Here is a 143,303-nt window from a genome sequence, read left to right as displayed (position 1 = left end):
GGAGATTTCTAAGATTCTCTATGCTCTCTGGTATCTCTCTTATTGAAGTATTAGAGATATCAAGAGTTCTAAGGTGCACAAGATCTCCCAAGGAAGTTGGTAGATTGTTAATGGCTGTTTCACGTAAGTTGAGGACCCTTAAACTCCTTAGCTTTCTGAAAAGATATATTGGAAGATCCCGAATAAGTGGGGTATGGAAGAGTGACAGGGTCCTCAAGGATGTCTGCTCCATTATAAAGTCTGGTATGGTTTCTAATTTTTTATCTACAATTGATAAACGACGTAATTTTATCAATGATGATGAGGAGGAGGACGTGATCTTATTTTCAAATGCTCGTGCATCTCCAACGAAGCACTCATCCCCTGCTATATGGTGAGCTAGAGATCGCAGGAGGTCATGCATCCTACAAACGAATTGTTCATAATATATAGGATCTGGCTGTAGGAGGTTCCTTTGCATCAACTCCTCCCAATATCCTTCCGCCACATCTTCCAAGGGTGTATTGTCTTCGGATGTTACAAAGCCCTCTGCAATACAACTTCTGACAAACCGATTTTTAACAATTAGGATGTCCTCGGGAAATAATGAAAGGCAAGTGAAGCACTGCTTGAGAGGAGGTTGTAAATGCTGATAGCTTAAGCACAAAGCACCCATCTCCCCATATGGAAGCTTAGTAAAAGACCATGCTGAGCTAGAAAGGACCTTTTCCCATTCCAATGGCCTTTTTACCTTGGTTCGAAGAAGCCCCCCGGTAGTCCTAAGAGCAAGGGGAAGGCCGTCACATTTCTCTACAATTTTCATTCCTATATCACTTAACTCGTGCATATCTCCTTCCTCGCCTTCCTCAAACACCATGCATCTTGCAAATTAATGACCAACCATCCTCTCGAGACAACTTATCCACCATATGAGTGTATATGGCACCCATCTGTTGAGCAATGTTTATATTTCTAGTTGTTATCAAAATTCTACTGTCTGCCAAACCACTCTGCAAGGGATTTCTCAATAGCTTATCCCATACTTGTGCATCCCAAACATCATCCATGACTACAAAGAATTTTTTGTTCCTAAGTAATTCGCTAAGCATGGGTTCAAGCACTTCCTTCTCCTTGGCCTGTCCAGGATCACCTCCAACTTGATGTATGATGGATCTCAGTAAATCGGACTCCGAGAATTCTTGGGACACGCACAGCCAAATTCGTGGCATTTGGTTGAAGTTGTCCCGAAGCTTCTCGTCATTGTAAATTTTCTGAGCAAGGGTAGTTTTGCCTATCCCACCCATGCCGACAATAGCAAAGACTGGAATTTTTTTCTTATATTCTTTGGTCAACAGGTCCACCAACCTCCTTGTATCATCCTCAATTTTCTCTCCCACAAGATCAGGTTCAACAAGTACAGGAGATGTCTTGCGGCTTATTCTACTCTTACAACGGTCATCATGGGGAGCAGGTGTAAGATGGAGGTCAGCTTTGTCCATGGCAAGTTCATCAAGCCTAAGGTTGAGATCTCTAATTCTATTGCCAATCTCGTGACGGAATCCAACTTTGTGCAAGCAAGCAATGGGAGGGTAGCAACAACGTACCGACTCAGCATAATGAGATGAGGATGAGTTTGAGTTGAGAAGCTTCTCCCCCTCGATTCGGCATTCATCAATGATGTCGTCTGCATCATACATGAGATCTCGCAGCTCGTTCAGCCAAAGGTTAATGGCCTCATCGTCGAAGCGTCTATTCTCTGCATCAGCGAGAACGGCATGCATCCTCTTCAGCCTCCTATGGAACTTCTTGATTTCCTCAGGCACACCCAAGATCTTGGCAGCCTCTTCCTTTCCATAGGTTAATAGCGTGTTACACAAGTTGGAGACGAAGGCATCTGCGATCATGGCCATCCTTTGTTTCTCCAAGTACAAGATGATGGGAGGATGGAGAGTCGGAAATGGTAGTGTACTTCATGCACTCTCCACAAAGACAGCTATTTAATGACTGTTAATACCATTCCATTCGTCCGAAACACGATATGCGATATGGAAGAGCTATTTTCATTACTTTACTCCAAAGATGCCCTAGCTTAGTTTTGGTTTGGTGTAATAGCAGTGATAGTGGGCTTAGCATGGTCCATCGCTTATTTAATTTCAAATGTATTTTTTTTATTTTCTTTCATTTTGGATTTTAGTGTAGGAAGTGGGTCGAGTTTGAAGCTGATGGACAACCGGTGCCAAAAATGCAGAGGACGAACAACCGAATACAAGCTTTCATGACCTCAATGCATGATCTAAGAGCCTAAACTGCAATAATCAGGCGGCAGTGATCAAGAGGCATCGGAACAGGATCAGGGCGATCAGAGATGAGGATGGGCAGCTAGTGGAGGACCCAGATATGATTCGGAGGGTGTTGGAGGGCTTTTTCAGGGTCAAATGGTCTGAGAAGACGGGCACCGAGACTTCAGAGGGTATTGTGCCACCACTGATATGGGTGGCGGAGGAGGATACATCAGCACTGATTAGGCCGGTATCGGAGAGGGAGATTCAGGAGGTGATGTGGTCCCTTGAGGGGGACAAGGCGCCGGGTCCGGACGGCTTTCCATCGTTATTCTTTCGGAGGTACTGGATGATTGTGGGACAGAGTGTGACGGCTGCCATACAGCAGTATTTCAGCACAGCCGTGATGTCTACAGATTGGCAGAGGACCCTAGTCACCCTGATACCGAAGCGACAGGATGCTTCTGAGCCTGGTCACTTTCGCCCGATTAGTCTGTGTACTACCCTGTACAAGGTGATAGCGGAGTTACTAGCTTTGAGATTGAGGGATATTCTATTGAGATTGATCAGCCCGGAGCAGGGGGCTTTTGTGGGAGGGCGGAGTATTACAGATAATGTCCTTATTGCCCAGGAGTTTATCTTTGATCTTGGTAGGGTCTCGAGTAGGAGGAGTTTGATGGGGATCAAGCTTGACATGGAGAGGGCCTATGATAGGATGAGATATGATTTTGTGCACCAGTCTTTGCAGGGGTTTGGCTTTCCTGAGGTATGGATCAGATGGGTTATGGGATGTATCAGAGCCCCCTCCTTCGCTATCCTGGTAAATGGAATGCCATTACGGTATTTTGTGTCTTCTAGTGGATTGCGTCAGGGCTGCCCCCTCTCTTCATTACTGTTTATTATATGCGCAGATGCACTTTCCCGGGCCCTTCGGCATGCAGTGATCTCCCAGGAGCTAGAGGTTTATAGGCCGGTGTCGGAGGCCACACCGATTTCTCATTTGCTCTTCGCCGATGATTGTCTCTTGTTAGCCCGAGCGACTAGGCAGGCTGCATGGATTATTTGGAGGATTCTTCGAGACTATTGTTCAATGTCAAGTCAACGGGTCAACTTATCTAAGTCAGCAATTATTTTCAGCCCGAAGACTAAACTGGCTGTGAAGACCTCCATATTGGAGATTCTGGGAGTGGGAGAGCAGGAGGACACGTTGAGGTATTTGGGAGTGCCGCTCTCCGGTCAGCGTCTACGCAGCAGCGATTGCTCTTCCCTCGAGATCAGTATCAGACACAGGCTGGAGGGCTGGCAGATACATTCACTCTCCATGATGGGCAGGATTACTCTGGTACGGTCAGTTCTTTCCTCGATCCTTGTCTATCTACTGTCTAACTCTCTTATCCCAGTAGCGACAGTGAGGAAAATTGAGCAGATCTACGGGATCTTTATTTGGGGGAGGAACGAAGGTAGGGGAGGCATCCCTCTTATGGCATGGGAGGTTGTATGTCAGCCAACGAGATATGGTAGTTTGGGGGTGTAGTCCTTGGTGGCGAGACGGGAGGTCCTAGCGGCACGGCATCCGCTAGAGTTGTGTTGGAGCCTAGTGGCATGTGGTCCTCACAGATGAGGGCCAAGTATGGCGTCCTAGTGTCTGGGGCCCGTGCTGGACGTCGTCATTCACCAGTCTGGAGGGAGATTTGTGCTAGAGCAGGGTTGGTGTTTCCCGCGATTAGATGGGCCATTGGTGATGGTCGGTCCATTGATGTGTTGGAGGATTGCTGGGTGACGGAGCAGCCTATCAGTAGATTACCGGTTATGGTGGATACGTCGAGGTTAGCTGGCCTCAGGGTCAGAGATTTGATGGAGCCCGGGGGCGATCTTGGAGGGTGGAGTTGATCAGAGAGACTTTTGGGGAGCAGTTGGCAGAAATGATCCTGGCCCTACATGTCCCTGCCCGGGAGGGGCCGGATAGACTAGTCTGGATGCCGTCAGGGCGATCGCAGGTGCGAGCCAGGGATATTCACACGTTCTTGAGCCGAGAGCCAGCCTGGCAGATAGAGGAAGGATGGATTTAGAGGATATAGATTCACCTGCGTGTGGCGCTCTTCATCTGGAAGGTGGCATGGGGCTGCCTACCGACCAGGAGCTTGCTAGTACAGCGAGGTATGAGGATCACTCAGTGTTGTGAGGAGTGTACGGAGACTGAGGAGACGATTGATCATGTTCTTCTGCAGTGTCCCAGAGCTAGGGAGATTTGGCGCCTATCACCATACTTATTACCCCATTCAGTCGAGTCGACACAGGATTTGATTCACTGGCTGAGGGTTTCCATGAGAAGGCCTAGTACTGTTGAGGCCGGCATTTGCTGGATATATTTGGCTTATTCTATTTGGTTGGACAGGAATGCTGGCCTCTTTGAGGGCAGGCGGTTACCCCCGCGGAGGGTGGTGGACAGAGCCATGCTTTATGCGAGGGAGGTTGCTACAGCTGCCATTAGTTTCTCTTCTGAGATGGCCAGGGACACCTGGGGTACTCTTTCCGCTGTCACAGCGTCCAGGTTCGCCCTAGTTTCTTGGGTACCCCCACCCTTTGGTCATCTCAAAGTGAATTTTGATGGTAGTATATCGGTGGACGGGGTGTCAGGAGGAGTTGGCTTTGTCATCAGAGACCATCTGGGTAGACTGATAGCAGCTGGTGGGCGCCGTACGCCGGGACTTACCGCAGTTGGGGCAGAGTTGCAGGCAACCTGGGAGTGTATATCCTATGCGAGGCGGGTACTCCGTGCTGAGCATATATGTCTTAAGGGAGATTCCTCTGTGGTGATCGATTGGATTCGGGGAGTGGACAGATATGGTGATGGTCATCCCCTCATTCGTGAGATTCAGCGATTGGCTCAGGAGCCGAGCGATTTCCAGGCTTCACATGTTTTTCGGGAGGCGAACAGTATAGCAGACTGGATTGCTTCATTTGTTGCCCGGCACTCCGGGAAGATCATATGGACATCTGTAGGATGTATTCCTCCCACCTTTTACTCTTTGCTTTCTTTTGATATGGCTGGATGTACTTAAGTTAGAGCTATATGAAATGCTGTTTTCATCAAAAAAAAAAAAAAAAATAAAAAAATAACATGCCTAAACTGCATAGGGCCATGAAAATGGTTCCATGCATGACCGTTGGACCCAACCCATGTCCTTTGATGTAAGAGCGCCATCAATGAGGTAGGCATGGCTGTTTATTTTCACTGCACCTGCCGGCTACTTTAGGTAAAGTCTTAGTTTGGTATAATATCATTATCAATAGGATAAGAATGATTGATTTTGTGGAGTTATCATTAATTGCCGTCCTTTTGTTTATTATTTTTCAGCTGGTGCAATAGCATCATCTATGGAATACACTTTGTTCCTTTCGGCACTGATTCGCGTGCAGCGGTCGAAACAAGAATACTGTATCCAAAAAATATATTAAAAAAATATGAAAATCCCACAATATGAAAATCCCACAACGTGCTCGTGGATACAGCAGTTGTGACTCGTTCTCCCGATAGGCTCAACATGAAAAAAAAAATAAGTTATAAATAGGTCGAATCGGATCAGATTCTGGATGATTCAGACCTGATTTAATTTTTTGTTTGGATCCTAATTTTGGATTCAGATCCGGCCTAGTTGAAGATCGGATCGAATTCGAATCGAATCTGGTCGAATCTGAGTTGAGTCGGATACAGATCCGGGTAAATTTTTTTTTTTTTTTGCTTTTGGAAAAAAATTTGGACAAATCTAATTTGGTCATATCATAATTATGAGGTGCTGGGTGATCCATGACAAGAAAGACTTGCAATTGACCTCCAGAACGGATGACCAATGACTTACTAACTAAGTCGGTCAATAAGCCGAATTTCATATCACACTATTTTTTATCTATATGACTGATTGGACGGAACTTGGTGTCTCCCGGCTCCCCTCTCACGAGGACAAAAAAATATTCCATTGCAGAAAATTGGCACATGACCCATATTCAGTTCAGCGTTCCCTCACTTTCTCCCTTCCGAAGTTAAAAGAAACAAAAACCAAAAAACAGAAAGAAAAAAAACAGCCAGCTACCGAGACACCAGAGGTATCAACAATGTAATAGATCGAGAGAGAATCCTGACGGGCCGAGGTTCTTTTGGATTCTGCGAACCTATGCTTGTTGCTGTCCTTCCACGCTTGAACCCTATTTTTCTTAGGGCTTTTCTTCCAATAGCACCATGGCCCATACACACACAAAAAAAAGAAAAGACTCCCCCTCTCTCTCTCTACGGGTTCATTCGGATCGGATCGGATCCGTTTGGTAAACCCAGATCCGATTCAGAAAATAATTCGGATCCAATTTTAGAATTCGATCCAGACCCGCGAGTCCTAAAATTCGGATCGGATCGGATCTATGTGGGTCGGGTCACGGATCGACCTGACCCATTTGCAGTCTTAGAAAAAATTATTAAAAATTTAACTTCTATAGCCTAACAATTTTGTTTGTGTTATCATGTGGGGTCGCACATTTAGCTCTTCGAACTTTGAAAGAAGATAGGCTATATATATATATATAGGCTATATATATATATATTATTAAAGGTTTTAGCAAAATAAAAAATAATTTTTTAAAAAAAGAGTTTAAATTTTATAAAAAATATATAAAATATAGAAAAGTTTAATTTCTATCCTCCAATAATTAGAACAATTTTTTTATAAAAATATTTTTAAATTATGAGATAGAATAAGATAAAATCTTTTTTATTAAAAATATAATAAATATTTATATAATTTTTAATAAAAAATAGATATCAAAAATTAAATATAAGTCACAGTAAAATATGCGAGAGAAGCGTCTGCTGGCTCCCACGAGCTCCCATCATGTCCGGAGGACAAAATATCATGTCACCAAGATGGGTCGGAAAAGAAGATGAAATATCACAGTGAGGCCAAGGGGACTTTCGTGGTGGTAGAAGACCACGTTATTCATGCTTTCTGCACACGACATGCGACATGAAAGATGCTCTCCTTCGTGTGGAAGCTGTAATTTATCATTTTTTTAATTAATTTCGGTTTGGTGGAGTAGCACTTGTAGTGGGATAATCATGGTTTCCCACTTATTTTCTATCAAATATATATTTTTTAATTTTCTTTCATTTTTGATTTTTGTGCAGGAAGTGGGTTGGTTTTGAAGCTAAGTGGACCTTGGAAGGCGTTGATGCAGCTTGGTCATGCATGCCAAATGTATAGTCATGATCTATGCACATAACATGTTAGCTTAATTTAGAGTTACGTAACAATCAGTATCAGCTATATTATTTTTTTTTTATCTTGTATCAATGAGTATTATTTTTTTTTATTAGAGTGATCTTGGATCGGCCAGTGATGGAGGGCAAAATGGATCGTCCTACCCAAGCATGGGACCACCCCATCCCAGCCAAGCAGACTTCAGTGTCAAGCAGGCCAGACCTCGGACCTCGCCGAAGGCCGAGCTGACCTTGGCCCCTTCCCACAAATCAAGTTACTGCCATGACCTGCAGTAACCTTCTCTAATGACATAATGACGTCTCGGGTCTGAGCTCGGGATGCCCTGCAGAGTCGACTAAGAGCCGAAGAGGCTCCGTCGACCGTTTGCAAGAGACGACATCCCGGGCTTAAGCCCGGGACGCCCTGCAGAATCGACTAAGAGCCGAGTATATGCTACGGCCTCCAAGCGAGCCCGACCTCGTCCACGGCCGCATCCACGCGCGCACCCATGTGCACCCCTACGCCCGCACACGTGGTCGTATATTACAACCTCACCGTGCCATGCTTTGCTTGCTGGCCACTCCACGACATGTCGACCAGGGGCCATGCTTGCTGTCAAGGGCCATACCCTACCACATCTACGAACGCTATGTCGTTCACAAGAACGGACTACACTATGCGCCTCAAGCAAGCTATGGCTGCATGTCACCTGGCCAAGACCATCTCCTCCCATGATGAGGATGGGTCAAACCTCTGCCACCTGGGCACTTCTCTAGAGGTTATAAATAGCCCGCATCAGATAACGCCTGGATACTTTTGGACCAAATAAGATCCACTCTAACTTAAGCATCGGAGGGCCCTCACAGAAATCACCGATGAGGCTTCGTGCAGGTACGCCAGCGTGCAGGAGGTGACACCCTTTCTCCGTCTCAATCGGCGGCTCCTTCGACTCCTCCGGTGTGGTTACCCTCAGGCCAGATTTCAACCACAACAGTCAGTATTATTTTTCTTTATTAGCGTGATCTTATATCAGCCTATATTATTTTTTTTATGAAGTATGTACATGAATACATATAACCCCCGAGATGATTCGAATATGATGGAATAAATAAATAAAATCATTTTTCTCTTTCTTTTTTCTCTTGTTTTTCTCTTCTTTTGCAAATATTTTAACACGGTATTAGAGCAACCGCTCATCTAATCTTCTGCCAGCATCTCTTTCATTTTTGTTGTGGCTGTCGTCGCCATATTTAGAAGCTTTGAAGATCTCTATTGCCGATTTATCGCTCTCTATTTTCGGGTGGTGAATAGATCATGGCGCAGACTAATTGTTATAAACCTAAGGTCGATTGACTCTCCGCATCTGGTGAGCAATCAAGCAAATAATTTAGAAAACGCAAGTGGAGTTAACAGGAGTCTTTTGGGTAACAGGTCACGTCCTGCATGAAAGCCACCTGGACTATATTTCACTACCTAATCGTTTGGATAAAAGTGGCATCTTTGGCATCAAAAGAAGGTGAATTCACCTACGGATCACCAAATGGTCGCTTTGAGATTCATACAGGTGGATAAATGATGGAGCTCAGAGTGCTTTGAGATCATCGCAATGGGTGATACAACCTCGATCGTAATCATCCAGCCGATCTAGCATGTTCCAATTCGGGGGTGCAAGAATGGGTGCCGGACAGTTTGGTGCATCTAAAATTTCCACTCGCAAAGTGGACAGACACAAGCAGAGGACTTGGCAAAGTGACCCACAAGTTAATCATTGGAAAAGGAAAAGGAGAAAGATAGCAGGGTCAAGCGGGCCACCACCTTAACGCATTGCTGATGGGATCAAGGCTAGATGGATGTTGGCGTGATTGACGTTAGACATAGTGTTGTCTCTTTCCCCATAGTTTATTATTTTAATAGCTCCAAACATTTCTTGGAATCTTGCTAACTATGAAGAAAGGGACCGTTCAAAAAAGAACAAGAGGACATGAGAGAATAAGGTGCAGAAAGCAGATGGAGCACTTCCCCATAGCTCGAGGAGGACAGTGATAAAAAAAAAAAAAGCTGCCACTAAGGTGGGAGCTCAGTGGAACTGGACCTCACTTCTAATCACGTGGTTTCGAGTTCAAAATGCGCGGGCGTCGATTAAATTGTGGAGACTAGATGCTCCCTGCTCGAACACGTGTTTAGAAGGGCTTATTGATCTACTGGTAGCTTCGGTGGTGCCAGGTGTGACGTACTCATACGGTGGGTTCGTGCCGGAGCCCATAGGGATAACCGAGCCGGGCTCACGGATGGAAAGGATATGAGTAAAACCGGCCGGGATGCCCAACACATGGTCATTTCTGCCCGCATCGAATATTCTTCTGGCGGGTTGGGGGCCAGTGGGGGCTGCTACGCAGGATGGACATGTCCATTCCTCCCTCCTTCCCCTTTTTTTTAAAAAAAAAGAAAAAAAAAGGAGGGGTTACATCGCCATCGTAATCTCCGCCAACTTTAGAGAGTACAGATGTGCGTCACTCAGACTCCCTTTGCCTACTTCCTTCCTCCAAAGTCTTCTCCCAACTCCCAAACAAGGCCCATCCTCTCTTTTGCTGGTCATCGTTGATTCCGAGTCCATGATCTATTCCCCACTAATTAATTGTTTTGACGTTGATTCCGAGTCCATGATCTCTGGTCATCGTTGATTCCGAGTGCTCCTGGAACCGATCCAGCGGGGGATTATTTTGGGTCACAAAATGTCAAATTGGGTATGGGCTGGATTAAGCATGGATTATAGTACTTAGAGTAAGCTCGAGACTACATTCAACTTAGCCTAATCCGCCGAATTTGGTACCGCTAGGCACAGAATCCATCATAAAAATAACATCATCATCAAATGAATTACAGCCCAATTATTGGGTCTAACGGTTTTCATATGGTCACATTGATAGATGCATCAAAAGAACTTTTTCAATAGATCATAGACATACAACATGCATGTTTTCTCTATCACATTTTTGTTACATAGACAAGCATGATCTCATGTTTTCGAGTACTAATTTGCTTTAGAAAAGTCTTTGCAATACTTGAAGGAATTGGGGGAATTTTGCTGTTACAATAATGAAAGTTGAGAACACCATTGTCTAAGCAGGTGAAAGAATGAAGTTGGAAACACCATCATCTTGCGGTCGTCGATCCTTTCTCTGCACAAGATTAAAATCTTGATTTTACTAAGTAGTGCCATCGAGAAATCTCAACTCATAATTGTCCATTAATGCAATGTTAGCAACCGGTGGTTTCCGGGATTAGCACCATAGATGGGTAGTTGCTTGTAACAAGACTGCTAGAAGGAAAGCTACTAATGCAATGTAAGGAATTTCTATGCATATCATCTGGGGCCTGACAGACTTTTTTTCTTTCTTGCTGGAGTCCCTGGGTCGAAGTCCTGCACAAAAAGCTAAAGATCATGCAATATGCACAAGGATTCCATGTATTCAATAAAAGAAGGTGGCCAAGAAAAAAAAAGAAAAGAAGAAAAAAACTGTTGTCAGATAGACATGCGAAGAGGATTAGGTATTAGAAAAAAATGAGCAATCAGGTCAGGATATGTAACTGAAAGGACGAGAATGATGCAGAATATCAAACAGTTGCCGAGTTGTATAACATCCATCCCTGGCTTGCTGTAGCAGCTGCAAAATATGAAGAATAAATGGATGGGCCTTTTTGCCAGTTATCTTCCATTCACAACTACAGAAAGAGGACTGAAAGGAAACACAGTGGTGAAAACCATTTTTGACCTTTTTCTTGTACAATTGATTGTCGTTGGCCCATACTTGCTAATTGCTTCAACGTGAGATTGGTGTTGTATCATCGGATCAGAGGCCAATCGGGCAGCTCTCGGCGACAGATTTTATTTTTGAGAGTCAACTTGTGGAGGGAAGGGAAGCGCGATTGTTCTTCACCAGCACTCGCCAACCACTCTGGGAGAGACTCTACTTCTCGATCATTGAGCTGTATGTGCTCCACGGCATCCACACCCTCCACAACCTTCAATTCCTTACAATCCTCAACGTCCAAGTGTTTGAGTACAGGAAAGTTGGACACTCTCTCCAAACTTGAGTTGTGGGCCAAGATCAACTCTATAAGAGAGGAGATATTTTGTATTTCTATTAGGCTGTGGGCACCATCAATATGTAACTTCTTCAAGGCACTGGCATGACAGAGGAGGCTCTTCGGAAGAGACCTCAACTTCGGACAGATATAAATCCTCAATAACTTGAGAGAAGGTAGCAACGATGTTGTCTGGTTGTCCTCCTCCTCCCACCGCCACCACCATTCTTCCCAATTAGGCATGTCTATAAATATAAGATCCTCTAGTTTGGCAAAGTAGGAGGAGAAGCAAGAGTAAGTTATTCTTCCAGAACTGCCATTTGCCAGCAACAAGAATTCAGGTCCGATGCTCGTGACTCCAGAAGCACTCACAATCCAGAGGGAATCTAGTTGTGGCAGCACTCCTAAGGATGGAAGTTGCTGGCATAGAGCACAATTCATCAGACTCAGCCTTCGCAGGTTGCGGAGCGATGACGAGGAGGGTGTCATCATCCAGCCGGGAAACTCACGGCCGAAGTAGCCATTGATTTCAAGCAGTTCAATGCATGGCGGTGGGCAGAGCTCCTCAAAGACCTCCCCTATTCTCTTGATATCTTCCTCCTCGTAATCATTTGCACGAGGCTGCTGCACATCAGAAGAGCTGCTCGGTACTGTGCATTGCAGATATAGAACTGTGAGATGGGACTTGTCTTCGAGTGTGGCGGCTCTTGCTTCAGCCCTGTTTGATACCCTCTCCAAGTGTTGTATTGTCAAACACCGGAGTTGGAAGAGAGATTTCAACTCCTCCAAGGTGCAGAACCTCTCGTGTTGATGTCTCATGTGCTCCTGCTCCCTGCCACCACTCCCCACAAATCCCGTTAGTATATTTAGTTGTTTCAGTCTCCCTATTCCCACAGGCAAACCATCAAGTGGTACATCCCGGACGTATAGACCCCTTAGATTGATTAAGCACACGACACCACTAGGGAGGCGATGCAAATATTTACAACCTTCGAGGACAAGGAATTGGAGATATCTAAGATTCCCTCTGCTCTCTGGTATCTCTCTTATTAGAGTTGCACTGAGATCAAGACGTCTAAGGTGCACAAGATCTCCCAAGGAAGTTGGGAGATTGGCAATGGCAGTTTCACTTAAGTTCAGGACCCTTAAACTCCTTAGCTTTTTGAAGAGATCTTCTGGAAGACCACGAATAAGTGGGGTATGGAAGAATGATAGGTTCCTCAAGGATGTCTGTTCCATTATAAAGTCCGGTATGGTTTCTAATTTTCCATCTACAATTGGCGTAATTTTATCGATGATGATGATGAGTAGGAGGAGGACGTGATCTTGTTTTCAAATGCTCGTGCATCTCCGACGAAGCACTCATCCCCTGCTATATACTGAGCTAGAGATCGCAGGAGATCATGCATCGTACAAACACTTTGTCTAGAAGAAAAAAGGATCTGGCTGTAGGAGGTTCCTTTGCACCAACTCCTTCCAATATCCTTCCGCCACATCTTCCAAGGGCATATCACTAATTTCACTCTTTCATATGTAATGTCGGAGTTGTAGGATATAGTGCACTAATGAATTCCATCTTCACCCACTCTGCTTACACATTTGAATTCTATAAAAGAGGCCAGATGGCACGCCATCTTGTCCATCCACAATCGGTACTATTTCTCCAACATGCAGAATTTGCAGAGTTATGATGCATGCTCGGCCATGGCAAATGCAAAAAGGCAAGTTCCGTGGTGCGGGGGATCTACAAATGACACCCAGGGGTCCAATGATTCTTTGAGTGTTGTAATCTTCAACAAATATTGATGAGATACAAATATGAAGACCTTTTTCTTTTGAGGGGCCAAGGCATACCAGTTGGATTTACATGATAAGAAGGAATTGAGGGGAGGTGGCCATGAGATTGGAGAAGAGGAAAAGAGAGCACTCCAAGCTCGGGATGCAAGTGGGTTAGGTCGGGTCGGGTCATGAGTGACCTCGACTTAACTCGGTTTCTTGTTCAGATCCTAATTTTTGACCTAGACCCAACCCAATAGAAAATCGGATTGGGGTAGGTCGCGTCCATCGCTATAATTTTTGACCTAATAGGTCATTCAGGTAGGGTCGGATTCATGTATAACTCGGACCCAACCCAAAAAATTCAGGTCCGGCTCGGGTTCGGATCGGATTCGATTCGAGTCAATCCATCCATGGCTATTGAACTTGTTTGCAACCTTACGGGCTGCGGCCGGCGAGCCCAAATAATTTTGTAGATGCAGGTTAGGTCGGGTCGGGTCGTAGGATTGAAAACCCCAAATTATCCAAATTTCAAATCGGCCGGGTCGGGTCGGGTCTGAATTTAGTAAACCCAGACCCGACCCAGAAAATGGAATGAGTCCAATTTTAGGTCCCAACCCGGCCCCATGGGTCCTCCAAAATGGGTTGGGTCGGATCACGGTCAACCCGATCCATTTGCAGCCTTACTCCAAGCACTTCACCAGCACCTACTAACCAGTCCGGGAGAGACCCTTCTCGATTATGGAGCAGTATGTGCTCCACGGCATCAACACCCTCCACAACCTTCAACTTCTCACAGTGATGAATCCTCAGAAATTTTAGTGCCGGAAGGTTCGACACTCTCTCCAAATTTGAGTTGCTAATCAAGATCAATTCTGTAAGAGAGGGGAGGTTCTGTATTTCTCTCAGGCTGTGGGCACCAGCAATATATAGTTCCTTCAGTGCGGTGGCATGACAGAGGAGGCTCTCCGGTAGAGACCTCAACTTCGGGCATCGATCAATTCCCAATGACTTGAGAGAAGGTAGCAACGATGTTGTCCGATTATCCTCCTCCGACTGCCACCACCATTCTTCCCAATTAGGCATGTTTTTAAATCCAAGTTGCTCTAGTTTGGGGAAGTAGGAGGAGAAGCAAGAGTCTGTTTTTTGGCCACCAGCTCTACCACCCGCCAGCACCAAGAATTCGGGCCCGATTCTCAGGACTGCAGAAGCACCATTGATCCAGACGTAATCTAGTTGTGGAAGCATTCCCAAGGGTGGAAGTTGCTGGTATAGAGCACAATTCTTCAGTTCTAGCCTTCGCAGGTTGCGGAACGACGAGGAGGAGGGTGTCATCAACCAGTTGGGAAACTCACGGCCAAAGTAGTCATTGATTCTAAGAATTTCAATGCATGGTGGTGGGCAGAGCTCCTCGAATACTACCTCCCTTATTCTCCTGATATCTTCCTCCTCATAATCATTTACACGAGGCTGCTGCACTTCAGAAGTGTTGTTCGCTAGTGCCCAATGCATATCTAGGTAGAGAAGATGGGGCTTGGCTTTAAGTGTTTCAGCTCTTGCTTCATCCCGGTTCGATACCCTCTCCAAGTTTTGTATAATCAAATACCGGAGCTGGGAGAGGGATTTCAACTCCTTCAAGGTGCAGAACCTCCTGTGTTGATGTCCCTTGTGCTCCTGCTCCCTGTCATCTTCTCCTACTCCAAATATGCAGCCCTCGCTACCATTCGCTACAAATCCCCAAAGTGAATGTAGTTGTTCCAGTCTCCCTATTCCTACAGGCAGACCATCAAGTGGTACATTCTCGACATCCAAAACCCTTAGATTGATTAACCCCACGACACCATTAGGGAGGTTGTGCAAATATTCACAATTCTCAAGGAGCAGGAATTGGAGATTTCTAAGTTTCTCTATGCTCTCTGGTATCTCTCTTATTGAAGTATTAGAGATATCAAGAGTTCTAAGGTGCACAAGATCTCCCAAGGAAGTTGGTAGATTGTTAATGGCTGTTTCACGTAAGTTGAGGACCCTTAAACTAGGGGTGGCAAAATAGGACCCGACCCGCCAACCCGACCCGTGTTCGACCCGCCATAAACAGGTTTGGGTTTGGCCTAAACAGGTTCGGGTCGTAAACAGGTTGACCCGTTTAACCTGTTTATTAATTGGGTCGGATACGAGTTTTAGATGTCTGACCCGTTTAATCCGTTTAACCCGTTTAACTATTGGGCTGATAGATGAGAGTTATAGCCCACAAGATAAAGTCCAGAGCCGGCCCAACTCTCCGCCTAGGCCCGATTTCACTCCATAGCCCAATTTCACTGTCTAGGCCCGATTCACTCAGCCCAATTCAGCCCGATTTTAGAATTAGGATTTAGGGTTTGTGAAACATTGAAATGGCGCCGCCGAGCTCTATTCCCTCAGCCCCTCCCCGAGTCTCCTCTCCTCCGAACCTCAAGTCCACCTCCCCATGGCTATTCTCTCCTCTTCCTTCTCCTCCATCCTTTCTCCTCCTCTTCCAAATCGACAGTTCTCGCCCTTCTCCTCCTCCTCCATCTCCTCCACCCTTCCTCCTCCTCCAAATCGATGGTTCTCGCCCTTCTCCTCCTCCTCCTCCTCCTCCCTCTCCTCCACCCTTTTTCCTCCTCCAAATCGACGGCTCCGAAGAAGCCTTATTCCAGATCCAACGGCGTCGAGGTCGTCGGAGACGCGGCAAGGCGGACGCCGCGGGCGGTGCGGGGTGGCGGCTCGGGCGCAGCGGCGACGCCGCGGGCGGTGCGGGGTGGCGGCTCGGGCGCAGCGGCGACGCCGCGGGCGGTGCGGGGTGGCGGCTCGGGCGCAGCGGCGATGCCGCGGGCGGTGCGGGGTGGCGGCTCGGGCGCAGCGGGGACGCCGCGGGCGGTGCGGGGTGGCGGCTCGGGCGCAGCGGCGACGCCGCGGGCGGTGCGGGGTGGCGGCTCGGGCGCAGCGGGGACGCCACGGGCGGTGCGGGGTGGCGGCTCGGGCGCAGCGGGGATGTCGCGGGCGGTGCGGGGTGGCAGCTCGGGCGCAGCGGGGACGCCGCGGGCGGTGCGGGGTGGCGGCTCGGGCGCAGCCGTGGCGAGGGAGGCCGATCGGGGAAGAAGATGAGCAGTTATTTTTTTTTTTTCCTTTACCCTACTGCCTCTCTCTCTCTCTCTCTCGGTTTCTCCTCTCTCTCTCTCTCTCTCTCTCTCTCTCTCTCTCTCGAGTCTCTTCCCCTCCCATCCCGCCGGCCCCCATCTTTTTTTTCTTTTTTTTTTCTTAAACGGGTCTTAAACGGGTCGATCAGGTGACCTGTTTATTAAACAGGTCGGATTCAGGTTGTAATTCCTGACCTGTTTAATAAACAGGTCGGGTTCAGGTTTATAATTTTTTGACCCGATTGGTATCTGACCCGACCTGTTTATGCCTGACCCGACCCGATTGCCGCCCCTACCTTAAACTCCTTAGCTTTCTGAAAAGATCTCTTGGAAGATCCCGAATAAGTGGGGTATGGAAGAGTGACAGGGTCCTCAAGGATGTCTGCTCCATTATAAAGTCTGGTATGGTTTCTAATTTTTTATCTACAATTGATAAACGACGTAATTTTATCAATGATGATGAGGAGGAGGACGTGATCTTATTTTCAAATGCTCGTGCATCTCCAACGAAGCACTCATCCCCTGCTATATGGTGAGCTAGAGATCGCAATATCCTTTCGCCACATCTTCCAAGGGTGTATTGTCTTCGGATGTTACAAAGCCCTCTGCAATACAACTTCTGACAAACCGATTTTTAACAATTAGGATGTCCTCGGGAAATAATGAAAGGCAAGTGAAGCTAGCACTGCTCGAGAGGAGGTTGTAAATGCTGATAGCTTAAGTACAAAGAACCCATCTCCCCATACGGAAGCCTAGTAAAAGACCATGCTGAGCTAGAAAGGACCTTTTCCCATTCCAATGGCCTTTTTACCTTGGTTCGAAGAAGCCCCCCAGTAGTCCTAAGAGCAAGGGGAAGGCCGTCACATTTCTCTACAATTTTCATTCCTATATCACTTAACTCATGCATATCTCCTTCCTCGCCTTCCTCAAACACCATCTTGCAAATTAATGGCCAACCACCCTCTCGAGACAACTTATCCACCATATGAGTGTATATGGCACCCATCTGTTGAGCAATGTTTATATTTCTAGTTGTTATCAAAATTCTACTGTCTGCCAAACCACTCTGCAAGGGATTTCTCAATAGCTTATCCCATACTTGTGCATCCCAAACATCATCCAAGACTACAAAGAATTTTTTGTTCCTAAGTAATTCGCTAAGCATGGGTTCAAGCACTTCCTTCTCCTTGGCCTGCAGGATCACCTCCAACTTGATGTATGATGGATCTCAGTAAATCAGACTCCGAGAAATCTTGGGACACGCACAACCAAATTCGTGGCAATTGGTTGAAGTTGTCCCGAAGCTTCTCGTCATTGTAAATTTTCTGAGCAAGGGTAGTTTTGCCTATCCCACCCATGCCGACAATAGCAAAGACTGGAATTTTTTTCTTATATTCTTTGGTCAACAGGTCCACCAACCTCCTTGTATCATCCTCAATTTTCTCTCCCACAAGATCAGGTTCAACAAGTACAGGAGATGTCTTGCGGCTTATTCTACTCTTACAACGGTCATCATGGGGAGCAGGTGTAAGATGGAGGTCAGCTTTGTCCTAGGCAAGTTCATCAAGCCTAAGGTTGAGATCTCTAATTCTATTGCCAATCTCATGACGGAATCCAACTTTGTGCAAGCAAGCAATGGGAGGGTAGCAACAACGTACCGACTCAGCATAATGAGATGAGGATGAGTTTGAGTTGAGAAGCTTCTCCCCCTCGATTCGGCATTCATCAATGATGTCGTCTGCATCATACATGAGATCTCGCAGCTCGTTCAGCCAAAGGTTGATGGCCTCATCGTCGAAGCGTCTATTCTCTGCATCAGCGAGAGCGGCATGCATCCTCTTCAGCCTCCTATGGAACTTCTTGATTTCCTCAGGCACACCCAAGATCTTGGCAGCCTCTTCCTTTCCATAGGTTAATAGCGTGTTACACAAGTTGGAGACGAAGGCATCTGCGATCATGGCCATCCTTTGTTTCTCCAAGTACAAGATGATGGGAGGATGGAGAGTCGGAAATGGTAGTGTACTTCATGCACTCTCCACAAAGACAGCTATTTAATGACTGTTAATACCATTCCATTCGTCCGAAACACGATATGCGATATGGAAGAGCTATTTTCATTACTTTACTCCAAAGATGCCCTAGCTTAGTTTTGGTTTGGTGTAATAGCAGTGATAGTGGGCTTACCATGGTCCATCGCTTATTTAATTTCAAATGTATTTTTTTATTTTCTTTCATTTTGGATTTTAGTGTAGGAAGTGGGTCGGGTTTGAAGCTGATGGACCATTGAAGACAGCTTGGTCATGCAAACCGGTGCCAAAAATGCAGAGGACGAACAACCGAATACAAGCTTTCATGACCTCAATGCATGATCTAAGAGCCTAAACTGCAATAATCAGGCGGCAGTGATCAAGAGGCATCGGAACAGGATCAGGGCGATCAGAGATGAGGATGGGCAGCTAGTGGAGGACCCAGATATGATTCAGAGGGTGTTGGAGGGCTTTTTCAGGGCCAGATGGTCTGAGAAGACGGGCACCGAGACTTCAGAGGGTATTGTGCCACCACTGATACGGGTGGCGGAGGAGGATACAGCAGCACTGATTAGGCCGGTATCGGAGAGGGAGGTTCAGGAGGTGATGTGGTCCCTTGAGGGGGACAAGGCGCCGGGTCCGGACGTTTTTCCATCGTTATTCTTTCGGAGGTACTGGATGATTGTGGGATAGAGTGTGACGGCTGCCATACAGCAGTATTTCAGCACAGCCGTGATGTCTACAGATTGGCAGAGGACCCTAGTCACCCTGATAACGAAGCGACAGGATGCTTCTAAGCTTGGTCACTTTCGCCCGATTAGTCTGTGCACTACCCTGTACAAGGTGACGGCGGAGTTACTAGCCTTGAGATTGAGGGATATTCTATTGAGACTGATCAGCCCGGAGCAGGGGGCTTTTGTGGGAGGGCGGAGTATTACAGATAATGTCCTTATTGCCCAGGAGTTTATCTTTGATCTTGGTAGGATCTCGAGTAGGAGGAGTTTGATGGGGATCAAGCTTGACATGGAGAGGGCCTATGATAGGATGAGATATGATTTTGTGCAGCAGTCTTTGCAGGGGTTTGGCTTTCCTGAGGTATGGATCAGATGGGTTATGGGATGTATCAGAGCCCCCTCCTTCGCTATCCTGGTAAATGGAATGCCATTACGGTATTTTGTGTCTTCTAGTGGATTGCGTCAGGGCTGCCCCCTCTCTTCATTACTGTTTATTATATGCGCAGATGCACTTTTCCGGGCCCTTCGGCATGCAGTGATCTCCCAGGAGCTAGAGGTCTATAGGCCGGTGTCGGAGGCCACACCGATTTCTCATTTGCTCTTCGCCGATGATTGTCTCTTGTTAGCCCGGGCGACTAGGCAGGCTGCATGGATTATTTGGAGGATTCTTCGAGACTATTGTTCAATGTCTGGTCAACGGGTCAACTTATCTAAGTCAGCAATTATTTTCAGCCCGAAGACTAAACTGGCTGTGAAGACCTCCATATTGGAGATTCTGGGAGTGGGAGAGCAGGAGGACACGTTGAGGTATTTCGGAGTGCTGCTCTCCGGTCAGCGTCTACGCAGCAGCGATTGCTCTTCCCTCGAGATCAGTATCAGACACAGGCTGGAGGGCTGGCAGATACATTCACTCTCCATGATGGGCAGGATTACTCTGGTATGGTCAGTTCTTTCTTCGATCCCTGTCTATCTACGGTCTAACTCTCTTATCCCAATAGCGACAATGAGGAAAATTGAGCAGATCTACAGGATCTTTATTTGGGGGAGGAACGAAGGTAGGGGAGGCATCCCTCTTATGGCATGGGAGGTTGTATGTCAGCCAACGAGATATGGTGGTTTGGGGGTGTAGTCCTTGGTGGCGAGACGGGAGGTCCTAGCGGCACGGCATCTGCTAGAGTTGTGTTGGAGCCTAGTGGCATGTGGTCCTCACTTATGAGGGCCAAGTATGGCGTCCTAGTGCCTAGGGCCCGTGCTGGACGTCGTCATTCACCAGTCTGGAGGGAGATTTGTGCTAGAGCAGGGTTGGTGTTTCCCGCGATTAGATGGGCCATTCGTGATGGTCGGTCCATTGATGTGTTGGAGGATTGCTGGGTGACGGAGCAGCCTATCAGTAGATTACTGGTTATGGCGGATACGTCGAGGTTAGCTGGCCTCAGGGTCAGAGATCTGATGGAGCCCGGGGGCGATCCTGGAGGGTGGAGTTGATCATAGAGACTTTTGGGGAGCAGTTAGCAGAGATGATCCTGGCCCTACATGTCCCTGCCCGGGAGGGGCCGGATAGACTAGTCTGGATGCCGTCAGGGCGATCGCAGGTGCGAGCCAGGGATATTCACACGTTCTTGAGCCGAGAGCCAGCCCGACAGATAGAGGAAGAATGGATTTAGAGGATGTAGATTCACCTGCGTGTGGCGCTCTTCATCTAGAAGGTGGCATGGGGCTGCCTACCGACCAGGAGCTTGCTAGTACAGCGAGGTATGAGGATCACTCAGTGTTGTGAGGAGTGTACGGAGACTGAGCAGACGATTGATCATGTTCTTCTGCAGTGTCCCAGAGCTAGGGAGATTTGGCGCCTATCACCATCCTTATTACCCCATTCAGTTGAGTCGACACAGGATTTGATTCACTGGCTGAGGGTTTCCATGAGAAGGTCTAGCACTGTTGAGGCCGGCATTTGCTGGGTATATTTGGCTTATTCTATTTGGTTGGACAGGAATGCTGGCCTCTTTGAGGGCAGGCTGTTACCCCCGCGGAGGGTGGTGGACAGAGCCATGCTTTATGCGAGGGAGGTTGCTACAGCTGCCATTAGTTTCTCTTCTGAGATGGCCAGGGACACCTAGGGTACTCTTTCCGTTGTCACAGCGCCCAGGTTCGCCCTAGTTTCTTGAGTACCCCCACCCCTTGGTCATCTCAAAGTGAATTTGATGGTAGTATATCGGTGGACGGGGTGTTAGGAGGAGTTGGCTTTGTCATCAGAGACCATCTAGGTAGGCTGATAGCAGCTGGTGGGCGCCGTATGCCGGGACTTACCGCAGTTGGGGCAGAGTTGTGGGCAGCCTGGGAGTGTATATCCTATGCGAGGCGGGTACTCCGTGCTGAGCATATATGTCTTGAGGGAGATTCCTCTGTGGTGATCGATTGGATTCGGGGAGTGGACAGATATGGTGATGGTCATCCCCTCATTCGTGAGATTCAGCGATTGGCTCAGGAGCCGAGCGATTTTCAGGCTTCACATGTTTTTCGGAAGGCGAACAGTGTAGCAGACTGGATTGCTTCATTTGTTGCTCGGCACTCCGGGGAGATCATATGGACATCTATAGGATGTATTCCTCCCACCTTTTACTCTTTGCTTTCTTTTGATATGGCTGGATGTACTCAAGTTAGAGCTATATGAAATGCCGTTTTCATCAAAAAAAAAAAAAAAAAAAAAACATACCTAAACTGCATAGGGCCATGAAAATGGTTCCATGCATGACCGTTGGACCCAACCCATGTCCTTTGATGTAAGAGCGCCATCAATGAGGTAGGCATGGCTGTTTATTTTCACTGCACCTGCCGGCTACTTTAGGTAAAGTCTTAGTTTGGTATAATATCATTATCAATAGGATAAGAATGATTGATTTTATGGAGTTATCATTAATTGCCGTCCTTTTGTTTATTATTTTTCAGCTGGTGCAATAGCATCATCTATGCAATACACTTTGTTCCTTTCGGGACAGATTCGCGTGCAGCGGTCGAAACAAGAATACTGTAACCAAAAAATATATTAAAAAAATATGAAAATCCCACAACGTGCTCGTGGATACAGCAGTTGTGACTCGTTCTCCTGATAGGCTCCACATGAAAAAAAATTAAAGTTATAAATAGATCGAATCGAATCAGATTCTGGATGATTCACATCTGATTTAATTTTTTGTTCGGATCCTAATTTTGGATTCAGTTCCGGCCTGGTTGAAGATCGGATCGAATTCGAGTCGAATCTAGGTCGAATCTGAGTTGAGTCGGATACATGTCCGAGTAAAATTATTTTTTTTTTGTTTTTGGAAAAAAATTTGGACAAACCTAATTTGGTCATATCATAATTATGAGGTGCTGGGTGATCCATGACAAGAAAGACTTGCAATTGACCTCCAGAACGGATGACCCATGACTTACTAACTAAGTCGGTCAATAAGCCGAATTTCATATCACACTATTTTTTATCTATATGACTGATTGGACGGAACTTGGTGTCTCCCGGCTCCCCTCTCACGAGGACAAAAAAATATCCCATTGCAGAAAATTGGCACATGACCCATATTCAGTTCAGCGTTCCCTCACTTTCTCCCTTCCGAAGTTAAAAGAAACAAAAACCAAAAAACAGAAAGAAAAAAAAAAAAAAAGCCAGCTACCGAGACACCAGAGGTATCAACAGTGTAATAGATCGAGAGAGAATCCTAACGGGCCGAGGTTCTTTTGGATTCTGCGAACCTATGCTTGTTGCTGTCCTTCCACGCTTGAACCCTATTTTTCTTAGGGCTTTTCTTCCAATAGCACCATGGCCCATCCACACAAAAAAAAGAAAAGACTCCCCCTCTCTCTCTCTACGGGTTCATTCGGATCGGATCGGATCCGTTTGGTAAATCCAGATCCGATTCAGAAAATAATTCGGATCCAATTTTAGAATTCGATCCAGACCCGCGAGTCCTAAAATTCGGATCGGATCGGATCTATTGGGTCGGGTCACGGATCGATCTGACCCATTTGCAGTCTTAAAAAAAATTATTAAAAATTTAACTTCTATAGCCTCACAATTTTGTTTGTGTTATCATGTGGGTCCGCATATTTAGCTCTTCGAACTTTGAAAGAAGATAGGCTAAATGATATATATATATATATATATATATATATATATATATATATATATATATATATATATATATATATATATTATTAAAGGTTTTAGCAAAATGAAAAATAATTTTTTAAAAATAGAGTTTAAATTTTATAAAAAAATATATATAAAATATAGAAAAGTTTAATTTCTATCCTCCAAAAATTAGAACAATTTTTTTATAAAAATATTTTTTAAAATTATGAGATAGAATAAGATAAAATCTTTTTTATTAAAAATATAATAAATATTTATATAATTTTTAATAAAAAATAGATATCAAAAATTAAATATAAGTCACAGTAAAATATGCGAGAGAAGCGTCTGCTGGCTCCCACGAGCTCCCATCATGTCCGGAGGACAAAATATCATGTCACCAAGATGGGTGGGAAAAGAAGATGAAATATCACAGTGAGGCCAAGGGGACTTTTGTGGTGGTAGAAGACCACCACCATATAACGAGTGCTCATGCTTTCTGCACACGACATGCGACATGCAAGATGCTCTCCTTCGTGTGGAAGCTGTAATTTATCATTTTTTTAATTAATTTCGGTTTGGTGGAGTAGCACTTGTAGTGGGATAATCATGGTTTCCCACTTATTTTCTATCAAATATATATTTTTTAATTTTCTTTCATTTTTGATTTTTGTGCAGGAAGTGGGTTGGTTTTGAAGCTAAGTGGACCTTGGAAGGCGTTGATGCAGCTTGGTCACGCATGCCAAATGTATAGTCATGATCTATGCACATAACATGTTAGCTTAATTTTAGAGCTACGTAACCATCAGTATCAGCTATATTATTTTTTTTTGATCTTGTATCAGTGAGTATTATTTTTTTTTATTAGAGTGATCGGCGGGCAAAATGGATCGTCCTACCCAAGTATGGGACCACCCCATCCCAGCCAAGCAAACTTCAGTGTCAAGCAGGCCAGACCTCGGACCTCGCCGAAGGCCGAGCTGACCTCGGCCCCTTCCCACAAATCAAGTTACTGCCACGACCTGCAGTAACCTTCTCTGATGACATAATGACGTCTCGGGCCTGAGCTCGGGATGCCCTGTAGAGTCGACTAAGAGCCGAAGAGGCTCCGTCGACCGTTCGCAAGAGACGACATCCCGGGCTTAAGCTCGGGACGCCCTGCAGAATCGACTAAGAGCCGAGTATATGCTACGGTCTCCAAGCGAGCCCGACCTCGTCCACGGCCGCATCCACGCGCGCACCCATGTGCGCCCCTACGCCCGCACACGTGGTCGTATATTACAACCTCACCGTGCCATGCTTTGCTTGCTGGCCACTCCACGACATGTCGACCAGGGGCCATGCTTGCTGTCAAGGGCCATACCCTACCACATCTGCCAACGCTATGCCGTTCACGAGAACGGACTACACTATGCGCCTCAAGCAAGCCATGGCTGCATGTCACCGGGCCAAGACCATCTCCTCCCATGATGAGGATGGGTCAAACCTCCGCCGCCTGGGCACTTCTCTAGAGGTTATAAATAGCCCGCATCAGGTAACGCCTGGATACTTTTGGACCAAATAAGTTCCACTCTAACTTAAGCATCGGAGGGCCCTCACAGAAATCACCGGTGAGGCTTCGTGCAGGTACGCCAGCATGCAGGAGGTGACGCCCTTTCTCCGTCTCAATCAGCGGCTCCTTCGACTCCTCCGGTGTGGTTACCCTCAGGCCAGATTTCAACCACAACAGTCAGTATTATTTTTCTTTATTAGCGTGATCTTATATCAGCCTATATTATTTTTTTATGAAGTCTGTACATGAATATATATAACCCCTGAGATGATTCGAATATGATGGAATAAATAAATAAAATCATTTTTCTCTTTCTTTTTTTTCTTGTTTTTCTCTTCTTCTGCAAATATTTTAACACGGTATTAGAGCAACCGCTCACCTAATCTTCTGCCAGCATCTCTTCCATTTTTGTTGTGGCTGTCGTCGCCATATTTAGAAGCTTTGAAGATCTCTATTGCCGATTTATCGCTCTCTATTTCCGGGTGGTGAATAGATCATGGCGCAGACTAATTGTTATAACTTATAAACCTAAGGTCGATTGACTCTCCGCATCTGGTGAGCAATCAAGCAAATAATTTAGAAAACGCAAGTGGAGTTAACAGGAGTCTTTTGGGTAACAGGTCACGTCCTGCATGAAAGCCACCTGGACTATATTTCACTACCTAATCGTTTGGATAAAAGTGGCATCTTTGGCATCAAAAGAAGTTGAATTCACCTACGGATCACCAAATGGTCGCTTTGAGATTCATACAGGTGGATAAATGATGGAGCTCAGAGTGCTTTGAGATCATCGCAATGGGTGATACAACCTCGATCATAATCATCCAGCCGATCTAGCATGTTCCAATTCGGGGGTGCAAGAATGGGTGCCGGACAGTTTGGTGCATCTAAAATTTCCACTCGCAAAGTGGACAGACACAAGCAGAGGACTTGGCAAAGTGACCCACAAGTTAATCTTTGGAAAAGGAAAAGGAGAAAGATAGCAGGGTTAAGCGGGCCACCACCTTAACGCATTGCTGATGGGATCAAGGCTAGATGGATGTTGGCGTGATTGACGTTAGACATAGTGTTGTCTCTTTCCCCATAGTTTATTATTTTAATAGCTCCAAACATTTCTTGGAATTTTGCTAACTATGAAGAAAGGGACCCTTCAAAAAACAAAAAAAAAAAAAAAAAAAAAAAAAAGGGTGGCTGCCACTAAGGTGGGAGTTCAGTGGAACTGAACCTCACTTCTAATCACGTGGTTTCGAGTTTAAAATGCGCGGGCGTCGATTAAATTGTGGAGACTAGATGCTCCCTGCTCGAACACGTGTTTGGAAGGGCTTATTGATCTACTGGTAGCTTCGGTGGTGCCAGGTGTGACGTACTCACACGGTGGGTTCGTGCCGGAGTCCATAGGGATAACCGAGCCGGACTCACGGATGGAAAGGGTATGAGTAAAACCGGCTGGGGTGCCCAACACATGGTCATTTCTGCCCGCATCGAATATTTTTCTGACGGGTTGGGGGCCAGTGGGGGCTGCTACGTAGGGTGGGCCTGTCCGTTCCTCCCTCCTTCCCTTTTTTTTTAAAAAAGAAGGGAGGGTCACATCGCCATCGTAATCTCCGCCAACTTTAGAGAGTACAGATGTGCGTCACTCAGACTCCCTTTGCCTACTTCCTTCCTCCAAAGTCTTCTCCCAACTCCCAAACAAGGCCCACCCTCTCTTTTGCTGGTTATGGTTGATTCCGAGTCCATGATCTATTCCCCACTAATTAATTGTTTGGACGTTGATTCCGAGTCCATGATCTCTGGTCATCGTTGATTCCGAGTCCTCCTGGAACCGATCCAGCGGGGGATTATTTTGGGCCACACAATGTCAAATTGGGTATGGGCTGGATTAAGCATGGATTATAGTACTTAGAGTAAGCTCGAGACTACATTCAACTTAGCCTAATCCACCGAATTTGGTACCGCTAGGCACAGAATCCATCATAAAAATAGCATCATCATCAAATGAATTACAGCCCAATTATTGGGTCTAACGGTTTTCATATGGTCACATTGATAGATGCATCAAAAGAACTTTTTCAATAGATCATAGACATACAACATGCATGTTTTCTCTATCAGATTTTTGTTACATAGACAAGCATGATCTCATGTTTTCGAGTATTAATTTGCTTTAGAAAAGTCTTTGCAATGCTTGAAGGAATTGGGGGAATTTTGCTATTACAATAATGAAAGTTGAGAACACCATTGTCTAAGCAGGTGAAAGAATGAAGTTGGAAACACCATCATCTTGCGGTCGTCGATCCTTTCTCTGCACAAGATTAAAATCTTGATTTTACTAAGTAGTGCCATCGAGAAATCTCAACTCATAATTGTCCATTAATGCAATGTTAGCAACCGGTGGTTTCCGGGATTAGCACCATAGATGGGTAGTTGCTTGTAACAAGACTGCTAGAAGGAAAGCTACTAATGCAATGTAAGGAATTTCTATGCATATCATCTGGGGCCTGACAGACTTTTTTTCTTTCTTGCTGGAGTCCCTGGGTCGAAGTCCTGCACAAAAAGCTAAAGATCATGCAATATGCACAAGGATTCCATGTATTCAATAAAAGAAGGTGGCCAAGAAAAAAAAAGAAAAGAAGAAAAAAACTGTTGTCAGATAGACATGCGAAGAGGATTAGGTATTAGAAAAAAATGAGCAATCAGGTCAGGATATGTAACTGAAAGGACGAGAATGATGCAGAATATCAAACAGTTGCCGAGTTGTATAACATCCATCCCTGGCTTGCTGTAGCAGCTGCAAAATATGAAGAATAAATGGATGGGCCTTTTTGCCAGTTATCTTCCATTCATAACTACAGAAAGAGGACTGAAAGGAAACACAGTGGTGAAAACCATTTCTGACCTTTTTCTTGTACAATTGATTGTCGTTGGCCCATACTTGCTAATTGCTTCAACGTGAGATTGGTGTTGTATCATCGGATCAGAGGCCAATCGGGCAGCTCTCGGCGACAGATTTTATTTTTAAGAGTCAACTTGTGAAGGGAAGGGAAGCGCGATTGTTCTTCACCAGCACCCGCCAACCACTCTGGGAGAGACTCTACTTCTCGATCATCGAGCTGTATGTGCTCCACGGCATCCACACCCTCCACAACCTTCAATTCCTTACAATCCTCAACGTCTAAGTGTTTGAGTACAGGAAAGTTGGACACTCTCTCCAAACTTGAGTTGTGGGCCAAGATCAACTCTGTAGGAGAGGAGATATTTTGTATTTCTATTAGGCTGTGGGCACCATCAATATGTAACTTCTTCAAGGCACTGGCATGACAGAGGAGGCTCTCCGGAAGAGACCTCAACTTCGGACAGATATAAATCCTCAATAACTTGAGAGAAGGTAGCAACGATGTTGTCTGGTTGTCCTCCTCCTCCCACCGCCACCACCATTCTTCCCAATTAGGCATGCCTATAAATATAAGATCCTCTAGTTTGGCAAAGTAGGAGGAGAAGCAAGAGTAAGTTATTCTTCCAGAACTGCCATTTGCCAGCAACAAGAATTCAGGTCCGATGCTCGTGACTCCAGAAGCACTCACAATCCAGAGGGAATCTAGTTGTGGCAGCACTCTTAAGGATGGAAGTTGCTGGCATAGAGCACAATTCATCAGACTCAGCCTTCGCAGGTTGCGGAGCGATGACGAGGAGGGTGTCATCATCCAGCCGGGAAACTCACGGCCGAAGTAGCCATTGATTTCAAGCAGTTCAATGCATGGCGGTGGGCAGAGCTCCTCAAAGACCTCCCCTATTCTCTTGATATCTTCCTCCTCGTAATCATTTGCACGAGGCTGCTGCACATCAGAAGAGCTGCTCGGTACTGTGCATTGCAAATATAGAACTGTGAGATGGGACTTGTCTCCGAGTGCGGCGGCTCTTGCTTCAGCCCTGTTTGATACCCTCTCCAAGTGTTGTATTGTCAAACACCGGAGTTGGGAGAGGGATTTCAACTCCTCCAAGGTGCAGAACCTCTCGTGTTGATGTCTCATGTGCTCCTGCTCCCTGCCACCACTCCCCACAAATCCCGTTAGTATATTTAGTTGTTTCAGTCTCCCTATTCCCACAGGCAAACCATCAAGTGGTACAGCCCGGACGTATAGACCCCTTAGATTGATTAAGCACACGACACCACTAGGGAGGCGATGCAAATATTTACAACCTTCGAGGACAAGGAATTGGCGATATCTAAGATTCCCTCTGCTCTCTGGTATCTCTCTTATTAGAGTCGCACTGAGATCAAGACGTCTAAGGTGCACAAGATCTCCCAAGGAAGTTGGGAGATTGGCAATGGCAGTTTCACTTAAGTTCAGGACCCTTAAACTCCTTAGCTTTTTGAAGAGATCTTCTGGAAGACCACGAATAAGTGGGGTATGGAAGAATGATAGGTTCCTCAAGGATGTCTGTTCCATTATAAAGTCCGGTATGGTTTCTATTTTTCCATCTACAATTGGCGTAATTTTATCGATGATGATGATGAGTAGGAGGAGGACGTGATCTTGTTTTCAAATGCTCGTGCATCTCCGACGAAGCACTCATCCCCTGCTACATGCTGAGCTAGAGATCGCAGGAGATCATGCATCCTACAAACACTTCGTCTATAAAATATAGGATCTGGCTGTAGGAGGTTCCTTTGCACCAACTCCTTCCAATATCCTTCCGCCACATCTTCCAAGGGCATATCACTAATTTCACTCTTTCATATGTAATGTCGGAGTTGTAGGATATAGTGCACTAATGAATTCCATCTTCACCCACTCTGCTTACACATTTGAATTCTATAAAAGAGGCCAGATGGCACGCCATCTTGTCCATCCACAATCGGTACTATTTCTCCAACATGCAGAATTTGCAGAGTTATGATGCATGCTCGGCCATGGCAAATGCAAAAAGGCAAGTTCCGTGGTGTGGGGGATCTACAAATGACACCCAGGGGTCCAATGATTCTTTGAGTGTTGTAATCTTCAACAAATATTGATGAGATACAAATATGAAGACCTTTTTCTTTTGAGGGGCCAAGGCACACCTGTTGGATTTACATGATAAGAAGGAATTGAGGGGAGGTGGCCATGATATTGGAGAAGAGGAAAAGAGAGCACTCCAAGCTCGGGATGCAAGTGGGTTAGGTCGGGTCGGGTCATGAGTGACCTTGACTTAACTCGATTTCTTGTTCAGATCCTAATTTTTGACCGAGACCCAACCCAATAGAAAATCGGATTGGGGTAGGTCGCGTCCATCGCTATAATTTTTGACCCAATAGGTCATTCAGGTAGGGTCGGATTCATGTATAACTCGGACCCGACCCAAAAAATTCAGGTCCGGCTCGGGTTTGGATCGGATTCGATTCGAGTCAATCCATCCATGGCTATTGAACTTGTTTGCAACCTTACGGGCTGCGGCCGGCGAGCCCAAATAATTTTGTAGATGCGGGTTAGGTCGGGTCGGGTCGTAGAATTGAAAACCCCAAATTATCCAAATTTCAAATCGGTCGGGTCGGGTCGGGTCTGAATTTAGTAAACCCAGACCCGACCCAGAAAATGGAATGAGTCCAATTTTAGGTCCCAACCCGGCCCCATGGGTCCTCCAAAATGGGTTGGGTCGGGTCACGGTCAACCCGATCCATTTGCAGCCTTACTCCAAGCACTTCCCAAGGTTAAGATATATATATATATATATATATATATATATTGATTCTTGTTTCCTCGCTAATCTTTTATATCTATTATCTATAAGAAAAGCTTGCAAAGTTATCTTGATTAGGCATCCAGTAGATATTGATTATTAGGTATCTTTGATCAGATACTAAAACAAGGAGTCTCAAAGTTAAACAAGATCGATGTCCTGAGCTCACTCTTCATTCATCATGCGGAGCTCGGGCCACAAAATGTCGAATTGGGTATGGGCTGGATTAAGCATGGATTATACTAACTTGGAGTAAGCTTGAGACTACATTTAACCTGGCCTAACCTGCGGAATTTGGTATCACTAGGCACAAAATCCATCATAAAAATAGCATCATCATCTAATGAATAACAGCCCAATTATCAGTCTAACGGTTTTCATATGGTCACATTGATAGATGCATCAAAAGAATTTTTCAATAGATCATAGACATACAACATGTTTTCTCTATCACATGTTTTCGAGTACTAATTTGCTTTAGAAAAATATTATGGAATGCTTGAAGGAATTGAGAGAATTCTGCTGTTACATGCTCTCAAATCAAAGTACAAAATATAGTTTATGTATTCATGAATCCATCTGCTCATGCATTCATGCAAATACATTCTAAAAAATGTTATTTCTCTCTAATCCTTGTCCATCCAAATGTGGTAATAATACGTCGAACATGATTTCCGCAGTCAAATCCCCAAAACAAATGTGCCCAGAATTCGTTAATGTACTTGCTCGTAGACTCCATACTTTCATTCACATCTTTCCAATGACTGATACTCCCAAGTATGATACAATGATCTCATGAGATTTTGTCCATGATGCAAACTTTTTATGGCCAAGCAGGTGAAGTAATGAAGTTTGGAACACCATCTCCATGGGGTCATCGATCCTTTCTCTGCACGAGAACAAGAAAGAGGTTTAGTCTTGATTCTGCTAATTAGTAATTGTTGAGTAATGCATGTGAGCAGCCAGTGGTTTTCGGAATTAGTACCAGAGATTCTGTAATTGGCTGTTGCTAGAATAACAGCTACCAATACAATTGGAGAGAAGCTTCTATAAACAAGGGATTTCAGCTGATCTGTTGGGCCTGCAAGAACAAACAAAAACTGAAGGAAGGGTGTAAAAACAAACAACTTGATAGATCTTTGCTTATCATACGGTATTCAAAGTGAAACTAAGATGAGCAGTCATACAGTAGCCAATTAATGTAAGGAATTGCTCTGCATATCATCCGGTCCCAGACTTTTCTTCTTTCTTACTGCAGTCCCTGGGTCCAAGTCCTGCACAAAAAGCTGTAGATCATACAATATGCGCACAGGGATTTCTTGTATTCAATAAAAGAAGGCAGCGAAGAAAAAAAGAAGAAGAAAAAAAAACTGGTATCAGATATCGTCTCTTGAAAGGAAATGCGAAGAGGATTAGGTATCAGAAGAAAACAAGCGATCAGGTTGGGATATGTACTTGAAAGGATGAGAATGATGTAGAATATCAAATAGTTGCCGAGTAGTATAACTTCCATCCCTCGCTTGCTGAAGCAGCTGCAAAATATGAGGAATAAATTGATGGACCTGTTTGCCAATTATCTTCCATTCATTGCTACAGAAAGAGGAAAGAAAGGAGACACAGGGGTGGAAACCATTTCTGACCTTTTTCTTGTACGGTTGACTGTCGTTGGCCTATACTTGCTGATTGCTTCAACATGAGATGGGTGTTGTTTCATCGGATTGAAGGCCAATCGGGCAGCCCTCGGCGACAGATTTTGTTGGAGAGAGTCAACTTGTGGAGGGAAGGGAAGCATGGTTGGTCTTCGCCAGCACCTATTAACCACTCTGGGAGAGAGATTGCTTCTCGATCATAAAGCTGTATGTGCTCCACGGCATTCACACCCTCCACAACCTTCAATTCCTCACAATCATAAACAACTAAGTGTTTGAGTCTGGGAAAGTTGGTCGCTCTCTGCAAACTTGAGTTGCTGCTCAAGATCAATTTTGTAAGAGAGGGGAGGTTTTGTATTTCTCTCAGGCTGTCGGCACTACTAATGTGTAACTCCTTCAGTGCAGTGGCATGACAGAGGAGGCTCTCTGGAAGAGACCTCAACTTCGGACATCTATCAATAATCAATGTCTTAAGAGAAGGTAGCAACGATGTTGTCTGGTTGTCCTCCTCCTTCCACCACCATTCTTCCCAATTAGTCATGTTTTTAAATCCAAGTTCCTCTAGTTTGGGGAAGCAAGAGTCTGTTTTTCTTCCACCAGCACTAGCACCCACCAGCACCAAGAATTCAGGCCCGATGCTCGTGACTTCAGAAGCACCTTCAATCCAGAGGTAATCTAGTTGGGGCAGCATTCCCAAGGATGGAAGTTGTTGGCATAGAGCAAAATCATGCAGATCCAGCCTTCGTAGGTTGCGGAGTGATGACGAGGAGGGTGTCATCATCCAGCTGGGAAACACACGGCCGAAGTAGCCATTGATTTCAAGCTGTTGAAGGCATGGCGGTGGGCAGAGTTCCTCGAAGACCTCCCCTATTCTCTTGATATCTTCCTCGTCGTAATCATTTGCACGAGGCTGCTGCACATCAGAAGATCTGCTCGGTAGCGTGCAATTCAATACTAGGTTGATAAGATGGGGCTTGGCTTGAAGTGCAGCGACTTTTGCTTCAGCCTTGTCTGATACCCTCTCCAAGTTTACTGTTGTCAAATTTCGGAGTTGGGAGAGGGATTTCAACTCCTCCAAGGTGCAGAATCTCCCATGTTGATGTCCCTTGTGCTCTTGCTCCTGCTCCCTGTCATCTTCTCCCACTCCAGATCTGCAGCTCTTGCTACCACTCACCACAAATCCCAATAATTCACTTAGTTGTTGCAGTCTCCCTATTCCCACAGGCAGACCATCAAGTGGCGCACCCCTGAAGTCTAGAATCCTTAGATTGATTAACCCCATGACACCATTAGGGAGGTTGTGCAAATATTTACAATCATGGAGGATCAGGAATTGGAGATTTCTAAGATTTCCTATGCTCTCTGGTATCTCTCTTATTGGAGTCGCACGGAGATCAAGACGTCTAAGGTGCACAAGATCTCCCAAGGAAGTTGGGAGATTGCAAATGGCAGTTTCCCTTAAGTTCAGGACCCTTAAACTCCTCAGCTTTTTGAAGAGATCTTCTGGAAGATCCCCAATAAGTGGGGAATAAAAGAATGACAAGGTTCTCAAGGATGTCTGTTTCATTATAAAGTCTGGTATGGTTACTAATTTTTCATCTACAATCGATAAACGGCGTAATTTTATTGATGCTGGTGAGGAGGAGGACATGATCTTGTTTTCAAATGCTCGTGCATCTCCGATGAAGCACTCATCCCCTGCGATATGCTGAGCTAGAGATCGCAGGAGATCATGCATCCTGCAAACCGATTGATAATAAAAACGAGGATCCGGCTGTAGGAGGTTCCTTTGTACCAACTCCTTCCAATATCCTTCTGCCACAACTTCCAGGGGCGTATTGTCTTCGGATGTTACAAAGCCCTCTGCAGTACAACTACTTAAAAAAAAATCTCGAGGAATTAGGTAGTCCTCGGGAAATAACGAAAAGCAAGTGAAGCACTGCTTGAGAGGAGGTGGTAAATGCAGATAGCTCAAGTACAAAGCACCCATCGCCCCATCCGGAAGCTTAGTAAAAGACCATGCTGAGCTAGAAAGGACCTCTTCCCATTCTGATTGCCTTTTCGCCTTGGTTCGAAGAACCCCTCCAATCGTCCTAAGACCAAGGGGAAGGCCATCACATTTTTCTGCAATTCTCATCCCGACATCCTTTAACACATCCCTTTCTCCTTCCTCGCCTTCCTCAAACACCATCTTGCAAATTAATGACCAACCATCCTCTCGAGACAATTTATCCACTATATGAGTTTGTATAGCACCCATCTGTTGAGCAATATTTATATTTCTAGTTGTTATCAAAATTCTACTATCTGCCAGACCACTCTGCAAAGGATTTCTCAATAGCTTATCCCATACTTGTGCATCCCAAACATCATCCAAGACTGCAAAGAATTTTTTGTTCCTAAGTGATTCGCTAAGCATGGGTTCAAGCACTTCCTTCTCTTTAGCATGTCCAGGATCACCACCAGCTTGTAGTACGATGGATCTCAGTAAATCGGACTCTGAGAACTCTTGGGACACGCACAACCAAATCCGTGGCATTTGGTTGAAGTTGTCCCGAAGCTTTTCATCATTATAAATTTTTTGAGCAAGAGTAGTTTTGCCTATCCCACCCATGCCGACAATGGCAAAGACTGGAATTTTTTTCTTATATTCTTTTGTCAACAAGTCCACCAAACTCTTTGTATCATCCTCAATTTTCTCTCCCACAAGATCAGGTTCAACAAGTACAGGAGATGTCTTGGGGCTAATTCTACTCTTATAGTGGTCATCACGAGGAGCAGGTGTAAGATGGAGGTCGATTTTGTCCTTGGCAATTTCATCAAGCCTAAGGATAAGATCCCTAATTCTGTTGCCAATCTTATGACGGAATCCAACTTTGTGCAAGCAAGCAATAGGAGGAAAGCAACAACGTACCGACTCAGCATAACGAGATGAGGATGAGTTTGAGCTGAGAAGCTTCTCACCCTCGATCCGGCATTCATCAATGATGTCATCTGCATCGTACATGAGATCTCGCAACTCGTTGAGCCAGCGGTTGATGCTTTGGTTGTGGAAACGTCTATTCTCTGCATCAACAAGAACATCCTGCATCCTCTCCAGCTTCCTATGGAGCTTCTTGATTTCATCGGGCACACCCAAAATCTTGGCAGCCTCTTCCTTTCCATAGGTTAATAGCATCTCACACAATTTGGAGACGAAGGCATCTGCGATCATGGCCATCTTTTGTTTCTCCAGGTGCAAGATGATGGGAGGATGGAGAGCTGGAAATGGTAGGATACTGCTTGCGCTCTCCAAAAAGACGACTATTTAATGGCCGCTAATACCCTTCTACGTACCGTCCGAAACACGACAGGCGATATGGAAGAGCTATTTCCATTATTTTACTCCGAAGATGCTATGAACTAACATGCGACGTGTTGAGGGGGTCTGCCCTTACTTTATGTGGGAACTGTCATTTATCTTTTTTTTTAATTTTTTTTTTAATTTTTGGTTTGGTGTAAATAGCATTCATAGTGGGATTAGCATGGTCCATCGCCTATTTATTTTCTTTCATTTTTGATTTTAGTGTAGGAAGTGGACCATTGAAGGCCTTAATGCAGCTCGGTCATGCATGCTGGTGCCAAAATACAGAGGACGGACGTCCGAACGCAAGCTTTCATGTATCTCAATGCATAATCTAAGGGCCTAAGCTGCATTGGGTCATGAAAATGGTTCCATGCATGACCGTTGGACTCAACCCTTGTCCTCTGATGTAAGAGCGTCATCAATGAGATAGGTATGGCTGTTCATTTGCAATGCACCTGCTAGTTTCTTTGGCCAAAGTTTTAGTTTGGTGTAATATCATTATCAATAGGATAAGAATGATTTATTTTATTCCGGAGTTGTCAATCTCTGCCTTCTCTTTGTTTATTATTTTTCAGTTGGTGCAATAGCATCATCTATGGAGTACACTTTGTTTTGAAAAATTCAAAGTTTTTGTCTATTTCTGTGGTTTTTTTTATATATTATTATTATTGTTGCTATTGTTAGAATAAGCTTGAGATGCAAGCTAAGGTTCCAATAACCTTGACTCCTCCATTCATTAAAATTATTACATTGTATTACAGTAGAAACACCGGCATTATTTCTGCACTTTAGTTTTATTTTGAAAATGAGAAGACAGCCGTTGCTAATACTAATAATATATATAAAAAATACTAGGTGCTAGTTGGTTGTCACAGGTCGTTGGTTATTAGTAGCTGAAAGTTTATCCTACTTTTAAAATATAATCATGATATTATTTAATAATATTTTAAATTAAATTATAGAGGTTTGAAATTTTTTAAAAATATTATTATGACAAAAAAAAATATAGAAACGAAGGCTTCCAAATTATTCCAAGTGCAGAAATTCTAAACTCTTCGATATGCTGCTAGAGGTGAAAGTGGATTGGATAATATTTGAGAATCCGACTAATATCAATATTTGTATCCATATCCGCTAAAGAGAAATCGATATGGATATGGACAAACAACTATCCGATCTGTATTCGAATATCCGATTCTATTTATAATCCTATTTAATTATATATAACACTTATTTATTTTTAATAAATAAATAAAATGTTATTAATTTTATTCATCATTATTTAGTAATACTTCGATGTTGTGGTCATAAAGTTTAATTATTTAATTTATATTTGTATCCATACCTATGGTATTCGATTCGTATTCGTATTTATTTAAAATAAATATTAATTTAAATTTTTGAATATAATTAATATTTATATTTATATTATATTTATTAAATAAAATAATTATAGATGCATTAGTATCCGGTTCGACTGGTTCGCGTGCGGCGGTGGAAACAAGAATACTGTATCCGAAAAATATATTAAAAAATGTGGAAAACCCACAACTTGCTCGTGGAGACAGGTGTTATGGCGGTGGAAATAAGAATACTGTACCTGAAAAATATATTAAATAATGTGGAAATTTCGCAACTTGCTCATGGATATTGCTGTTAGGCGGCGGAAGAATACTGTAACCAAAAAATTATATTAAAAAATGAGAAAATTTCACACTTGCTCATGGATACAGCTGTTATGACTTGACTAAAAATGGAAAATAAAAAGGACAAGTTGCGGCGATGGATCACTTTCTTCGGGTCCGAACAGTCTGCACACGGGCCTAGTCAAAAGATTCCTTCTCCTCGATACTCTCAACACGGGGAAAAATTATTAAAAATTTAACTTCTATAATCTCACAACTTTGTTGGTGTTATCACTTATCATGTGGGTCCCGTCACATTTAGCTCTTCGGAAAGAAGGAAAGGAAGTCCGCTAAATTAAAAAAATAAAAAATAATTTTAATATTTTGTTGAAGATTTTAGCAAAATAAAAAATAGCGTTTTAATAAAAACAAAATTTTAAATTTTATAAAAAAATTATATAAAAATAAAAAATTAATTTCTATCTGCTAGAATTTAAATATTTTTTTTAAAAAATATTCTTGAACTATGAGATAGAATATTTTTTTTAGTATAATAAATATTTTATATAATTTTTATAGAAAAATAGCAATCCAACTAAACATAAGCCCCATGTTGTTGTGGCAGGAGACCACCGCTCTATAGCTCATGGAAGATGCTCTCCTTCGTGTGGAAGCTGTCATTTATTTCCTTTTTAATTAATTTCAGGTTTGGTGGAATAGCACTTGTAGTGGGATAATCATGGTTTATCAGTTATTTTATGTCAAATGTATTTTTTTAATTTTAGTGTAGGAAATGGGTTGGTTTTGAAGCTAAGTGGACCATCAAAGGCGTTGATGCAGCTTGGTTATGCGTGCTGGTGCCAACTGTATGGTCATGATCTATGCATATAGCACATCCGAACGAAAGTTTTCATGTATCTCAATGCATGGTCCAAGAGCCTAAGCTGCATAGGGTCATCAAAATGGTCCCATGCATGATAGCTGAACCTAACCCTTATCCTTTGATGTAAGGGCGTAATCAATGAGATAAGCATGAATGAGACTCATGGAAATGAGTGGATGTGGGAAGGTGGCGTGCTTGCACTTTTATAATTTTTTCTCTGATCGAGTCTTTTTCTACTCTGTAAAGCAGATGCACGACCCAATCAAAGGGCAAAATATATCCTACACCGATAAGATAGCTACGTGCACCATGCTAATCACTGACTCCACCTCAATAATTGCAACATGGAAATTTTTTTATTAAAAATCTTACACCTTGCTTCCGTTATCATGTGGGTTTCCGTTATATTTTACTCTTCCTCGATGTAACTCTTTGTTGATATAACGCCTTTTTTATTAACTCAATGACGTCTGGATGGGCCCTCCCTCTCCTTTTTTTTTTTTTTTTTTCCCCAAAAGAAAAGAGTGAATTTACGAACGCGTTTGGACTCAAAAGCTGTTGGTTCCATCTCCCTTCCAAGTTCCCACATTAGTTTTAGCTTTCAAGTCAACTGAAATAATAATAATAATACATTCTAGTGGCATAAAAAAATGTTTGATTACCACTAGAACATAAAAAAATGAAACAATCTTTTTTTTTCTTTCTGTGGAATGAAACAATCTATTGGGCTCTCAAAAAATTAGAAGAACCAGGTCTCCCACCTGCTTTGGCAAAAACATTTCAAAATAGAAGAAATGAACTGATATGTTGAATCACGCCAACTATAGTACAAAAATTAATGCAAAAGAAGAGACATGAAACAAAGATGATAATAGATGCATGTAGGATGGGTGGCTTGAATGGGCTTGAGAGTCCTTATTTTTTGAACTGATGTAGAATGGATTAATTTTGTAATGGGAGGCCTTATTGGACTTATTTTTGTTCCTAGGTCGGACGCGTTTCACCATTTCATTATATCGGTAAAATGTGTAGTGGTATTTCCACCATTTTGCTGAAAAAAGATGAATGGAACTTGTAAATCAATTTTTCCGTGAATTTAAGAAAATTTTAATTCGATGCCTTAGCGGCTTAAAGAACCGAGTACATGTTTTTTGGACCAATTTTAACCAGTATACTCAGATGCGAAATCACTTCCTGAGAAGCAAGATGTTTGCTCGCCAAAACACTCAGGCTGCTGGTGTTATAAATTAAACAGTCCAAAGTGTTTTGTTGTAAGCAATTACATTTCTCTTGGCACATAAGGTTTTGATTAACAACTAATTACCTTTCAACTTGGAGCATCTCTATTTTCCATCAGCCGGTGAAGAGTGACATTATGGGGTGAGCCATAATTAAAGCAAGGTTCCACCTAAATTTGGCAAATACATCATGAAACTACAAAGCTGCAGATAAATACAACAGTCGCCTAATTAGCGGTGCTACTTTGTTGCCATGGATTACCATTTGCCAATAGTTTTTTATTTTAGTGAAATGACCCAAATGATATATTGCATTTATTATTCAAACAAAGTCAAGGAAGAAAGGATAATCTCTAGGATGATGGCCATCCAACCACATGCATGGCTTAAAATATCTAATAAGGTATGCCTTTGACATTGCATAACTCTGATGCTAAGATCTTCGGCAGGGTAAAGGCTAGAATTCTGCCCAAAGTAGCAATGGATACCAAGAAATTATACGGAAGGTGGCAGACAAAGCTCCTCGAAGACCTCCTGATTTTCTTAATCCCATCCTCTTTGTAATATATTCAAAGCTGCACGTTGCAGTCGGTTGGTAGTGTGAAATGCAAACTTTAGTATTCAATATGTATGTTGGTTAGAAGGGCCATAGCTTTTGCTCCAAACTTGTGTGTAGAAAAAAAAATATATGTAAAAAAAATATTGTGGAGAACTTTTTCTACCTACCTTATGAGGTAGTCATCATGCATGTTTATAGTTGAGAATGTACAAAAAATTACAACTAGGATGATACAAAGATAGAAAAAATAATAAATGGATCCTTAGGATCAATTCTAAATTTATGCTATTCGAACTTTAAAATTCAGAATTCAAAATTTAAAATTTCAAATTCGTAGAATTATGAATCTTTGATATGTGGCTTGATATAGGGCTGAGATTAAGATACTGCCAATATTGTGAAATATCTTTCTATGATGGGACTTAATGAAGCCCAATAAGTCAAAGTCCATTTGGGATTTATAGGTTTTCGACTGATGACCTTGCATGCAGGCTCTTGTGCAACTTGGTTGGTTGTGCCATGCACGATTTGGACATGTGCATGGCTAACCTTTTTAGCTATACTCCTATACATTTCAAATTTTAAAATTCAAATGGAGATGCCACACTCCCATTTAATTCAAATTTTAGAATCAGAATTCAGGTGTTAGTCATCCTGATTTTACTATTTCATATGTATCGTCAGAGTTGTAGGATATAATTCACTAATGCATTCCTATAAAAAGGGCCAGATGGCAAGTCATCTTGTCTATCCACAATCGGCACTACTCCTCCAACATGCAGAATTTGCTGAGTTATGATGCTTGCTCGGCCATGGTTAATGTAAAAAAGCAAGTTCCGTGGTGTGAGGGTCTGCCAATGACACTCGAGGATCCCATGATCCTCGGAGTATTGTAATCTTCAACAAATATTGATGAGATACAAATATGAAAGCCTTTTTCTTTCGAGGGGCCAGGGACCCTTCTAGATTTACATAATAAGAAGGGAGGGGAGGTGGTTATGATATATAAGAAGAGGAGAAGAGAGCACCGGAAGCCCTTCAAGAGGGTAAGAATTTGTTTCCTCGCTAGTCTTTTATATCTATTGTCTATAAGAAAAGCTTGCAAAGTTATCTTGATTAGGCATCCAGTAGATATTGATGATTAGGTATCTTTGATCAATTACTAAAACTAGGAGTCTCAAAGTTACCCAGGATCGATGTCCTGAGCTCAATCTTCATTCATCATGCCGAGCTTGGGCCACAAAATGTCGAATTGGGTATCGGCCGGATTAAGCATGGATTATAGTAACTTGGAGCAAGCTCGAGACTACATTTAACATTGCCTATCCCGCTGAATTTGGTACCGCTAGGCACAGAATTCATCATAAAAGAATTTCATAAAACAGCCCAATTATCGGGTCTAACGGTTTTCATATGGTCACATTGAAAGAATTTTTTCAATAGATTATAGACATACAACATATTTTCTCTATCAAATTTTTGTTACATAGACAAGCACGATCTCATGTTTTCGACTACTAATTCGCTTTAGAAGAATCTTGTGAAATGCTTGAAGGAATTGAGAGAATTTTGCTGTTACATGCTCTCACACCAAAAAAAAAAGTACAAAAATTGGTTTATATATTCATGAATCAATCTGCTCATGCATTCATGCAAATACATTAAAAAAATTGTTATTCATTTCCAAGCAAGTGAATCTACGTCGAGCGTGATTTCCGCACTCAAATCCCCAAAACAAATACTCCCAAATACTTCCCACTCAGCTCATAAGATTTGGTCCACGATACTAACTTCTTTCGGCCAAGCAGGTGAAATAATGAAGTTGGGAACACCATCATCTTGCGGTCATCGATCCTTTCTCTGCACGAGAACAAGAAAGAGGTCTAGTCTTGATTCTCCTAATTAGGACCATCGAGAAATCTCAACTCATAATTGTCCATTAATGCAATGTTAGGATGTTGGGATTGGGAAGTAACAACAAATAAGACAATTAAAGCACAACGGAATCAAAATCTCTCCCACCTTGTGTAAATCTGTTAGGAAACAAACAACTAGAGTCAAGGCATTCACAAATACCTAGCTGATCAAATTATTATAAACACAAAAGCAACACCAAATTTTTACGTGGAAAACCTCCCCAATATGGAGAGTAAAAACCACAGGACCGTAGTCCACCGAAAAACTTCCACTATCAACCAATAATGGGTATTACAATCTGTTCTTTCTAGCCAAATTAGAGGAATATATCAGTACATAATCTCAAGAACAATATTCTTGGCAAGCATCAACAATAAGAGAGAAAGATTGAGAAGATCTCACATGAACAACAACCATATTTCTGCAAAATATGACTATACTAGAAGATTGAAAATGGCGATCACACCGTACAGATTGAAGAACCATGTGTTATGAGCCTGCATGCCAAATTTCAGCTCGATCGGACCATGGATCGCCTTTTGATCGTCGTTTGATCAAGATTGCGCGCCAAATATTAATTCCGCATCTTCTCCGCTGCCTCCCTCTATTTTTAACTCGTGCAGGACAGCTCATGTACCTTGCCTTCTCAACATAAAACATTGCCCTAATGCGCCTCACGTTTTGGGCCAAAAGTAGCCCATATTTATTGGGCTAAAAATAATTAACTTAGCCCACATTTGTTGGGCTAAGTCTCCTCCAACATAGGAGGGATAACCCAACATAGCAGCCAATGATTTTCGAGATTAGCACCATGGATGGGTAATTGCTTGCTCCAAGACTCTGCTAGAATGAAAGCTACGTACTGATGCAGTTGGAGAGAAGCCTCTAGAAACAAGGATTTCAGCTTATCCGCTGGACCTGGAAGATCATATAAAAGCAGAAGGGTGGGTGTAAAAACAAGCAACTTGATAGATTTTTTGCTTATCATACGGTATTCAAAGTGACACTAAGATGAGCAGTCATACAATTGCCAATTAATGTAAGGAATTGCTATGCATGTCATCCGGTCCCAGACTTTTCTTCTTTCTTACTGCAGTCCTTGGGTCGAAGTCCTGCACAAAAAGATGCAGATCATGCAATATACACATAAGGATTCCATGTATTCAATAAAAGAAGCAGCCAAGAAAAGAAAAAAAGAAAAAAAACTGGTATCAGATATCGTCTCTTGAAAGGACATACGAAGAGGATTAGGTATCAAAAAAAAAAAGAGTGATCAGGTCAGGATATGTACCTGAAAGGACGAGAATGATGCAGAATATCAAATAGTTGGCGAGTAGTATAACATCCATCCCTGGCTTGCTGAAGGAGCTGCAAAACATGAAGAATAAATTGACGAGCCTATTTGCCAATTATCTTCCATTCATAGCTACAGAAAGAGGAAAGACAGGAGACACAGAGGTGGAAACCATTTCTGACCTTTTTCTTATACAGTTGATTGTTGTTGGCCCATACTTGCTGATTGCTTCAACATGAGATGGGTGTTGAGTCATCGAATCAAAGGCCAATCGGGTAGCCCTCGGCGACAGATTTTGTTGGAGAGAGTCAACTTGTGGAGGGAAGGGAAGCATGGTTGCTCTTCACCCGTACCTACTAACCACTCTGGGAGAGACTCTGCTTCTCGATCAGGGAGCTGTATGTGCTCGACGGCATCCACACCCTCCACAACCTTCAACTCCTCACAATCATAAACGTCTAGGTGTTTGAGTCCAGAAAAGTTGGATGCTCTCTCCAAACTCGAGTTTTTAATCAAGATCAATTCTACAAGAGAGGGGAGGTTTTGTATTTCTTTTAGGCTGTGGGCACCACAAATATGTAACTCCTTCAGTGCGGTGGCATGACAGAGGAGGCTCTCCGGAAGAGACCTCAACCTCGGACATCCATCAATTTCTAATGACCTGAGAGAAGGTAGCAATGATGTTGTCCGGTTGTCCTCCTCCTCCGACCGCCACCACCATTCTTCCCAATTAGGCATGTCTCTAAATACAAGTCGCTCTAGTTTGGCGAAGTAGGAGGAGAAGCAAGAGTAGTTTATTCTTCCATGCCGCCCTCCTGCACTGGCACTGCCATCTGCCAGCAAGTAGAATTCAGGTCCGATGCTCGTGACTGCAGAAGCACCTGAAATCCGGAGGAAATCTAGTTGTGGTAGCATTCCAAAGAGTGGAAGTTGCTGGCATAGAGCACAATTCTCTAGCTCTAGCCTTCGCAGATTGCGGAGAGATGACGAGGGTGTTATCATCCCACGGCCGAAGTAGCCATCAATTAGAAGCATTTCAAGGCATGGCGGTGGGCGGAGCTCCTCGAAGACCTCCCCTATTCTCTTGATATCTTCCTCATCGTAAGCATTTGTATGAGACTGCTGCACATCAAAAGAGCTGCTCGGTAGTGTGCAATGCAAAGACAGAACTGTGAGATGGGACTTGTCTTCGAGTGCAGCAGCTATTGCTTCGGCCTTGTTCGATACACTCTCCAACTTGTGTATGCCCATTCGCCGGATTTGGGAAAGGGATTTCAACTCTTCCAAGGTGCAGAACCTCCCATGTTGATGTCCCTTGAGCTCCTGCTCCCTGTCATCTCCTCCTACTCCAGATCTGCGGCCCTCCCTGCCATTCACCACAAATCCCCCAAGTCCGTGTAGTTTTTGCAGTCTCCCTATTCCCAAAGGCAGACCAACAAGTGGTGCACCTTCGACGTGAAGAAGCCTTAGATTGGTTAACCCCACGACACCATTAGGGAGGTTGTACAAATATTTACAATCCTGGAGAATCAGGAATTGGAGATTTCTAAGATTTCCTATGCTCTCCGGTATCTCTCGTATTTTAGTATAAGAGAGTTCAAGACTTCTAAGGTGCACAAGATCTCCGAAGGAAGTTGGTAGATTGTTAATGTCTATTCCACTTAACCTGAGGACCCTTAAACTCCTCAGCTTTCTGAAGAGATCTTCTGGAAGATCACGAACAAGTGGGGTATGGAAGAATGATAGGTTCCTCAAGGATGTCTGTTCCATTATAAAATCTGGTATGGTTTTTAATTTTCCATCTACAATTGATAAACGGCGTAATTTTATCGATGATGATGATGAGGAGGAGGACGGGATCTTGTTTTCAAATGCTCGTGCATCTCCGACGAAGCACTCATCCCCTGCTATCTGCTGAGCTAGAGATCGCAGGAGATCATGTGTCCTGCAAGTCCCACAAACTAATTGATGATACTGCGTAGGATCTGGATGTAGGAGGTTCCTTTGCACCAACTCCTTCCAATATCCTTCCGCCACATCTTCCAAGGGCGTATTATCTTCGGATGTTACAAAGCCCTCTGCAATACAACTGTTGATGAAATGATATGGAGGAATTTGGTAGTCCTCGGGAAATAATGAAAGGCTAGTGAAGCACTGCTTGAGAGGAGGTGGTAAATGCAGATAGCTCAAGTACAAAGCACCCATCACCCCATCCGAAAGCTTAGTAAAAGACCATGCTGAGCTAGAAAGGACCTTCTCCCATTCCGATTGCCTTTTTGCCTTGGTTCGAAGCACCCCTCCAATCGTCCTAAGAGCAAGGGGAAGGCCATCACATTTCTCTACAATTTTCATCCCTATATCACTTAAGTCGTGCATATCTCCTTCCTCGTCTTCCTCAAACACCATCTTGCAAATTAATGACCAACCATCCTCTCGAGACAACTTCTCCACCATGTGACTATATATTGCACCCATCTGTTTAGCAATGTTTATGTTTCTAGTTGTTATCAAAATTCTACTATCTGTCGAACCACTCTGCAAGGGATTTCTCAATAGCTGATCCCATACCTGCGCATCCCAAACATCATCTAAGACTACAAAGAATTTTTTGTTCCTAAGTAATTCGCTAAGCATAGGTTCAAGCACTTCCTTCTCCTCAGCATCTCTAGGATTACCTCCAGCTTGCTTTATGATAGATCTCAGCAAACTGGACTCTGAGAACTCTTGGGACACGCACAACCAAATCCGTGGCATTTGGTTGAAGTTGTCCCGAAGCTTCTCGTCATTGTAAATTTTCTGAGCAAGTGTAGTTTTGCCTATCCCACCCATGCCGACGATAGCAAAGATTGGAATTTTTTTCTTATTTGCTTTTGTTAACAGGTCCACCAACCTCGTTGTATCATGCTTAATTTTCTCTCCAACAAGATCAGGTTCAACAAGTACAGAAGATGTCTTGGGGCTAATTCTACTCTTATAGCCGTCATCATGAGGAGCAGGTGTAAGATGGAGGTCGGCTTTATCCTTGGCAAGTTCATCAAGCCTAAGGTTGAGATCTCTAATTCTTTTGACAATCTTACGACGGAATCCAACTTTGGACAAACAAGCAATAGGAGGGTAACAACAACGTACCAACTCAACACAACGAAATGAGGATGAATTTGAGCTGAGAAGCTTCCCGCCTTCGATCCAGCATTCATCGATGATGTCGTCTGCATCGTACATAAGATCTCGCAGCTCGATCAACCAATGGTTGATGGGTTGGTTGTCGAATCGTTTATTCTCTGCATCACCAAGAACATCATGTATCCTCTCCAACCCCCTATGGAGCTTCCTGATTTCGTTGGGCAAACCCAATATCTTAACGGCCTCTCCATTTGCATAGGTTAACAGCATCCAACACAATTTCGAGACGAAGGCATCCGGGATCATGGCCATCTTTTGTTCTCCAAGTTACAGGGCTATGTGAAAACAGAGAGAGGGGAATGGGAGGTTACTCCTTGAACTCTCCACAAAGACGACTATTTAATAAGTGCTACTGTGCTAGTGCCCTTCTACTTAACCGCGCATGGTGGCTCTATTTTCTCCTTTGATGTAAGAGCGTCATAAATAATAAGATAGACATGACTGCTATTTCCAATGGACCTTCTGGCTTCCCTGGCTTTTGTTTCGTATACGCTACCCGCAATAATAGTGACATCTATTTGGCCGTTCCTTTGTAGACTGTGATATATGGAAAAATTTCCAGGGACTTCAATTTCTGATCCATACGTCATATTATGCTATAATTTTCGATGCCTAAGACATATTTTGATTTTTAAAATTCCAACAATATCCCGATATCAAGTTTTTGCTACAGTCCCGCTCCAACAGATCACCCATACGAATCCCGTGCTCTTCGGTCGTCCGCCGCCACGTCGGCCTCCCCTATCCCGCCTCTCTCTATTCTCTCCTTCGTAGACATGGCCACCAACCTCTCCGAGGTCCACCAATCCTCGTCCCGATATTATGCTATAATTTTCAATCGCTGAGCCATATTTTGATTTTTAAAATCTCTAAGACATGATACCCTATATTGGTTCCCGTCCTTGATTTAAAACCATTATTGGGGGCTATTAGTTCCCGTCCTCCGCCGCCGTAGTGCAGTCCCACTCCATCAAATCACCCATGCAGATGCAGTCCTCTACCTCCCTCCTTCCTCTCCTTCACGGACATACCTACTAACCTCTCCAAGCTTCACCAGTCCCCATGCCTACATGATCAAGATTGGCCTCATCCGCTCTCCGGCTGTCGCCGCCTGACTTCTCTCCCCGCCCCCACGTCCTTCGCCTGGAACTCTATGATCCGAGCCTACACCCGTGCATGGGACGTAGTGTTCGCCCTCCAGCTCTTCTATCGGATGCTCCCTCTACAAGGCTTGCGCAGCCCTTCCTTAACCTTCTTGAAGCCTTCCAGATCCACGCCCGAATCCTCAAGACCGCGTTCAGATCCAATATCTTCGTCCTTGACACACTACTCCACGCCTATGCTATCAACCGTGCAAGCCATTTCGTTGAAGTGATTTTGCACTTTCAACAGATGCAGTATGACGATGTCTGGCCGGACAAATGACACTCGTGAACGTGTTGTCAGCATGTGCTTGAGTTGGAGCTCTGGGACTGGGCGAGTGGATTCGAGATTATGTTGATAAGAATGGGATTGAGATCAAGGGATTTTTAGTGACAACGCTTGTCGACATGTATTCAAACTGTGGAAGCATAGAGGGTTTTGCAGGTGTTTAGTTATGCTTCGAAAAAGGATGTTTCCGAGAAGGGGGGAACTCAGTCGAGGACCGGCCGCTACTTCACGATATCCGTAGAGCGTTGGGGAAGACTGTCTCCTACCAAGCCTCGCACGTATATCGGGAGGCAAACGGTGCGGCTGACTGGGTTGCTTCTTTCGCGGCTCATCACTCGGGAGATTTTCTTTGGGTAGGCCACGAGGCTGTGCCTGCGTCTTTGCGCAGTATATTGTTTTCTGATTTTGTAGGCCAGCTTCACGCCCGTCATGTGTGAGCGGCCGATTTACCAAAAAAAAAAAAAAAAAAGGATGTTAATACATGGGATGCAATGGTAGATGGTTTATGTAGCCATGGCTTTGGGGAGTGTTGGGGAGTAGATGGAGGCCCGGGACTTTAGTCCTATATTGGTTGAGTAGCGAAAATGATTGTGCCTTATAAGGAGGGGCCAACCCCTTCCCTTTAGAGGCACCCTCCTAAGAGGACAATACCACATTCTCTTGAGCTAAGCTGTTCCAGTACTCTTTCAACGAGAGATGCCTTTTTAAAGGACAAAGCCGTGAGGGGAGCGTGGACCCATAAGAGCCCACTGGGCCCAGAAGGGAGTCTATCCCCAAAGCGGATAATACCTCTCGAGGGAATGCGATCCATTTTCCTGTTCCAACTGAGAGCATGCATTGAGGCTGTTTGAGGAGATGCCAAGAAATGGTTTGGTGCCCAACGGTCTGAGTTTTGTGAATGTGCCCTCTGCTTGTAGCCATGAGGGATTGTTGAATGAAGGCTGCTGGATTTTCGATGATATGGCTCAAGTATATGGAATTGAACTAAAGAGCATTATGGATATATGGTTGATTTGCTTGGTCGAGCTAGGCTTTTGGAGGAGGCTAAGGAGGTCTTAAGGAGAGCGCCACTCAAGGATGCACCGATGCTTTGGAGGTCACTTTTGAGAGATGGTAGGTAGGGGTGGCAATCGGATCGGGTCGGACATAAACGGATCGGGTCAAATGCAAGTCGGGTCAGAAAATCATAAATCTTAACTCGACCTATTTATTAAACAGGTCAGAAATTTCAACCTGAACCCGGCCTGTTTATTAAACAGGTAACCCGACCCGACTCGTTTAACCTGTTTAATAAACAGGTAACCCGTTTAACCCACCCGACCCATTTAACCCACCCGACCCGTTTAACCCGTTTCCGCCCAATGCCGTGCCCCTTTTTATTAGGTTTCCTCCCCTTCGCCTCCTCCGCCGCCTGCCGCTGTGCCCTCTCCGGACCCGACGTTGAACACCAGGGGCGACACCGCCGCCCCTCGTCGGATCCGTTCCCTGGTGGGGGCCGCCTTCATGAGCGCGGAGCTCGCCCGGATGGCGAGCTCGGCCAGATCCTCCGCATGGAGCCAGTGCTTCAGCATTGTCTTTGGGAGGAGAAAGTAGAGGTTCCCTGGCCGGAGCTCCTCGCCGGTGCCAATGGCGGAGACGAACACATCGATCTCCCTCATGTCAGCGTCATAGACGAAGCACGTGGGGTCCTTCTGGAGCACGTGCGAGACTCTCGTGGAGCGGTCGTAGTCCCGGAGCTCGCCGTCCGTGAAGACTGAAGATCACCTTAGCCGTTGCCACCGGCGTCACCATCGTCGCGACCGCCTCGCACGAGGTGCAGATCCCCATCGGCGCTCAGAGGAAATGATTATAATCGGCAATTTCCTCCCACCTCCTCGAATGGTTTCGGCTTGGCGCTCAGAGGGGAAGATTTATATTTTATATAGAAGGAGGCGATTTGTCGCCGAGCAAGCGAATGCCAGGGGGTGGTTCTATATACACCCCCCTATTGCTCAGGACACCCCCCAAAAATTAAAAAAAAATTAAATACTCTCTACACCCCCCCATTTGCTAAGGACACCCCTAAAAAATTAAAAATACCTAAATTACCCCCCACCCTCCCCACCCCCTCACCTAAATTGCTCTCTACACCCCCCAAACCCACCCCCCCCCACCCCGCTCTTCCCCTCCAAAACACCTCGCCAACGCCCAAAACCCCCCCGTTCCCCCTTCTCCCTCTCGTCGCCGGCATTCTCCCGATCTCCGACCACCTCGCCGGCTTCTCCCGGAACCACCTCGCCGGCTTCTCCCGAAATTTTTTTTTTTCACGGTTCGTGCTCCGTTCGGCACTGGATCGCCGAACAAAAGGCTTCTGTTCGGCTGAACAGTGCCGGACAGAAGCCTTCTGTTCGGCACTGTGCAGCCGAACAGATCTGTTCGGTTGAGGGTTGCCGAACAGAAGGCTTCTGTTCGGCACTGTTCAGCCGAACAGAAGCCTTTTGTTCGGCGATCCAGTGCCGAACGGAGCACGAACCGTGAAAAAAAAAAATTTCGGGAGAAGCCGGCGAGGTGGTTCCGGGAGAAGCCGGCGAGGTGGTCGGAGATCGGGAGAATGCCGGCGACGAGAGGGAGAAGGGGGAACGGGGGAGGAGGGGTTTAAGGGGGGTTTGAGGGGTGTTTTTTTTTTTCTTTTCAAAACGAAACGGAGGAGGAGGAAGGGGGGGTGTATGAGAAAATTTCAAGGGCAATATGGTAATTACACTAAAGGTTAGTTTGGGTATTTTTTTTTTGGTTTTTGGGGGGTGTCCTGAGCAATAGGGGGGGTGTATATAGAACTACCCAATGCCAGGCTGTAAGTTGTTGAGGCCTGGGTGGACATGGGGGAAAGGGCTTGGATTTGGAAGAAATTACAGGGTCTGGGACGCAGGACATGAACTAACTGTAACAAATCAGTGGAGCTTGCGCGGAAATTGGGCCAAGGCGGGAGTTGGGCCGAGGCAGTGAAATCGGGCCGGGATAGAGATTTGGGCTGGCCCTAGACCTTATCTTGTGGGTTGTGGCCCTTATTTATCAGCTCAACAGTTAAACAGGTTATACAGGTTAAACGGGTCAGACGTCTAAAATCTGTATCCGACCCAATTAATAAACAGGTTAAACGGGTCAACCTGTTTACGACCCGAACCTCTTTAGGTCAAACCCAAATCTGTTTATGGCGGGTCGAACATAGGTCGAGTTGGCAGGTCGGGTCATATTTTGCCACCCCTACTTGTAGGGAACATGGAGATGTTGAGTTGGCAAAGAGAGCAGCAAGGCAGCTCCTACAGTTGAGTCCTTTTGATTGCTGTTGCTGCTTTCAATTGTCGAATGTTAAAGCATTGATGGGCAGATGGGATGATGCAAGGAAGGTGAGGGAGACGATCAAGGTGCAGCAAGTTAAAAAGGAACAATTGAAATTGAAGTGGACGGAGCCATTCATGAGTTCTTTGTGGGTCATTGAACGTATCCTAATACCGAGCTTATCTCTAGTGATACATAACCTGGTTGTGTAAAGGATTTGAGGTATTCTTGGCTATTTGTCAAAACTAACCATTTCATTTAGGGATCCTAGCCTTCTCCAAGACATAAACATTTATGGGTGCACAAATTTCATGCGCCGGCTGGTCAAATTAAAGAGATTTTAGTGTATATACAACTAACTTTACATTAAAAAACCCGTGTGATTTTTTTTCGCCCTGCAAAGCTGCACATCAAGTCCATAATTAGCTCAACCTTTCTATCTACCAGCACAGGATGGTGTGGAAGATCAACCAGGCATATTAAATGAATATACAATAAAATGGTAATCTTCATATTCACATATAAGCTCCAGAATAAACTATCTCTGATATGCATCAGAATGTTAAATATGTGAAGACATTATACAATGCAATTATTTGAAAGTAATAGTCAGCAGAGTTGAGAATAACTACAGCTTAAAAAAAAAAAAAACATCATTGCAGCAAAGTGCAAACAAGTATAACGATATTCTTCAATACACACTTAATATACCACAATACATACTTAATTTACCACAGTACACAGTTAATATAACACGGTAGTTAATATCCCCCACTACGTAATTACTAAATATGTATATACACTTAATATACCACAGCACAAAAATAATAGACTATAATATATACTTAATGTAAAACAGTACATAGTTAATATAACACTGTACATAGTTCATATCTCCATGTACGCAATTACTAGATATATATACATACAATATACCACAGTATGCACTTAATATATTATAGTACATAATTAATATGCCCCCAATACACAGTTATTAGATACGTGTAGATATTTAATATATCACAATATATAGTTAATATACCACAATAAAGAGTTAATATAACATAGTACATAATTAATATCCCTAGTACATATATAGTTATTAGATGCATGTATATACTTAATATACTATTGTACAATATACCATTGTACACAGTTAATATCCCTGTGCATAATATTCTTATCAATGTTGGATCTCTTCCCTTCCCTCCATTTCTTAATTGCATTTCTTCCAATTGCTCTTTTACCAATCTCTACCTCCCTATCAGTGGAGACTAAAGCATTCCTTGAATTACGAAGGCAGATAAATGATCCCATATATGGGTTATCTTGAGAGCTAGAATGAATCCGAGTCTCCCTGCCAATTTTTTGGGGTCACTTGTGACGACTCTTGCCAAGTGATCGGAATTTCTTTTGCAAGCTTATCATTATCCGGCAAGATATCACTTATGATGGTGTCGGCATTGCGGTCATTGGAGAGGGTGACGATGGTGATGGGAGAGGTGGATTTTCTGCTTTCTTTTTGCAAGTCGGATTTTTACCTCGAGTCGGCCTTCCTGTTCGAGCAGATCATCTGAGAAGACTAATCAAGCAGACGAAATTGCCGTGCGCTAGTTCATCTGTCTCCATCAAGCCACATTTTGGCGGCAATAGTAAGCAAGCTATTATATGTTCACCTCCTCTCAATTTTACTTCAGCAAAGCATTTTTTCCTGTTGTGGGAATAAAGGGTCCGAACTTAGTCCTACATCGATTAGATAGCGGAGAGGTCTGTTCCTTAAATAGAGGGGGGCTACCCCTTTCTCTTGAGAGGCGTCTTTTGTGGGACAAAACCATGCGTGGAGAAGAGACTATATATGAAACCCCCCAAGCGGATAATACCTCTGAGGAGAAGCAGTTCTTTCGTTGTCTGAGCCCAGTGGGGACTGAGCTCTGGGGCTCGGAGGATACCCTCGGCCTCATCAATAGTACTTTCATTGAGAGCCTTGACCCCGGCACAGACTCCTCTGCTTGGGGGCTATGTTGTGGGAATAAAGGGTCCGAACTTAGTCCCACATCGACTAAATAGCTAAGAGGTATGTTCCTTAAATGGAGGGGGGTTACCGTTTTCTCTTCAGAGGCGCCTTTTGTGGGGTAAAACCGTGCGTGGGGAAGAGACTATGAAATTCCTCCAAAGCGGACAATACTCTTAAGGAGAAGCAGTCGCTTACCCTCGGCCTCATCACTTTCTATTTCAATTCCTTTTCTCTCACTAAGAAGAAATGTGACGAGAACCGCTGAACTCGGCCTTACCGGTGGTCCTAAGACCCTATGCCCTTTATAATCAAATATCTATCCATTATTCTATTGACACATCGATCGTCTACATGCACAGCTAAGTTCTCCTGATTTGAATTTGGAACCGTACAGCAATGGAACTGGCACAGATAGTCTCATGGTTAGAATTGAAAGTGATAGCCTGGACCCGTTAAGTTATCAGTCCATTGGTTTGTAAACAAAAAGGAACAGCAAAGGCAGAGAAAAAATTAAAAATAGGTCGGAAAAGGTGTCTTTGCGGGAGAAAACAGACGGATGATATACCCTTGTATAGGAACTTGGAGGGATGATGTATTTTTTTTTTATTTGCATTTTTTATTTTGCGGTAGGTATGACAGATGGCTTCGCATGGGGAGGTTGAAGAAGATATAGAAGAGAGAGAGGAAATTAAGTGGAAAGAGGTATATTTTGAAATTAGAGAAAATAGCTAGTAGGGACAGGAAGTTATAAAAATTATAAATATTGATCTAGGTGTTATAACTTTGGTCACTAGGGTTAAAAATTAGGATTTTTTATATGAATACCCTCCTATATATCGAATTTTGCATGAATATTCTTTTAAAATTGATATTTACATGTATACCCTCTTAAAACACTTGTTTTCCTATTCTACTCTTTTTTTATTCTTGTTTTTGCATATGTACTCATGTCATCTAATGTCGTTAAAAAATAACGGTTCCAAATTAACATAACTAATATACCCTTAATAGGTAGACGTGCAAACAGAAACATTTATAAAGGATCGCGATCGCGAGAAAAAAGACAAAGACAATAGCATAATTTTAAATTTTTATTTTATTTTTAATTAATATAAATACGATTTTTCTTAACACCGTTAAAACAACAGTTATATTAGGGGTATTTGTGCAATAACAGAGTTTTATGAGGGTATACATGTAAATAGAAATTTCCGTCACTATATCATGTTTCCGGTCACTAATACGGAATTTGTGACCGGAGCTTTCGTCACTGAATTGGTTACAAAAACACGCGTCACTAAATTTTCAGTGACGGCGGCGATTCCCGTCACTAAACTCCGTGACAGAATCACCGTCACTAAACCATTACAAATCCAAAAATTAAATATTTAAAAAATTATGTATTTTTGTCACTAACCAGTTATTGAGTTAGTGACGAAGGTAACTTGGTCACTAATTTTGTCACAGAATTCGGTCACAAATTTGGTCACTGATCTGTCCCAACATTCAATGACAAATTTAGTCGTCACAGACATGGTCACAAATTTTGTCACTAAATTTGTTATTAATTTCGTCACTAATCTAGTGACAAGGTTACCGTCACTAAGTTGTCACAACTCACTGAGCAAAATCAATTTTTAGTAACCAAAATTCTGTCACTAAGTTTATGGCTGCTCGTCACAATACTTGGTAAACAATTCAGTAACTAAATTTAGTCACTGATGACATTCCAATAACCTGGTACATTTGGTACATTGATTGGCTCATAATAATAATAATATCATTAATAGCAAAGGCATTCAACATTACGCAAAAGTTTTTTAATATGTCATTCAAAATAGGCATCAACATGTCCTAAATCCATCAAAATCAAAGTACAAAAAGTATGTCATAACAGAGATTTCATTCCTCCTAGGAATGCAAAGACCTATCATCTAAGGCAAAAACAATTATAATAAAGCATGATCAGCAGAACCAGAATCACCATTACCCCCCGATATGCATGCCATGGTCCAAAGCCAATCTCTTCTCTCATCTTTTGAAGAACCTCCTCTTGCCATTTTTTCTTTTAGTGTTCAAAAATACCTAGAAGGTCTTCACGCGTGTACAGCTCTGGAGCTTGACTTGTAGAGGTAGAAGAGGATGATGATTGCCCAATAATTCCATTGAGATCCTCCAGGGGACTAAAGCCATAGCTGAGGCGCCGGACATAAAATGGTGCCGTTCGTCAAAGGACCTGGCTCTCTTGAAGGCATCCTTGCTCAGGACAAAACCCTTGGCTAGCATCCTCTGCCTTCCTCACTGCAGACTCAGTTGACGAGAGCTTCCCTTCCTTCTGCAGCACCAGAAAAAAAAGAAGATGGGAAGACAAAAACAGTGAAACCTTTTGAATTAATATAAGTAGGTTGAAATTACAAAACTGGAACTGGAAAAACAAAACAAAACAAAAGAACCAACAATTACAAGCCTGATAATCTCACTAAATGGTTCCCAATCCCTAAGACAGTAATATATAAAAGGTCGTTATCTCTGACATGTTCCTTCTTGTTGAAACATAACATGCAAGCAAGACCTATAATCCCAAAAATGAAAGACACTGGAAAAATTTTGGTCCACCAGTTCGGAACTTTTGTTTTTGAAAATTATCACCACAACCTACTGGTACAATTATAAAGTAACAATCGAATGATGAAATGCTAATGAACGTGGCCCACGCGGCTTTGTTTTTTCATTCATTCTTTTTTCAAGGAGAAAACCACCACGTATACAAAATTAAAAGCAAAAAGTCACAATATGGCTTTCATGTCATGCAGAAACCTGAGAGCATAATCTGCACAAATATCAGGGAGTCAGATTTACCGGTATCTCTTTGTAAGCTTCAGGAGGAAGCTGGTAATCCTCAACTGGCGTAATGCCGACACAAAGATCAGCTATAGTTGCTCCCTGCATCCATAAAGAACTGAAATGGTGCACCCAAAATCTTCCAGATTGTACATTAGAAAAACATGAAGGACATGAAGGTTATTTGTAAAATTTCTTTTCATGAGATTGGAACATGTTAGCGAGTAATTTGCATTATTAAAATTTAACTCACTGAGAGAAGCATTGTTGTGTCTGCTCCCTGTGACTCCTTGAAAGTGACATAAGCAATCTGAGACCTTTCAGATTCGCTGCCGAAGTGAAAACAACATGATTTTGATAATGATTTCCCACAAGAGAAATGCATAAGACATAATTAGAAGGACAATGACCTCCGTAATTTAATATATTGAATGTCCCCTGAGAAGGAAAAGAATTCCTTAATGTCCCTTTCTGATGCAGCCAGGGAAATGTTGCTGACTTTCACTGTTCTTACCTGCAACAGGAGACAAGGACTATTTCATGAACGCTGCAGTTATCCACCACGCAATTGATTTATCTCACAACCAATTTGATTTATCTCACAACCAATTAACTTAGCACACATTGAAGTGCACATGCCATGAATGGTTGTGCCATAGGAATCCTATCAAAGGCAAATTATATGTGTCAGTGACACAAAAAGGTAAATTAAAAACTATTGAAAATGAGCTTTCTTGGAGAAAATTATTAAAACAGTGATGGGAAGTCATAGGGAACTAATAGATATAATGTTAGATCAAATACAAATTTCAGTAAAAAAGGACACAATATCCTTCTTACTAAAAGATCCTACTCGTTGGCGCCAATTTGAATAACCATGCTTTGTTGAGGAACAAGAGATGGATCTACATGGACTATCTAGCAGCAGTTAGCTGAGACATTATGCACTATTTTCACTAACATCAGTAAATTAGATTGTTAAAAAAAAAAAAATCTCTCACATCTGAAACATCGATAGTCTAATTTGATGTAACAGTCAACTGAGGATCCACTCTCATCCTCAAATAGCCCTGGTCCAAAGGGACCTGCAATAACATGCTCCATTAGGTGCTTCTCATGGAAAGAAGGGGGGAAATTTTCAAGGCATGTTCCAGCTCTACCTGATCTAGATGACTAATTGAGCTGATCGTCCATGCAAATTTTCAAGCTCATTTACGACAGAGAAATGAAATTTTGTAGTAGAAAGGATACTAAATACATAAAGGTTCAAAATGATTACAAGCACTTCCTCTATTGGATAAATAGTCAGATAAGGAAATGCACTATGAAATTTTCTTAGAGAAATGTTTCGCAGACGAAAATGAAGACGACCCGGAGCTCGATCCCTCAGCCTCCTGGGAACGGCGGAGGCCGTCTCAACCAAAAAAAAAAATGAACTATAGCACTAAACAAAAATCTCTGCTGTATATCCACAAATTGCAGCCTCCTGGAAGCGGCGGAGACCTTTTTCTTCAACCAAAAAATTACCCCATTACATCAAAAACCACAGAATCATCCAAATCTCTGCTGTATATCCACAAATCGCATCACAAGAAAAAAAAACCCAATAAATTAAGCTTACGTTCCACCATTTTATATGAACCAGACACCGAAATCACCCAAAAAAAATATAAAAATAGTAACAAAGGGACAAGCACGGGTACCTCAAGCAATATTACAAGCATTTCATCAAAAATCTGAGGCGAAGAGATCTTATCAGAAAGACCGCCCCGATCTCGAGCATTTCACGAGAGATACAGAACGAAATCCCGCGATGCTGGCCTCGGACGTGAGCTCTCGAAGCGGGAATTCATATTCGAGGAGACTCGAAGGAGATCAGGTAGCTCTCGTCGGCGTAGGGAGGAGGAGAAGGGGTTAGGAAATCCGGATGGTCATCCCTGCCGTGGACGGCCTTCCGGTTAGGGATTTGTTGGATTTGGGTTGGGGGGGGGAGGAGGAGGGGTTAGGGATCTCCCGGGGGGGGGGGGGGTGTGGGTGTGGTGTGGGGGGGGGTTGAGGGGTGGTTGTAGGGGCTAGGGTTTAGGGGGATTAGAATTTTGGTGTTGGCGCCGGGCGGGCGGGCGGGTTTGGGGGGGAATTAGAAATTAAGCGCGGCACACTTAGTTCATTTTAGATTTCCTTCTTTTATCTTTTTTTCTTTTTTATTTATAATTACTCAAAAATATTATTTTTAATATTTTTGGAATTAGAAATTAAATTTGGTGACGGAAATTTCTGTCAATAATCCGTCGCTATCAAAAATAATCTTTTAGAAATTTATAAACATTTGGGTTACGATTTTTGTGACGGGTGAATTTGTCACTGTCTCGTTGCAATTTCGGTTACCAGTTTTGTGACAGATATTCCGTCACTACGGTGGTCACTACGTTTTGGCGCCTACCCTATCCGCGTATTTTGTGACCGGTCGGCCACTAATCTGTCACTAAGTTCACGCCACGGTGACCAAATTTCTGTCTGTCACTAATCCGTCACAAATAGTGACTGATAATGGGCCGTCACTAATTTTCCGTCACTATACGTGTGTTTTCTGGTAGTGTTTGTTATATTTTACTCTTCCTTGAGGATGTTCACTCAGGCTGCTGGTATTATAAATTAAACAGTCTATAGTACTTTGTTGCAAGCAACTATAGTCCTATTTGCGCATAAGGTTTTGATTAAGATCTAATTACCTTTCAACTTGGGGCATCTATATATTTTCCAACAGAGCACCAAAGAACATAAGTTGAAACAAAGACAGCAACAGAGAAACATTTTGATCATACAATGAGATTAGAGGAAATAATTAGATTGATTTAAGAAGACAGTAGGTAGAAAACAGCACCTGAAAAAGGTGATGGCTGTAAGACATCAGAGTTTCAGCCATTTTTCCAGCAGGTTATATGAAACATTCCGACTTTGGAGCAACAGGTTGACAGTGTGCTGCACAGGCAGGCCACTTAATGTGGGACTCTCCTTGAAAAGAAGGGTGCTCTGTTGACATTATAAGACTTCTAATCATCCGCTAGTAGCGCAGGGACCATCTTAATTAACCTTGTTACAGCATCTGTCTCTGATAACACAGGGCTGGCCATAAAGCAATCGAACCTTGCTTGTTAAGAAAAATTCTAGTGTTCCTCTCTTTCCAGCATACATAGCCATATCATAGCAGCAAAGAGCATGAGGATTATCACCAACTTTTAATTTTGAGAATAAATTATCACCAACTTTTCCTTTCCCAAGCAACTAAAACAGCTGTTTTTTCCCCTTATATTTTCAATAATTGTGGGTGTTGTAGCGAATTTACCTTTCAAATTGGTTTTTGCATCTCACAGACGTTGCTTGTTCTTGTTGAGATATTGGTTTCGAAGTTGAAGGTCCCAATCCTGTACGGGGATATCGGTCTTTTTGACAAAGAAAAGAAGATTTCTTTTGGAGTGAGAAAGAAAAGAAGAAAATTAAAATCACATAGAAGGCAGCCAAGAAAAGAAAATGAACAAGAAACTGGTAACAGATAGCCTGTCTTGGAGGCAAGGTCATTAGTAATCTAATCAGAATACGTACCTGAAGAGTATCACGGAGTTGGCAAGTATCCACATCTCTTGCTTGCTTCAAGATGTGTCATCAGCTCAGAGGCCAATCAGGCAGCCCTCGGTGATAGATTTTGTTGGGGAGAGTCAACTTGTGGAGGGAAGGGAAGCATGGTCGCTCTTCGTCGGCACCTACTAACCACTCTGGGAGAGATTCTTCAGCTTCTCGATCATCGAGCTCTATGTGCTCCACAGCATCCACATCCTCCACGTACATCAACTCCTCACAAGCATAAACGTGTAGGAGTTTGAGTGTAGGAAAGCTGGACACTCTCTCCAAACTTAAGTTGTCCACCAAGATCAATTCTGTAAGAGAACGGATGTTTTGTCTCTCTCTGAGGCTATGGGCGCTTCTTATTTGTAATCTCTTCAGGGCAGTGGCATGATAGAGGAGGCTCTCTGGAAGAGACCTCAACTTCGGACATCTATTAATGATCAATACCTTAAGAGAAGGTAGCAACGACATTGGTTGGACATCTTTCATTCCGCCCTCCTGCGCCAGCACTTCCATCTGCCAGCAAGTAGAATTCAGGTCCGATGCTCGTGACTGCAGAAGCACCTAAAATCTGGAGGAAATCTAGTTGTGGCAGCATTCTCAAGGATGGAAGTTGCTCGCATACAGCACAATTCTCTGATCCCGCCTTCGCAGGTTGAGGAGAGATGATGAGGGTATCATCATCCAGCTAGGAAGCTTACGGCCACAGTAGCCATCAATTTGAAGCATTTCGAGGCATGGCGATGGGCGGAGCTCCTCGAAGACCTCCCCTATTCTCTTGACATCTTTCTCCTAATTATTTAAACGAGGCTGCTGCACATCAGAAGAGCTACTCGATCGGTAGAGTGCAATGCAGAAATAGAACTGTGAGATGGGGCTTGGCTTGAAGTGCAGCAGCTTTTGCTTCAACCCTGTTCGATACTCTCTCCAACTTGTATATGCTAAGATAGCAGAGGGGGCGAGGCATTTCAACTCTTTCAAGGTGAACCATCCTACTCCAGATCTGCAGCCCTCGCTAGCATTTACCACAAATCCCACTAGTGTATTTAGTTGCTGCAGTCTCCCTATTCCTATTGGCATAACATCAATTGGTGCATCATTGACATCCAGAACCGTTGGGCTGATTAACCCAAGGACACCGCTAGGGAGGCTCATGTGCAAATATTTACAATTCTTGAGTATCAAAAATTGGAGATTTCTAAGATTCCCTATACTCTCTGGAGTCTCACAGAGATCAAGACGTCTTAGGTGCACAAGATCTCCCAAGAAATTTGGTAGACTGTTAATGGCTATTTCACTTAAATTTAGGACCCTTAAACTCCTCAGCTTTTTGAGGAGATCTTCTGGAAGATCGTGTATAAGTGGGGTACGGAAGAATGACAGGTTCCTCAAGGATCTCTCTTCCACCAATGAGTCCGGCACTGTTTCCAATTTTCCATCCACAATTTTCCTATTATTGTAAATCTTCTGAGGAAGATCCCACCCATGCAGGAGATGTCTTGCGGCTTATTCCACTCTGATAGCGGTCATCACGAGGATGGACTCCTAAGCTGTTGGTTCCATCTCCCTTCCAAGTTCTCACATTAGTCTTAGCTTTCTAGTTTACTGAAATAAAAATAAGACATTCTAGTAGCATAAAAAAATGTTTGATTGTGGGAACGCTATGTTAGCTGGTCTAATTACCACTAGAACAGAAAAAATGAAACAATCCATTGGGCTCTTACACAAAGAACCAAGTATCGTACCTGCTGTGGCAAAAACATTTAAAATAGAAGAAATGAACCGATCGATATGTTGAATCACGCCTTCCATAGCACAAAATTAATGCAAAAGAAGAGACATGAAACAAAGATGATAATAGATGCATGTAGGATGGGTGGTTTGGATGGGCTTGAGAGCCCTTATTTTTTGAACTGATGTAGGATGGACGTTGTTATCTTGCAGTCACAAGGGTCCTCCTGGAACCGATCCAGCGGGGGATTATTTTGGGCCACAAAATGTCGAATTGGGTATGGGCTGGATTAAGCATGGATTATAGTACTTAGAGTAAACTCGAGACTATATTCAACTTGGCCTAATCCGCCGAATTTGGTATTGCTAGGCACAGAATCCATCATAAAAATAGCATCATCATCAAATGAATTACAGCCCAATTATTGGGTCTAACAGTTTTCATATGGTCACATTGATAGATGCATCAAAAGAACTTTTTCAATAGATCATAGACATACAATATGCATGTTTTCTCTATCACATTTTTGTTACGTAGACAAGCATGATCTCATGTTTTCGAGTACTAATTTGCTTTAGAAAAGTCTTTGCAATGCTTGAAGGAATTGGGAGAATTTTGCTGTTACAATAATGAAAGTTGAGAACACCATTGCCTAAGCAGGTGAAAGAATGAAGTTGGAAACACCATCATCTTGCGGTCATCGATCCTTTCTCTGCACAAGATTAAAATCTTGATTTTACTAAGTAGTGCCATCGAGAAATCTCAACTCATAATTGTCCATTAATGCAATGTTAGCAACCGGTGGTTTCCGGGATTAGCACCATAGATGGGTAGTTGCTTGTAACAAGACTGCTAGAAGGAAAGCTACTAATGCAATGTAAGGAATTTCTTTGCATATCATCTGGGGCCTGACAGACTTTTTTTCTTTCTTGCTGTAGTCCCTGGGTCGAAGTCCTGCACAAAAAGCTAAAGATCATGCAATATACACAAGGATTCCATGTATTCAATAAAAGAAGGTGGCCAAGAAAAAAAAAGAAAAGAAGAAAAAAACTGTTGTCAGATAGACATGCGAAGAGGATTAGGTATTAGAAAAAAATAAGCAATCAGGTCAGGATATGTAACTGAAAGGACGAGAATGATGCAGAATATCAAACAGTTGCCGAGTTGTATAACATCCATCCCTGGCTTGCTGTAGCAGCTGCAAAATATGAAGAATAAATTGATGGGCCTTTTTGCCAATTATCTTCCATTCATAACTACAGAAAGAGGATTGAAAGGAAACACAGTGGTGAGAACCATTTCTGACCTTTTGCTTGTACAATTGATTGTCGTTGGCCCATACTTGCTAATTGCTTCAACATGAGATTGGTGTTGTATCATCGGATCAAAGGCCAATCGGGCAGCTCTCGGCGACAGATTTTATTTTTAAGAGTCAACTTGTGAAGGGAAGGGAAGCGCGATTGTTCTTCACCAGCACCCGCCAACCACTCTGGGAGAGACTCTACTTCTCGATCATCGAGCTGTATGTGCTCCACGGCATCCACACCCTCCACAACCTTCAATTCCTTACAATCCTCAACGTCTAAGTGTTTGAGTACAGGAAAGTTGGACACTCTCTCCAAACTTGAGTTGTGGGCCAAGATCAACTCTGTAAGAGAGGAGATATTTTGTATTTCTATTAGGCTGTGGGCACCATCAATATGAAACTTCTTCAAGGCACTGGCATGACAGAGGATGCTCTCCGGAAGAGACCTCAACTTCGGACAGATATAAATCCTCAATAACTTGAGAGAAGGTAGCAACGATGTTGTTTGGTTGTCCTCCTCCTCCCACCGCCACCACCATTCTTCCCAATTAGGCATGTCTATAAATGTAAGCTCCTCCAGTTTGGCAAAGTAGGAGGAAAAGAAAGAGTATGTTATTCTTCCATTCCGCCCTCCTGCACCAGCACTGCCATTTGCCAGCAACAAGAATTCAGGCCCGATGCTCGTGACTCCAGAAGCACTCACAATCCAGAGGGAATCTAGTTGTGGCAGCACTCCTAAGGATGGAAGTTGATGGCATAGAGCACAATTCATCAGACTCAGCCTTCGCAGGTTGCGGAGCGATGACGAGGAGGGTGTCATCATCCAGCTGGGAAACTCACGGCCGAAGTAGCCATTGATTTCAAGCAGTTCAAGGCATGGCGGTGGGCAGAGCTCCTCAAAGACCTCCCCTATTCTTTTGATATATATCTTCCTCCTCGTAATCATTTGCACGAGGCTGCTGCACATCAGAAGAGCTGCTCGGTACTGTGCATTGCAGATATAGAACTGTGAGATGGGACTTGTCTCCGAGTGCGGCGGCTCTTGCTTCAGCCCTATTTGATACCCTCTCCAAGTGTTGTATTGTCAAACACCGGAGTTGGAAGAGAGATTTCAACTCCTCCAAGGTGCAGAACCTCTCGCGTTGATGTCTCATGTGCTCCTGCTCCCTGCCACCACTCCCCACAAATCCCGTTAGTATATTTAGTTGTTTCAGTCTCCCTATTCCCACAGGCAAACCATCAAGTGGTGCATCCCGGACGTATAGACCCCTTAGATTGATTAAGCACACGACACCACTAGGGAGGCGATGCAAATATTTGCAACCTTCGAGGACAAGGAATTGGAGATATCGAAGATTCCCTATGCTCTCTGGTATCTCTCTTATTGGAGTCGCACTGAGATCAAGACGTCTAAGATGCACAAGATCTCCCAAGGAAGTTGGGAGACTGGCAATGGCAGTTTCACTTAAGTTCAGGACCCTTAAACTCCGCAGCTTTTTGAAGAGATCTTCTGAAAGACCACGAATAAGTGGGGTATTCAAGAATGACAGGTTCCTCAAGGATGTCTGTTCCATTATAAAGTCCGGTATGGTTTCTAATTTTCCATCTACAATTGATAAACGGCGTAATCTTATCGATGATGATGATGAGTAGGAGGAGGACGTGATCTTGTTTTCAAATGCTCGTGCATCTCCGACGAAGCACTCATCCCCTGCTATATGCTGAGCTAGAGATCGCAGGAGATCATGCATCCTACAAACACTTTGATTATAAAATATAGGATCTGGCTGTAGGAGGTTCCTTTGCACCAACTCCTTCCAATATCCTTCCGCCACATCTTCCAAGGGCGTATCATCTTCAGATGTTACAAAGCCCTCTGCAATACATGTATTGCCAAAGCCAATTCTATGAATTTGGCAGTCCTCAGGAAATAATGAAAGGCAAGTGAAGCACTGCTTGAGAGGAGGTGGTAGATCCTGATAGCTTAGATATAACGCGCCCATCACCCCTTTTGGAAGCTCTGTAAAAGACCATGCCGGACTAGAAAGGACCTTTTTCCATTCCGATTGCCTTTTCTCCTTAGTTCGAAGAACCCCTCCAACGGTCCGAAGAGCAAGTGGAAGGCCATCACATTTCTCTACAATTCTCATCCCGACATCCCTCAACGCATCTCTATCTCCTTCCTCACCTTCATCAAACACCATCTTGCAAATTAATGACCAACCATCCTCTCGAGACAACTTATCCACCATGTGAATGTCTATTGCACCCATCTGTTTAGCAATGTTTATGCTTCTAGTTGTTATTAAAATTCTACTATCTGCCGAACCACTCTGTAAGGGCTTTCTCAATAGCTCATCCCACACCCGTGCATCCCAAACATCATCCAAGACTGCAAAGAATTTTTTGTTCCTAAGTAATTCGCTAAGCTTGGGTTCAAGCACTTCCTTCTCCTTAGCCTGTCCAGGATCACCTCCAACTTGCTGTATGATGGATCTTAGTAAATCGGACTCGGAGAAATCTTGGGACACGCATAACCAAATCTGTGACTTTTGGATGAAGTTGTCTCGAAGGTTCTTATTATTGTAAATTTTCTGAGCAAGAGTAGTTTTGCCTATCCCACCCATGCCAACAATAGCAAAGACTGGGATTTTTTTCTTATTTTCTTTTGTCAACATGTCCACCAACCTCCTTGTATCATCCTCAATTTTCTCTCCCACAAGATCAAGCTCAACAAGCACTGGAGATGTCTTGGGACTAATACTACTCTTATAGCGGTCCTCACGAGGAGCAGGTGTAAGATGGAGGTCGGCTTTGTCCTTGGCAAGTTCATCAAGCCTAAGGTTGAGATCTCTAATTCTTTTGCCAATCTTACAACGGAAACTAATTTTGTACAAGCAAGCAATAGGAGGGTAGCAACAATGTACCAACTCAGCACAACGAGATGCGGGTGGGTTTGAGCTGAGAAGCTTCTCACCCTCGATCCGACATTCATCAATGATGTCGTCTGCATCGTACATAAGATCTCGCAGCTCGTTGAGCCAACGGTTGATGGACTGGTTCCCAAAGCGTTTATCCTCTGCATCAGCAAGAACGTCATGTATCCTCTCCAGCCTCCTATGGAGCTTCCTGATTTCGTTGGGCACACCCAAGATCTTGGCAGCCTCTTCTTTTGCATAGATTAATAACATCTCACACAATTTGGAGACGAAGGCATCCGCGATCATGGCCATCTTTTGTTTCTCCAAGTGCAAGATAATGGGAGGATGGAGAGCCGGAAATGGTAGGGTACTCCTTTCACTCTCCACAAAGACAACTATTTAATGACCGCTAATATCCTTCCACTCGTCCAAAAAAAAGATACCATTCCTTGCCAAAAAAAAAAAAAAAAAAAAAAAAGATGCCATTCCCTATTAAAAAAAAAAAAAAAAAAGCAAATATGTCATTCCTTGCTTTAAAAAAAAAAGAAGCAAAGATGCTATTCGGCAAAAATAGATACCATTCCTTGCTTAAAAAAAAAAAGAAGCAAAGCTGCCATTCCTTGCTATAAAAAAAAAAGGAAAAAGCAAAGATGCCATTCCTTGCCGAAGAAATGCAAAGATGTCATTCTTTCCAGAGATAATGCCTATAGTGTGTCTTGTAAAGTAAGTTAGGATAAAGTATGCCTTTCAAAAGAAGAAGGAGATTCTCTCAAGCAATCTTAAGCTAGAGAGATGAAGAGATAGGCTCCGATGCCATCTCAAGGAACATCCGTAAGAAGAAGAAGGTAAAGATTCTCGATGAAATCGATATAAATAGGATCAAATAAATCGAAATCCACTTTATTTCTCTTTATCTATAGGAAAATTTGTTTATTGACGGTTTCTTTTATGTATTTTCTTGCCCATCAGACGAGTTGATTCGTAAAATTGGAAGCAGTGCAAGTTTGATGTATGGTAAGAGTAATAGTTTTCTTGTGGCATGATTCTAGGTTTATTAAGAGTTTTCTTCTTTGGTTTCTATTTTGGGGATGGGTGTTTGCTCGCATTTGTTTCGAAGATTAGATTTTCCTCTCTTATCTTGCTTAAAATAATGATCTTGTTTGTTTGGAGTTGGGAGTTCTGCTTATATTTATTTTCAAGAGTTGGGAGGTGGCACTTCACCTACTACTTCAGATAGGTAATAAAGTGATTCATTACCCAATTTCACTGTGCATAATTCCAGTACTCCACTCCCAACAGTATGATCAAATGCCAGTTACATGTAACAACTTGGAACAGCAAAGTCATGACTCAACATTCTGAAAACAAAAGGAAAAAACGACACCATGAAACCTCAAAACTCATACAACCTTATTTTCCACATCAAACTTTTTTCAGTAACACCACAAAACAATCCACTTCATCTACATGTTTCGTATCTGCATCATCCTCCTCATCTTTGTTTCTTGCTGTCTGAAATCTTGAACCCGCAAACCTCAAATATGAAAATAAGTTAATATCGAGCTGCCTTGTGGGCAAAAAAAAAAACCCACAAAGAAATGAAATTGAATACAAACCATCCTGTACATAGATAGTAATCCAAGATACAACTATATTCCAATCACTTAGCTCACTCCACTTCAGAAAAAGATTTCTTTTTGCCTCTCTAAAATTTGTAAACTCAAAAAATACTCAACATAATTGTTGCAATCTACCTACTATTGGTAGACCATCAAGTGGAGTACCTTTAAGATCGAGAGTCCTTAGATTCATCAACCCTAGAGCACCTTTAAGGAGCTTTTGCAAAGATTTATAATCCTTGGGGATCATGAATATGAGATTTTTAAGATCTCCTATATTCTGGTATCTCTCTTACGTGAGTACTGATATTAGCTTTTTTTTAATTATTTTTGTGAATTTTTCTGTGATTTCAAATCGATATTGGATAGTTTAATGCAAATAGATGTGTATTTAATGAACTCTAACAATTCGAGGCTTAGTTGGGCTTTATAAGTTCTGAGCTGCTGATCATGAAGTGCAGCTCGGTCGATCGTGCCGTGCATGATATGGATATGTGCATAGCTAACATTTTTGGCCATGCTCTAAAATTCAATTTGAGGTGCCACACTCCCATTTAATTCAAATTTTAAAATTGAATTCAGATCTTAGTCATCTTGATTTTACTCTTCCATATATAACATTGGCATTATGGGTCTCTAGCTATAAGATGGGAGCAAATGTAGGCAAGTTACGACCTTCATGAGGTTATTGTTGAGGCCTTTATAGACCTCTTTAGGATTACCTAAGCCTGTATAAAGGCTCCAAGTCTTCATGCAACAGTGGTACTATCAGCCTTTATGAGATGCTAGCACTTGTAGGCCTCTGTAGCCTCCATGAGATAGTTGTGGGTTACTGAGAATCAGTTTATATAAAGATTCTAGGTCTGAGTCTTAAATACAGATCATAAAACTAAAATCTCCCCAAGAAATAAACTTCCTAAATTCTCTTCATGCTTCCTAAATACAGATCTTCGGCATGGTAAAGGGTAGATTTTCGCCCGAAGTAGCAATAGATACCAAGAAATTATACACAAAGCTCCTGGAACACCTCCTGATTTTCTTAATCTCATCCTCTTTGTAATATGTTCAAGGCTGCGTGTTGCAGTCACTTGGTAGTGTGGAATGCAGACTTTAGTATTCAACATGTATGTTGGATGTTGGCTAGAAGTGTCACAGCTTTTGCTCCAAACTTATGCGTAGGAAAGAAAAATATGTAGAAAAGAAATTATTGTGGAGAACTTCTTCTACCTATCTCATGAGGTAGTCATTATGTATATTTATAATTGAGAATGTACAAGAAATTATAACTAAAATGAACAAAGATAGAAAAAAATAACAAATGGATCCCTAGGATCAAACCTAAAATTATGCTATTTGAAATTCAAAATTCAGAATTTAAAATTTTGAAATTCATAAGATCATGGATCTTTGATATGTGGCTTGATATGGGGTTGAGATGAAGATACTGCAAATATTGTAAAATCTCTTTCTATGATGGGACTTAATGAAGCCCAATAATTCAAAGTTTATTTAGGCTTTATAGGTTTTTGACCGATGGCCGTGCATGAAGGCTCTTGTGCAATTTGGTTGGTTGTGCCATGCACGATATGGACATGTGCATGGCTAACATTTTCGGCTATACTCCCATACAATTCAAATTTTAAAATTCAAATTGAGATGCCACACTCCATTTAATTCAAAATTTGAAATTAAAATTCAGGTGATCGTCATCCTGATTTCACTCTTTCATATGTAACGTCGGAGTTGTAGGATATAGTTCACTAATGCATTCCATCTTCACCCACTCTGCTTACACATTTGAATTCTATAAAAGAGGCTAGATGGCACGCCATCTTGTCCATTCACAATCGGTACTATTCCTCCAACATGCAGAATTTGCAGAGTTATGATGCATGCTCGGCCATGGCAAATGCAAAAAGGCAAGTTCCGTGTTGTGGGGGATCTACAAATGATACCAAGGGTCCTATGATTCTTTGAGTGTTGTAATCTTCAACAAATATTGATTAGATACAAATATGAAGGCCTTTTTCTTTTGAGGGGCCAAGGCACACCTGCTGGATTTACATGATACGAAGGAATTGAGGAGAGGTGGCCATGATATTGGAGAAGAGGAAAAGAGAGCACTCCAAGCTCGGGATGCAAGTGGGTTAGGTCGGGTCGGGTCATGAGTGACCTCGACCTAACTCCGTTTCTTATTCAGGTCCTAATTTTTGACCTAGACCCAACCCAATAGAAAATTGGGTTGGGTTGAGTCGCATCCACCGCTATAATTTTTGACCCAATAGGTCATTGAGGTAGGGTTAGATTCATGTATAACCCGGACCTAACCCAAAAAATTTAGGTCCGGCTCGGGTTCAAGTTGGGTTTGATTCGGGTCAACCCATCCATGGCTATAGAACTTGTTTGCAACCTCGCGGGCTGCGGCTTGCGAGCCCAAATAATTTTGCAGATACGGATCAGGTCGGGTCGGGTCGGGTCGTAGGATTGAAAATCCAAAATTATCCAAATTTCAAATCGGTCGGATCGGGTCGGGTCTGAATTTAGTAAACCCAGATCCGACTCAGAAAATGGAACGAGTCCAATTTTAGGTCCCGACCCGGCTCTATGGGTCCTCCAAAATGGGTCGGGTCGGGTCACGGGTCAACCCGATCCATTTGCAGCCTTACTCCAAGCACTTCCCAAGGTTAAGATATATATATATATATATATATATATATATATATATATATATATATATATATATATATATATATATATATATATATATATATTGATTCTTGTTTCCTCGCTAGTCTTTTATATCTATTATCTATAAGAAAAGCTTGCAAAGTTATCTTGATTAGGCATCCAGTAGATATTGATGATTAGGTATCTTTGATCAGTTACTAAAACAAGGAGTCTCAAAGGTAAACAGGATCGATGTCCTAAGCTCACTCTTCGTTCATCATGCCGAGCTCAGGCCACAAACTATCGAATTGGGTATGGGCTGGATTAAGCATGAATTATAGCAACTTGGAGTAAGCTTGAGACTACATTTAACCTGGCCTAACCCGCTGAATTTGGTATCGCTAGGCGCAGACTCCATCATAAAAATAGCATCATCATCAAATGAATAACAACCCAATTATCAGGTCTGACGGTTTTCATATGGTCACATTGATAGATGCATCAAAAGAATTTTTCAATAGATCATAGACATACAACATGTTTTCGAATACTAATTTGCTTTAGAAAAATATTGTGGAATGCTTGAAGGAATTGAGAGAATTCTGCTGTTACATGCTCTCAAATCAAAGTACAAAATATGGTTTATGTATTCATGAATCCATCTGCTCATGCATTCATGCAAATACACTCTAAAAGAATGTTATCTCTTTCCAATCCTTGTCCATTCAAATGTGGTAATAATACGTCGAACATGATTTCCGCAGCCAAATCCCCAAAACAAATGGTCCCAGAATTCGATAATGTATTTGCTCGCAGACTCCATACTTTCATTCACATATTTCCATTCTCTAATACTCCCAAGTATGATACACTGATCTCATAAGATTTGGTCCATGATGCTAACTTCTTCCGCCCAAGCGGGTGAAGTAATGAAATTGGGAACACCATCATCTTGCGGTCATCGATGCTTTCTCTGCACGAGAACAAGAAAGAGGTTTAGTCTTGATTCTACTGATTAGTCATTGTTGATTAATGCATGTTAGCAGCCAGTGGTTTTCGGAATTAGTACCATAGATTCTGTAATTGGCTGTTGCTAGAATAACAGCTACCAATACAATTGGAGAGAAGCTTCTATAAACAGGGGATTTCAGCGGACCTGTTGGGCCTGCAAGAACATACAAAAGCTGAAGGAAGGGTGTAAAAACAAATAACTTGATAGATCTTTGCTTATCATACGGTATTATTCAAAGTGAAACTAAGATGAACAGTGGTACGGTAGCAAATTAATGTAAGGAATTGCTATGCATACCATCCGGTCCCAGGCTTTTCTTCTTTCTTACTGCAGCCCCTAGGTCAAAGTCGTGCACAAAAAGCTGTCGATCATGCAATATCCACACAAGGATTCCATGTATTCAATAAAAGAAGGCAGCCAAGAAAAGAAAAGAAGAAAAAAACTGGTATCAGATATCATCTCTTAAAAGGACATGCGAAGAGGATTAGGTATCACAAAAAAAGGAGCTATCAGGTCAGGATATGTACCTAAAAGGACGAGAATGATGCAGAATATCAAACAGTTGCCGAGTAGTATAACATCCATCCCTGGCTTGTTGAGGCAGCTGCAAAATATGAAGAATAAATTGATGGGGATATTTGCCAATTATCTTCCATTCATAGCTACAGAAAGAGGAAAGAAAAGAGACACAGAGGTGGAAATCATTTCTGACCTTTTTCTTGTACAGTCGATTGTCATTGACCCGTACTTGCTGATTGCTTCAATATGAGATGGGTGTCGTGCCATCAGATCAGAGGCCAATCAGGCAGCCCTCGGCGACAGATTTTGTTTTTGAGAGTCAACTTTTGGAGCGAAGGGAAGCGTTGTTGTTCTTCACCAGCACCTACTAACCACACTGGGAGAGACTCTTCTGCTTCTCGATCATCGAGCTGTATGTGCTCCACGGCGTTCACACCCTCCACAACCTTCAACTCCTCACAATCATAAACGTTTAGGTGTTTGAGTCCAGGAAAGTTGGACACTCTCTCCAAACTCGAGTTGTGGGTCAAGCACAATTCTGAAAGAGAGGAGAGGTTTTGTATTTCTCTTAGGCTGTGGGCACCTTCAATGTGTAACATCTTCAAGGCGCTGGCATGATAGAGGAGGCTCTCCGGAAGAGACCTCAACTTCGGGCATTCAATAATTTTCAATATCTTAAGAGAAGGTAGCAACGATGTTGTCTGGTTGTCCTCCTCGTCCAACCGCCACCACCATTCTTCCCAATTAGTCATGTTTATAAATCTAAGTTTCTCTAGTTTGGGGAAGTAGGAGGAGAAGCAAGAGTCGGTTTTTCTTCCATTCTGCCCCCTTGCACCAGCACTACCACCCGCCAGCAACAAGAATTCAGGCCCGATTCTCGTGACTGCAGAAGCACCTTCAATTCGGAGGTAATCTAGTTGAGGTAGCATTCCCAAGAGTGGAAGTTGCTGGCATAGAGCAAAATCCAGTAGATCCAGCCTTCGCAGGTTGCAGAGCGATGACGAGGAAGGTGTCATCATCCAGCTGGGAAACTCACGGCCGAAGTAGCCATGGATTTTAAGCCGTTCCATGCATGGCGGTGGGCAGAGCTCCTCGAATACCTCCCTTATTCTCTTGATATTTTCCTCATCGTAATCACTTGCACGAGGCTGTTGCACATCAGAAGAGCTGCTATATTGCTTGCAAAACAAATCTAGGTAGATAAGATGGGGCTTGGCTTGAAGTGCAGCGGCTTTTGCTTCAGCCCCGTCAGATACCCTCTCCAAGTTTTCTATTGTCAAATACTGGAGCTGGGAGAGGGATTTCAACTCCTCCAAGGTGCAGAATCTCCCGTGTTGATGTCCCTTGTGCTCCTGCTCCATGTCATCTTCTCCCACTCCAAATCTGCAGCCCTCGCTACCATTCCCCACAAATCCCCCAAACGTGCGTAGTTGTTTCAGTCTCCGTATTCCCACAGGCAGACCATCAAGTGGTGCACCCCGGACATCTAGACCCCTCAGATTGATTAACCACACGACACCAGCAGGGAGGCTGTGCAAAAATTTGCAATTCATGAGGATCAGAAATTGGAGATTTCTAAGATTCCCTATGCTCTCTGGTATCTCTCTTATTGGAGTCGCACGGAGATCGAGACGTCTAAGGTGCACAAGATCTCCCAAGAAAGTTGGGAGATTGGTAATGGCAGCTTCACATAAGTTCAGGACCCTTAAATTCCTCAGCTTTTTGAAGAGATCTTTTGGAAGATCATGAATAAGTGGGGTGCGGAAGAATGACAGAGTCCTCAAGGATGTCTGTTCCATTATAAAGTCCGGTATGGCTTCTAATTTTTCATCTACAATTGATAAACGACGTAATTTTATCGATGATGAGGAGGAGGACATGATCTTGTGTTCAAATGCTCGTGCATCTCCGACGAAGCACTCATCCCCTGCTATATGCTGAGCTAGAGATCGCAGGAGATCATGCACCCTGCAACCTAATAGATCATTATAGGTAGGCTCTCGTTGTACGAGGTTTCTTTGCATCAACTCCTTCCAATATCCTTTTCCCACATCTTCCAAGGGCGTATCGTCTTCGGATGTTACAAAGCCCTCTGCAATACAATTATTGATGAAAACACCATGATCAATTAGGTAGTCCTCAGGAAATAATGAAAGGCAAGTGAAGCACTGCTTGAGAGGAGGTGGTAAATGTAGATAGCTCAAGTACAAAGCCCCCATCACCCCATCCGAAAGCTTAGTAAAAGACCATGCTGAGCTAGAAAGTACCTTTTCCCATTCCGATTGCCTTTTTGCCATGGTTCGAAGAACCCCTCCAATCGTCCTAAGAGCAAGGGGAAGGCCATCACATTTTTCTACAATTCTCATCCCAACATCCCTTAACACATCCTTTTCTCCTTCCTCGCCTTCCTCAAACGCCATCTTGCAAATTAATGACCAACCATCCTCTCGAGACAACTTATCCACCATATGAGTGTGTACTGCTCCCATTTGTTTACCAATATTTATATTTCTTGTTGTTATCAAAATTCTACTATCCGCCAAACCACTCTGCAAGGAATTTCTCAAAAGCTTATCCCATACCTGAGCATCCCAAACATCATCCAAGACTACAAAAACTTTTTTGTTCCTAAGTAATTCGCTAAGCATGGGTTCAAGCATTTCCTTCTCCTCAGCATCTCCAGGATTACCTCCGGCTTGTTTTATGATAGATCTCAACAAACCGGACTCTGAGAACTCTTGAGACACGCACAACCAAATTGGTGGCATTTGGTTGAAGTTATTCCGAAGCTTCTCATCATTGTAAATTTTTTGAGCAAGAGTAGTTTTGCCTATCCCACCCATGCCGACAATAGCAAAAATTGGGATTTTTTTCTTATATTCTTTTGTCAACAGGTCCACCAGCCTCCTTGTATCATCCTCAATTTTCTCTCCCATAAGATCAAGTTCAACAAGTACCGAAGATGTCTTATGGCTAATTCTACTCTTATAGGGGTCATCACGAGGAGCAGGTGAAAGATGGAGGTCGGCTTTGTCCTTGGCAAGTTCATCAAGCCTAAGGTTGAGATCCCTAATTCTATTGCCAATCTCATGACGGAATCCAACTTTGTACAAGCAAGTAATGGAAGGGTAGCAACAACGTACCAACTTAGCATAGCGAGATGAAGATAAGTTTGAGTTGAGAAGCTTCTCCCCCTCGATCCGACATTCATCGATGACGTCATCTACATCGTACATGAGATCTCGTAGCTCGTTCAGCCAAAGGTTGATGGCCTCATCGTTGAAGCGTCTATTTTCTGCATCAGCGAGAACGGCCTGCATCCTCCTCAGCCTCCTATGGAGCTTCTCGATTTCGTCAGTCACACCCAAGATCTTGGCAGCCTCTTCCTTTGCATAGGTTAGTAGTGTCTCACACAATGTGGAGACGAAGGCATCCGCGATCATGGCCATCTTTTGTTTCTCCGAGTGCAAGATAATGAGAGGATGGAGAGCCGGAATGGGCAGGGTACTCCTTGCACTCTCCACAAAAACAGCTATTTAATGACCGCTAATAGCCTTCTACTCATCCGAAACACGGCATGCAATGTGGAAGAGCTATTTTCGTTATTTTATTTCAAATATGCCATGAAATAACATGTGAAGTGTTAAGGGGCTGCGCTTACTTTATGTGGGAACTGTCATTTATCTTTTTTTTATTTTTTATTTTATTTTTGGTTTGGTGAAATAGCACTTATATTGGGATTAGCATGGTCCATCGCTTATTTAATTTCAAATGTATTTCTTTTTTCTTTTTGATTTTAGTGCAGGAGGTGAGGCTGGTTTTTAAGCTCAATGGACTATTGAAGGCCTTAATGCGGCATCGTCATGCATGCCGGTCAAAAATACATTTTTAAATTAAACTAGGGAGGTTTGAATTTTTTTAAAAATATTATTTTGATCAAGAAAATATGGAAACAGAGGCCTCCAAACTATTGCAATCACAGAAATTCTAAACTCTTCGACGTACTGCTAGGGGTGAAACTGAATCTCTGTTTAGATTTATTGCCGTATCCAAAACTATCTCGATATGGATAAAAATTTAAGTCTCCAACCAATATCAATATCCTATAGACAAAAAAAATATAAACAAACAACTATCTAATTCGTATCCAAATATCTGATTCTACTTGTAATTCTATTTAATTTTCTATAGCATTTTTTTATTTTTAAAAAATAAATAAAGTACTATTAACTTGATTTATCATCTGCTTAGTAATAATCATAAAGTTTAATTACCTAATTTATATCCGTATCCTTACCTATAATTTTAGTATGTGATTTTTATCCCTATATATTTAAAATAAATATTAATATAAATTTTTTATTTTAATTAATATTAATATTTATATTATATTTATTAAATAAAATAAATATAGATACGGATGCATTAGTGTCCGGTCCGATTCACGCCTCCGTGTTTTCTGGCTATGCTGGTTGCCTGGTTCGCGTACACAAGAATACGGTACCCGAAAAATATATTAAGAAAATATAGAAATCCAACAAATTCCTCGTGGATACAGCTGTTATGGCGGTGGACACAAGAATGTTGTCCCAAAAAAATATATTAAAAAATGTGGAAATCCCACAACGTGCTCAGGGATACAGCTGTTATGACTTGACTAAAAAGGAAAAAAATAAATAAAATTACCAACGTGCTTGGAGCTGATGTCTCACTGATCCCTATTTTCTCTTTTAAACTAATGGAGTAAACCCAGTTTTGATGTTGGATTCCTGAGCGGTTGGTTCCATCTCCCTTCCAAAGTTCTCATACAAGTTTTGACTTTCTAGTTTATTGAAATAAAATTAATACATTCAAGCAGCATAAAAGTGTGTTCGATTGTGGGAACGGCATGTTAGTCAACTTACCATTAGAACGAGAATAATGAAACAATCTCTTGGGCTCATATAAAAAAAAAAAAATTTAAACAGAAGGAACGAACTGATATGTTCTATCACGCCAGCCATAGCACGAAAAAAGTTAAAAAAAAAAAGCAAAAGAAGAGACATGAAAATGAAGCTGATGATAGATGCATATAGGATGGGTGGTTTTGATGTGTGTGCGCGCTTTTTTTTTTCCGGTGAGTCGGCTGCTCAAACTAATTTCACATGAGCACAGCCAGCTACATCATTATCAAGAGGACTATAGAAAGCAAGAGGAATCAAAGACGACTGGGTACAAAAAAACTCTCCAGAATGCTGAGCAGCGAAAGAGGCGACCGAGTCAGCAGCTTGGTTCGCCTCCTGAAGGACGTGCCTGACCTAGATGGTCTGGCACTTCCGTAGCATCCGTCGCATGTTACACAAAAGTGGGTGCTCTACCTCCTCCTGTCTCTCCGCCTGAAGGCGATGAATCAAAATAATGGAATCCCCCTCCAGAATAATCCTGTCAGCCTCTAATATATGTCTCGTATGGGATAGCTCCTCCCATGCAGCTCTGAGCTCCGCCCCAAATGTTGAGGCATAAAAGAAACGACATCCGCCCGCGGCAATCAATCTGGCTCTATGGTCTCTGATCACAAATGCCACACCAACCCAATCTCCACTGGCGAGCAAGCTCCCATCGAAATTTACCTTAAGATGGCTAGGAGGTGGGGGCTCCCACGAGACAAGAACAAACCTAGGCGCTATGAAAGCGAAGGAGGGTCCCAGATGTCCCTAGCCATCATTTGTGAATCCATCTCAAACGACTCAATAACCTCCACTGCTTGATGAAGAGCCCGTTCAACAACAGACCTCAGTGAGGCCCTCCTGTCCTCAAAGACTTCGGTATTCCTATCCAACAAGATATGATAAGACAAGTAGATAGCAGCAATACCCACCCAACAGTGCTCAGTGACTGTACGACGGACCTCACCTGCCAAAGAAAGTCCCCTACCACAAAACTAGATCCCAGAAGGGGGAACGATGCCCTCCTCCAAACCTGGGCTGCCCGTGAGCACTCAAACAAAACATGACTGACAGTCTCCACATAATCGGGGGAGTCCACACATGACGGAGAAATTCTGACCCCTCTCCTAGCCAACATGCTCCTAATCGGTAGACAGTCTCATACCATCTTCTAGATGAACAGTGCCACTCGTAGGTGTGCTCGCATCCTCCAGATCCAGCTCCCATCACAACGCTTGGCCATCTCACCTCTCACCACAACCTGGATATCAACCGATCTCACCCTAGCTGACCCCAAACACCTCTCGAATCAAGACCTCGTCCCACCTGCCCTCCAGGAACCATCATGTTGCGGACTCTGACTCCCGCCAATCTTGCAGAGTCAACCATCGTTGGCATCCTACACAGCAGTAGCTCCGCCGGCCACCTATCCTCCAAAATGTCAATGGACTGTCCATCACCAACCATCTACCTGATCGCCGGTGGCATCACCTGGGCGGAGGAACAGATCTCTCACCAAATGCAGGAACAATGATGCCTGGCCCGAAGCTCCACTCTGATTAAGTAGGCACTATACTTAGCTCTCATTAGGGCGCTCTACGGATTGTCCGGCCTCAGAATAAATCTGGCGGCACTGAAGTGTGTTTTGAATGGGCTTGAGGGTGCTGATTTTTCAAACTGATGTAGGATGGACGTTGTTGTTTTGTATGGGACAGTCACATGGGTCCTCCCGAAACCGAGCCATCGGTTGCTAGATCTAATGGGAGGCCTTTTTGGACTTTTTCTTAGGACTCGTGTGATCGCGCCCCCCCCCCCAACGTGCATGTTTTTTTTCTACAGCAACGTGCGTACTTCGGCTCCCAACTTGTAGTGTACTGTACCCGAAAAATATATTAAAAAAATGAGGACGAGGTCGACGAGGTCGGATCTCTGGTCGGTGGACGGGGGAACCCCCAACGTGCATCTTCGGCTCCCAACTTGCCACGTAGTCTGCTCTACCTTGCACACGCAGATTCAGGGACCAGTGAAAGACTCCTTCTCCTCGACAGTCTCAACATGGGGAACAAATTATTAAAAATTTAACTTCTATAATCTCACAATTTTATCTGCGTTATCGTGCGTGGGGTGCCCTCACATTTAGCTATTCTGGCTTTTTTTTTTTTTTTTTTTTTTTTTTTTTTTTGGCTGGGACGAATGGATCATACCTGACGAATATAGATACACCTAATAAAGTCAAAAAATAGGTATCATGGAGTGCCAAAATGATTTCACATGAGCACAGCCAGCTACACCACTGTCAAAAAGACTATAGAAAGCAAGAGAAATTAAAAACGACTGAGTCCAAAGAAACTCTCTATAATGCTGAGCAGCGAAAGAGGCGACCCAGTTAGCAGCTTGGTTCGCCTCCTAAAGGACGTGCTTGACCTACATGATCCGGCACTCCCGTAGCATCCGTCGCATGTTATACAAAAGCGGTTACTCTACCCCCTCCTGTCTCTTCGCCTGAAGGCGATCAATCAAGATGATGGAATCCCCCTCCAGAATAATCCCTCAGCCTCCAATACATGTCTTGCATGGGATAGCTCCTCCCATGCAGCTTTGAGCTCCACCCCAAATACCGAGGCCTCAAAGAAACGACGTCCCCTCGCAGCAATCACAAATGCCACACCAATCCAATCTCCACTGGCGAGCAAGCCCACATCGAAATTTACCTAAAAATGGCCACAGGATGGGGGCTCCCATTAGACAAGAACAAACCTGGGTGCTATGAAAGCGGAGGGGGGGGTCCCAAATGTCCCTAACCATCATCCGTGAATCCATCTCAAATGACTCAATAACCTCCACTGTTTGATAAAGAGCCCGTTCAACAACAGATTTTAGTGAGGCCCTTCTGTCCTCAAAGACTTTCGTATTTCTACCTAACAAAATATGATAAGACAAGTAGATAGCAGCAATACCCCGCCCAACAGTGCTTAGTGACTATACGACGGATCTCACCTGTCAAAGAAAGTTCCCTACCGCAAAACCAGTTTTCGGAAGGAGGAACGATGCCCTCCTCCAAACCTGTGTTGCCCATGGGCACTCAAACAAAACATAACTGACAATCTCCACAGAATCGAGGCAGTCCACACATGACGGAGAAATTCTGACCTCTCTTCTAGCCAACATGCTCCTAGTCGGTAGGCAGTCTTAGACCACCTTCCAGATGAACAGTGCCACTCGTGGGTGTGCCCACATCCTCCAGATCTAGCTCCCATCACAACGCCTGGCCATCTCACCCCTCACCACAACCTGGATATCAGCCGATCTCACCCTAGCTGACCCAGTCACCGCCCAAACCTATCTATCCTGTCCACCCTGAGGTATCGGAATGACAAGTACCCTCTCCGCAAGCTGTACCCCAAACACCTCTCGGATCAAGATCTTGTCCCACCTGCCCTTTCCAGGAACCATCATGTTGCGGATTGATTCCTGCCAATCTCGCAGAGTCAACCCTACACAGCGGACTCTGACTCCTCGTCGGCATCCTACACAGCGGTAGCTCCGCCAGTCACCTATCCTCCAGAATGTCAATGGATTGTCCATCGCCAACCATCCACCTAATCGCCGGTAGCAATACCTGAGCGGAGGAACAGATCTCTCGCCAAATGTGAAATAATGACGCCCGGCCCGAAACTCCACTTCGATCAAGTAGACACCATACTTAGCCCTCATTAGGGTGCTTTACAGACTGTCCGGCTTCATGGTAAACTTGGCTGCACTGATGTGTGTTTTGCATGGGCTTGAGAGTGCTGATTTTTTAAACCGAGGTAGGATGGACGTTGTTATTTTGTATGGGACAGTCACATGGGTCCTCGCGAAACCGATCCATCGGTTGCTGGATCAAATGGGAGGCCTTTTTGGAGGTCCATCTTTATTTTTTCTACAGCAACGTGCATACTTCGGCTCCCAACTTGTCACGTAGTCTGCTTTACGCAGCACGCGTAGATGCAGGGCCCAGTCAAAGATTCCTTCTCCTCGACAGTCTCATCAAGATGGGAAGAAATTATTAAAAAATTAACTTCTATAATGTCACAACTTTGCCTGTGTCATCTTGTAGGGTCCCGTCACATTTAGCTCTTCTAACTTTTTGGTTCACCGAAAAAAAAAAAAGGGAAGAAAGTGGGCTAAATATATATATATATATATATATATATATATATATATATATATATATTAATTTTTTGCGGCTGCAAAGGATACGACTAGGGGCATGGACACTGGATAGGAAAGGTTTGATTTCAGCAAGAATGCCCCACTTGATGATGTAGATAAGATTCAAAGTTTTGTTTAGCTTCTGCTCACTATCATCTTAATTATGATTATTTTTCTTCACATATTCTACTATATACTTTCACTAATACATGCTTTCGTTTATACATTTATAACAATAAATATTATAAGTTATATTTCGATGAAATAAGATATAGCGATTGTTATAAATGAAGAAAAATAAAGCAAAATAATTTCATAATTAGTAAAAGAACTTTCATAACCTTTTTTGTTATTTAATTGTCGAATCAATTTTTTTCTTAAGCAATATTCTTATAAAAAATATTGAGGAGTAGGCACCAGACAAAACAGAATACTAAAGTATGTTGAAATAGAAAAAAGATAAAATTAGATTTTTTTTGTATGTAAACTCTCCTAAATATGTAAAATTGCGTGAAGACCTTCGTAAAGTGTTATTTGTATATATATTTAGTTATTAAATATTTCTTTTTGCATATCTATCTATTAAAAATATTTCAATCATTTTTGATTTTAAACTACAAATTTCTTAACGACGTTAGATAGTATGGGCATATATACACCAAAAAAAGAAAGGTATATATGCAAAACAAGTATTGTATTATGGTACACATGCAAATATCAATTTTGAAAAGGTATTCATGCAAATTTTAATATTTAGGAGGATATATACTTAAATTTAAATTCATGTAAATATTCGAAGGTTATACACGCTATTTCAGTTTTTAGGAGTGAGATTTTGAAATTTAAAATCACCCAACTATTAAAATTTTTTCAAATGGATACAAGCAGAAAAGTTGGCATTGGTTAAAAAGAAACTCGTTATCATTTTTTAACTAATCATGCTTTTTCTTACCTGAAATCATTTTTTAACTAATCTGTGGGGGCTCTGCTCCTACACCGGTTAACTAATCGTGCCACTGAAACAAAACAAATATAGTTGTTGGGGGTTACCTTTTTTCCTTCGCTCTACTCGCTTCGATCGTTGCGCTACGCTCTACATGCTTCAGTTGCTCCGTTCGGAGGTTTTTTCTTTTTTTTTTTTTTTGCCTTTTAGAGCTTGTACTTGGGTTGAAGTTTATGAAATCAAATATATCAATTTTTTCTCATCATCTCTTTCACATTTACCCCTAACGACACTAGTCTCTACAAATAGTTGGAAGTGACTTAGTCAACATATTATCTGAATTCTCTACAGTGGCTATTTTTGGAACTGAAATAATACCATTATCGATGATCCCCTAAATAACATCATACCAAACATCAATGTGTTTGGTCTTCTCACGATATGTTGGATTTTTAGCCAACATCAATGTGTTTGGTCTTCTCATGATGCATTGGATTTTTGGCCAAATGAATGGCACTCCAGCTATCACAGTGCACAACTAGTAACTGCCACCGCACGCCAAGACTAACAACTAGATCATGCAACCATATAGCTTCTTTCACTCCCTCTGTTACAGCTATATACATTGCTTCAATTGTAGATAAACAAACTGCAGTCTAAAGTGCAGCTTTCCAACCGACAACACAATGAAAAAGAGTACAGACATATCCTGTTAATGAATGTTACTCTTCTAGATCATCTATATAATCAAAATCAACATAGCTTGCAATACTATTAGTTTATTTGCTACTATTAGAGGGTAAACGCACATCTGTAGCGCCTCTCATTTTCTATTTCACGAAATATAGTATATTTGATGAATATGTTGATAATACTGATGATATTGTCTCGCCAATATTTTTGATCTCTCATTTTCAGAACTATTTTTTCTTCTAACAATATTCTAAAGGACTCATGACCTTGAGAGTACTTTGCTCAACTGCATTGATATGAACAGTATGTTTATAGCTCACAGACACTGTTTCTTGATCAAACTCCTGCCTTGGCCGCTGCCACATTTGAGGGAGGATGTAAGCTTGCAGTTTTACGATTAAAATCATATTTCAGATCAGCTTCATATAACCAGTGTCATGACACTAGAACATCCACCACAATCCGGCTACAGTGAAGTACAGAGTTCAATGTGAAATCGATGAAATTAAGATGATATTTCATTTTGCACAAGTATATGCAATAATGCAATTACCGCAGCATCAGTAATTGGACAACACTTCTGTTGCAAGGGAAATATCTGATACACCCATTGAAGACTAATGTCGTGAATTACTAATATAGTTGTGCTGATATCTCATGTGCAGTACACTACAATACCATTATAATTTGAATGGCGAATTCTTGCATGCACAAGACTAGACATAAATTGATGCTCAAAATGCACCAAGCAATCAGACTTGGAGGTTTATACCCTATTTTTTTCATGACTTCAAGCATTCCTCATGTGTGGTAGCAATGATTTGCAGTAATTTTACTATGTTGACATTAGGTGTGCTCAACTCTACCATAGCTAGCTGTTGTACCTTAGTTAATTTCATGCCTTACAGCTACACTCCACATTGCATTCGTCTCTCCCTTACGTGAACCAGGAGAAGAAAATGCAGTGCCAGGGAAGGATGGCCTTTATTCAATCGCAGTTTCTAAGTGTATTCAAATGTGAGAGCAGTTCGTATGCCGAAAGAGGTTAGCCATCCTATAGGGCACTTGGGGCCTGCCCTCCAAAGAGGGATCTAAACATATTTTGGTGTATGTCATTGTCCTCTTCCAGCATCCCATACTTCATGCTGGTGGCCTTTGAAGGGGTGGGCTCTTGAGAGCCCTAGTGCTCTTTCTTTTTTATACTTTAATATCTTGGGTAAGTCATAAGTTGGGGCTAAGGATCACGATTATGGTTTGCTTCTGTGGGCCAAGGAAGAATGTCTCTAGGTACGGAGAATTGTGTTACGGAAGTCCTTGTGAGAGGGCATTAATTCAATTGGAAGTGTTTTAGATTCGGAAGGAGGGAGGTTGGTGGAAATGTTCTTGAAGGAGTATTTGGACATGGAAGCGGTATTTGCAAGTGAATAGACGGTGCTTCGTTGGTCCTATGCTGACTAGATGGAGGAGAACAAGGTAAATGATGAGAGTTCATCCTTTATGAAGTTGATTGAAGGAGAGAAGCAAATGGGAGAAATCATGCAAGTAAAACTCTCTAATTGCATGCGAGGTGAAAATGACTTTATTGGAGCTCATAATTAATATGATCTTTGGATCTTCGATGAGTACTGTGAGAGTAATAACTAAGATAGCTGAGTGATAGGAGCGGCGGAAGTAGAAGCAACCTTTGGTAATACCTACTCAAGGTATTATTTAGGTGGACAACAATACAGTAACTCTCTCTCTCTCTCTTTATCTCTCTCCCCTCCCCGCAAAATGTACATCAAAGCATTTGCCGCACTGATGCAAAACCAAACATAGCTGTCTAATATTATGGATCAACACAATTTATGATGATTTACGGTATCTAAAGAACCTAGAAATAATAATGCATTTAAAAGGTCCAGTACCTACATAATATGGACTGTAGTGGTAAATTTTTTGAAATATGTTCTAGATTATAATTGATAAATTCAAGTAAGAACATGGTGATTGAAACTCAACTCATCTAAATGTCTTGAACCAGATACTTTATCATGTTAATCTTGTGCATAAGCAGGGGATCTTAAAGAGTGCTTGATTTTTGATTTGTAAGTAAATCATATTTATTGGTCTAAATTAATTTATTATATTCCATTTATTATGTATTTGTAATATTTAGATATATATCACTTTGATTCTCTTTCCCTTGCATATATAATCTGACTAACCAATTTTGAATCTGTCTTATTGAATTAGGTCTACCTGGTCAGTGGAGATGATGAGAGGAATTGGCATCCCCAACTAAGAGAAAAGTATCCAAACCTATTGATCTTTGTTTGGACACCACAGTCATACTGGATCTCCAAACCAACTTTGGGCTCCAAGGGTTGAAGGACCCAATTGAGCCTCCCCTCCTTACTCTTCCCACAAAGATGGGCCATCTCTTTATTTGCAGCCATAGGTCTCTCATGGACCACTCGACTCAAGCATAACCGCAGCAGCCTATGGGGAGGATTTGGGCTTTGGGGTTTTAAATGCACCATGCTCGAAGTCTAGGAGAACAAGTATTTGATGCTTGCATGATGGATTGGTTAAAGCAAAGAGCAGAAAGGAAAACACTCGCATCACAAGATAAAAGAATGAGATGATAATTTAGATATATAGGGAGGAATTAGTTAAAGAAAATGTACTTTTGGATATATGAGATTGAGAGATCACGACATATTAGGGGCTGATATGTTGAACCATATTCATGTTAAGATATGCTAATTGGGATTCGATTGAATCATCTATTGCAAATTTCTACTTTTGGTCCAAATCTTTGGCCAATTGTGATAAATGGTTATACTTGCTTACAAGAATTGATGGATCCTTACTAGCTACCCCTTTTTCCCCGTTAAAGAATCTTTCTTCCAATTCTTTTTTCATCTTTTTCATTTTGTGCTATATATTTCCAATTCACTTATTCAGGTCCTAGACATTAAAGCAAGAATTTTGGTACTTGACTAGCTAATCTTGCCATGGGCAAGCTTTATCATGTTTCTTGATTGAACAGTGCATTGCATGTTACAAAGATTGTCCAAGGTCAAACAAATCATATGCTATATTTTACCAACTTTTGATAGAAACTCTAAAACAGTCAGCCTTATGATCAATATTTTTGTTTTGAAAGGCACATTTTGATATTAGCTTTCGAGAGAGAATTTTTGTCCTCCAAGATAATAGCAACTTTTTTCCATCTTTTCTCGGTACACAAGATATATAGAATTATATATCCATATGCAAACACTGAGTGCAAAATCATTACATAAGACTATTTTACTGAACTCTTCACTCTAATTCATTAAAATATGAAAATATGGGCCATTAATTGGTAGTCGTACGCTATTCAATCTCTCTCATTAAGAAACAAGATTCCCCCTCTTGCTTTTCCTGCTGTAGGATTCCTTGGAGCATCAATTAAAGGATAATCCACTCTCTTGATCTGTAGCCATACCAGTGAGGTGCTTTTCCTAGTTCCGCTGAGATTGTAAGAGTGGTTCAACTTGGAGGCTCTACAGCAACAATGGCTTTCTAGCTGGAGAGTGGGGAATTAATATCTCAGCCATACAGGTGTACAAATTTTGGAGTGACAGCTACTGCAATAATCTCTGCTGGAAGCAAATTGGCTTTGCATAGACATAAAGGGATCATAAGCGAAAGGAAAATTCATGACATGTAAATAAAGGGCATATTGAAAATTTAGCCGAGTAGCATGAAATGGTGTCCCTGAAGGCGAGTGGTTATTGGGTTAATTAATAAATGTTTTGACCTTTGTTTTGACTTTGCTAGCTGTTTATCTGCTTCACCAATTGGAGAAGCATAATTGTAGCACACGTCTTCTCTGATGTTTGGATCAAAAAAAAAAATCTACAACTTTACCGGAAGGGTTATGGCATGCTTGTTTTTATTAGTTGTGCACATCAGTTAAAAAAAGTAAGCTCTGGATATTTCCTATAGCTATCTTCTCATCAATGCTCTCTATGATTATAGACATTACTGTTTCTGACAATTACTTTCTAATCAATCATTAGTCTGTATATACACTGCCCCATAATTGTCACTGTGGGACCCTAGCCTGGTGCTCCTTGGGAGGGAACTGGATGGCTGTTATCAGTGCTCACTTGGATCGGATTTTTTTCGGTGATTGCAAGATGCAAAGGATTACATTGACCTGCATTGTCCATGGTTTTTGCTGGTTTTCGATTCATTTTTGGGTGGCTAGTACAGGTCTTGACCTGATCATGGCCATGCTAATTGTTTAGCTGCTTTGCTTACCATTTAAATAATATTTCCTCCACTATCTTATGCAGAAAAGACTAAGAAATATATGTTATTATTCTTTATGTTGCATGTAACAGTGAGAGAAGCACTGAGGACTTCCAAAAGGCCATCTCATCATTGAAGGAACTCAACCAAACTTTACACTCTATCAGTTATTTCTGGTCGTTTATTGGCGTGTTTATATATTGTCATGTGATTGTCGCAACGAGTGGCTGCTATTGGAAGTTTTCCCATAATTAGATGCTTTACTTTCCTTTGAAGGTAGCTGCAGATTATGACCTGCTTGTGATGTATCATTTGTTTACTCGGCTTTCTGTTGTGCGTAAGAGGGAGACAGGTTGGGCAAGAAACTTCCCTGTTCTTCCACTTTTTTGGATTAGCAGCTCAGCACTAACACAGCCTCTCTATTTTAATCCCAGCAAACAGAGTCTTGCTAATATGAGCACGTCTTTTAAAAATTCTATCGTTTTCATTGAGGGCTACTTTGTTTGGATGGAACAAGAAAGTATACGTGGTGAGGTGCACTATGGTATAAACAGAGGTCACATGCAATCATCATATAGCCTGCCCTAAAAGTTGTAGGTGTGTGATTTTTGAAACATTGAACACTTTTCGACCGTACATTATAATGGCTGGTTTTGTTAATTTTATATTGCTGCATTATCACCACATTCTCATCCATATGATGGTGATTTCTGTGGTGGGCTCATATAACATTCTGCAACTCAAACTAAGTCCCAGTTCCTGATTCTTCTTTGTACTTGTATCCACAATATCTGAACCAATTTAGTGTTTGTTTATCTTTGCTCTGTGAGACATCATGTCCTGATATAAATGTTGCAGATTCAAGAGGGGCGAACTACTACAACAAATTGTCCTATGATTCGAGGTAGTCGTTAAGAACTTCTATTGTTACGTATGCCAGGCTATGGAGACGGTTGTAGTTCAAAGTTTTGTGACTGCATCTTTTTTTTAGTAGATGGTGGTTTCAAAAAAAATTCAATATCAAGAAAACTAGGCAAGTTGCTTTTTCGGACACCATAGTCTTTTTTGTGGCCCTTTATTTAGTATAAATTTATACAAGCTCGAAGAAGGGTTGAGGAAAATTCATAAGCTAAATTATCCCTTTATTTAGTATAAATTTATTATTTAACCAAATATTGATTCTTTTTTGTGCATACCAGGTAACAATATGCCCTGAGGGAGACGATTTAGAGATGTGGAGTTCCAGCATTCTCAGGTGGGATCTACTTCTGAGCAGTCCCTGCAGTCCCAGCAGCCATGTGAGCACCAGCAGCATGAGTCAGGATCTCAGCACGAGCCTCCTGCTGATTGTCCGGAGGATGAGCTCCGGATCCAGGATAATTCGATTTAAAGTTCATATTTTATGTTCATATTTGTCTTCAACTTTTTAAGACTTTTTAATTTTAATAGATGGATAAGGGACGGTGAGGACGAGACGGGGACCCACTCAAGCAAAGGATGTGTGGAAGCTTCCTTCGGGTGAGAAGATCATCATCCGATGCAACGAATTGGGGCAGCCCATCAATAGAGCTGGAAGTCTTCTATCAAGTTTTTTAGGATCGGTTGCACGCAAGGGTCAGCTGTGTCCGCTCAACTATACGAAGTGGAATGACATGCTACCTTCGTATAAGATTGAGCTTCTTAGACTTATACAGGTAATGAATTGAATTTGTTCTTTTTAATTTGACCCCTCCTGTGTGTTAATTTGCTTACTACCATAATATTACTTTTGAGGTTCTATATTATTATAACATTCTGTATCTTGTTGTAGGGTAAGTTTGTACTCCCTCCAGAGAGCCATGATTTGGTGCTAAAGTCCCTCAACCGCAAATGGAAAGAATATAAAGCAAAATTGAAGACGGACTTCAAGCACGAGGGTATGACAGAGGAGGAGGTTGCTCGTGTGACTCCTCCTGATGTATACCCTCAGCAGTGGAGGGAGCTTGTTCACTACTGGTTTTCTGAAAAAGGACAGGTCACGTATATTGTTTCAATATTTTATATTATATTTATTATTAATATAGATTGCAAATATATACATTGAATCATATTATACTGTGTGCTTTTATTTTGGCAGACATATTCTAATATTGGCAGAGCTGCACGAGCATCTCAAGCAGTTCCTCATACTTCAGGCTCGAAGAGTTATGCGAGACGTAGAAATGAATTCGTAAGTTCTTTTGAAACTATTTGAAATTTTACTAACATATAGCACGTATCATAATATATAGTTTGCCAATATACTTTCCGTATGTGTAGATAGTAGAGCATGGAAGGGAGCCTGGTGAGGTAGAGTTTTATAAGATGACCCACACTCACCGAGATGACAGCTTTGTCCGGGACGAGTCGAGAGATATAGTTGTATGTATTCATTTTTTATTTGTTCAGAAAATTTCTTATTAATTTTACTTCTTTTAAAATATTAATGTGACTGTTTTTTTTTCTTGAGAGAGATATAGGAAAGAGCTACAACTCTTATTTCAGAGCGCGTCGGGGAGTCATCATCATCCGACGCGGCCAGTCGCGTCGAGGCTCAGGTCTATGCTGAATTGATGGGCCCAGAACGTTATGGTCGCGTGAGGGGTTACGGTGTCGGAGTTACCCCCACTCAGCTGTCTGCAGTAAGCCGATATACCCAAGATGCCAGACAAGGTACTAGCACTGCAGAGGTTTGTAGTTTGAAGACAGAGATGGCACAGATAAAGCAGTTGATGACCCAAGGATTGATTTTGATGATCACAAAACCTTGAAGTATAATTACTAATGTTTGTGTTGCAAGAAGAAAGATATTTATTTTGCTAGAAACATAACAAGTTGGAAGAACACAAGAAGGCCTCCAAAGCTCTCAAGAAAAGTTGGAAGAAAGCTACAATTTATTGGCCCAAGTCTCAAGTTCAAAGGATTCAATTTAGAAGAGCAAGTTTTAAGAAAAATTCAAAGGAAAGGCACTCGAGTCGACTCCTACAGTTCCGAGTTGACTCCAAGGAGCAACAGACAGCCGGGCAGAAAGATTCATCTCAGAACCTGTCAACGAGTCGACTCCTGAAGAGCGCGAGTCGACTCCGATGCTTGTCGAGTCGACTCCAGGGTAGTACGAGTCGCCTCCAGGGAGTCACAGACAGAAAGACAGAGAAGTTATTTTGGACCCTGAGAGCCGAGTCGACTCCAGTAGAACGCGAGTTGACTCCGATGGTTGGCAAGTCGGCTCCAAAGAAAGTGAGAGTCGACTCTCAGAGGAACACAAGGAAAAAGTCAGAGAACGTTTTTCGGACTCTGAAATTCGAGTCGACTCCTGCAATACGCGAGTTGACTCCTAGACACCGCGACCCCAAAGAAGACAGAAGACCAATCTGCTGTGTCTGAGAGCCGAGTCGACTCCCGCAAAATCCGAGTCGACTCCGAGGCAGCGCAACCCCAAAGACAGAAGACGGTATTTTCGTCTCTGAGAGGCGAGTCGACTCCAAGACAGTTCGAGTCGACTCCAAGGCAGCGCGACCCCAAAATATAGAGGATCAGTTTTCGGGCTCTGAGAGCCGAGTCGACTCCAAGAGAATCCGAGTCGACTCGAGGAAGAAAATCAGAAAATATGTCCTCTGGATTCCTGAGAATGAGCCGACCCCTAAGTGCCCGAGTCGTCTCCAGCTATTAGCGAGTCGACTCCAGTTTGGTCCGAGTCGACTCTAGGACAAAGCAAGCACATTAATTCAAATTTGGAACAGTGGCCGAGTCGTCTCCAGTAAAACACGAGTCGACTCCTGCAACAGGCGAGTCGACTCCTGATCGCGCGAGTCGACTCCGATCCCAACAGTAATATTGTCAGGAAGTGCAGACTGTGTCCAACGGCTCTATTTTTGTCTCTAACGGCTAGATTCTTGTTTCCACGCCATCTAAAGCTATAAAAACAAGAGGAGAGCTAGGGGAGAAGGTATGGAAGTGGGAAAGAATATTTAGAGAAGAGATCTCAAAGAGATTACAAGGGAAATCTCCCATAAGCACAAAAGGGCCATCCAAAGTGAAATAGAGAGAAGAAGAGCATCCAAGTGAATCCCAAAGCTTCCTCTCCATCCGTGTGCTGCCTCAATCATCCTCTACCTCGTGCTAAATCAGAAGAGGGTCAAGTAAAGAAGAAGCCGAGTTCCTTCATCTTCAAAATTCGTTTGAGAGCTTCTCTTTACACTATTTTGTTTATATTGTTATATTTGCTTGTTTAAGAAGCTTTGATTTGTTTTAAACTTTGTTTTTAATATCTTGTAACTTGATTCAATCAAGCGATTGAATCAAGGGGTTAAAGTTTGTTGGTGAGCCAAAGGAAAAACCAACGGTGAGAGGTTTGTTGGTGAGCCTAGGTTGAAACCAACGGTGTAAGGGTTTGATTGTGATCCCGGAAAAACAATCGGGGTGGTTCTAGTCGGTGAGCCTGGAAAAACCGACCGAGTTCGTTGTGCGCTCGTAAAACAACAAGTTGGGTTGTGAGCTTGTAAAACAACCGGCTGTAATCTGTAGGATTATAGTGAAATTCCCAAGAGGTCTTGGGGAGTGGATGTAGGTGCTGGGATGCACCGAACCACTATATGTTTGTTGTGTTTGTAATGCCTCTTGTCATTGTCTAACTAACACACTTACTTACTTAGATAGATTGCTTGCTTAACTGTTATCCGCGCATCCTTTAGTTGCAAGCATATTCAATCAAGTCACATTCTATACATCAAACTGTTGCTAAGTTTGACTTTCACTGTGCATCCATACAACTTAGCATAATTAATCAAAAACTTTCAGAAGTAGGTTAAAAGTTTTAAAAGACCCAATTCACCCCCCCTCTTGGGTTGTATCTACTGGGCAACAAGTGGTATCAGAGCAGGTGCTCAAATATTATTTGTAGTCTTAACCGACTAGAGCCAAAGATCATGACAACCCCACATAACGTATTACTTGCTGAGGGACTTTCCACAAACAGACCTCCACTGTTTGATGGATCTAACTATATTCAATGGAAAGCTAGAATGAAAATCTTTACTCAATCACAAAACTATGAGTTATGGAATGTCATAACAAATGGCCTACACACACCCACGAAATTAATTGAAAGTATGTTCGATAAAAATTTGGCTGAACTAAATGCTAAGGCTATGAACCTTCTCTACTGTGCATTTAATAAAAATATTTTCAACCAAATTTGTATATGTTCATCTGCCAAACAAATATGGGATACTCTTGAAGCAACTTATGATATTTCCGAAGAACCCCATGTTAGTTTACTTGAGGATAATTGCAAGACTAACATTGAGCATGCAGAAAACACTCTAAATCAGGAAGAAAGATTCAAAAGCTTCCTAAAGACAAAGAAGAAGAGGAAGCTAGAAGAAAGGAAGAAAGAGATAAAAAGGAAGAAAGCCTTGACCAAGAAAGAGTCAAGCAAGAAATTAAAAGTTAGGAGCAACAATGATGATATTAGCTCCAAGGAACTACAAGAGGTAACTAACTCGTGCTTTATGGCACAAGAAGACAAGGTAAAAACTGAATCTTCTCTTACATCAAATGTTTTTCAAGAAGAATTCTCTAATGATGAATTATTAAATGCTTTTCATGATTTGTATGGTGAATGTAGAAAATTAGCTGTGAAGAATAAAAATCTTAAGAAACTAAATTTGAAAATTTCAAAAGAAAAAAATTCTAATGATGAAATACAAGATAAACTAAATTCTGAAAATGAAATCTTAAGGTCAAATTCAGAACAATTGATTCAGAAAAATCAGAATTTAATTAAAAAAATCAAAACTTAAGTAAAGAATAGAGTTGGGCAACGGGCCGTGCCGGGCCGGCCCGGCCCAGGCCCCCCGGGCCCAAATTCTAAGCGGGCCGTGCCTGGCACGGCCCGTGAGGCACGGAAGGCCAGCCCGGCCCGGCCCCCGGCCCCTCTATTGGTGGGCCGGGCCGGGCACGGCACGGCACGGGCCGTGCCAGGCACGGCCCGTAACGGGCGCAAACGGGCCGTGCCAGGCACGGCCCGCAACGTCTCTAAATGGGCCGTGCCTGGCACGGCCCGTAACGGCTCCAGACGGGCCGTGCCTGGCACGGCTCGTAATGGGCGCAAACGGGCCGTGCCAGGCACGACCCGCAACGTCTCTAAACGGGCCGTGCCTGGCACGGCCCGTAACGGCTCCAGACGGGCCGTGCCTGGCACGGCCCGTCTGGAGAGGGGGAGGGAAAATAGCCGTTTCCAACGGCTATTTTCGGGAAAAAGTCGATTTTACCCCTCCCAACAGTCCAATAACGGCTGAATGGAGGGGTATTTTGGAAAAAAAAAATTTTGGGCTTCTATAAATAGCCTATTCCTCCCTCATTCTCACCACACCAAACCTCTCATTCTCTCCTTCTCTACTGCTATTATTTCTCTCCTCTAAAGTGCTCTTCTAGCAATTTAATTTTTAGTTTGTTCAAGTGCTACACAAGAGGAGGTTCCTGTTGAGAAGAGAAGGTCGCTTCTGTTGAGAGCACAAGAGGAAGCTCGGAATCTCGGCTCTGCCTCTGCCCTCCGACCCTCTACTCAATTCCTCCTTGCGGTTAGTTTTTATTTTTTGAATTAATCATAGATATGTCATCTTTTGAGGAAAGTCAGTTTGGCATTTCTGTTTCTGAGGGAGAAGAAACTAATCCCCAACCCCCTGTTCCTAGTTCCTCTAGAACTGGTGAACCGAGTGAAGGTCAAACCTCTTCTCGTAAGAGGACTAGTACTGTATGGAATGAATTTGATAGAGTTATGGTTGAGGGAGTCTGGAAAGCTAAATGTAAAAAATGTGCCAAACTTTATAGTTGTAGTAGTAGTGGGGGAACAGGGCATTTAAAAAGACATCAAGAGAGTCATAGGATGCATGATTCTCATGCTCAAACTCAAAGTAGCCTTAATATACAAGGGGGATTACTTGTAGGTAATTTTGCATATAATCATGAAAATCAAAGAAAAGCACTTGTAAAATGGATAGTTAAGGATGAATTACCTTTTAGTTTATGTGAATCTTTTAATTTTGAAGAATATGTTCAATTAAACCTACAACCTGCTTACAAAAGAACTAGAAGGCGTACATTTAGAAGAGTAGCTATGACCAATTTTTTAGCAATGAAACAAAATTTAATTGAAACACTTTCTGCTTTAAATGTAAAAATTTCATTAACTTCTGATATTTGGTCAGCATCTGTAGGTAGTAATTGTTTTATTGCCATTACTGCTCATTATATTGATAATGATTGGCAATTAAATAAACGTATTCTTGCTTTTCGTGCTTTTGATTTTCCACATTCTGGGCAACAAATTTCAAATATAATTTATCAAACTGCATGTTCATATAATATTAATGATAAAATTATGTCTATTACTTTTGATAATGCATCTAATAATAATTCTGCTGTTGTATTATTAAAAGGCTCATTGCATCCCATATTAGATGGAAATTTACTGCATATTAGATGTGCATGTCATATCTTAAATCTTTCTATTCAAGCTGGCATGGGCATGATTCAAGATGTGATTTCAAAAATTAGAAATGCAGTTTCTTTTATTCATGCTTCTAGATCAAGACTTCAAGAATTAAGGAATTATGCATAAATCATGGTAAACATTTTAAAAAATTTAAACTTGATGTAATTACTCGTTGGAACTCCACATATAGCATGATACATGATGCATACCCATATAAAAATTTATTAAGTGCATATATTAATGATCGTGGATTAGGATTTACATTGACTGAAACTGATTGGAATAAAGGAAAAATTTTGAAAGATTTTTTGCTTAGTTTTTATAATGCTACCAATGTTCTTTCTGGTATTTATTACCCTACTTCATGTTCATTTTTACAACAAGCATATATAATTAGTCAAAAATTTGCAGAACATAGATATGATGATGTTTTAATGCCTATTATTCACCTAATGGAATCTAAATGGAATGAGTATTGGGACAGGATATGTCCTATGCATAACTTAGCTGCTGTATTTGATCCTAGAGTTAAATTAAATGGCGTGCTAATTTTACTTGATGCATACGCTGAAAATATGAATCAAGATGCTGAATCTGCTAAAGATGAGGTAAGACAACTTCTTTATGATATTTATGCTATATATGATGAAAAAATTCATGGATCTAGAACACAAATACAAACCTCTATTCCTCCTTCTAGTAGTTCTCGTTCGTCATCTATTTTTTCATTCATTGCACAGAGAAGACACACACATGCTTCAAGTTCCTCTTCATCTTCTTCATCTTTAAGTAGTGAACTAGAATTTTATTTACGAAATGATCTTCAGTCTGCATATGATGAAAATCAAATAGAGAATCTAGATGTATTATCTTGGTGGAAGAGTGTTAGAAATCAATATCCTGTTATGTCTGCAATTGCACGCGATATTTTAGCTGTGCCGATGTCCACGGTAGCATCGGAATCCGCTTTTAGTGCAGGTCGGCGTGTTCTTGACGAAAAGAGAAGTAGGATGACGGGCGAAACGGTGGAGATGCTTCTCTGCTTCAAGGATTGGCTGGATGCTGAGGCAAGACTTCAAGATAAAGGTGGACATAATACAACATCCTCTGATGATGATGATACAAACACTACTGAAGACTGAAGACTGAAGACTGAAGAGTGAATACTGATTCACTGAATCACTGATGATTAGTAAGATTTCTTAATTTTTTATAATTGTACATTTTTATTGTATTCTGGAGGTCAGACCAAGGTCCAAACCTTGGCCCTTTCTTAGTTTCTTATTGTATTCTAGAATCTAGAGGTCAGACCAAGGTCCAAACCTCCCTTCATGTACCATTTTGATTTAAATTAATAAACTGGTAGGGGTCTATGCCAAACCCCCCACCATTAAGGTGGCTTTATATTCATAAATCAAGATTTCTTAGTGTTCAATATTTATTAATTTATTAAAAAAATTTTATCGGGCCGAGCCGGGCCCAGGCCCGGACCGTGCCAGGCTCGCATGCCAGCCCGGCCCAGGCCCTTATGGGCCGTGCCGTGCTGGCCCGCGGGCCGTGCCGTGCTTGGCCCGCGGGCCTAGACCGGGCCGTGCCGGCCCAGGCCCGAAACGGGCCGTGCCTGGCACGGCCCGCTGGCCAGGAACCTCTAGCCCAGCACGGCCCTATCAAAGGGGCCGTGCCAGGCACGGCCCGGCACTGTAGCTGGCGGGCCATGCCAGGCACGGCCCGCTTCGTGCCGTGCCGTGCCGGGCCGTGGGCGGCCCGGCCCAGTGCCCATCTCTAGTAAAAAAATCAATCAATTAAGATCTTTTATTAACAAATTCACTGTAAGTTCAGAAAGATTAAAAATGATGTTTGAAAGCCAACATGCTGATTTTGATAAATCAAAATTTAGCTTGACTCCTTCACTTAGTCATAAATCTCTAGGGAAAAAGGTTATCAATTCACCAAGCAAACCATTAAATAAGATAACTTATTTCAAAAATGAAAAGAATGGGCATAACAACTTTACCTATCGTTCTAACACAATTAAATCAAATGGTAAAGTTATTACTATCAAACAGATTTGGATTCCAAAAGGAACCATATGTCCTAACTCTCAAGGACCCAAGCAAGCTTGGGTACCCAAAATGAAAATATGAGGATGTAGACATAGATGTGCCAAGATACCCATGAAACAAATAGATTCATACAAATGGGTGTTCTAGACACATTGAAACTTAAAATATACTTATGAAAAGTAATTTTAAATAATAATAATAATGAAATCAGTAATCCTTGCATCTCATCATTATTTTTGTTTTAGTATTTGATTAAAGTATGAATTGCATGTGTTGATCAATTTTGTGATATAGAAAATACTTTTGGAAATATAATCAAATCACTTCATTTTATAGGATACTTTACTCACCATTGGATAAAGTTGCTAAATGATTAATCATTATTAAGATTAATTCTATGAATTCTCTATATGCTTGATTGAGAGTTTTTATCCATGGCATTATTGTTTATTGATCATAGATATGATAATGTGTACTTGGTATGCTTTTGAATATATGCACTATGAATACCAAGATTAAAGAAACCATCCTTGGCACATAGAATCAACTCATGCTAGTATGTACTTAATCTCAAAAGACCTTGCCATAGGCTTACTTAGATTATCTACTTAAAGGTCAAAGTTTTGCTATGCATGCTAACTAAGGAAACAAACAAAAATCATTTCTAAATCTAAAGATGTTGTTTCCACCTCTAAGTTTTCTAAAGCTTACATTGGATTTGTTCTTGGAAAATAAACTTGAAATATTTTCTGTATTTGCTGAATCGTGTGAAAGTGCTTCAAATGATAAAGGTTTCCAAACTATGAATCATAGCACAGTGTTGAAAACCAAAATCCTGATAAAGGTTATACAGAAAATAATATTAAACTCGATTATTTCAGCTCCAAGGACATCATAAGTAAAATAGGGGTAATAGAATTCTTGAAGAAATGAAAAAGACAATTGTGTATGATAGTCATCTACTTAAATGATTTTTTTTAAAAAAAAAAAACTATCATCACTGCTTGTCATACATACGATTTCTATTAGATCCAGTTTTGATGAAAACTCCTTATGATCTTCTGAAAAATGGAAAATGAACCATTGCATATCTTTCATATTTTTCAGTCGTACATACTATACTTGATATGCTCTTATGAAAATAATGCCAAATCTGATAAAGATACTTCTATCCTTGGATATCATTCATCAAGCAATGCATATAGAACATTCATGAAAAATTCTAGTTGTAGAGGTATCAATTCATTTTATTCTTTATGAGACTAATGATTTATTATCAAAATACTAAAAACAAATTATATATGTATATGGTTAATCTTTTACGTATAACAATCTGAAAAACTTGTTAATAATTAGAACCAAAATTGGATTTTTCAGATATGCACTTAATGAAGAAAAATTGATAACTACCAAAAGACTAAATCAAGAAAAGATGAAATAGATCTTGATAAGATTTTTGCATGATTAGAAGTAAAGATCACCATTATCATTTGTTTGCTTCATGAGCTTTATAATCTGTCAAATGAATGTGTAGAATTCACTCCTATGTGGTTATTTCATTAAAAAAGGAGATCTATGTAAAATAACCACCATATTTAAAGATTACACATTACATATATGATAAAGCAATATGTGATTTGGAACAAGCATCAAAAGCATGATATATAAAAGCTTAAGTAACCTTTTTGATAGAAAGTAATAGTGATAAATCTATGCATCAAAAAGAAGAATTTGTGATATCTTATTTGCTCAAAGTATGCATTGATGACATCATTTTTGGTTCTACTAATGAAGAGTTATATGAAGATTTTACTTAGCTCGTGTAAGGAGAGTTTGAAATACGTATGATGAATGAATTAACATCTTCTCTCAAACTCCAAATTAAGACAAACAGGAAAGGGGATCTTCATTGACCAACGTTAGTCCACAAGAAAACTCCTATAGAAGATTGGCATGAAGAAGGTATATCTATGACCCCATCTTGTAGAATTTGAAAAGGATGAGCAAAGTAGATCTATTGTTTAAAGCTGTATTGAAGCATGATAGAATAATTATTTTATCATATAGCTAGTAGACCAATATGTATGCTTATTATGTGCCCTTATGCAAGACTTCAATCCAACTTTAATGAATCATATTTCATTGATAACAAATAAATCATAATCTGAATTTTGATAGAAACAACCGTTTAAAATAAGTTGATTAAAACTTAGCTAACATATCTTATCGATAATTATCTTAAGCAAATAGAATCTAAACTAAATTGATTTTGGAAATAAGAAATTGATTTGACCTTGATAAATCTTTTTATTGCCTCACATGATTGTCCTTGAACTATCTTGGTTAATGAAACTATCTCTTTAATTCAAGTGATATGTGCTTGCTTATATTTAGGCAATCTCTTGAGTAAAGTGACTCAATATTCAACTATTATCTTATCTTAAATTGAGTCATCTAGTTAGAAATATGTTGGATGAATGGGTTGTATCTTAAAGAAACTAAAGACTTTCTTTCAAGAAAGAAAAGGAGTTTGGTAATAATGCAGAATCCTTGAGCAAGAAAATGAGTGAATTCAACTTGAAGGACACCTCCCTATAAGATACAACAAACATTCACATGCAAACAAGAGAGAGGATCTTCTTCAGCCAAAAGTTCACACGTAAGAAATCTAGTAGATATTTGCTGAAGAATGCAGAATGAATTGGTAATTCTAGATACTTCTCTCATAAATTAATTGAGCAAAGTCAATAACTTAAATCCTATTATGGCATGATTAAGGTCTTTAATTATTAATTTTTGATATCATGTCTCTATATATATTGATTGACTTATGCTCTTAGAAATTGTTTCATGGTTTTGTTTGCATGATATACATCTATATGATACATAAGATTATTTCTTTATTCTGCTCTTTCATGTAAATTACTTGGGAATAACAAAAAGAGAAAGAGATAAAGAAAAGAAAGTGGACATTATTCAAGAGATGAAAAATCTAAGCAAGGCAAGTACTCCAATCTTAAGGAAAAGCAAAACAAACATAATATATTCGGCACACTTATGAGACTTGGGTGAGCACTCTTTTGGAAGGGATAAAATCCATAATTAATTACACTTAAACAGGGAGAGTTTGAAGTAAACATTTTAAACTTTCTATATTGCTCATCATAGGGATGGTGCCAACGGGGAGGCTAGTGATAGTACCCGGCACTATTTGACCCAACTATTCGGTGTAGGGCATATTAGGGACGGCACAAGAGGGAGGCTAGTGGTAGTACCTCGTGCCCCTTCCCAACTCCACCGGATAGGGAGCAAATAGAGTATAGAGCATAAGAAAGTAAAAATGAAAGACAAAGTTAATGAAAGTATATAAGAAGAATCAAGTCAAATTTTTAATCATTTGAAAACACACTTTAAGGATGAAATCATTGCAAGATAATATTTAAATAGGGGGAGTTTATTTGAAAAAGAATTGATTTTGATCCTTGACATGCTTGTTCTTAATATTTTAATGCATGACTTAGCACACAGTATACTTTGCATATGGCATGATGGTTTAAATTATGGGTTCTCAATGCTTCATGCTTGGATAATTTGATTGAATGTTTGGAATACTACATAAAATTTTTTTTTGGGTATTATTAAAAAGAAATTTTAGATTTGTCGTTCACAATCATCGTTAAAATCTGAAAGATGAATAAAATTTGTAAAAAGGAGAAGAGAAGGATATCTCTATTTAGGCAAAATGAATTGAGTTTGTTTTATCCTTCAACTTGCTTAAATTTGGTATATAATGTTCTAATTCGTACCAAAACTCAACATAAATACAAATATTCTGAATATGCTCTTATATGTTTGAAATATGTGTTTTCAATCGTAATGATTTAAGATGAGCTATAATGTGGAAGATACATATCTCAAATTATGATTTTGAAAGCCTCTATTGAAAATCCTATGTAATTCAGAATATGATTTTGTATAAAAGCTTAAACTCCATATGATTTCTAAATAAAATCTTAATGTAAGAAAAACAGAATTAATTTTGGTATTGCTCCGATACGCATCCGAAACATATCATTTCTTATCTTTAAAGTGTACTAATATTGGTCCAAATGATGTGTTTTTCGATGATCTTGATTGCAAACAAAAATTTCTAAAATATATGATCTTATTTTGATTTTAAAAAGATTTATTGTGTTTCATGTATACATTGATGAAAAACTATGATTAAGAAATTGAGTTCTATAAATGATCATCTATATGTTTTTTTTTCTCTCCTACATTCTTAAAGACTTCCATCAGAATATATATAGAGTGAATGATCTTAAAGCTAGAAATATTTCAGCTCACTCGAATGATTCTAAAAGAAAGAAAATGTAAATGCCTTTGAAAGAAACTGAGCTTCAAATGAATCATTTTCTGATTAATATTTCTATACATTTTTCTCTAAGATTAGGAGAAAGCGTAACTTGTTCTTAAAGGATTAGAAAGAGTGATTACTATAAATTTTGAATAATTCTAGATCACTCTACATTCTTGATATCATAAAGTTTCAGGTTTATTCACGTTTAACATTAAAATCTGAAATTCAACAAAAGAAAAGAATGATTAAAGAAGTATGCATCTTTTGAGGGGGAGCTTTAGATATCTTATCCTAAAGTTACTTCAATTTGAAGCATACCTTGATTTTTATGGATTGATTTTGATGAATCTCCTTATAATGCAATACTTGCTTTAATTATAAGTTTATGCCTTGAGAAGAGTTCTATAAAGGTTATCTTATCTCATACCTTGAGTCTTATGAAAATAAGCTGAAACTTATGGAAAACATATTTTTGAGATTGACAATTTTATTGAACATTATCTTCAAACTCTAAACTGTTAAATGGAATAATCAATTGAGGGGGAGAAAGAAAATTTCAGAAGGAGAGGTATTATGGAACTTAATCGCAAAAATCTTTATGATACACCTTGAGGATTGTTATTTGGTTAATATTTCTTATGCATACATCATGAACCAAATTGCAAGTCAAACAGTTGATCTTAAGAGCCTCTAACTTAATGAAAAAGGGGGAGAATAACGTGTTGAATTTTCTTGAGTATCTCTTAGAAAATCTATTTTGAAATTCACTAATGAGTCCAAATTGGCTTGCTCTTTAGAACTTAAATTGTGTGCCAATTCATATTTTTTATGTATCAAATTGTGCTTATTTTCTAAAAGAACAAAAGAAAGTCTTTAAAAGAGCTCTGAGATGATATGTCTTTCAAATATATAAGTTTTGATCTTTTACTCTGAAAATCAATTAAATTGCTCTCATGTTGATAAAATACTTAATAGATTGGGCAAAAGGTCTTAAATGAACAAGCTTTCATACTTATTAAAGAGAGGTTAGATTTCCACTCATGTGTTTCCTTGAATATCATTTGTGGTACTTCTTGTATTAACCTAAGGAAGATTCCACCTATACTTGATTAGAAAACTATCTGTGGTATCAAATTAGAAAACTTCTTGAAATCATATTCGATGTGTTCTGCTCTGAAATTATCTTAATTGGCTCTGATCTATGCTTCTTAATCTGATTCTAACATTCAAATCAGAGTACAATAAGGGAAAGAAATATTTGAGTATTCTTATCTTTGTGCTTAATGTTTCACTATCTTTTTGATGTTGTCAAAAAGGGGGAGAAATATCTAAGTATATGCTCAATGCTTTATGTTTTGAATTGAATACAAATCAGCTTAAATTGAAATATGTTGATTGTGTTAAGCTGATTAAATCTAAAGCATTATCATGAAGTATGTTCTTAAATATATATGTTTTTTACTTCATGCAACTTAGCTATGCATTACTTCTAGAACACAATATATCTTATATTGCATATACTCCAAGTTTTGTCATCATCAAAAAGGGGGAGACTGATGACCCAAGGATTGATTTTGATGATCACAAAACCTTGAAGTATAATTACTAATGTTTGTGTTGCAAGAAGAAAGATATTTATTTTGCTAGAAACATAACAAGTTGGAAGAACACAAGAAGGCCTCCAAAGCTCTCAAGAAAAGTTGGAAGAAAGCTACAATTTATTGGCCCAAGTCTCAAGTTCAAAGGATTCAATTTAGAAGAGCAAGTTTTAAGAAAAATTCAAAGGAAAGGCACTCGAGTCGACTCCTACAGTTCCGAGTCGACTCCAAGGAGCAACAGACAGCCGGACAGAAAGATTCATCTCAGAACCTGTCAACGAGTCGACTCCTGAAGAGCGCGAGTCGACTCCGATGCTTGTCGAGTCGACTCCAGGGTAGTACGAGTCGCCTCCAGGGAGTCACAGACAGAAAGACAGAGAAGTTATTTTGGACCCTGAGAGCCGAGTCGACTCCAGTGGAACGCGAGTCGACTCCGATGGTTGGCAAGTCGACTCCAAAGAAAGTGAGAGTCGACTCTCAGAGGAACACAAGGAAAAAGTCGGAGAACGTTTTTCGGACTCTGAGATTCGAGTCGACTCCCGCAATACGCGAGTCGACTCCTAGACACCGCGACCCCAAAGAAGACAGAAGACCAATCTGCTGTGTCTGAGAGCCGAGTCGACTCCCGCAAAATCCGAGTCGACTCCGAGGCAGCGCAACCCCAAAGACAGAAGACGGTATTTTCGTCTCTGAGAGGCGAGTCGACTCCAAGACAGTTCGAGTCGACTCCAAGGCAGCGCGACCCCAAAATACAGAGGATCAGTTTTCGGGCTCTGAGAGCCGAGTCGACTCCAAGAGAATCCGAGTCGACTCGAGGAAGAAAATCAGAAAATATGTCCTCTGGATTCCTGAGAATGAGCCGACCCCTAAGTGCCCGAGTCGTCTCCAGCTATTGGCGAGTCGACTCCAGTTTGGTCCGAGTCGACTCTAGGACAAAGCAAGCACATTAATTCAAATTTGGAACAGTGGCCGAGTCGTCTCCAGTAAAACACGAGTCGACTCCTGCAACAGGCGAGTCGACTCCTGATCGCGCGAGTCGACTCCGATCCCAACGGTAATATTGTCAGGAAGTGCAGACTGTGTCCAACGGCTTTATTTTTGTCTCTAACGGCTAGATTCTTGTTTCCACGCCATCTAAAGCTATAAAAACAAGAGGAGAGCTAGGAAAGAAGGTATGGAAGTGGGAAAGAACATTTAGAGAAGAGATCTCAAAGAGATTACAAGGAAAATCTCCCATAAGCACAAAAGGGCCATCCAAAGTGAAATAGAGAGAAGAAGAGCATCCAAGTGAATCCCAAAGCTTCCTCTCCATCCGTGTGCTGCCTCAATCATCCTCTACCTCGTGCCAAATCAGAAGAGGGTCAAGTAAAGAAGAAGCCGAGTTCCTTCATCTTCAAAATTCGTTTGAGAGCTTCTCTTTACACTGTTTTGTTTATATTGTTATATTTGCTTGTTTAAGAAGCTTTGATTTGTTTTAAACTTTGTTTTTAATATCTTGTAACTTGATTCAATCAAGGGATTGAATCAAGGGGTTAAGGTTTGTTGGTGAGCCAAAGGAAAAACCAACGGTGAGAGGTTTGTTGATGAGCCTAGGTTGAAACCAACGGTGTAAGGGTTTGATTGTGATCCCGGAAAAACAATCGGGGTGGTTCTAGTCGGTGAGCCTGGGAAAACCGACCGAGTTCGTTGTGCGCTCGTAAAACAACAAGTTGGGTTGTGAGCTTGTAAAACAACCGGCTGTAATCTGTAGGATTATAGTGAAATTTCCAAGAGGTCTTGGGGAGTGGATGTAGGTGCTGGGATGCACCGAACCACTATATGTTTGTTGTGTTTGTAATGCCTCTTGTCATTGTCTAACTAACACACTTACTTACTTAGATAGATTGCTTGCTTAACTATTATCCGCGCATCCTTTAGTTGCAAGCATATTCAATCAAGTCACATTCTATACATCAAACTGTTGCTAAGTTTGACTTTCACTGTGCATCCATACAACTTAGCATAATTAATCAAAAACTTTCAGAAGTAGGTTAAAAGTTTTAAAAGACCCAATTCACCCCCCCTCTTGGGTTGTATCTACTGGGCAACAGCAGTCATATGAGACAAGGATAGAGGAGATGAGGCAGAGTCATATGACTGATATGGCGGAGTTGAAGCAAAGCCAAGAGTTGAAGATACAATCTTTGCAGGACCAGCTTAACCATATTTCATCCTTTTTGCAGAGATTTGCTCCTCCGGTACATAACTAAATCTATTTGAATATTTTATGTAATTATAATGTATTCTTGTATGAGCGTGATGACTTTCGTATTTTTAGTTTCTAAAATATTTTTTTTTCTTGTAGGTTGATGATACTTCATCTACTCGTAGAGATGATGATGCCGACCTTTGATACATATTGTAGATTGTGTACTTAGGAATTTGACTTGTATGTTTTTAGAATGTTTTTGAAGTACAATGTAATCAAATATGATAATATGAATGTAATCAAATTAAGTTCTTGTTTGTGACTCGTATTTTGTTATATATGTGATTCAGTGTATTTGTTTTGTTAGAATTTGTTTTGTTAGAATTTAATGTACACAGAGTATTTAAAAATTACTTTTACAAAAAAAAAATTTTAAAAAAAATTTAATGCCGACGCTTATAAGCGTCGGAAAAAGCAACTGGAACGTAAACTGGCATGCCTTTAACGACGCTTTTAAGCGTCGGCCTAACACCATAGTAGCCAAACTTCTCGCCGACGCTTTTAAGCGTCGGAGTATTATAAAAGGAACGACGCTTAAAAGCGTCAACATAGACCGACGATGCTTTTTGGACGCGTCGGGTTAAACCCGATCCACGCCCACCTGCCCGACGTCTGACCCACGCTTTATGAAGCGTGGGCTGGGAATTCGCCGACGCTTATAAGCGTCGGTAGTGGCAAAAAAAACCGGCGGGAGTTATTCCTTCTTTTGTAGTGTGTTCATCCCAAGACCACCATTAGGTATATACGAACAATTAATGCTCCATAATTTCATGGCAGTGACTTGCATCTTGGAGCTTCTCTCTTAATTTCATGGGCATGACTTGCATCTTGGAGCTCCTAAATGGCTGCATTTAATCCTGCTTCTTATTGTCCTTATGCTTGTTACTGGTGGGTTTTTCTGGTTGGTGCATTGTTCATCCTCGTCCCAAAGATAAGAAAAAAAAAAGGAGAAAATTCATGAGTTAACACATGCTTGTGTTGCGATATTTTCCCTATCATTCATGCAATAATTTTCCCCACATGTAGTTGGCAAATAGAATACAAAATTGATTATTGTTTTGTATTTACTAATTTTACATGGAATGCAATTGTCTCTTCCTTATGCTACAATTTTGCCTACGATTACCCTATTCATAATTGTTGGGGTTCAAATTTGGCCCGAGGATGACCACGCCGGAGGAGTCGGAAGAGCTGCCGATCGAGACGGAAAAAGAACGCCACCTCCTGTGCACCGGTATACCTGTACAAAGCCTCACCAGTGTTTCCGGTGAGGGCCCTCCGATGCTTAAGTTAACATGGAGTATTTGTTGGCTAAAAAGGTCCTTAGGCATTACCTAATGGGGCTATTTATAGTCCTCGCAGAGGTACTCAGGTAGTGGAGGTATGGTCTGTCCTCATCATGAGAGGAGATGGCGTTGACCAGGTGGCACGCGGCCACGACTTGCTTGAGGCATATGGCTTGAATTGTCCCTGCGTGCAGTATGGCGCTGGCGTATGCCGCAGGGTATGGCCCTTGTCAGCAGGCATGGCTGGGGCAGCAAGGCGTAATCCTTTGTCGACGTATCTTGGCATGGCCATCAAGCGAAACATGGTGCGGTGAGGTTGCACAGGGCATAGCTGCGATGCATACTAGGCGAGTTTAGCTCAGCCATTGGCGGGGATCGAGGTCAGCTCAGCCTTCGACGGGAGCCGAGGTCAGCCTTGCCCGCTTGGCAGGGCGCTGAGGTAGGGCCAGCTTAGGGCCATGACATATCTTCGGTGAGATCAGCTTGGTGGGTTCTAAGATCGGCCTAGCCTTCTTGACTTTGAAGTCTACTTAGTAGAGTGCCCTAAGCTGAAGTCGGGGCAACATTGCTTGCGGCCGACAGGGCCTCTTCGGCTCTTGGTCGGCATTGAGGTCTGCTTGGCCAGAATGGGGTAGTCCCCTGTCCTAAGTAGAACGATCCATTTTGTCCCCTATCAATAACCGTTTATATTTGTGCAGCAATGTGCGGTGTGCTGTAAATGCTCAGATCAGGCTTGTTGGCTTGTGTTTTATTGGGCTCAGAAAGTATCTGCCCTTAGATAACTATAATTAATGATATATATATATATATATATACACACACATACATACATAAATGCATACACGGGTTGGGACTGGTCTGTACGAATAAGAAATATATCATGTGTTTCAACTACCTTCACTTAATAGGATGAACACTTCTGTACAAATTATGTAACATAGCACTAGGCGACATTTATAATCTTAGTCCTTCTTTCTGTCTTGTGTCTATAGTATTGAACGATTACTTCAATCTCTAACCAAACAAACGAAAAAAAGAAAGAAAGAAAACTCATAGCTTCACAAGCCTAGAAGCAGGATGAAGTGAGAGAAACAGAAGATGTCGTAAAACGAGCACTTGCAGTATCTTTTTCTAGCCATGCTCCCCTATCTTTTGTGAAAGGAAGGAGCCATTGCATCCGTCCATGATCTCATATCAGCTCCCCTTTGCTTCTCTATCAATTAGCCCTTCGTTACCTGCAAGCATCAAGTACTTGTCCCTCCTTGTCAGAGCTGTGCACTCAAATCCCAACGCCTTCCCCATCTTCTCCTGAACGTAGTTGGCCACCTCACGGCTGCTGCACTCCCTGCCATTGATAGAACTAGTGGATACCTTCTCTTTGAACACCAGTTCATACCATGGGTATGGATTCATCAGAAAATAGAGTGGATCCAAGCCCTTGAAGCCGCTCGCCGTCGTGCCGTGGAACATGTCGACGTGCGCCTTCAGTGCAACTGGCACCACCTCTTGGCTGATTAGCTCGGCGAACAGCGGGCTGAAGCGGAGGAGATACGGCTCGCGGCACGTCGTCCCTTCGGGGCACACCACAAGGTCTCCTTCTCTGAGTACCGACTCCATCCTCGCCCTGTCGGCCTCTCGGTTCCTCGTAAGCCTGATGGTTTTGATCGGAGAGAGGAACTCCGAGACGCGGCTGATGCTGTAGGTGGTGGCGGTGACGTGGCGTTTGAGCATGGCGGAGATGTAAAGGGGGTCGAGGAGGGTGCGGTGGTTGCAGACATAGATCTGGCCATGAGATTTTCGAGAATGCTCGAGCTCTCGAGGCGGGGAGGAGGAGGAGGTGGTGGTGGTGATCCGGCAGTACATGCCAACGAAGGCAAGGATAGGAGTGGAGATGGCGAAGGGGAGGAAGATGAAGGTGACGGCTCGGAAGATGGCGAGAAGGATGCCAAGGGGAAGCCATAGGAACATGCAGAGTGTGGAGATTGGGGTTGGCCTGAAGGCTATCCTGCCATCATGAAAGATTAGTGGCTTAGGGTATGCTGATCTTGGCAGGGGATGCCATCTTCTCTTCTCAGCTTCGCTAACCAAGTACACTTCCTGCAAGGAAAGGCAAATATCTAGCTATGGCGAGTCTCCATACAAAAAAAAATACATATGACAAGTCACCAACATAACTAGATCGGTACAAGTCATGGTTCATTAGTAGAAGTATGGAAATTTTAGAAGTATGAAAATTTATGATATGCCGTACCAATCCGAACCAAATGGTATAGAATATATCATACTGCATGTGTCGATTCGATACTGGTATTCAGTATAGATGGTGTACCAACACTCGGTATAGCAAAAAAATTCGATACCGTACTATGCCGATACTATGCTAGTATGATATCAATACGGGATCTGATACCAAAACGGTGAACCTGGAGTAACTATTTTATAAGCTATTTATTGTTATTTATCATAATAAAGGGCTTAGAATCCAGTAGGTGAAGCCTTACGTGCAAGACAATAATGAGGTGTATAGCATGTTTTGGGAAAAATAGTAAGGTGCTGCTACGTTCGTAGAACGATAGAACCGTAGAAATTACCAAGCTGTGTGCTCCAATATATGGTGGTAATTTTAAGAAAGGGCAACAACCGTCACTATATATCCGTTGTTATGAATAAAACAAGGGACTTGGAGAACTTGGTCCTCCTTCCTCTGTCAAATTCCAACTTAATCCTTTTTTTCCCAACTATATTTAGGATCCAATTTTTCTATAAAATGAGACAAAATGGTCCCTGCAGTCTATTTAGTGATTAAATCTTTTTGTCTTAAAAGCTAAGCAATGATTAATAACCTAGTCTGTACTACTATCACAATCTTAAATAAGCAGAGGGGGACATGTGGATCGCTAAAGGAGTATGTGTTGTTATCGCAGAGAAGGAAAAAAATATCATATTTGCCATTAATATGAAAATATTAAGGGAGTGCAATTAATTGGACAAGAGGGATTACTTTGTCCTAGTTATAAAAAAAATTATAATTGTCTTTTTATAGAAAAAAAGACTGTTTAGATATTTTGCTAAGAAAGGACTAATATGTCAAAATTTCATTGGTTGACGCCTGAATGTGATTGTGGCCAGCATACCCTTGTGGTCTTGGTTTTTTTTTATCGCTTTATAAAAAGTCAAAGGCATGGAACACTATTAGGATGGCTTGGGCAATACTTTTAAAATTGCTAAAAAATCTGTCATACTTTCTATCATGCATCTAAGTATGTGTTTTTCAATATTTATGCTTATTCATGATTTATTGCTTTGAAAACAAATTCATTTTTTAGAAAAAAAATAAAACTTTCCCTCTTGTTATTCTTATTCTTAACAAGACTACGCATGTATGTATGGATGCATGACTTATATGCATGTGCACATTAAATTATACAATAATTTTGTTATCTTTTATGTACCTATGCGTGTGGTGTAGATCTCAGCGAACATAGCTATAGCTTACTAGTTGCGCCTCTTCACCTCTTCAGAGATGTTTTTTCATATGTTTGATATGAATAATTTTTGATTTCCCTAAAATAATTAGTGATGCTTCTGTTATATATATATATGTGTGTGTGTGTACATACATACATACATACATACATACATATGTATATATATATATATATATATATATATATATATATATATATAAATGTTTTTGTGTGTATGTGTGTGTGTGTATATATATATATGTGTGTGTGTGTGTGTATGTATACAGAGAAGGGAGAGAGATTAACCTTGCAATGGGAGAACAATCGGTGATGATGAGAGCTGAGATAGCTTCCAAAACCGATAGCACCTGCTTTCATCTCTCCCTCTCCTCCAAATAACTCCTTAAAATTCATGCCCTCCCATGCCTGACTCTCCTTTTCCATCAACCCAGTGTAATAGCCACCAAGCTCCTTCAACTCCCTCCCCAAGACCACCTCCACCTCCAAATACTCCTTCAAGAACCCTTCCACCATCACCCTCGGCATACTACTAACACACATCCTCTTCCCTCCCCTCCTCAAGACCTCAAACCCTTCCAACCCCACATCCTCCAAGAAGAACTTGGGTAACACAGCCCTCCCTACCCTAAAACCATCCTTCTTTAGCCCACAAAAGGCCACCATGACCATGAGCCTAAGCCCCACCTCATGGCTAACAAGACAGATCAAAGGGTATAGAAGCAAGAGTAGAAGACCCCTTAGGAACTCCCCTCCTTCCAAGGCCACAAGCATGAAGTATGGGAAGGTGGAGGAAGACCTCAAGAGCCCTCCTTCCACATCACAGACTAGAACTTGGCTTGACAGCTTCTCTTGGGAAGGGCGCTTGCACAATTTTACTTGGGTTGCATGGGCACTTCTAAGTCTCCTTAGGACGTACCGGTAGAAGAGGAACGAGGCCTTGGAGAAAGCCTTCAAATTCATTTTTTTTTCCCCTCAACTTCTATGAGAAGAGCAAATATGTAGTGTATATAATAGGATTTGATTGAAGAAAACACTTGGTTTATGAGAAAATTACACTAGTGGCGATGCACGCTCTAGAGTCTAGAAAGGTGGCTGCAAGACCTCCGCCTATTTCAAATTTGAGCTGGCCATTTCTGACTGAATCCTTGATTAAGGAAGATGGCCCACATCAACCTACTTATTAATGGCCAAGGATCTATTGGAGGACACCGAGCAAGCAACCGGTGAAGCCGGGCGGCGCAAGCCATCCATCTGGTGGACCTATTTTGCTAGCTCAAGAGCTTATCGGTGTGGCAACACCAACCACCACATCTAAGTCTATTGGACCCATGCCAACTACTCATAGCCGAGTAGGCCTCCTAAGTCGAGATTTATGTGTTCAATTATATATCTGTGAGCTAGTTTCTAAGGATTTGATCACATCGAAGTCTAGGTGACATGGTCAGCCAAAGGATCAACCGGACACAGTTGTCTAACTAAACAAATCTCATCATTTTCACCAAGCTTCTACTAGTTCTTGCTTATGTTTTTGAGTCATGTTTTCAGAAACAATTATTACTTGTTTCCCATATCCTTTAAAATTTAAATACCAATTTAGAAGACCAAAAAAGTTTCATTATATTAGCCATCTGATCTAATACTTCTTTCTACGTCAACTTTTGAAACTAAAATCAGAAAACAAAGCAAAACCAAATTGGTGCTTCAATATTTATTGTCTGTTAATTGCTCAGGTCCCATTGACATACACTGCCCCACATACGATGTGATACATAAGACTATATATTATTAAGGCAAGGATTAGAAATATACATATATAAATTGCATGACATTTTGTTATGAGATTTCTTGATGTTTTAGTATCTCTTGTATTATTATTTGATGTTTATTTTTCCAAGACTAAAGGCCATGGGGGAATGAAGCCATTAATGGACCAACGAACCTGTTCATCTGGGCACCTCCTGCTTACCTATTTTCTTGGTGGCTTCACACTGTTTGTGGTCCACTTGTCTGACTTTAATTCCTTAAGACAGGAGCCACGCAAAAAATAAAGTCTCTGGTCCACGCTGCATTGGGGAACAAGTGCTTATGTTTTTGACTTGAGGACACTAATAATCAAAATTTGCCGATACCAGACCATGCATATGCTGATGCTATAATAGTACATCACCAGTATCAAATATCAGTATCAAATCAATATGGTACAGTACGCCCCATGATATTCTGTTTTAATTGATACGGTATACCATGCTAATAACTGATCACAAATCATGTATCAAGAAACCATTTATATGGCTATAGTTAGAAACATGCTAAAAACTAAAAAGCTCATTATTTCATTGGGTCCATCCAATGGTTTAGACGAGGAAGGAAAGGGATGGTTCTCCTACCTCTTAAAGGCTTGCTTGGGAGATAGGATTTCATTTAATGAAATCTCTCCTTTTTTTTTCTTTTTTTCTTTTTTTTTTGAGAGAGAGAGAGAGAGAGGAAATTGATGGAATCAAAGATGCCGATGGAGAAATTATTTTAATGGGAATTTGATTCTCCAATATGCAAGAAAACTAAAAATAACATAGAGAGTTTGGATAAGTTCTTAGAGATGTTAGCCGAAGAATTTAAGTTTATTGATCGGCATAATCGCATGATTCTAAAACAAGCATAGAGAAGTAAGGGAATATTTAGAAGCAAACCCTAGTGGGCAATTGGGCATGCTAGAACTTTGGTCAAGACCTGCAGTTCTAGATATAATAACCATATGCAATGCCGGGTACGGCAGTCTTGTACTAGCCAAATTGGCTTGTCGTCTTATACTCCATCAATTAGGCCTAGTTAGCCAAGAAGGAAATTAGATAAGTGAAACCTAGAGTGAGATACCATCACTGAATGAATGTTCCCATGGATGACTATCTTTTACTTAAAAAAAGGAAGCAGAAAGACTAAGATACCAAGTTGCCAACCAATTGAAGAAGGAAGGACTTAAAAAGAAGTGCAACATGAAAACATAAGGATCCATGTTGTAAGACATTAAGACCTATATCCACAACAAGAGGCAATGATGGAAGCTTCACTATAAGAAATGAGTATAGAATATGTTGTCAGGTTTCCTCAATGAGAAGGTCTCTCACAAACTCAACCAACAGCTATAAATCTACGTGGCTCAGGCTTAAGTCAACAATATCCATAGTTTTGTCTAAGGTTGGCTCCTTTGCCTATTCTGACCAATGTATTGTTTGGCATGCGGATCAGACCATGTGCTTTCTAGAATCTCCATAACATTAGACTATGCCTAGAAAAGCCTAAAGGTTAACATATACACACATCCAAACATGCATATGAAAACCCTTTTCGACCGAACCGGGGAGCCAAAGGCTCGAGAAGAGGCCTTGTTCTTTACCAACATCTCAATACAAGACGTCATCTTAGCGCATCCTTGGATCACCATCAGTAATTAAGGTATCATAGCTTAAATTAGATATTGAAAGATACCTACCTTTCAAAAAAATAATATTAATCCCTAGCATTAGTTCTTTTCATGTAATATAGAGCTTTTAAAAGAAATCTCTGAAATTTGCACACGGCTACATTCTTTAATCTATCTAACCTCTGCACTACTAAAACTCAAAACTCCTCAGTGCGAGACATTGATCTTCATATTATCAATTCTACCATGTTCTCCTCTCTTGAACTCAAGTGGACTACACATGCCAAGTGCGATTGTTGTTTCATGCTTGTGATGCATGGAATCTTGCATGTGAAACCAATATTCTCGGATATGGAAGCCATAGCTTGTCTTGACAGACTATGTATCCAGCTACATCGTATCCTTCCCTCTTTCTGCATTGAAAAAATGTGGTCCTTCATGACATTAGTATTCTTGGACTGTTTGATGCTTGAAATTTCAGAATTACATAGCTAACGACACGCTGCTGGCCAACCAAATGCAATGGATGTGATGTGGATGGCCATTGGGTTTTAAGCCGTTCATCCTATCTAGAGATGCATAGAGACATACAGGTGCATGTCACACATTAGACATCTCAAATCTCAAGGGAGGGATGCATGACTAATGTCGAGGCCACGAAATAATACCAAAGAAAATTAATGTCGCTCAGAAAATAATACAATTAGGTGGCAGAAAGATTTGTGGCCAAGAATGTTGCACAACCAATCAAATAAACATCAATTTGTTTGAGACGCTTTTGGCCACAATTTTGGAAGTTATATTTCAGCTGCACTTTTCTTTCATAAATAGGGAAGTCATGGTGCTTCGTGTGGTAGCACCGTTCAGGTATTCATTGAGAGGATGACGAGCGTTGACTCTCACAACACTTTGGAAAAGAAAACTTGCATTATTTCAGGCTTTCAGCTGCACTTTTCTTTCATAAATAGGGAACTGATGGTGATACTCGTGGTAGCATCTTAGGTATTAATTGGCAGGGTGACGAGCTTTTATATACATACATACATACATACACATACATAATATGTATATGTGTGTATATATATATATATATGTATGTATATATATATATATGTATGTATATATATATATATGTATGTATATATATATATGTATGTATATATATATATGTATGTATATATATATATGTATGTATATATATATATGTATGTATGTATATATATATATATGTATGTATATATATATATATATATATATATATATATATATATATATATGTATACTCACATACACATAGATACACACACACACACATACACACACACACACACATACATACATACATACATATATACACACACACATATATACACACACATATATATGTATGTATGTATGTATGTATGTATATGTATGTCTATATATGTGTGTATATGTATGTATGTGTGTGTGTGTGTGTGTGTGTGTCCAATTTTATGCTTGCAACCATGGCACCCTCCTGGAGCCCCTTTACAGCTCCGGCACAGTCAAAAGAAAAGAATAATAATAATAATAATAAAAAAGAAGTGGCTACCAAGATGATGGTGAGAAAATAGTAGGGCACACATCCAAGATTGGCCAACTAGGGGGTTATCGAACAACTACTTCTCTACCTACCTATTTAAGCTTGATAGATATTAGAGTCAGCCTTCACATCAAACATGTGATAAAACTTTGACCTTTTTCTCATTAGTTAAGCTGGATTTTGACATGATGGTCCTTTATACTTTGAACACCAAAGCTCTCTTTCTTCATGAATAATACAGCTAACCTCCAAAGATTAATGCATCGCATAGATAGATAAATCCAAAATCTAAATTTAAGTGATAAAGTTTGAAAACCATAAATATCGATTGTTCTGAGCCTTTCCATCGTCCATCTGTTCAAATTAAAATTTTTCACTTCAACAACAAAACCAAAAAGTTGCCACCCCACGTACTTGATAACATCTCTCGCTCTCTCACGCAATATTAATCACCACCATTCCATTGAAGAGATAATGACAAATGGGAAATGATGATAATGATACAAATGATATTTTCTCCTTTCACACCTCAGTTCTTATGCACCACCTCATGACTTGGCATTGTGAGATGTCTACTGTGTAAGTGGGCCTTTAAGCTGAAAAGTACAAATATCCACCCTCTTAATATCTCTTCTTTATCAATCTCAACTCATATTAACCATGATACCTACAGTGTGAACAAGAAACCATAAATAGTTAGGATAGTTCATATTCGACTTTTATAACTACAAAGGACGCTCCTTAATTAAAGCCAAAGATATTGTTAGGAAAGACACTTGTAGATATAGATTTCTTATCTCCAACGGATACAAAGCTATAAGACTAGAGGTCCAATAATTTAATGAATAGCAAAGATTTACTCCTTGCAAACACTATGTTCAACATCAATCTCTACTTGTTATCTAACTAATCGTAGTGAAACAAAAATACGAAAACAACAAGAATATTCATCGAGATAAATGGAGTCAGATCTGATAGATCATTAGGAATGATATTCATCCAGCATAAGGAGTTTAGTTCAATGGAGATGTTGTTGAATTTCATTTTTTTCTTGGGAAATATTATGACTTCAGTTCTGGTCTATTCGTCATCCAAGCCTAAGCTTGTCGAGACAGTTACTCGATGATTCCCAGTGTTCTTATGATTTCATGAACTCTTTGTGAGCTTGCAACAGCTCAATACAATTCATGTGATAAATTGCATGCCCCAACATTTAAGCTTTTCTCCCTCCTCTCTATTAGAAAATACACTATTTAGGATTATATATAATAATTCTAATCTACAATTCTTATATTTCATAAGCAGTTTGAGATAGTGGAGGAAATTAATCAACTATGGAAAATGATAAATTTGGACCACTCCCGATGCCTATTTATTCATTTAAAAAGCTAATACATGGTTTGAATACGATAAAACCAAAGAGTTTTGTTATTACAATTATTATGAAATCAGTGATCCTAAATAAGAATATAATAATTTAGAGTTTGGATGAAGATCATGTTATTGTACTCAAAAGAAGTTTTATTAATTGCATACCAAAAGATATGTGCTTCATTAAAAAGATTTTTATTTGTTTTGCATTACATCTAATTTAATTAGATTATAATGAAATTCCTTGTCTGAACATTTTTAGTAACTTTATTTATTATATTACTGTTAAGAAACAATGATAAAAAAAATGCAAAGAATTAAAGTTCTAGATATTTTAAAGGACTCATGCCATGGGTGGTTTAGCAAGTGAAAAGTCTATCATAACTGATTTCCTCTTAACTTTAAGCTGAGCTTGAGCATAGTTTCATCATTTCATGCGCCAAGATCTCTCTTACATTCAATTGGTGTAAATTAAGGAAATTAAATGTTATTAGGATGATAATTCCTTTTCAATGGAGAAATAAAATAATAACTAAAAGTGAAAAATGATACATAAGCAAGTGAGGAGACAATTTATACAATTCGTTCATTTCATTCTCTAGAAATATAAATTGTCTTGAGTTAAAGTTCTTACTTTTCCATATGAAATGTCTCATAAATTTGATATAGAAATTACTTTAAATCAATGATTTATTGGTCTTCAATAAAAATTTTACTTTTTATGCATATAGGATATTCAATTGTGAAGGTGAGTTTGATGCCATACTATTGGATATTGACTAGTCATTTTTGGCCGCTGTGCTATTTCCCCTCACCTCTGATGATTGTGACGTTGAGCCGCCTCTACCCATTACGTTGCTTTACGTTGCCGACTGCAATTGTGTTAATGCATATTGATCTTGGTGTTTGCATTTTGTTTAAGTTTTGGTTGTTAGTCAAAACTGTTTAATTAATTTAAGGAACAACACTGTTTTACAGAAATTTTCAATTATTATTTTATTTTACATCTATGATTTTTATGATGATGTTGTCTGAATAGTGAAAAAGAAAGTATATACATACACCAATTCTATAAATTCTATTTCCATTCTCATAAATCTTTCAAATTATAATTTGCCATATTGGAATATCGAACAATACTGTATCGATAGCGAATCAACACTCGATACAAGAAACATATCAATAACAAGAATTGATCTATACTAATACTGTACCAATATAGTACCTATATGAAACCGGTATTGTAGACCTTGCTTTAAATATTAGAGCAATATTAACAACATGATTACATGGTGCCTGGTCTCTTGTGAATATCTTACTAGATGTGTAGCTCAAGAATAATATCATTTATTTGATTGTATTGTTTCAGCTCAAGGCCTGCTATCAATATTAATTACTGTTAGTAACAAGTGGAGATTGATGTTGAAGATAGCTATTTGAATTGATTTATAAGGATGGAAAATTAAAAAGAAAAGTCTTATGCTAGCCTATAAGCCTCTCCAGCCCTGACTTCCATTCACTTTTTTTAGAGGACTGCACCATTTTTTTCTGAAGTCATCTAACCATTCATATCATGTAAGAATTTTGAAATGATAAGACTATTAGCCTTTTGTTTTTTATCTACTGCTCATGCGCATTGCACATTCAAGTTATTAATGTATACTAAAAATATACTAATATATAATGGTTTACAAAGCAGGGAATGACCTTCTCTCCTTGTTGCAGGCATGAGCAAGGAATAATAAATCCAGTCGAATTTGTTTACGATAAGCCTAACTATTTCAAGAGAAAAACTGTCATAAATTACCCACAACATATCTTTTTATTTTTATGCCTATCATAATTATTCCATTTACACCTGTCTTTTTATTTTTGTTTTCTTGGTAAAAAGTATCTTTAAGCTAGAATTATATCAAAAACAATAGACAAACAAAAAATAGGAACTATTTGTAAAGTAGCTATTAATAGGCATGACTATTGGTGTTTTGATTATTCCTATTCGTTGTGTTCATTTCAAGAATTCAAAAAGAAAAACCAGAATAGCTAGGTTAAAAGGAGCAAAGTGGGGAGGGAAAGATTAATTAAAATGTTGTGCCCCAATCTATGCCCATGTAGAGCATGATCCATTGGTGGTCACTTTTACCCCTTCCTAACCCAAGCATGGGTTTCTATATAAGTACAAAGAACAACAAAAATGGGAACAAAAATGATAAGTATATCTGTACAAAAATGTCAAACTGTAGCTATAATAACTATTGAATATTTACATGCTATAATAACTATCTGTACAAAATTAGAGGAGAATATTCAAAAATAGCACTATTGATTATGGCTTAAGTTGACCCTTGATTGCTAAGATCATGGCTTGATTCTATTCTTGACTCCTAGAAAAAAAATCTTAGAAGAATATTCTAAGATAACAATGACATAGCATTTCCAAAATGACTATTGGTGTTTTATTTTTTATTTCTATATCTGGTTAATGCTTTGGGTGATTCCTGTTCCACTCTAGCGGCGCTTGAGCTCGGCAATAGAAGACTAACCTCAGGCGTATGACTAGGGATGGTAATTATTGGGTCGGATTAAAAATTCATCAATCCGAATCTGACATATTTATTAAATAAGTCAAAAAATCATGTCTAAACCCGACTAGCTTATTAAACAAGTAACCTAACTCGGCCCACAACCTATTTATTAAACGGGTCAAATTCAAGTTAAACAAGTTAAACAGAATTCTAACAAATTAAATAGATTTTAATAGGTTAAGCAGATTGGATTAGAAAATATAGAAACAGTAGGTTTTAAACGGGTTAAATAAGTCATAAACGAGTTAAATAGATTGGGTTATGAGCCAACCCAATTATTAAACAAATCAGAATACATTAAATGGGTCAAAGGTCTCAATTCGAACCCAACCCATTTCATAAATAGATCGATATAGGTGATCCGTTTATGATCATCAAATCATTCACAAGTGAGATTGATGGATTGGATCATAAATTATCATACCTACTTAGGATAGGCTCAAGTGGGTTGCCTGACCTACCCACCTGAACCCGACCTGAGTCTTTTTTAGCTCTAATTCCATTCATCAACTGCCACCCGTTTGATCTCTTACCAAAATTCTTGCAATCAAGCCCATTACATTTAATAGCATTAACTGTGGCTGGTGCTTATTTGTACCTCATCTAGATTTGGACCAATTGCTGCCTCTTGAAGCCATCGACAGGATCTTAAGAGCTTAGGAAGGATTGTTTGGGCCTCTACAAAGAATGTGCCATGTCATGGAAAAATGGCATGCCCACATGCACATGTATGTGAATGGGTTCAAGAGTGCATTTATCTCTCATTTTTTTAAGAAAAAATAAAATAAGAAAATCTTTACTCTCTCCCCCGTTATCTCCGAAGTTCATGGGGAGACCAGGTTGATAACTTTCCTTCTTATCCATTGCCCAATAGAATCTCCCTTGTAATTCCATACACTTTTTCTTTCTTTCCTTTTTTTTATAGAAGAGGATGGGCAAGGCATATCAAAATTTGTTGAGATCATGAATTATTGTGAAGGGAAGAGTGGAACCAGGAAACAATCCCCACAGAGATATAAGCTGGCTTTTTGATTCAAAACTAAGCTGGTAATGCATTGGCTGTTTTTTTTTTTTTCTCTTTCTGGTAGATGTATGTATCTCAGATCAAATGTTAAAGACTTAAAAACTAATTTCGCTTCGCTTTATGTCAGATGGACAAGAATACCCCTTCCTCACAAGCATCAGCCATACTTCTCTTCATTTCAAGGATCTTACATTTTTTCCTTTCTTCATCTTCTCAGTTTGCTAAACACAATCAGAAGCCCTTGCATCTCAAGACAACCCTCTGTGTTCTGGAGCCCCCCTTATTCCTTTCTTGATACCCACACTTTTATAGCTTACCAAGATAGGGTGCATTAACCACATCAATGTAAGCCAAACATAAATCTCTTGCAAGTGTTGCCCACCAAATTCAACCAAATTCTCCGTCTACCCGTCTTACGGTGTTATTTCACATTTTTGGCTATGTATATTTCCGATGTCTTCAAGAAGAAAATTTTAATCCTTACCAGTATTTTTCCGACTTGGTCCTCTAGTCATACAGTTTAGTTTATTTGTCTTCCTATAAGGTCAGCATCTTACTCAAGGACAATTACTGTGCATTTACTGGTGTTTATCTTTTTAAGTACTTCTATAGAGAACAATCTTTTTCCTATGCTATCAACATCAAGATGAGTTTGCTGCATTTTTCTTCAGATGAAACATTTTTGTCGGAAACATGTCTTTACAGTCCATTCTTCCTTCTATTGCTTTTAGGTCAGTGTTCTTGTATTGCTTTTGATCCGTTCTCTCAATAAATTGATGGGTTGATTCCCTATCTTTCCATTCGAAAAAAATGCATTCTTTCTTCAGTTCTTCCACCATAAGCTTTGGTAGGAAATCTTGTTCTAAAAGTTGCCAATCTTTCAGCCAAAGACAAAAGCTTTGCATTGCATCAAAGATGACAGAGAAATCAAGAAACAAGACAAAGAAGACTAGAAGTTCAAATAATGTCAAAAACCATTTTGGGGCAAGTTAGGTCCTTTGAGTTCCTAGATGGGAAGCACATGATTATGTACTTCAAATTTTCTTCTAGATAATTACTTCTAGCTCTATGGGCAAGTCTCTTAATCCATCAATAACAATAAACAGCTCCGAGGTCACAACCTTCCAAACATAGCTTGCTACAAAAGAAAAGAAAGAAAAGGGCACCGAGTACATTTTACCCGAACATTGTGCCTTGTTTTATTTCTTTTCAAAATGGAGAAATCAATCCTTTTCACTCTCCCAAATCCTGCTCAAATTACACATCTGCCTGCTTCTCCATAGACATACAGCCAATATACCTGCTCTATAATGCTGCAATTAGAACAAAAAAGAGGAGATAGATAAACAAATGCTCAATCTCCATTATTTAACAGCAGAATGTTGATGCTGAACAAAATAAATAGTTAATGCATGCACTCATGGCTGTACTGGGTGGAAAGGAGAAAAGGAAATAAGACATGATAGAACTAATAAGATGCAAGTGCAAGATTTTCTTGTTTTAACAGGATGCGTTAGCTTTTATTCACCAGTAAAAGGGTTAGTTTTTTCTTCTAAATCTATTCTCTCCATTCTTTCTGTAGTGGCATGTGTGTATAAGGTCTCATAAGACATAATATCCTAATCATCCCATAACAGATTCATTTTTCTGAATGAGAAGGATGAGCCGATTAGGTATGGTGATAGTGAAGATCCAATTAATCCAAGCAAAATATGTAGCACAGTTAGGAGAAGCTGATTTGGTGAACCAAGAAAGCCACTTAAGAAGCTCTGCTGAAACTAAACTGAGAATGATCCTATCCAAACAAATAATGATGATGAAGAAGGATCATGAAAGGTTAAAGCTGGACTTGCTCTGAAAAACCCAGTTAAAATATGGAGCTAAAATTTAGAAGAAAAAATAGCAAGGAATTTTAAATTCTCATCCAGATCCCTTGTACACCCACCATCCTACTGCCGAAACTGACTGATGACAATTTATTTACAAAAAAACTAACATGATTTCAGTGTTCCGGTAGATTTCTTTCCAAAAAGATATCTCAAGGAATAGCTTGCAATCTACAGTATTGCAGATTAAGTATCAATAACAATTTATGCAAACTTCATGCATTTTTACAGCACATATAGCTTAAAGACTATTGGGGGTTTTCTTGCTGATGAAGTTTCGATAATAACCTACAAACCTTCCTTGATGAGTAAGGTTTTTCTTTCTTTTTTGGGGAAAAAGAGGGGACAGAACAATAAAATATGGCTTAGCAATCAATGGGCGTGTTCCTGAACTCTAGCATGGATGCAGTAATTTTGAAACCATAAATTATATATAGGATATGATAAAAGATTATCTAGGATATGGTCTTTATTGTAGAACAAAGTCACCCTAGACATAAACCTAGACCTGTGTATACCAAACTAAACTCCAAATAACATAGAAAGGACCAACATAAACCAAAAGGAATTTGCTATTGCATCCATGTTCTATCTTGATCATTAATGTCAGAGACATGAGTCCAACTGAAATAAGATATGCTGATTTTTATATCAGACGTGATTGCTCGCGGCAAACATCCTTAAAACTGAGTAAGAAAGTCCAAAAAATCAATCCTTTATCTATAAGGTAAAATCTTTTTGGTTTTAAGTGAAATCATCACACGTCAGAAGAAAGGAAAAAGTTTCAGCATTTATCCACAACAATGGAAGTAGAACTACAGTGTCTTATGTCTTTTAAAAAACATAATGCCCAGTTAATCCTTGTTTCATCCCTTTCCTATTCAATACTCTTCTTCTCAAACACTTTTTCCTTAATTTATTAAAAATCTTGCATAAAGGGTCCCAGCATGGAGAAAACAAGAAGAAATATCACAAAGACGCACACAAAACAAAAAAGAAAAAGAAAAATTCATGTGCTACAGACATTACAAAGAAGTAAGCATGTTAGAATCTTCAAGATATCAGAGATCCCAGTTGGGATCCGCCACAATTTCATGAAAGGATAAGGTCAACAAAAAAAGTGAGCCTCCAGAAAAATTCATGAAATGTTGAGTTTTTAGCTGCAACCAAGCTAAATCCATCTACAGGTTAATATAGTCTGAGAGAATTTAGTACTTCAGCCAACAAAAATACAAAGAAGGCCCTTAAGCAATGCCTGATTGCCCAAAAAAATGGAACCCTGTTAAGGTCCATGTGAATTTATAGAACATAATAAATTAAGAAATGGAAGAGAATGATACTATACAAGAGGGGCCGTCTTCGGAGATAGCAGTCAAGAATATTAATTTAAATCATAACTCGACTCTCTTTCCTTCCAACTAGACAAAAGTCCGTCAAGATCCTACTTCAATGTCCTCGTGGACAGAACAACTGGAAATATTGAAAACATATACCATTACATAATAGTCTCCCAACTCTTAAGGAAGTTCTTATTTTGTGACAAAAAAGGATGCAACTACATATGCAAAAGAACGATAAGAGAAGTCTCACATAAATTTTTAAAAAAAATCTTAGGCTACAAACTTGCCAACATCCAAGATACAGTAAATATTCAAATCTATAGTTTTATTTTGGAAAAGAATATTAAAATAAAAATATATTATTGTAATAAAATGCATATTTCACAAAATCTAACATGACTAAATAGTTTTCATCTAGCCACTCCAACATGCCTACGTAACAGTGATACGAAGGATGGAATTGCAAACAAAAACTAACAATCATAGGTATCAAAATACAGATATACCTTTCCATATAATGATGAGGAAGAAGAGAATGGTGATAACCATGGCACACAAGTTGGTGTTCGAAGATGCTGCCTTGGTGTTCCTTTTCTTCTTTAGCATCTTCATTCGTTCAATTCTTGCCTGCCTCAACATGGCAAGCTCAGATATCTCGTTGACTAGCTTCTGGTCAAAAGCATTCAGTGACAGAGACTTGGGAGGCCGGGGTGGTTTTGGAGGCCTTTTGGAAGCCTTCCTTCTTGGCCTATCAGTATCTACTATCTTCTTAAAAGAACTCACATTGTCCTCTCTGTCAAACCTTTCTTTTGCTAAAATTTCTCCGTTCTCATAACAACCATCAATAGAACAGGAGAAAACATTACCCAAGTTAACAACTTCTTCGCCCATCATCAATCCACCAAGGCCACTCCAGACTCTAATCAACAACTTCTTTGCATTCCCACTACTGAAACTGTTGTCAGATCCTTCTTGTGCATTGCTTGTCCTACTTGTGCCAGTCTCAAGATCAATGACATCTTTTAAATTTTCTGAATCCATAATCACCACAACCCCGCACCTCTTATGTCAGCAAATTAGAATCCTCTTTCCATCTTCCAGCAAACTACAGGTCTTCATCCAGCAATCTTTTACAAAGTCTTCATTTTTTTTTTCAACAACCTGCAGAAGTCTGCCTACAACATATCAAAGTCTTCAGAGTCTCACATTTCTTTACTGTGCTGAACAAAGAACACCAACTTTACTTAGCATAAACATCCAACGTCAGAACCTTCTGAATCATAAAAATAGGTCTTATCCTCTTTCCCTCTTACAGCAAAAAAGATCTTCATAGCCTTCAGAACATCCTGAAGAAGACCACCAAGAAGCCATCTGTCTTCAGAAATCTCACATTCCTGCATTTTAATTAGAAAGTAAACTTTTTTAAACAAAGAAAACCAAGTTTCCAGCATAACATACATAATGACACAATTTTTCAAATCATAAAAGTTAGAGCAGTCTTCCCTATTAGAGAAAAAATAAAATCATTTGAAGAAAACCCAGTGGCCAAAATCTCCATATTCTAGAAATTCCATCAATGCCACCGTGAACCCATCAATGGAATGTTAAATCTCACCCAAATAAAAGGATTAACGACTCCAAATCATCATTAAAAAATATAGAAAAAGAAAACTACCGTCCACATCATAACAAAAGAGCTCAGACTCATAACGTAGTTCGTAATCTACCACCAAACCAAACGTCGTTCCCTTAGCAGTTTGCACTCAAAAAGATCCCATCTTTAGCCCCCACCTCCCAAAATAACCCGAAATTTAGACACGTTTGCATCTGAGAGCTCTCCAAATGAAAATGGAGCTCGCAAACCCCACAGGAAACCCACGTTCCTCCCTAATTTCAAAAGGAACCAACCTTTTTGCATCAAATTCAAACCCTAAAACACTGAAACCCAAAGCTTTTCGATACATGGGAGGATTAACGACGCTTACCGTGTCACTAACGACGAGAGCAAAGATCAGATTCGACGCAGATAACGGCATTCGAAGACAAGGTCCCGCGCGCACGAGAGACGGAGATTTAGCTTTTGTGAGAGATCCGAAAAGAATTCTGATTGGAAACCTACCAAACTTGGGCGCGAGATTTCATTCGAAACCTACCAAACTTGGGCACGAGATCTTCTCTCCAAACTCTCGAAGATCGTTTATAAAGAGAAGATTTCGTACCCTGATTTGGCAGGTTTCTAATAAAATTGTGTCCAAATGTTGTGCCCAAATTTAGTACGTTTCCAATAATTCCGTAAAGAATTGAGATAAAAGATCAAGATAAAAGAGAGAAGTTTTCCATTAAAAAAGAGAAGTTTTCCATTTCATTCTGCGGAAGGAAAAATTCCCGGCGGAAGAAGTTGTTGTTGGTGGTGGGTCTTAAAAGGGGGTAGCATCATGTGCGATGAGTTTGATGAAGAACGAGGAGGGAGAGAGAGAAGGGCGCGGGCATAACTCATTAAATAAATAGATCAATCAAGTTAAACGAAATAAGTTGAGTGGGTTTAACCGGTTAAATAGCTAGGAACAGGTCCAATAAATTTTAAACAGATTAAATATATCTTAAATAAAATAAATAGATTTGGTCATAACTCATTTTAATTATTAAATAAATCAAAATAAGTTTAAAATATTAAAAAAAATTTGATCTCAAGCTCATTTATGCCTAATACAAATCTATTTAAAACGGATCATTTGCAGATGAGATCATAAATTACCACTAAGACTCAGTTTTTATGGTCATTTTAAAATATTAAAAATACTAATAATTATTTTAAATATTTTAGAAAATATATAATATAAATAATTAAATATTGTCAATAATGTACAATATGTCTACTATTCAATTAAATTCGCATATTACCAATAATTATTAATTAAATCTATAGATATATAATATATATATATATATATATATATATATATATATATATATATATGAAACGAACAATGAAATGAAAAAGTGAATTAAAATGACTCTCTCTTACTCACAACATCTTATTAGAGTTTTATGTTCTCTGAACATTGGAATTTCTTCTTATCCGCATGACGGAATGTGTTGCAACCGGAACTGATCTTATTTAAAAAGTTCGCTCGCCGTGTTGGAAGAAAAAAAATGATTGGACCACATTTCTACATTAAAAAAAAAGGTGTACATATAACACCTCGCAAAAGTGGTACAGCTAGAAACTACCCATGCCAAAAGGGAATGCACAGATTTCTTCCTAACAAAAATAAAAACATAGAATAAAAAAAATAAATGCAGGAGGGTAGACAAGAATAGACGAGATTTCAATTTAACCTAGCGAACATTGGCCTACTTGCACTATAAGCCACACAACAACATCATTAGTAATCACTGGTAATCACTGTGCATGGAAAATATTACATGTTGGTGAAAATTGAAGGTTGATAGTTTATATAATCAGCGTGACAATTAGCCTGTGCAAGCCTGCCACCAATTTCACACACACACAGAGAACAATCACACATCTACTGTAACTTTTTATAAGAATAAAAGAAAGCAATGCCCCAGCAATGTCAAGTGACATGCGAAAGCAAACCAACCTGGATATTATCTAAGCGGTCATACCCTCCGCTTACGGGCCTCGGGGGGTTTCGAGTGCTGTCACCTGCAAGATTATGCCTCGAGTATATGTTCGATAGAGAACCCCATGGTAGTTATATGCAGAGACTCCCTTCTATTCAAAAAAAATCAAAAATCAAAAAAAAAAAAAAAAAAAAAAAAAACTGAGCTGCTCCTGTTACATAGAACGAGTAATCGAGTATACAGCTGACAGACTCGTGGTGTATCTCTCCTAAAAGAATTATTGATCATCTTTCACGATGCCTTTCAACCATCAGATCATGCTCTGCATTGCTCTCCAAACACTCCAAACTCCATTCATCTGCCTGCACCGACTGGAAGCAACCATTATGTGATCCAACAGTGGAATCGAGAAGGAAGGTGAATCATTCTTTCATGCGAAAGTTACAATCCTTGCCCCACTGCTGACATGCCAATGTGTAACTACTAACCTGCCGGTCATAAAGAACAACTAGCTTACAATGCTAACATGCAATGCTAGAGATTAGCATGTATTCCGGAAGGAGCATTAAAAGCATGTTCAAGAATTTCCAGTTGCGTAATAGCATGCAAAACGTCGTGCGTAATAGCCTTGTGAAAACCTGGATCACTTATGAGAAATTCAGCAACATTACTATGTACAGAAGGTTATCAGTTGCACTTGTATTTATTCTGGTAAATGAGAGCTTAGATATCAATCACCGTTAGTTTCTCATTTGGAGAAAGGAAAACATGAAAATCAGAAAGAGAATCTAAAACTTCAATATTGCTGCACCACTCGATGGCTTTGATGCAAATACATAAAGGCCAAGGTCATTCTTGTTAATGACACCCCTGTCGATCCTCAAGTGGTAGAATTTTTCCTGCAACAAACAAATCTTCCATTTAGGCGAGAGTAATAATAGATATTAATCTATACAGGATCTATTTGCAATTACAAAGGAACTTGTACAAAAGAAGATGGAGACTATTACATTCCACTTTGTGGTTTGTACCATAAAAAGAGTTTGTAAATCATATCTTTTTCATAACATGCAAGATTTCTTCCCAGGAAAACTCTTTCAACAGTAAGTTCCAGACCTCTACCAATGTTAAAATATTACTCGAAGAACAAGAGTATTAACAAAAGAATGTTAATGAAAAATAATTTGCCGCAGGTTAAGGATGGGGTCATTTAGTCTGACCCATTTACAAAAAATTGGTGCTAGTTTACAGGCAATGGCAATTGAATATTTCTAGATTATTTCCTGAATCAGGGAAGAGATCTTTGGCAGTATGAAGTACGGGATTAGTCACCGTAATTAAGAATTTCTTTGATACAATTTAATATACCATACAATGCATTATAAAGACACATGGAGAAGTGAACCAATATCAATAATAACAATAATAACACTAGCTCCAACTGATGACCAATACAGAGTTTCAGAACAAACCATATGAGAAAATATCTATATAGCAATTACAATAGTTCAGTAATTAGTATACTGTGTCTTCTTATAGAATTTGTGTTTCACATAACTGTTATCAGTAGTCTATTGCTGCTAAAAATCAGTGTCATTTAATCAGTGTCAGGTAACTGACCTTTAAATTAAGAATGAACTGAGGGACAAGGCTTTCTTTAACTAAAGCAACTGCACAGCCACCCCATCCAGCACCTGTAAGTCTTGCACCAAGTGCTCCATTGTCCCGACAAATCTTTACAAGTTCCTCCAATTCTGGGCAGCTGTTGAAAAAAACTGATTAGGATGCTGGTAAAATATAATAAATTATGTAATTTAATCAAGGTTGAGTAACAGATAGTTCCAAGGCATATTACAAGGCGACATCCACAACATATTGCTGTCCCAGCATTAGAGGAGAGATGTATGTAGATTGACCATACCTGCACTCATAAAGTACACTGCAACTATAGTGGCTCTCATTCATCAGGTCACCAAGTTTTTTAAGCATGTCCTCGTCACTACAAATTGGATAAATTTCAGATTGTATTATTGAATCTCATAAGAAAAAGAATTATTCTCAATAAATTTCAAATAAATTGTGATTTTGATTAATGTAGCATACAGGAAACGACATGAGAAAAAAGAAATGATTTTGGTACTTAACTGTCCTGTCCGATCACACCAAATAATGCAGGACATAACTTGGTAAGTAACTTCTATACTACACATATCTCCTATGGTCATGTTCTTGTTTGCAACAGTATCACATGAAGCAGCATATATATGCTTTGCTGATGCAGTACAAAGCATCATTCGATAATCATAACATATTATAATAATGGGTTTGAAAATAAATCCAACTGAAAATATGTAGACGATATAAAATTTTTAGTGGAAGTACTGAAAAATATATGAATGTAATTTCAGTAGTTGCTTTGTAATGAGCCGTGGGCCAATAGTAATCATTATAACCAACCTAAATTTATTATAAATAAGAATGAAGAGATGGACTGATGCATAGTTTATGGAACCAAATAAGGATAAACAAATCGGAGAGTGCTTCTTTGGTGTTCTGTTGCCATCATTCCAAAAAACATCATGAGCAACCATTGAATGATTCTGCAAATATGGTGGACAGCTTGTTGCTTACAGTCAAATTATTCAGCAGTTTATGATTTTGTGGTATGCAATCCAAGTGAATTAATTAATAAGAAGTCATCACCCTGGAAGAGGCATAAGTCGGATCATTCATGTCTCAAAAACACTATCCTGAATTGAAATGGTAGAACCTACACAGATCAAACTGAACTCTTCATGCATATCATGCAAAATCTGGCTAACAACATGTCAGCTTTCATTGGAATTCAGCATTGCTCCCAAGAACAATCCAATTTTGTAGTAATCGGCAAAAACCATAAAATATCCAGGAATTTTGAAACAACAAGAAAACTAGTAGAGAAAAAGAGATTGAAGTAGAAGGCAGCTAAAACATTTTAGTCCTACTAACATAAATAAGATAGAAGCAAACTGTGTGGCTATATCATCAGAAAATAACCAAATGAGGGCCATGACAAAGTATAGCTGACAATTTAGTTTCGCTTATATCACTGGCATCATCATGTAAATTCTGAGACGAATATATACCCCAATTAAATTATAAAGTCATAGACAGAATGGAGTAGTTTATAGTGTTCAGGAATTCACATAATAACAGAAAGAAGACTTTGATTTAAGAGAACAAGCCCAGAACATTTGCCAAAGGATGCATGAAGATGTCAGATTGAAAGTAGAAGAGCTCACCTGAGTTTTGATAAGACGGTGTCCCTAAATACATGAACACGCTTTGCCTCGGAGTAAACATGGGAGGCACGCTGAAACAATATACATGGAAATGAATCAGATACTCAAGACTGAAAGAAATTCTGCCTAACCAGATTAATACCCAAAAGAAATCAATTTGAGAACCACAAGTCTGCCTTTTCAACATGGCTGTGAAAGTGAGACATTCAAACTCAAGTCCACAAAATTCAAGTTCAATGAACAAAAAGTTGCTTCAAATTATCTTCTTATCTCCATATGATATGCAACATACGGCAAATAATTACCAACTTATAAATCTCCAACATACCCATGAACTCTAGCTATAAACAGTAGTTCAAACATAACAGAGAACAAAAATTATGTCAGAATTCATAAATGTAAAATCCTGCTTTCTTTATTCTATACAACATGTTAATATTGTTTTGTCAAGTCGTGCAACTCCCCATTTCAAGAATCATCATCATAAAGCAACAGAATGCACAGAGAAAATAACCAAGAAAAAGGAAGGGGCAACAGATGATAACCCACAAAGGAAAACCCTTGGCTTTAATTACAGTTTCATATAAAGTAAGCAACAGATGTAACAAAAAGCACCCAAAAGCTTGAATACGTCCAAAATGACCTAACTTACCAATTATGTAACGGCATCTGGGGTTGAATGCAAGGTTTAATATAAAGGCAGCAAGGGCAAAAACCAAGCAAAGTCCCAAATATAGATAACTTTTAGGATGAAGAATGGAATACCAAAGGAGGCCTAACATGTCTGAGTAGTCAAGTACAAGAATCAGTAACTTATAAAATTTCATGAGGTAATTTTGGTTTCAGTTCGATCCACTTGTGCTTGTTGAAGTTTGATAGCACCATCATGTCAAATGCTCAAGAACCCACTAGTTGCATTCATAAGTGTTATGATGGAGAAGGAATCAGTTATCTGCACTTCGGAGTTCCGACATGACATAGGCAGTCAAAACCATGGATAAATGTACTGCCCATACTGGACCCATACCACTCTGAATGTACCATATCCGTTGGGGACCAGCACATGACACCCCTTGTAACGGTCTTGTAGGTGAATCAACATGTACTACCTTGAACCTACCTGCATCCTCCCATACCTTACACTTTTTCCTTTTCCCCTTTGAACATTTGAACTAACAGGTACCAGCCCATGCTGATCCCATACATATCAGAGAGTGATAAGTATGATCTGTAGATTGATATTTGAATCCTTGGTCACAACCCTAGTACACTCAATAAATTTTGGGCTACATGATTACTGTTATTTTCTGTTGTCTTCTACTATGCACTTGTGTTGAGAAAAGAGAAATCTGCATGCACTATCTCATTTCAATGAACTAAGGATTCATCTCAAAATTTGAGTTAATTGAGCGAGACCTAACAAGCTAGGAACATGCACATTATAAAACATACATGACACAAATAAAATTCAAAATTACCTGAAACAACTTAAAATGCTTAGCAGCTCTTAAAACATCTAACGAAGTTGGAGAGTCTGCAAAAATGGTGGTAAGACTTTCTCCAGTGACCTTCTCCACATCTTCAGCAGTGTAAGGCTCCTCTTTCAGTAGTTCCTGTGTAATGTGATGAGGATATAAACTAAACTCTAGAAAACAAAATAAGAACATAAAAGCTAATCATAGGGCAGAAGGGAATCTCGGAAACCTTTAAATTGTTGAGGAGATAATTCTCCAAGCTAAACTAGGGGGATACTGCAAAATTCACAGAATTTCAGAAAGACAAAAGAACTGCGGAAACAGAATGTCATCTAGATAGTTTTCTTATTCTGTATAGCTTACATGGAAAATATTTTGCATTAGAGGAGCAGCACCAATTAAAATTCTTTATATCTTGGATATGGAGAAAAAAGAGGGCCTAATTAAACAGGATAAATGTAGCTCAAATGAGATGTGGGTGTCATAAAACTAGGAAGCATTTAGTGAAGAATGAGTGCATTAGAAAACAATAATAATATAGTGAAGATTACGTATATTAGGGACGTAGAAAGTGCATAAAGCAAGGGCAAAATAACGGTTTATAGTTCTATATAGTAAGGCAGGCATGGTTAAGTGGGATCATGCTGGTCCATGCAAACCAGCATATACCCTGTCAGGCCAGAATCAACCAACATAGGGTCAGCACTACATACATCATCTTTTTAATAACTCTTTAATTATAGGGATTTCAATTCTTTTTACATTTTGGTTCTGGCATGGCAAAGAATGCTATGCTAGCATCCCTATTTTTTGATGTAATGCTAGCAGTGCTATAATACCTGACAACATGCCCACTGAAGACTCGAGAAGATTCCAGTATAAAGAAGTGCTCAAATATGCGTTGGAGTTAGGGAAGGCTATAGGTTAGACAAATGAATGTTGTGAGCAAGCAATTGGAAGACTTGCTATGGCCCCAGGGGTAGATATTGTTATGAATAATTGGTGAATGAAGACTCACAAATTTAATATCAAATAATTGGAAGCAAGATTTGACCTTTATGGTTAATTGGTCATTGTTTTGCACATTGGGCTCCACTTCATGTGCATACACACTTCTAATTACAAATTACATCATAGAGTAACTACATTCCTCCTTTAGCCAATGTCAACTCTTTACAAGGACCTATACTGGATTCTTAATTTTTTGCATGTCTTTTTTTTCAAAGTAACTAAACATTTCGGCATGAGAAGCTTTTTTCTTTTTTTTTCTAATAATAAACATGTATCATTAATTGGAGTTGTGCACACTGGGTTCCACTTACACACTTCTAGTCACAAATTATATCATACAGAGTCACTATGTTCCTTTATTAGCCATGTCAATTTTTTACTAGGCCTCATACTAGATTGTTAATTTTTTGCATGTTTTTTTTTTTAATAACTAAACATTTTGGCATGAGAATCTCACTGAATTCATGAAGCCATGACTAAGATTTTATTTTAAGCCATCAAAATTTAGGCATTTTTTTAACTTGGGAACCAACCCTGAAGTGTTGGTGACCTGGCCATCTTTCAATTCCTTCAGCATGAGAATGTTACTTGTATAGGGAAACTCAAGTAGTTCCCATTGACTTAACTGTAAGACATGATCCTTTATTAAAATTTAAATTCATTTTAGTAAACGAACAAGGCCTTTGCTACATTATTGGCACACACGTATAACTCCTATAAGCTACAAGACTAGTCTCTTCTTTAGCAGCAATTATTACTTATTGGAAAAATAGTTCTCATGAACCCAAAATTCATGGACTATGTATGACTAAGATTATAGAAAAAGTGCAAGAATAATAGACCAACAATGGCACAATACCTTAACAGCCACTCCAGGATCAGAAGATCCATGGCTATCAGCAAATTTGACACACATCCCTTCAACATCAGATAGAGTCTTCACATTGGAGATTGCTTCAGCTGGTTTCATTCCTAGCTTTATGGCGAGAACAATCTGCAAGTTAAGGAAATCACTATTATTGAAGGGGTAAACAAACAAAATAGAGTAAGAATAAGAATATTTTGAGCCAAAAATGAGACACACAAAAGAAAAAAACACATGAGGGGCAGTGAAAAATTCCATGTAAATGGTACCATGGTGCATACTCTATAAAGCTTTAGTTGCGGCCACGAATATAGTTTGAGGTCAAGGTAATTCGTACGTACATTAAAATGCCAAAACAGAAACAGGTCGTATGTTAAGAACAATAATTACTTTTCAACTATTTAAAATTAAATAAATAAAATTTGGAGATGAATGGCCTTTCTCCATGCAAGCATTTTTCCCATAAGTTATATGGCAGTTTCAAACAAAGCAATTCTGGTAACCATAGTTACCGAATTATATGTGACCACAACTTCTTTTCTATTCCTTTCTTCTTCTTTTTTGTGGTACCGGTAGCCAGGGGGATATATCCTCCTTCAAAATTCAAATGTTATATTACAAGGAAAAAAAGGCAGCAATTTTATGTTTAAGTTACCATTGCAGGACAAATGCCAGAGTATTTCCTTTTTTTCCAAGCAAATGCAGCTCCCACCCTCTGTTTCTTCTAAGTGAACAGACCAGCCCATGCCATTCACCACCCAATTGATATTGTTAACTATTTTTTTTTCAAATAACGATAATCTCCCTGAAATTTTGGATTGATATTTATTTCCGTTCTCCTTAACCCTTCAAATAATGATAATCTCCCTGAAATTTTTGGATTGATATTTATTTCCGTTCTCCTTAACCCGCCATAATCTTGCTCATATTCCATCTGCATTCTATGTGCAGTCCTCCACTTGGCCATAAAAAGGGATAACAAGATTTGAATTGGCCAAAACTTGGTGAACGAATATTCAGTTCAATTGTTGTAGGGTTACAAACAAGTAGCAGAGGCAAATGATAGATAAAAAGAAGGATCAAGCTATGGAGAAAATAACAATATCTTTTAAAAAATGTGTGACGATTGTAACAGGCTAGTAGATAGCAAAATCATTTCATCCAAATTAAAAGAAAAGAAAGGAGGAAAAAAAATGCATTGGGTTTGCTGAAAACAGAAAAGGGTTTTTTGTGGTGTTTCTCAAAATAGTGAACTGTCTAAAAATTTTAAAAATATTAAAGTCATCAGAGCATGTGAGATCCCACATATGAAAGGTGACACACCTATGTCAGTGTAAAAACATCCTACAAACCCCAACTAGGGTGATGAAAATAGTTTCCCATCACCAAAGTAGGGCAGCCCATCTGCTTTTCTAGGCCATAGCAAGGTTGGAGTAGCATTATAGATGGACAAAGACAAAATGGCAAAGAATGAAGGAAACGTTTTGTGAAAAGCCAACTATAAATAGGCAGGACAAGGTTTGTGTGTTATGGTTTTGTTTGTATTCTATATGATGTAAACATTTCTTAACATATAAATAATGACTAAGTCCATACCTGGCTTTAACAAATACGATATCAACGTTTCATTAGTATAAAAATTACAGCTACATCAATTATATGGAAATCTTGTCTGAAGAAAGCAGAATCATTTTCTACATGTTCAGTTCCCTATTCCAACAAAATTAAAAACAATAAATCACGTGACATATCATAACATAATTTTGGGAATGGCATTCAATTTAACTTTAAGATTTCTGTCTCTACAAGAAAAGGGGATGGGAACTTACGGCAGCCAAGCGGCATTCTACAACACGGTTATTATAATTTGTTGCAGCTGTCACTGCCTTCTGAGATTCTGCCAGCGAATGTGCAATTACAAAAGTACCACCAGCAGGTAATTGCACATCACTTGCACGGATAGGATTGAAATCTATTAACTCAGCAAATCCAGTTTTGGCCATGACAGAGATCGCCTGTCAAACACGATGATACAAAGACTAATAAAGGGACTTCAATATTGTCAAAAAAAACATATATTCCAAAATTAAAGACATGCAAAAGCCATGCAGTAAAGAAATAACAAATAGACTGGAACAAGAACCATGCTCCCTTTTCAATATTCTGCATGCGAGTAACGCAAGAACTGTTTCTTGAAACTAGTGATAAAAGAACAAGAAAGCACAACATTACAAGAGTCTCATTTTATCTAAGACGGATTAAGTATCATCAAACTGGATTAAGAAAAAACTATATTGACACAGGATGGTTATGGCAAAGTTACTATACAGCTAAAATATAGGATGTAGTCAAAAACCAAAAACTGTGATCCTCCCTCATTATGAGTATATGACTATTTTAATTTAGCATTTATATCATGGCTTTGTAGCAGTAAAAGATTGTCCTGAAAGAAAATGAGCATAAACATCCAATAGAATATATAAGCAGTATAAGGGTTCTGCAGGCCCGATATCATGGTTTATATGTCTCCCTGCAAGCAACAGCTATTCAAGTTTTACAGTGTTGCTTAACCACAAGCCATGCAAAAATCAAAAAAGTGACCACAAGTTCTGACTGTTTCAAATTTCGCATTTATATGGAAGTTATATAAACTGGATTCATGATAAAAATTAAGCTTAAAATCCAACTTAATTATGCTCATGACATATAGAGATATTAGCAAACATGTAGTGAATGTTACAAACCAACAATAAGTCTACTAATCTAGTGGATATATGATCTCTGAAACCTAGGCATGGCAATCCGGGCAGGTCCAGTCAGATACGGGTTGGGATGAATGCAAGTTGGATCAAAATTTGTCAACTCGAACCTGAGCAGTTAATTAAACATATCAAAAATGCAAATCTGAACCTAACCTTTTTTATTAAATAAGTAGCCCAATCCGACCCGCATAACCTGTTTACTAAACATGTCATATCGGATTAACTGGGTTAAAAGGTTAAGTGGGTTTTTAATGGATTAAATGGATTTAAATGGGTTAAACAGGTCAAGTTAAAACATATCTTAAACAGGATAAATAGGTTAGGTTATGATCCAACCTAATTATTAAATAGGTCAAAATGGGTTAAATGGGTCAAAGGTCTAAACTTGAACACAAGCCGTTTAATAAATAGGTCTAGGCAGGTTGACTCATTTATGGCCCAAATTCATTTATGTCAAACTCAAACCTACTTAGTGTGGGTCATTTGCGATCAGGTTGACAGGTCAGGTCAAAAATTGCCACCCTTACCAAAGCAAAGTATATTCTTATAACACTCGATAAGTACAATTGAAGTTTCGAGCATGCATCCTAAAGATGGTATAGACAAGCAATGTAAATCATTTGCAAGTAGTAATATACAGCCATACGAGCGAAAATGTGTTCCACAACCTAGAGTTGAGAAAAATGGTTTTGCTTTGTTATACCTTAAACTACCATTTGCTCACAATTTGAAATGGTTAAAAGATAGAGGCATAGAGCCATTAAACAAATTAATCACTATCAAATTCAATCAACGGAATTCACAAATTTAACGGTCTAAGTCATGTATACACACATTATTTTCTTCAAAAAAGGAAATTGACATAACTTTAGAAAAAATTATGGGCAAAGGTCGATGTGAACATAGCTATTTCACCTGGTCCATGCCTCCAGATTGCGTTCCAATATGGCGTTCACATTCACATGTAAGTTGAGCAATTTCTTTCTGCAAAAGAGTAAATGAGATTAATGCTAGCATAATATATACTTTAGATTTTCTTTTAAGTAAAAAAATTGACCAGGCTCATCACCAAAGCCCCATATTTATCATTCACCAATATTATACCAACTTACAGAACATTCCACAACCTTTTTACTGTCATGTTAGATTTCAATGTACAGGTGTAAAAAGTGAAGATAATGATCAAATTTAAGGACATTCAGCATAGATGCCAAGCTCGAGGCAAATGCATGAAAATTTAAGGTTCTCATGAAACTATTATCATTCAGCTTTTATTTATCAACCATCAAGTTACAAATACTAGCCTATGTACTTAATCCAATTCTCACAAGATAACTTATACACATTATGTGTTGTGTTGGTGACAGCATGTCAATACGGTTGTTGTTCAAGCAGTTCATATTCCTGCAGTTGCTTCTAAGTTAATATTTTGCTAAAGATACATTGAACGTATTGGACTAAAGATTAGAACCCAGTTTCCTAAGTTCTAGTGTAGAATGTTTAGATCGTAGATGCACAAATATAACATAAGAAAAATAAAAGGAATAACTATTTAAACTGACATACAAACCATTTGGCAGAAAGCCAGCCATGAGCTGACTTGATCAAATGTATTACTGAGTTATCTGTTGATGTGTCATTAGCTGTTAGTGACAGTATCAATGGTGGATTTGCAATTAAATAGTTTAGCAACCCGAAATTCGACTACAATTGTGAACAAAATATTTTAATGATAGGAGTTGTAAACTTCACAATTGTGCTGCCTGCAAGAATTACATTTCAAATGAAACTCAATAGACCACAGCTGTAAAGGAGAAGCTAAGTTACCAGACGTACAAAATAGCAGTCGTCCCCAGACGTACACACCTAACCCATCAGGATAAGAGACAAATTTGCCCAAATTTTGATTTCCGAGGAAAAGAATTGAAAAATGTATAAAGCCATAGATTTAATTTTGGAAAAAGAGATATTCAAGAAGTAGTTAGAAGAAACAACCAATATAATAAATTAGATAAGATTTCTGAACAGCATAAACTGCAATTAATCAATCATCATACTTTTTGCAGAATATGATGCCTGAAGGGCACTACCTTGGGGAAATTCTTGCTGAAAACAGCCATTATAGCAATTGTGGCAGAGCAAACAAATGCTGCAGAGCTTGATAACCCAGACCCTAAATGACAACAAAAAACATAACTGTTGAACATATCGTGCTGCAGATGGAGGCACACCACTATTGCCCCTTCCCTGGTGCTGTGGCCGGGAGGGAATTAACAACAACTATTGAACATATCAATAACCATTTACCATTAATAATGAGTTAGAAAATCAGAAATGAGAACTGAAGAGCAGCACCTGTGGGAACAATCCCGTCAACAACAACATCAAGGCCAAAAGGTACACCAACATCTATTCCTTTTGATTTAGCAAACTCGTAAAACCCTTTGTACCTGCAGATAGAGGTTTTGTCAAGTAACTGGACCCAAGTCTTATAGGTACCATTATCTATAAACAACTTAAAATACACAACAAATGACATGAAAAGTTAAGTACAATACACCCACTGCTTTATAAGTGCAGTCATGTGGAAGTCATAATGGTGACAAAACAAAACTAAATATAACATGTACCATTGATTTAAATGTGAAACACATTTTCTTTATAAGAATGGCTTTACAAATTATACTTCATAATGATTCTTTTCTAGGACAAATCTATAAAATGGAAAGCTGCTTTAGATCCTTAATCACTACATCCATCATTTCATTTTTCTTTTTAATTTCATATTTATTCACCTTTTTCAATTAATTGGAGACTTCATTCTCCTTAGGTTGTAATTGGCTTATGCTTTAAAGTTTCCAAGCCTCCTCCATTTGTTCCCTCCCATTCTCATTCATTCAGAATACACTAGGCTTAGCCAAATTTTAGTGTTGGATGAATGTACTTCTAGAAATTTATGCTTGAATGGAAATAGATTGATCTACTTGCTTTTATTAACATCATATCCTTAAGCAAATGCCAATCATTTCCATCTTACTTCAATCAAATTATGGATAGATGTTAACCTGATGGTGACATACATCTAAGGCTACAAATGGGCCAAGGCTGGCTAGAGGCCCACCAAGCCAGGCTAGCTTGTGGTCATGCCTTGGGCACACACTGACAAGATCCAGTTTAGGGTTGGGCCCAACTCCAAGCCTGAAGATGGCTCGAAATCGAGTGTAAAGCCCAATGCCAAGTGCCCGATTCCCCTCCCCCACCCATTCCACTTCCCACTATATTTCCTCTCTCTCTCTCTCTCTCTATCCATCCGATCACTTTCTCTTCCCTCAACCCCCCTTCTCAACGACTCTCCTCTCTCTCACCCTCTCCTCAACCCCTTCCCCACCAAACCTCCTCTCTTCCTTTCCAATTTTCTCTCCCTCTCTCTCCCCAACCAATCCTCTCTCCCCACGCAATCTCCTACCAACCCCCAACCCCCCTCCCACTTAATTGCCTCTCTCTCTCTCTTCCCTTCTCCCCCCACCAGGCTTGACTGGGTCAAGCCTCGTTGGGCTTCAATCCTTTCTCCCCATCCAATCTCCAACCAGCCCCCAACCCCCTTCCCACTTGATTGTCTCTCTCTCTCTTCCCTTCTCCCCCCACCAAGCTTGACTAGGTCAAGCCTCGTTGGGCTTCAAGCTTGGCTCAAGTTTGGGCTCCAGGAGAACCTTAAAACATCTTTTCAAGCTCAGGCATGGATCAGTGCTCGCAAAGTTTTTCTCAGGCCAAGCCCAAGCAAAAGTGAATCCCAACTTGGCCCAACACGATTCTAGCCCTACATATACCATCAAGTAGGTAGTGCAAATTCAAGTAGGCATTCAAATTTTTCTTAATATTTAAACCATTAAAATCCTTCGAATTCTAATAATTGTCTTTGGTAATATATGTTTTAACCATCTTCCACGCACATGGTTGATCATGCTTACATCCAAGGTCCGCCGTACCGGTACCGGTCGGCGTACCGGTGGCCGGCCAGACCGATACGGTACCGGTCCGGTCCGGTACGTACCGGCCGGTACCGGTCCCGTACCGGCCGGTACGCGGTGGTTTCAAAAACCACAGCGCGCGGCGCTGTGGTTCTTAAAAAAAAAAAATCGTACCGGTGCGAACCGGCCGGTACGGGCCCGAACCGGCCGGTTCGGATAAAAAACCGAAAAATACCGGTTTTTTATCCGTTCCGGTACCGGTCCACGGCCGGACCGGTACGTAGCATTCCATGCTTACATCATGATTTGCTATGTTTGACATTCTAGGACAATGTCTAGAGAATCAAGGGTAACAATGCTAACTCTTGATTCTAAACAAGTACGAGATTCAGATGACGTCACTTTCTTTTAGCATTTTCGCCCACTTCTCTACCACTACTTCTTTTTCATCATTGATGGTAACTTCCCAAACATCCAACCCGCTCCTCTAACTAATTCGCCTCCCTTTCCCTAGCATCTATTTTTTCTTGGCCTCCCATTTCTTGCATGTAGACAGATGAATCGATTGTTGATGCACTAGTGAAGGCTCCCTATAGAGCTTTTGATCATGTCTTCTATGCATCAAAGATATCATTTAGTATTGCCTTCAATGCTATTAGCTCCCCCTGCTGATTAATATGTATGTGTTTTTTCCTTTTACCTTCACGGTCATTCTCTTACTTTCCAACTTTGAAAGGCTATCGTGCTGTTCATTGCTCACCAACATATCCAGAATCACTATACATTTCTCTCTAATTGGCAAGATTCATAAATTACAAGAGATGGTAATGACAACTCACTCTGGTGATGTAATTTAACATGGCCTAAACTTGGGAGCAATGGAGTCTCCCAATGTTGGTTAAATGTTGGTTAAGAAGAAAACTTTATTCTGGCAGCAAATTGTTGTTGTTGTTGTTGTTGTTGTTGTTAGCGTGTTTCATCAAAAGATAAACTTCTAGCTAAGAGATGCTTGATAGACATTCTAGACTTTTACAGATTACATAACAGCCCATTCCATCACCCCACTAGAATGGACATAAGAATAGGTATTCTTATTTCATAAAAGCATTTCAAAGGGTAATTGTCTTTTTTCCACTCTTTGAAGATGTCTTTGTATCTAAAATATATAGGACAATGTTCATATATGTATACCATATTGTACATAGACTCCAAGTTTGACACCCTAACTCCACCCCCACTCAACCATCAACAATTGACCAAAGGCAATCCAATGAATTTTATTTGCTTTCACTATAAGGATGGAAAAATAGCCTTCCTTTTGCTACAAGTTAACTTCTGTAAGTATGGACTACATTTTGGTGGGAGAGAAATGTTAAAGTGTAATATAGAAGGTGAGAGTGAGTGTATTATTTTATTTTTGCAACTTTTAACTATAATTTTTCAGTGTTACATGCATTTCATGTTTCCCAACAATAGTTAGAGTTATTGAATTAGCTTCTCTAACATGTTTTCTGAAATCTGCAACTTTGAGATTTAATGGAAAGTTCATTGATTCAGCACCTAAGAAGGCGACAACCTCACACCCACTGATTTAACCTATTCACATACATTGATGAATTATGTAGGGGGTCTTGTTTGAATACAACCAATCAATAGTCAGAGTATATATTATATAATGCTAAAGTTAAAGGTAGACTGCTTACAATTAATCAAGAAAAACAAAAGGCATTCCATCGGCTAAATTAAGGAGACGAATTATTTCATGAAAAAAGAACAATGGAAAATAGTGTCTCACCCGCAAATAAAATAATGCCCCCACTTGTGGTTCTTCAAATCAATTGCCTGCAATAATGAGAAAACACATTGTCTGTCCACATCATAATTAATAGAGAAGAAAAGCTTACAGTTGAAAATTAATGAAAATAAAGAAACATAAAAATACATAAATCAACAGCATAAAAATCCAACAAAAGATGAAGGTACAGAAACCATTCCACATTTTCCTCTTCCTGGCACAGTCCTCAGCATTCAAGTGTGCCTTCTCTAAAAATATCACCCATGCAAGTTTTGTTTTAATATATGGAACCCACCAAACAACTACCATTTCAAAAACTTCAGATAACCTTCTTGAAAACGGGAGAGGTGCAACCGCCGAGCTACAGCCCAGCTTATCATGCTGCATCTTTAAATTCTCACCTATCAAAATTCTTTCGGCTCAATCATTTAGAAGTTTTATATCCTCTATTCATATTATTCTACAAAAATCTGGAGAAAAAGCAAAATCAAATGTTCTTGAATCGTCCAAACAGATCAAAAAGCTGAAAATCCGATATCTCGATGTCAAATTCTTCAACATAAAACCAAGTAAAAAGGAAACAAAGGGAAAAGATTCCCACTTGATTAGGATCCGCAGGGTAAGTACACATGGAATACTTTCCATTGACATTCCCAATCCGGAGCACCTTCTGCGGCTCCCCGGCATCGTGCTTCCTGATCGCCACGATCGTGTCATGCCTTATCGCCATCGGCAGCACCGAGTACCCCTCGTAATCAATGTGCTCCCCTATCAGATTCACCCTCCCTGCAAACCAAAACACGGAAATTCATCAAAACCGACCAACCCCACCACCGATTTCCAATCAGAAACAGCTCCAAAGAAAGCGAATCGGGGATCAAGAACCTTACCCGGCGATCGAGCGTAGAGCTCCGGCTCCTGGCCAAAGAGCTCGACAAACTTGGCCTTGAGCGTCTGGAACCGGATCTGCGCCTCCTCCAGCGGCGATCCCTCGCCGTAGACCGGCTCCAGGGAGGAGTAGATCGGGACCGGAAGCTCCTCGTGCGCCATGGATCCAAGAGAACTCCTCCTAGGGTTAGGGTTAGGGTTAGAGTTTGTCCTCACTCTCGCGGGAACTTCTCTCAGAGGCCGGGATCTCAACGGAACGAGATATTTGAATGCAAAGGAAGAAAATAGAGAGCGATAAGTACAGATCTTCGCATAACAATTTATATGCGAACTAAAAAATCTTTCAAAGTATGTGTGAATATTTCAGAAAACGTGGACGGCAGATGTAGGATGTCGCATGGATATTTGTATGCGAAGATATGGTTGGGAGTGCGGGTAGGGGATGAGGCCATGAGGGAGGGTGGAGAGGGAGTCAGAGGAGAAAACGTGGCCGTTGGATGAAGTGATGGAGGGTCCGGAGATATCACGGGAAAAGGGTCGGCGAACCCGTTGGGGCCGTTTACCTACGTGGGATTATTTGGACTAATTTGCCCCCAACTGGCATGATTCTCTGGCTTTTATTAAATAAAATTTGTGAATATGACATTCTTTGTGCTCAAAGAAAGTGATTGGGGTTTGATTTCTTTGTAATTGATTTCTTTGGAATTGATGGAATGATGGGTTTAAGGGTTACATGGCATGTGAAGTGCACCATGAAATGGAAATCAATTAGTGGAAAAACCTGTGCATTATGCTTCTTGGGATCACATAATTTTTAATAATTAATATTGATAGTCAGCCTTGAGCTCAAGCATTCCAATCAAATAAGTAATATTATTTCCGAGCTGCACACCTAGTACCGGATGGTCGATATTCACAAGAGATATGGCACCATATTGTCACATTGTTAATATTATTATAGTATTTAAAGCATGGTCCATAACACTTGTTTCAATACTCATAGTATTGATATAAGTTTCCGTACCAAGTGTCGATTTGTTATCAATATGGCGTAGTATTGACTGGTATCAGGAACCAAAAAATATAATCCAATTTGGTGAATTATAACTTGGAAGACTATTATGCAAAAATGTAGTGTATTATTAATAGTTGATGAAACTAATGAATGTGGAAAGTATTAATCAGATGTAGATTGGTGAACCATCTCATTAATGAATGAAGGTTTGATTTGCATGGTCGAAAGTCCACATAGTGCTCTTTAGAAAGATAACTTTGAGCACGAACAATCAGCCAACCTCAATCCCACAACAGTTCTCGGTCACATGCTAAAGTCTTATACTAGAGTCCTCTTTTGGTACAAAGCTAGGTTGCTAGAGACACAGGTTGTATCTTTTGCATGAAAAAAGGATTTTTAGTTATTTTGAACACGAGAAAAAGGGAATCATTCTTTCATTCCTATTTTCTAGAGCTCTAACTTTACCATGATATATAAGTTGTCAGTTGCTCAAAAAGGC

At 40.4% G+C, this 143,303-nt stretch overlaps 9 protein-coding genes, 1 long non-coding RNA gene and 2 pseudogenes across 18 annotated transcripts in view; 2 read left to right on the top strand and 10 right to left on the bottom strand.

The window, feature by feature from the left end:
• LOC103715783 (uncharacterized) overlaps window positions 1-20,313 on the bottom strand; it is a 23,298-nt pseudogene extending 2,985 nt beyond the window's left edge. The window contains exons 1-5 of the transcript XR_016398989.1: window positions 18,180-20,313; window positions 17,726-18,071; window positions 17,247-17,646; window positions 14,082-15,293; window positions 1-1,947 (exon numbers count right to left, since the gene is read on the bottom strand). The exon at window positions 1-1,947 is cut by the window's left edge and continues 1,536 nt beyond it. The product of XR_016398989.1 is annotated as an uncharacterized LOC103715783 (transcript). The remainder of the gene's footprint in view (window positions 1,948-14,081; window positions 15,294-17,246; window positions 17,647-17,725; window positions 18,072-18,179) is intronic.
• LOC149768419 (putative disease resistance protein At3g14460) lies at window positions 9,971-13,946 on the bottom strand. 2 transcript variants are annotated; one of them, XM_089929231.1, is made up of 3 exons: window positions 11,278-13,946; window positions 11,094-11,169; window positions 9,971-10,925 (listed from the first exon to the last, which is right to left on the bottom strand). In XM_089929231.1, the coding sequence occupies exon 1, from the start codon at window positions 12,827-12,829 to the stop codon at window positions 11,348-11,350; it is 1,482 nt and encodes a 493-aa protein (XP_089785357.1). In that variant the 5' UTR covers window positions 12,830-13,946; the 3' UTR covers window positions 9,971-10,925; window positions 11,094-11,169; window positions 11,278-11,347. The 2 variants fall into 2 exon arrangements, with proteins under 2 accessions (XP_089785357.1, XP_089785356.1); XM_089929230.1 differs by having other exon boundaries at window positions 9,971-11,169.
• A 7,237-nt stretch (window positions 20,314-27,550) lies between the features above and the next one.
• On the bottom strand, window positions 27,551-36,671 carry LOC149768418 (putative disease resistance protein RGA3). Its single transcript, XM_089928473.1, has 2 exons — window positions 32,392-36,671; window positions 27,551-29,498 (listed from the first exon to the last, which is right to left on the bottom strand). The coding sequence occupies exons 1-2, from the start codon at window positions 35,545-35,547 to the stop codon at window positions 27,927-27,929; spliced, it is 4,728 nt and encodes a 1,575-aa protein (XP_089784599.1). The 5' UTR covers window positions 35,548-36,671; the 3' UTR covers window positions 27,551-27,926.
• Window positions 31,077-74,819, bottom strand: LOC120110146 (putative disease resistance protein RGA3). Of its 4 annotated transcripts, none has more exons than XM_089929216.1 (4): window positions 71,564-74,819; window positions 71,149-71,455; window positions 70,909-71,023; window positions 31,077-31,567 (listed from the first exon to the last, which is right to left on the bottom strand). In XM_089929216.1, exon 1 carries the CDS (start codon window positions 74,817-74,819, stop codon window positions 71,637-71,639), a length of 3,183 nt encoding a protein of 1,060 aa, XP_089785342.1. In that variant the 3' UTR covers window positions 31,077-31,567; window positions 70,909-71,023; window positions 71,149-71,455; window positions 71,564-71,636. The 4 variants fall into 4 exon arrangements, with proteins under 4 accessions (XP_089785342.1, XP_089785341.1, XP_089785344.1 ...); XM_089929215.1 differs by having other exon boundaries at window positions 70,909-71,004; XM_089929218.1 differs by lacking the exon at window positions 31,077-31,567 and having other exon boundaries at window positions 70,910-71,023; window positions 71,149-71,212; window positions 71,379-71,455.
• Window positions 42,490-47,984, bottom strand: LOC120105799 (putative disease resistance protein RGA3). The gene is made up of 4 exons (XM_089929214.1): window positions 43,372-47,984; window positions 43,187-43,263; window positions 42,921-43,007; window positions 42,490-42,813 (listed from the first exon to the last, which is right to left on the bottom strand). Exon 1 carries the CDS (start codon window positions 46,622-46,624, stop codon window positions 43,442-43,444), a length of 3,183 nt encoding a protein of 1,060 aa, XP_089785340.1. The 5' UTR covers window positions 46,625-47,984; the 3' UTR covers window positions 42,490-42,813; window positions 42,921-43,007; window positions 43,187-43,263; window positions 43,372-43,441.
• On the bottom strand, window positions 55,360-60,110 carry LOC120104715 (binding partner of ACD11 1-like). Its single transcript, XM_089928471.1, has 5 exons — window positions 60,042-60,110; window positions 56,384-56,487; window positions 56,227-56,302; window positions 55,992-56,075; window positions 55,360-55,467 (listed from the first exon to the last, which is right to left on the bottom strand). Exons 1-5 carry the CDS (start codon window positions 60,108-60,110, stop codon window positions 55,360-55,362), a joined length of 441 nt encoding a protein of 146 aa, XP_089784597.1.
• Window positions 61,810-66,016, bottom strand: LOC149768417 (putative disease resistance protein RGA3; annotated as a pseudogene). Its single transcript, XR_016399604.1, has 3 exons — window positions 62,633-66,016; window positions 62,449-62,524; window positions 61,810-62,280 (listed from the first exon to the last, which is right to left on the bottom strand). The product of XR_016399604.1 is annotated as a putative disease resistance protein RGA3 (transcript).
• LOC149768416 (uncharacterized) lies at window positions 66,334-74,486 on the top strand. The gene is made up of 3 exons (XR_016399606.1): window positions 66,334-66,398; window positions 66,523-66,567; window positions 74,362-74,486. It is a non-coding gene; the product is annotated as an uncharacterized LOC149768416 (long non-coding RNA).
• A 13,245-nt stretch (window positions 74,820-88,064) lies between the features above and the next one.
• Window positions 88,065-105,794, top strand: LOC149768415 (uncharacterized). Its single transcript, XM_089928470.1, has 6 exons — window positions 88,065-88,106; window positions 88,223-88,426; window positions 88,529-88,621; window positions 88,711-88,812; window positions 88,911-89,120; window positions 105,675-105,794. Exons 1-6 carry the CDS (start codon window positions 88,065-88,067, stop codon window positions 105,792-105,794), a joined length of 771 nt encoding a protein of 256 aa, XP_089784596.1.
• A 569-nt stretch (window positions 105,795-106,363) lies between these two features.
• Window positions 106,364-110,311, bottom strand: LOC103721029 (putative glycerol-3-phosphate acyltransferase 3). Its single transcript, XM_008811055.6, has 2 exons — window positions 109,254-110,311; window positions 106,364-107,577 (listed from the first exon to the last, which is right to left on the bottom strand). The coding sequence occupies exons 1-2, from the start codon at window positions 109,926-109,928 to the stop codon at window positions 106,675-106,677; spliced, it is 1,578 nt and encodes a 525-aa protein (XP_008809277.2). The 5' UTR covers window positions 109,929-110,311; the 3' UTR covers window positions 106,364-106,674.
• Window positions 110,312-119,808: 9,497 nt separating this feature from the next.
• Window positions 119,809-124,680, bottom strand: LOC103721023 (uncharacterized). Of its 3 annotated transcripts, XR_016399599.1 has the most exons (4): window positions 124,142-124,680; window positions 122,663-123,550; window positions 122,162-122,286; window positions 119,809-120,243 (listed from the first exon to the last, which is right to left on the bottom strand). XR_016399599.1 is itself a non-coding variant. In XM_088717022.2 (3 exons), the coding sequence occupies exons 2-3, from the start codon at window positions 123,195-123,197 to the stop codon at window positions 120,236-120,238; spliced, it is 543 nt and encodes a 180-aa protein (XP_088573148.1). In that variant the 5' UTR covers window positions 123,198-123,550; window positions 124,142-124,680; the 3' UTR covers window positions 119,809-120,235. The 3 variants fall into 3 exon arrangements, 2 of the variants coding, with proteins under 2 accessions (XP_088573148.1, XP_089785338.1); XM_088717022.2 differs by lacking the exon at window positions 122,162-122,286; XM_089929212.1 differs by lacking the exon at window positions 122,162-122,286 and having other exon boundaries at window positions 119,883-120,230.
• A 1,692-nt stretch (window positions 124,681-126,372) lies between these two features.
• LOC103721022 (galactokinase) lies at window positions 126,373-142,167 on the bottom strand. The gene is made up of 13 exons (XM_008811046.6): window positions 141,792-142,167; window positions 141,503-141,687; window positions 140,902-140,948; window positions 137,494-137,588; window positions 137,229-137,311; window positions 136,054-136,122; window positions 134,206-134,391; window positions 132,371-132,505; window positions 130,504-130,638; window positions 129,026-129,096; window positions 127,666-127,743; window positions 127,365-127,506; window positions 126,373-126,643 (listed from the first exon to the last, which is right to left on the bottom strand). The coding sequence occupies exons 1-13, from the start codon at window positions 141,949-141,951 to the stop codon at window positions 126,533-126,535; spliced, it is 1,497 nt and encodes a 498-aa protein (XP_008809268.3). The 5' UTR covers window positions 141,952-142,167; the 3' UTR covers window positions 126,373-126,532.
• Between the last annotated feature and the right edge of the window lie 1,136 nt (window positions 142,168-143,303).

The sequence above is a fragment of the Phoenix dactylifera genome, chromosome 2, assembly GCF_051530095.1.
Source record: "Phoenix dactylifera cultivar Ajwa chromosome 2, Ajwa_hap1_PhDact_Kaust_v1.1, whole genome shotgun sequence".
In the NCBI taxonomy this organism is placed as follows: Eukaryota; Viridiplantae; Streptophyta; class Magnoliopsida; order Arecales; family Arecaceae; genus Phoenix; species Phoenix dactylifera.
The sequence above is the reverse complement of the archived record's forward strand: the minus strand, read 5'-3'. Positions and strand labels throughout refer to the sequence as shown.

What these genes read in the sequence shown, in the direction of transcription:
- LOC149768419 (XM_089929230.1), bottom strand. Translation starts at nt 12,829, where the DNA reads ATGGAACAGACATCCTTGAGGAACCTATCATTCTTCCATACCCCACTT.
- LOC149768418 (XM_089928473.1), bottom strand. Translation starts at nt 35,547, where the DNA reads ATGGCCATGATCGCAGATGCCTTCGTCTCCAAATTGTGTGAGATGCTA. An exon ending in CCGATTGGCCTTCAATCCGA is followed by an intron (nt 29,499 to 32,391) that starts TGAAACAACACC and finishes AGCATTTGAAAA; the next exon opens with CAAGATCACGTCCTCCTCCT.
- LOC120105799 (XM_089929214.1), bottom strand. Translation starts at nt 46,624, where the DNA reads ATGGCCATGATCCCGGATGCCTTCGTCTCGAAATTGTGTTGGATGCTG.
- LOC120104715 (XM_089928471.1), bottom strand. Translation starts at nt 60,110, where the DNA reads ATGGAAGTGCTGGCGCAGGAGGGCGGAATGAAAGATGTCCAACCAATG. An exon ending in CGTTGCTACCTTCTCTTAAG is followed by an intron (nt 56,488 to 60,041) that starts GTATTGATCATT and finishes CTCCTGTTGCAG; the next exon opens with GTAAGAACAGTGAAAGTCAG. An exon ending in ACACAACAATGCTTCTCTCA is followed by an intron (nt 56,076 to 56,226) that starts GTGAGTTAAATT and finishes TTATGGATGCAG; the next exon opens with GGAGCAACTATAGCTGATCT.
- LOC120110146 (XM_089929216.1), bottom strand. Translation starts at nt 74,819, where the DNA reads ATGGCCATGATCGCGGATGCCTTCGTCTCCACATTGTGTGAGACACTA.
- LOC149768415 (XM_089928470.1), top strand. Translation starts at nt 88,065, where the DNA reads ATGCTACCTTCGTATAAGATTGAGCTTCTTAGACTTATACAG. An exon ending in GGTTTTCTGAAAAAGGACAG is followed by an intron (nt 88,427 to 88,528) that starts GTCACGTATATT and finishes TTATTTTGGCAG; the next exon opens with ACATATTCTAATATTGGCAG. An exon ending in ACGAGTCGAGAGATATAGTT is followed by an intron (nt 88,813 to 88,910) that starts GTATGTATTCAT and finishes AGAGAGATATAG; the next exon opens with GAAAGAGCTACAACTCTTAT.
- LOC103721029 (XM_008811055.6), bottom strand. Translation starts at nt 109,928, where the DNA reads ATGAATTTGAAGGCTTTCTCCAAGGCCTCGTTCCTCTTCTACCGGTAC. An exon ending in GATTGTTCTCCCATTGCAAG is followed by an intron (nt 107,578 to 109,253) that starts GTTAATCTCTCT and finishes CTTTCCTTGCAG; the next exon opens with GAAGTGTACTTGGTTAGCGA.
- LOC103721023 (XM_089929212.1), bottom strand. Translation starts at nt 123,197, where the DNA reads ATGGATTCAGAAAATTTAAAAGATGTCATTGATCTTGAGACTGGCACA. An exon ending in CCTCATCATTATATGGAAAG is followed by an intron (nt 120,231 to 122,662) that starts GTATATCTGTAT and finishes ATTATAGAGCAG; the next exon opens with GTATATTGGCTGTATGTCTA.
- LOC103721022 (XM_008811046.6), bottom strand. Translation starts at nt 141,951, where the DNA reads ATGGCGCACGAGGAGCTTCCGGTCCCGATCTACTCCTCCCTGGAGCCG. An exon ending in GGGCATTATTTTATTTGCGG is followed by an intron (nt 137,589 to 140,901) that starts GTGAGACACTAT and finishes CTCTATCTGCAG; the next exon opens with GTACAAAGGGTTTTACGAGT. An exon ending in AATCTGGAGGCATGGACCAG is followed by an intron (nt 134,392 to 136,053) that starts GTGAAATAGCTA and finishes CGTGTTTGACAG; the next exon opens with GCGATCTCTGTCATGGCCAA.